The sequence below is a fragment of the Channa argus genome, chromosome 18, assembly GCF_033026475.1.
Source record: "Channa argus isolate prfri chromosome 18, Channa argus male v1.0, whole genome shotgun sequence".
Classification (NCBI taxonomy): Eukaryota; Metazoa; Chordata; class Actinopteri; order Anabantiformes; family Channidae; genus Channa; species Channa argus.
This window is the reverse complement of record NC_090214.1, coordinates 18,574,867-18,717,250: the sequence shown is the minus strand read 5'-3', so window position 1 is coordinate 18,717,250 and position 142,384 is coordinate 18,574,867. Positions and strand designations below refer to the sequence as shown.

Below are 142,384 nucleotides of genomic sequence, written 5' to 3'. Positions count from 1 at the left end.
TACAGTGCTTTAAAAAATATTCATACCCTTTGAACTTTTCCACATTTTGTCACGTTACAACCACAAACATAAATGTATTTTAATGGAATTTTATGTGATGGACCAACAAAGTGGAACATAATTGTGAAGTGAAAGAAACGTTAAATGTTTTTAACATTTTTTTTTTTTAACAAATAAATATCTGAAAAGTGTGGCGTGCATTTGTTTTCAGCCCCCTTTACTCTGAGACCACTAACTAAAATCCAGTGGAACCAATTGTCTTCAGCAGTCACCTAATTAGAGAACTTTAGTAAACAAACAGCATCATGAAGTTGTGGAGAAGTTTAAAGCAGGGTTAGGTTATAAAATGATCTTTCAAGCTTTGAACATGTCATGGAGCACTTTACAATCTATCATCCTAAATGGAAAGAGTGTGGCACAACTGCAAACCTACCAAGACATGGCCGTCCACCTAAACTGACAGGCTGGACAAGGAGAGCATCAATCAGAGAAGCAGCCAAGAGGCCCATGGTAACTCTGGAGGACCTGCAGAGATTCACAGGTCAGGTGGGAGAATCTGTCCACAGGACAACTATTAGTCATGCACTCCACAAATCTGGCCTTTATGGAACAGTGGCAGGAAGAAAACCTTTGTTGAAAGAAAGTCATAAGAAGCTCTGTTTGGAGTCTCTGACAAGTCATGTACTCTGGTCAGATGAGACCAAAAATGGACTTTTTGGCCTAAACGCAAAACATGTTGCTGAAACAAAACACTGCACGTCGCCCTGAACACACCATCCCCAGCGTGAAACGTGGTGATGAGACCGAGATGGAACTTTTTGGCCTAAATGTAAAGTTGTGTGTGGTTGAAACCTAACACTGCACAAGAAGAAGAATAGGCAAAAATTTCACTCTCTAAATGTGCAAAGCTTTGCCTTAGTCACATAAAATCCCACTAAAATATATTTACATTTGTGGTTGTAACATGACAAAATATGAAAAATTTAAAGGGGGTATGTACACTTTTGCAAAGCACTGTATGTCATGTCTTGTTATTCTCATTTTTAGAGCTCCATTCACTGCTTTGACGTTTATGTGCCACCTTTAACCCTCTCGGCTTTTCCCCCCAAACCTTTCTCTGTAACTCAGAATGGCATAGACTGTATAGGCGAGAAACCCTCAGCTGACTACTATCAGAACCTTGATACAATTCAAAATCTTCTTCTTTGACAAATATCTCATTTTGGCTGTGTCAAATGAATATAGCTCATACTTTCCAGAGGATAGTAATTTTTTTTAAAAGTTTAGAATTGTTGTGTCAATTTCTTAAATTAGCCTAAAATGGCTAAGCTACACAAAAACGGACATGTTTGATCCTAATGACAAAAGATGTTTTTGAGCCCACATTTATCTTAACTTACACTTATGCAGTCTTTTAGATTGAGATTTGATTTTGGACTATTTTGGTGTGTGTTTAGTTTGTGTCTGTGTTTCTAAAAGTGTTTACTCTTAGTAGGACACTTTGTTTTGATAAAAAAAATGTGGTGCTATCTGAACCTAATAGCTTTTAAAAGGGCTAAAAACACAGAAATATAATATTTGATATGTATATTTCAGGCTGAAATGGTTCTAAAAGATTGAGTCAGTTTTGCTGCCAATCACTGACCCATCTAATGGAGTTATGTAAATAGTGACGATTAATGGATTAAAAACCCAAAAATATATAATTAATATTTTATTTGTATATTTCAGGTTGAAGTAGTTTTAAAAGACTGAGTTGTTTAAAGAAAAATGTTCACCTCTTATTGCCACCTTTGATATTTAATTTTGGACATTTCAGTTGCAGTAATGATTGTACACTGTGTCTATGCAGCCAGGGCTCTTTGAAAAGTTACGCTGAGTCAACAGTTCAAGAGTTGGAGATTAAGAGTCACGATTCAAGATGATTCATAGATGGGGTTGCTGAAGTTTCCTAATGTGCCATAGTCATTGCTGTCCAGTAGAGGACCATAGGACGTACGTCTGGAATGAACAATAAAGAGAGAAAAATTAAGTTGAATGGAGAAAAGAGGAACAAAATGAAGATTCAATCTATAAAATTAACATCAGTTTACTAATATGACAGGAAGCACTGGACTCACCGGATTTTGTAGTAGTACAGCCCACCTAACGCTACGAGGGCGCATATAAGGAAGACGCAAACAATGCCTGCAATACTTCCTGGAGAGGGAGACAGAGAGAGAACACATCCAGTAAAAACAGGTTTCAGTCATACAACAACAATCTATCCACAATGTTTCTAGAATAGCTTTGGTTCTTTCTTACCACTGGCCTCTTCTGTTTTTATACATATTTTAAAGACTACATCTGCAGCGGATTCATCGCTTCAGTTGTGCAGAAAAAGAAATGCGTTACAATACGTGTTGCTTTTGTTGTTCAGTTCAGTCAAAGGTGAGACATCTGATTTGGAGTGTTCACACATAACAATTTGAAAAGCCTGGGCCAAGGAAAGTTAAATATGTAAAGTGCATGCTGAAGCCCAAAACTAGCTGACTGCTGAATGTAGGGAAGCCCATTGCTAATTTTAGCAAGCCAGCAAACTCACACAACATGTTTGGAAGTGCACGGTGAAATTTTACACCAAGACTACACATATGTTACGGTTGACTCACAGCCCATCAAGCTTCTGATTTCAGCATTAGCTGAGACAAGAAGACAAGAAGAAAAAATTCAAAGTCAAAAAATAATAAATCGATTAAAACAAATCTGAATCCAAAATTTATATCTGTGCCACTTTCATCAAATGGAAAGAATCCATTGTAATAGATAAAGAGGTCATTTGGTAGCATTTGTGCTGGACTGATAAGGTTTGTAGTGATCTTTGTACCTGTTTAATTGTACTGATGGGCTTAGGGGGCAAAGTGTATTGTATTTATTACCACTAACTTCATCCCTAAATGTTGTAAATTGGGTGTCTATCAGCAGGCTGAACATAAACTAAACTGGATCAGAGCTTGTGGCTACATGAACTATGATGTGAATCAACAAAGCTTCAGTGAAGATGGAGGTGCTGCTTTAAGGTGGCAGGACCGTGGCAAGTACTGGCAGCATCTTTTTCTAAAATGTTTGTCTTCTACAAACTCCATTTCCAGCTGCATAGGCAAAAAAAAAAAAAGGATTTGTAAAAATATATAATGTTTATTAAGTCCTACAGACTTTTGGTCAGAGGAACCAGGGTCTTAATTTAACGTAGTTACGTACTCCCTTACAGTCTTCTGATTGTATATGTACAGAAATAATTCCAGTTTTAGTTCCTGATTTAGTTTGGCTATAGGACCCACTGAGTAATCACTAATAGTACTTTGGACAGATACCTTTTTGGAGATAGTTCAAAAGTCATAACAAAAGATGCCAGAAAAGTTCTGACGCATTTGTGTTATCAGATCAGGTGTAAAGTTGACTAATGGCAGGAAGGACAATTCTTTCCATATGCGGGGCAGAGTTCAAACTCAGTTTTAAAACACCTAACATCTGGAGATGTTCTTTAGCCTCCTCTAGCAGGGCAGATACAATAGAAGTACTCAAGTGAGAAGTTAAGCGAACAGACGGCTCTAAAAGCTACAAAATAAAACTGCACTGATGGTATTTGTGGATGAAAGAATGAGCCGGGGAAAGACAGAGAATCTTTTCTGGTAGCTGTCATTTATTTTCAGCCACTTAGCATGTAAAGAAGGAACTGCAATGTAAACAAGGAAGTGTGGGAGACATATAATAGATTATGTTCACATATTAACCACAGAGGGAAACAGTTAAACAAGCCATAAAAGAGGAGGAGGAACAGATTAAATAGTGCACAGTTCTGCCTGTGCAGAGAGTCTTAAATGTTTTTGATCTCCTTTAGTTGAGTTTGTGCCAAACTATGAAGTCTGACACAGTGAGAAACACATTTAGGATTTTCAAGATCGTTTGCATCTTATTTACGGTACATAAACAAATATGAGATATTGTGCTGCTTTCTGGAAATATACAGTGCCTTGTAAAAGTATTCATACGTCTTGAAATTTTCCACATTTTGTCATGTTACAAGTGCAAATGTATTTTACTGGGATTTTATGTGATGGACCAACACAAAGTGGTACATAATTGTGAAGTTAAAGGACAATGATAAATCGTTTTCAAAGAGTTTTCACAAATAAATATATGAAAAGTGTGACATACATTTGTATTCAGTCCCCCTGACTCAATACTTTTTGGAACCACCTTTCGCTGCAAAATACACCTGCAAGTCTTTTGGGGTATGTCTCTACCAGCTTTGCACATCTAGAGAGGCACATTTCTGCCCATTCTTCTTTGCAAAATAGCTCAAGCTCAGTCAGATTGGATGGAGAGCGTCTGTGAACAGCAAGTCTTGCCACAGATTCTTAATTGGATTTAGGTTTGGACTTTGACTGGGTCATTGGACTTTTAGAGGGAATTGGTTCTACCTGGTTTTAGTTAGGGGTATCAGAGTAAAGGGGGCTCAATACAAATGCACAACACGTTTCACAATTATGTGCCGCTTTGTGTTGGTCTATTACATAAAATCCCAATAAACACACTACACTGCTTTAGGTTTGGGGTTTAAGTTAGTGCAATAACCAGTCGTTCATCATAGTTCTCATTGTTTACACATTTAGTAGAAAAAAATTAAAAATAATAGTAAAAAAAACGTTTGTGTCACATACCTGAGCTCAAAGCATTGGGCTTGTGTTCCTCCTGAATACTTGTCGTGGTTTGGGTCGTGCCCCCTGTTGTGCTGGTGACTTGGGGGGCATTGGTGGAGCTATGGGTGATGGTGGTTTTACTGACTGTGTTGTTGGTTTGGGGGGTGTGAGTGGAGGTATTGGTGGTGGTGTTATTAATTATGTTGGTGGTTTGGGGGGTTTGAGTAGAGTTATTGGAAGTGGTGTCATTAATTGTGTTGGTGGTTTGGGGGGGGTAGGTGGAGGTATTGGTGGTGGTATTGATTGTGTTGGTGGTTTGGGGAGTTTGAGTAGCGTTATTGGAAGTGGTGTCATTAATTGTGTTGGTGGTTTGGGGGGGGTAGGTGGAGGTAGTGGTGGTGGTATTGATTGTATTGTTGGTTTGGGGATGTTGGGTGGTGGTAGTGGAAGTACTGGATGTTTTGGTGGTTGTGACGCTGTCAGCTGTGGAGGTTATGGTGGGGTTTCTTGTAGTATGGGTCTCTTTTGATTGGGTTGCTGATGTACTCTCGCTGGTCTGAGAAGGGACGGATGTGGATAATGAGACTGTAGTGTCCACACTGCTGTTTTGTGAAGTTGTTGTATGAGTTAATTTGGTCACAGCAGTAGTAATTTGGGTGTTGGCTGACCCAGGCATCTCCGTAGATGACGGTAGGGGGAAGGGTTGAGTTGATGAGTTCTCTGCTGCACAGCCCAGAAGTAGACCTGCAGTTCAAGACAGAAGATATTTGATGTAGAAAGAAGATTCTTGATGCTCTGAATAGTTCCTTTTTATGATCCCATTCTCTCAGGAGACCATTGTCCTCTCTGATGTAATTTCTTTATATTTTATTCAAGAACACAATTTCAAGCAACAATAAGCCACATTTTCATGCTAACAGTTCTCTAGTTCTTCTTCCTTAAACCTGCAGGTGAATGATGACAATTACCTAGAGCACTATTTGCTTGCTCTGCTGTAGACTGCTTGTTTAGTGTTTAAACTATTAAACAGCTGCTCAGATCACTTGTCGGTACCATTAATTATATAATTCAAATCAATGACACGACAAATAAAATGTCATGTCAGACCGTTTGATCTCAGCACATTGGTGGAGAAACAGGCTTTAACCCCACTGCCTGTAGACTAAGGAGAGGTGGTATCACTCTGTTACAACCTTGAACAACCAGAGTGGACTAAGCGTTGTTAAAGTCCCCAAAACTCTCTTCTTCAGTAAAACAAGCAGCTGATCTTGCATCATTTTCAGAATCTCCCAGATTAAATGTTCATAACATGTCAATAATTTAATTGTTTTTCTGAATCAGGACCTTCAGCATCCTATTTGTTAGATAGCAGTTGGACAATAAGGTGCACCAGAGTAAGATGGTAGTTAATATTAAGATAGAAACAATTAGCACATAATCAATATATGATTGTACTCTTTATATTTACAGCATCTTTAGCATTAAATTGTGCCTTACCTTAAAGTACTTAGTTATTTAGTCTGGGTGCCCTGCCCCTGCCCAAAAAGAGCAGAGGCTATTCAGGCTATTTTGTAACGTTGATGCTTCATAGTCCACAGTCTTTTGGCTATGTAGTGTACAACATATAGTTTCAAGCTGTATACAAGTACAAACAAATATCATTTAAAAAGAAGGATAATGGAATACTTTAGACTTTCACATTTTCATATTGGATATATTCCATTTATCCATTATCTTAACCACTTATCGTGTTCAGGGTCACAGGGGTGCTCCTGCATTTGGGCCAACAGAAGCAAACCACCATTCACACTTGCTGGTAATTAAGAGTCATTAAATAAACTAATAAACTAGCTCCCACAGTCCAATCTGCATGTTCGGACTGTGGGAGGAAACCCACACAAAAACAGGCAGAAAATTCAAGCTCCACGCAGAAAAACAGGTGAATTTAAAGTAGGGGCATTGTAGCTGTAACCACTCCTCTACCATACTGCATCAGGCAACATTCAGCATTTTACTTATGTTCAATAAATATAACAAGAGGGCAAAAAAACATCAGTGAAGTGAAGGATAAATCAATATGGCTGCTGTAAATAACCAAATGAGTATTTCAACAAATCTAGTATTTAATCCCGTTTAGTCTTGATTGCAGGAAACTACGTGTAGAGGGCCCAGGACAATGACTGAGCTTTTTAGACATTGCAGTTTGTATAGAACGACAGTCTTGGAGCTGAGTGACGTAGGAAAATAAGTATCAAAACATGGACTAACACACAAGTGGTTACAGTCTTTTTATGTTTTTTTTTTTTGACAATAATCCAACTCTTTTCCCTAAATAATGTACAATAGTCTCTCAGCACAGCTTCACTGATGTTTGATGTCACTCAGAATAACGAGGGACGAGGGGAGAGACTTGAAAGGGTCATAGTTAACGGTCATAACAGCCATCAGTATTTCAGTGAACAGGAAATCGGGATAGGCATCTGGTGTTATGCATTCAAGCTTTCCGATCTTCTTTATGTGGGCGTGAAAACAGGAATTAGACATTTCCCTCAAAAATTTACATAAACTGATGATTTCACTGGTAAATGCTGATAATAGACTATCCAGTAATGTTAGACCACATCAAAAGTCGTGTTTCACGTAAAGAAAATAAGTATTTCCTGCTTCTGAGTTGTGTGCCACATGCGTAAGTCATCACAAAGCGACAGTATAAAAGGCAATGAAAATATTTAATACATTTCTCATTTAAAAAAAAGAATTGGATTAGATTTTTGGGCACTGCACAAAAATCAAACAATAAGAATTTTGTTGTGTTACCTTAACACCCATTAGGGGCAAGTTAAACTTTCTGCTGAATTTAACTTTTTTTCATAAAACATTAACTTGTGGTAACCTGGTCAAAGCTTTGAACTATAGCTTGGTTTGAAAAATTATTTATCTTAAATCAGGAAGAGCCAGCTTGATGCCACTGTAAACAGAACACATACTGACATAAATGTAACTTGTAAGTGTGGAGAGATGTTTAGGAACAACAAAGCTTGAAGGGAGCTTCACATTAATCAGAACTTATCTGGTAGTTTGACTGTCCACATGTTCCTCCCTAACCTCCATTGTCAAAACTTTCACAGTTTACTAGTAAAATATATCTACTGCTTAACGTACTTTGATATTTGCTACATTTACACTAAAGGAAATGCTTCCACATACACAGAGATAAAGAAGACTGATGAGAGAATGAAACTCATTTCTCATGCAGTGTTGCCAGAGTTTACTTACCCATTATCAGAGGTCGCAGGATGAAAGTCCTCATTGTGCTCCTTTTATTGTATATCTCCTCAAACACTGCAGATGTGGGCTCCCAGTGAACAGCTCCAGTGTGAATGGCTGCCAGTGACTAAAGGTAACTGATTATAAGTAGCTGGAGGCGAGGCTACATGTTGATGAGTCACGTTTAAGACCTCACAGGGAGGTTGGGTTAAAACCACTGTAATGAAAGCTTTTCCACCAAAGAGCATAGGAATTCGAATAATAGGTGACAACATGTGCTCTATTGATACATGTAGTTTATTTTTGGAATGGCTCTGAATAAATCATGTGTCACTTCAAATGACCAGCAAGCTTATGGTACTTAGTTGTATTCAGTGCAGTACTGTATCTCTATTATTTCATGCTCTACAGCAAGTACAGAATTTATTTGTTGTCCTTTTGAGTCCTTACACATATGATTGGTTTATGAACTTATGAACAAGGATCATTTGATTGTAATTATCAATACCTGCCAGCAGAGAGCAGCACATACAGTTAATATGTGGCATCTGGCTTCTTAAATAGCAATTGAACACTGATAATATGAGGCAATAATACTATACAATCTAGAATTACTTTATAGGTTTATTGATTAATGAATTCACAGTGTGGCTCTAGGGGTGGCAGTGTGAGGCATTTTCCTTTTAACAAACATCAGAAACTTTGTTTTACAATGTCAAATTCAGTTTGCCAACAGATGCTGCTGCTGCTGCTGCTGCTTTTGGTGCTATTGTCTGTGTTAGTAAGTCATGCTCCGTGTCCGTTGTGGGACACAGATGCCCTTAGTCTGAGGCTAGAGTAGATGGGTTTGTGGTGTTCATGGGAGATAAGGCTAGATACAGTTAATGACAGAACTGTTGTTGTTTGGTTCCTAAATCCTGACTCTCGTTGTTGCTTGAGTAGATGCTCTAGAGGTGGCAGCAGCATTACTTAGTGGACTAAGCTGGTCCTGTTGATGGGTGGTTACCATCAGTCTTGTTAAGGATTCCAGCATTTCATGTCAGGTGTCATTGCAGGGTTCTGAACTATTTTTAACATTTAAAGATAAGATAAACCTTGGATCGTCCCACTGTGTGGACATTTCAATGTTACAGCAGCAGCAAAATTGCTACATTTGCGGCAAAAGTTTTTGTGCAGTCTGAAAGCAAAAAAGAAGAGCTGTTCTCAGATAGAAACTAAATGGGGACAACCCCAAACTAACATTATTAATTAAAAGGCAACAATTCTTCAAAAGGACTTTTGCTTTAATTGCTTTACTTTGCTAGTTCAACCTAAAACAAAATTCATATAATGTAAGATTTACCCATAAATGCCGGGTGACACGTTATAAAGCTTCCAAAGAATTTAAAAATATTTGATGAATCCATTATCTGTACAGTCACTGCTTATTCTGTTCATGGTCACATGGGTCTGTGGTCAATCCAAGCTATCATTGGGTGAGAGGTGGAGTACACACTGGACAGGTTTTGTAGTATATCTCAGGACCAAGTCAGAGAGACATGTGTCTTCCAGCGTGAAGCTACTGATCCTACCAATCTGCCAGATGTTTTGTTGTTGCTTTTGTTGCTATTTTCTTTTCTCTCTTCACTTTCCACTCACCCCAACCGGTCAAGGCAGATGGCCGTCCACCCTGAGCCTGGTTCTGCTGGAGGTTTCTTCCGTTAAAGGGAGTTTTTCCTCTCCACTGTTGCCTATGGCTTGCTCCAGGGGGAATTGTTGGGTTCTCTTTATATATCTTTATAATCTTGACTTTATTCTGTAAAGTGCCCTGAGATGACTTTGTTGTGAATTGGCGCTATATAAATAAAGTTGAATTGAATTGAATTGAATTGAACATAGTACACAGACAGACAACCATTCACACAGTTTAGGGTCACCAATTAACCGAACATGGAAACTGGAGTACCCAGAGAAAACCCACCCCCATGGACTTTCTAGCTGAGAGGCATGACAGTGATGATGGCAACTCATGTTTGCTTGTTCATACTGTATTTATTTATTTATTACTAATCCTTGTGCCACGGTGTACTTCCTGGTTTTGGACTTTTATTTTGTGGCCCCTTCTCCTTACTTCCTGTCCCTGGTTCTTTTTGCCCAGCTTTACCCTCATTGTCCCTCATTGTTTGCACCTGTTCCCCCCTCTATTTAAGTTCTGTCTTCCCTTCACTCCCCTGCCAGATCCTTGTCGTCATTAACGTGGTCACTGCTATTGTTGTTCCCGTCTTCATTGTCGTCATTATTACCATCACAAACCCCTCAGACTCTGGACTCTAGGTAAAAGCTGTTTGTGTGTTTCATGGACTCTTGCATTTGGGACTCTTGTTTCTCCTGGACTTTTTTATTTTGGACCCTGTGCAGCTTTCCCCTTTGGTCTGAAGTTTTGGTGAAGTTTGGTTATGTTACTGTTTGCAGTCTTGTTTTTCCGTGTCTTGTTAATTTAGTTTATCTGTTTGTTAGTTTCCTTAGACTTCCTCATGTGTTTACCTGTGTAGTGACTTTTATGTTTGTCCGTGCCTTATTTATATGGTTTACCTCTGTTTATCAGTTTTCCTTAGTCCCCCTTCTTGTACTTACCTGTTATTAGTTTTTATGTTTATCTGAGCCTTATTTCCTGAGCCTTTGTTGTCCTAAGTTATGCAAATCATGTTACCATCTTACTTTCTATTAAGTTAATCCCCCTCATGTTCTGGTCCCTTTGGTTAGTTTGTCTGAGTCTTCTTTGTTCTGAATCCGGTTCCTAGTACCCTGCTGTTAGGAGCGACTTCTCAGTCTCTTCACTTGGGTCCTCCCTTAACCAAAACCGTGACACCTTGTTAGGGCATAACCTGAAAATACAGGATGATACACAATATTAAAAAAAGCCAGAAATGTGCAAAAGCTTAATACCCAACGTCTTTAAAGTTACACTGTCTTCTATGTCTTTGATCCCTAAAATCTTTATGATGTTGATGATCTGGACTCTATGGAGGCCAGTCAATGACTAAGGTCCTTACTGGATTTTTTTTCTGGTCTCTCAAAGAAGAAATTCAAGAAATTTGCCATCACAATTTTAAAGTTTTTTTGCAACCAAAGACAGTACAAGACATGCGACAACTGCACCTGTCACCTTAGCTTATATAGGCTTTTTTTTTTTTTTTTTTTGCACCACCAGCAGTGGCACAGTTGGTTGAGTGGCTGCCTATTGACTGTAGGCTTCATGTTTGCAAACCACTGGCCACATGTTGAAGTGTCTGAGCTATATGGTGCCAAGCTCTGCGATGACACCAAGCTTATAGACTTAGCCAAAAGAGGGAAAATAAAAATTCCAACAAAAAGCCTGTATGGTCATCATAATAAAATATAATGCAATTCTAAAACGCTCTATATTTAGGAATCAGCTTTTAACAAATAACATTAATACAAATATGTAAATAACATAAATATTATATACAGTACCGTAGTTCCTATTCTTTAAGTAATTTATTATAGTATGTTATGCTGAGCATAAGACAAGGAACAAAATAGTAAAGGAAGGCTTGATATAACAGAGGAAGAGCAAGATTTGAGCTGTAACATCACAGAAATATGTGACGCATTCTCAAAAAGATTCCATCCTCTGTGGAGCATCACTGGGCATCTGGTTGTTTAGATGGTGAGTTCTGTTTGCTTAGGACACATAAACTATTTGTCGGTTGCTGACACAGGTAATGCTCACATTTGAGGAGTTAGGACAAGCTGATATTTTAGCATTTTGGGTTGATAAAACTGTTCATTTGTTATATTCTATGTTGATTAATTGCTTCATGCTGCCTGTGGATTGTTTTGTGAATTCAACAGGTGAATGATATACGGTGATATTGTCCTAGAGTTATTGTAGAAAACAGCACAGAACTTTTTTTTTTATTATTCATAAACAGTCCTGGCATGAAGAGAAGGGCAGATGTCTCTGTGAGCTGAAACTTTAAATTAAATCATAAGATCACATTCAAAATAAGTTTATTGATGGCTTTTCTAGATTTAACCGATTGTGGAGTTTATTGCAATACACTGATTGAACAAACTCAAAAAAGTAAATGAAGAAAGAAAACTAAGAATATTTAGGATCCAGCCAGCAGAGAGCAGCATATTCATTTACAATGTGAACCATGCTTTTGAAACCGCTCAAATCATGGGAGGAATAACAGACCACACACACAAAAAAAACAACAGTTTATCCCTGTGGGTCAATTACTAAAATTTGGGTTAATAAATATATTTTTAAGTGCTTAGATGTCAGTTTAAGTTTCTTTATGCTACTAAACATTTAAAAGTTATATTTTTTTACTTTTATTTTCGATTTACCCTTTGTCCCAAAGGCAGTTTTGCTGTATATTGTGCATGATTTGCAACCTATTTAAATTGTTGGCACATAATGTTCGACTACCATATAGGTCTGTCTGAATAATGACACAGGCCTCAACGAACACACAAATGTTGTGTTGAACATGATCTACGAATGCAGTTTAATAGGGCAGCACTCCACATCAGGGACGATGATAATCTTGAAAAGAGTACGTCACACTGAATTCAAAAAAATGTGCAGAATGTCTGTGTGTTCAGATTGAGTCTTGATACTTCGGGAAACAAAAAGACATTTTGACAGCAATCGCTGAAATCTGGTGCTAAAATTTAATTGCCACCATGAACTGTGTCCCAGCTACTGCTGCTGCTCCAACTGTTGACCTGATTTGTGAGCAGGCTGAACTAACTTCCTGCTGTTTTAATGACGCTGACATGCACCTGTCACTTTCACTTCATCCGAATTGTGTTTTTTTTTCTTCGGTTTCAGCTTCACACCCTTTGACAAGCTGAAACAAGCACAAATGGAACTAAAATCTTGAAATGCAAAGTAAAGTTAGGACATTTCTGCTGTCAGTCAGTTTTGTTTTCACTGATAAAGGCCATCAGCAAGAGGTCTACATATACCTCAGTGAGAGATGAGAATAATAGACACCTCATGCAGTGACCTCGCTGTGACAAACTCCCTCTGCTGCCGACCGATTGCCTAATTAATCTGCCTGGCTGCTGATAGCCCTGACTTAGTTTGCAAAACAAATGAGGATGGCTGCTGTGCCACCGAACCCTCTGTGGGGAAGGACAGTGAAGGAGGGGCTGGCATAAATTAATAACAATAGCTATGGTTTATTTTATGGGAAATAACTGCATATTTCTTTCAGTGGTTATGCTGATAATCTCTAATGTACAAAAGACGATGAAAAATTTCTCAAATTGATATTTTAAAAGCAAAGAGATAAATCACTTTATCTTTACTGCAGGTTGATGCGGGCGCACTTTTTTTTCTAGCACTTGAACTGCCGCCCAAACTGTCATTACAACCTTTATTTTTTTCTAAAGAACTTTTGGCTTTATGCAACACAGGAGGCGATTTGCTGCTGCAAAGTACAAAGAGGGTAAAACATTAAAGGGATTTTTCAGGTGCCACTTCATCAATAGAATAATGGGGGTAATTATCTCTGGAGTGGAGAAAGGTCTGCAAATTAAATGGACTGTTTCGTTGGGCTGGAGTAAAGCCACCACTAAATTAAGTGCAGAAAAGAGGATCTCATCTGTTTCTGAAAAAAATGTGAGTGAAAAAAAAATCAGTCTCATTGGAAGTTTTCGTCTTCTGTTTTATTACGAAATTGAATCATAATCTCTTACTTACCTGGCAGGGGAGATGCCATGATCAAGAGGGTGGTGTATCCAGGGCTAGGCTAAGCTATTGGACTACGATTGTGCTGACCCCTGCGAATTCCCCAAATGTGGGAATCTCTACTGCATATTTTGTGGTAGTGAGGGACTACGTCCAAGCTCCCCCTGACTGTTTGGAAATTTCCTCACTGTGGGATGATTAAAGGTTTATCTTATCATATAAACTGACTTTTTGACCCAAACAAATGAAAAAAGGTAATCTAAGAAATGTAAACAAACACAAAATATCTAAAACTCAAAGTGATTGCATAAGTATTGGGGCCACTGAACGTCTTTTGAATTACAGTTAAAACCGTTATTAAAATGAAAGATATCTGGCACATTTGTAAACGTGTCTATAGCAGGCTGTCCTCAAATACTGCATCATCATACAAGAAGGGGACTAGCAACTGAGGCTACCAGACAGCTCAGGCTTCTCTGAAGAACAGACTGAACTTAAAGTAACTGTTGAAAAGTTGTCCAATGTCAATTGTTGGACAATGATGGCAATGTGAATGCTATTATTCTGGGGCTCTACTGAATTAGCAGTTGACGATTTACAATTCAAAAACACCTTTTTTTTAATAACGTGTATGTATGCAAGATAGCTCTGTATGTGATTGTTTGCTCCTGTCTTCTTAAGCCCTGAAAGAGCTACACGATTCATTGTTTCTTGAGTTGTCCAGTATCCACAATGCTTCTCCAAATCCTCCAAAGTATCTACAATACTGGGCAACTTATTTAATAATCCCAACCTCCATGTGCAGATTGGCTTAGATGAGCTGCATTTTCAATGATTGATCGCACCTACTGTAATCAGCAAGGTGACTCTGTGTCGACTACCTTATCCATCAGAGTATCTGAAAAATGCGCTTTAACAACCTCCCTCTGCCCCTGTACTACAGCTTGATTTTAGCTGGAGCAACAGGTGAATTGTCTTTCTTCTCCACGTCTCTAGGACTCTAGATTGAAATTTACTTGAAACTACTCTGCAGTTGTGTCGGCACAACTACTTTATTTATTAGATTTAGAGAAGAGAGACGCTTAGACAAAGTTTAAGGGAGCAAGGGAGATGAGAAATTTAAACAGAAGAAACAAGCTTCTACTGCAGACAAACTTGACATTTTTGCAACCACTCCACCACCTGATAAAACCAAGCAAAGTACAAGTGAGGACAGTAGCAGTTAAACTGATGTTTAAAATATATGATGAGAAGCCCCCCTCCTCTTTAACTCTTAAGTGTTTTAACACACACTCATGCACTCACACTTCCTCTCGACCACCTGCTCTCTGGATCCGATTCCTTCCACTCTCCTTCAAGCAGTTGCACCCGCACTAATGCCAGCTATTACACAAATTATGAACTCATGTCTCACAGCAGTCTCTTTTCCGACCTCATTCAAGCAGGCCCAGATTACCCCACTGCTCAAGAAGCCTTCTCTTGACCCCTCCCTTGTGGAGAATTACCGACCTGTCTCTCTTCTTTCATTTCTTGCCAAGACAATGGAACAAGCAGTCTTCAATAAACTCTTAGACTTTTTTTCCAGGAACAACTTCCTCGATGTCAACCAGTCTGGCTTCAAGAGGGCCAACGCTAGTCCTGAGTGTCGTGAAATCTCTTCGAGCTGCAAAAGGCGCAGGTCAATCTTTTGTCCTAATCCTATCTGCAGCCTTTGACACTGTCAACCATCAGATCCTTTTGTGCAGAGTCTCTAACTTGGGCAACTCTGGATTAGCTATAGCCTGGCTTCGGTCTTACGTATCGGGACGAACCTTCAAAGTATCCTGGTGGTAGCATGTTTCTCACTCTCATAGCCTCTCTACCGGTGTGCCGCAGGGCTCAGTTCTTGGTCCTCTTCTTTTTTCTGTCTATACTGCATCCCTGGGTTCGATCATCCGCTCACATGGCCTTTCCTATCACTGCTATGCTGGTGACACACAGCACTTCCTGTCCTTTCCACCGGATGACTCCACTGTCTCATCACGCATTTCTGCCCGTCCCTCAGACATCTCTGCCTGATGAGAGGGAGACATCTTCAGCTCAACCTCTCCAAAACAGAAGTCCTTGTCTTCCCTGTCAGACTTTCGATGCAAAATAACATCAGCATCAACATTGGATCTACATTGATCGTCCCCATTAAGTTGGCCAGAAATCTGGGGGTCATCATCGATGACCAACTGAGCTTTAAGGACAACATCTCTTCAGTCTCTAGGGCAGCAGATTTGCTCTCTACAAAATCAGAAAGATCAGACCCTACATCATAGAATATACAACCCAACTCATTGTACAGGAGCTGGTCATACCTCTTCTTGATCACTGCAACGCTTTGTTAATGGGGTTACCGGTATCCACAATCAAACCCTTGCAGATGATCCAAAACACGGCTGCATGCCTCATTTTTAATCAGCCCAAAAAGGACTTATGTCACTCTTCAGATCTCTACACTGGCTTCCTGTAGCTGCTTGCATCAGGTTCAATACTCTGTCTCTCGCCCACAAGGGGATCACTTCAACAGCTTCTGCTTACCTCAACTCCCTCATTCAGGTGTAAAATCCTTCCCGTCCACTGCGGTCTGCCAATGAATGAAGTCTGGTGGTGCCAGGACTGCATTGACTTAGAATTTTGCTAACCTTGTACCTCACTTGTAAGTCGCTTTGGATGAAAGCATTTGCTAAATGACTAAATGTAAATGTCACACACACACAGTTTGAAGGTATTATAATGAGAGAACACAATTACTGTGCTTTATGTTTGGCTGAGTTTGGGCAGTCTTCATAAAAAATGGCAGCATGGTGGTGCTGAGCTCCAAAGCTAGGAGGTCACCGGTTTAAATATTGGCCAGTTTTTCTGTGGGAAGTCAGCATTTTCTCCCTGTGCTTCTATTGGCAATTCTCTGGATTTCTTCCACACTCCAAAGACTTTTGAGTTAATGTAAGTGGTTGTCTGTTTCTGTATGTTTCTTTGAGTCAGCTCTGAGATAGACCCCCACCCTGTCCATGGTTTGTGTATCCTGCTGTTCGGCTCCAACCCCTTCACAACCCTTAACAATTAATGAGTCAATGGATGCATATCTTCATAAAGAATTCATGTAATATGAAAACATTTAATGATAAAGAAAAAATATGTTTATTGTTAGATAAAAATCTCAATTGTGAGTAAAAAAGATATAACTCATATTTTACCCACAATTCTGCAGCCCTTCACCCCTAGTCCACAATGTTTTGATTGGCGATGATGATGAAAGCAGATGAAAAAGACCATGTAAGTTGTGGGTATGCAGACTCGAAACTGATTAGTTTATGGACTGACAACTTTCATACTTAGGACTGGTCTATAAGAGTCTCTCGGAGAGACTTTTTAAATACCTCTTAAATAAGTCTTTTGCCAGAGCAGACAGAGACATGAAAGGTTTTGTGTGATTTCTTTTGCATATGCATGTAATCACAATAATTAGATTATAACTAAAAATACAAGTGTAAAATTGTCTTAATAAATAAATTAGTCCAAGTAAAGAGAGCAGGACAGAATAGAAAATAGAAAATTTTAAACATAAAACTACGGAAACCAGCCCCATCGTGACATGTGTGCATGTTTGTTTATGTGTGCGTGCCTTACTGGATCACTTGGGGACTTACCCAAAGCCCAGTCATGCTGGGAAATATTAATTTGCAATATGTAATGTGGCCAACAGGACCCCTGAATATATGCGCCGTTATTAGTGATTCAAGTCAGGTGCTCTTCATTATTTTCTCCTGGGGGAAACTCTTCCAAGTTTTCTTCTCTCATATTCATTTAAACATCTTTAAATCATATCATTTGAATGACAGAAATCAAATAAAGAAGTAGAAATCTTTGTAAAGAAAGTTAAGCAAAAGATAGGAAATAAAATCTCCAGGCCACATAAACATAACAAAGGTTGCACGGTTCTTTTGTGCATGTTTACCTTGCTATAAGGGATAAGGCAGTAGCCCCAGCTCTGTACATGTGAAAAAGCAATATTGTTGCTCTTTACAGTGTACAGACGAGTCAGCTCATCTCCTTTAAGCTCGCTGTCTCAGTCTGGGCAATCGCCCAAACTTAATGAGCCAGTGACCTTTCACAGCATCATTTTGCACAGACAGTCTACTACTAAGTCATAATCCACACAGCCATACCTTGTATGATTTGCATTTATATTGACAGGAGAAATGTTATGATTGATGCACCACTGGTTGCGGGAGCTACAGCCTGGACACAGCCAGATATAATGACATATTGGATCTTATGAGGAACTTTTGGTCTCCTTTTTTCTATTTTTTTTCCACTATATTGTGATGAGGTCTGAAGGTCTTCATGAAAACAGGGGTTTGCAGATCGATTGTAGTGATCAATCAATAGCTGGTGGAGAAAGAAAACAACATTAGAAGAGCGAGAAGGAACATTATGACATTGTTAATCACAGTCAGAAGGCCAGGTCCTCCGGGGGCCGGCGTGGAGGCCGGCGTCTGTGGAGGGGGCCCTCCGGGGGCCAGAGAGGAGGCAGGAACAGAAGGATCAGAAATGTTGGCGCCGTCCGCCCGAGGCAGGAACATGATCAGGACCAGAGTTGGGGCCTGGCGGCGCGTCAACAGACCAGAATGCAGGTGCCAGAACAGGATCAGATTCGGGGCTGGGTGAGGCGTCGAGCGACACAGGAGCATGACCGGGACCGGAAGCGCCATCAACCCGCTCAAAGACGGAAACAGGAACTGAGCCAGAACTGGTGGTGTTGGCCCGCTTGGAGACATCGGCCAACCCAGAGACAGGACAAACAGGAACTGGACCCAGACGACCCCGGCGCCAGGACAGGACCTGGACGAACAGGAGCAGGACAAACAGGGACTGGAACTGGATGACACAAACTGGACTGGAAGAGCAGCCACCAACCTATCGTTGTTTGACATAACTAATTCAATCCTCCAGTTTTGTACAAATCTTTGGAGAAATGTTCTGAAATTCTTCAGAGAGGTGTCTTTCTTTTCAGCTGATCTTTGCTTGGAGGATATTGTTGCTCTACCTTGAGATGCAAAACAGGCCAAATATGTTCCACTTATGGGACACACTTTACAGGGGATGTACATAGCTTTCAGTTTTTGTTCTTTTGTGTGATTGTTGCAGGATCGTTGTCGTGTTGGAATAGTCCTCTCCTGATAAGAGTCTTAAGACTGAGTCTTATTTTCATTCAGTATTGGGGCTCACAGGTTTGCAGGCTGCGTTCATAGTACCTCCCTGAATGTCTTCCATGCACCTTTTGCATTCCCATCAACACACCCCATGTGTCATGCTCAGCACTGGCCATGCTAGACCCCATCTTGTCCAAACAAATTAATTTGGTTTTGCTCTGAACAATATGTGTAATGCCAACATTCATCAGGATTCTTTAATGTATGTTTTTTGCAATTTGTTCCATTTTGTGAGGTTGTGCAAATATCTGAGCGTTGTGTCATTTTTTTTGAAGATGGCCACGGTGCTTATTGTCAGTACTGACTCTTCCTATTTATCACCATGGCTCATGTAGCATTTGACCCCACAGAACTAAAAAAGCTGTGATGTTGCAATCTTGATTATGCAGTTAACTTGAATCAGAAATCACAAGATTTCTTTATTTGAATTACTTTTATCAACTTTTTTTTTTTTTGTAGAAATACAGTCTGAGATGCAGACAGGGTCAATATGTTTGTTTATGAAAATATTTAGTCTGAAGTTACTTCAAATGGTTTTTCTTACTGTTTCATATTTTACCTTATGGAACCAAATACTGCAGGTCATTTTTGGTGCTATGATGTGTGTTATGGAAAAAACCTATACTTTGACTCGGGTGAGGACTGAAATAAATACCAAGACAGATAAGTTGTCTTTTGTGAATTTTATTCTTTCCTTCACAAAGAAGGTCAGGCAGTCATTCAGAGTGCTAAGCTGTCTGCAGAGTGTGGCAACGTTTCAGTTTGTAATATCAGGTAAGCAGTTCTGTTCCTCCCTCCAGGGGAGTACAAGGCTGGCTTTTATCATATTTCTGGTGTCCTCCTCAGTACAGATCACATCAAAGGCTTTGAAACGAGGCATATAACCTTGAATACAAGACAGAACAACTAGAGATTGTCACAAGCTGCAGAGGATCACATAGAGACTTAAGAGTACAAGAGTGCACAGAAAGTTCGACATAACAGATCATATTTAACTAAGTTCATAAACATTTTTCATTACACGTGAAAACTTCCTAACCTGTGGTACGCTATTGAAGATTGACAGATGGAAGTAGCGGTTGATGCTTTCTGTTTCCAACTAATGATTATGTAGAGGTCAGACTTTCTACCACTGAATAAAATGCTGACTAAAATATGTGATAACAGATAATCACCCTTTATTTTCTTTCACCCTTAGAGCAACTGCACACCTTGAAACAAACAGACCTAGAAAATGCCACAGACAGAATGGGCTTTTGTTATTGTTATTACGTTTGTGCAAGGACTTGAACATTTCCGGAACACTCTGACTCACTGTATGACACACACTTTAGTTTATAGTGGTGCAGAATATTCAGAAGGAAGTCATGCATGCATATATTCTAGAGTCACAGAGTCACTCACTGTTTATTCTTCACTTTCACAGTAGTACAGCTGTGTTCGGTTCATGCAGATTTGGATTTCCTACTTTTACACCAAAGGCAAAACATAACTTTGGTTTTATTGTGGCGCTGTATTTTTTGTCTGTTAAAGGTATAATTCATGATTCCAATTCATTACACACTTATTACTGTCATGTTTCTCTCTTGGGTTGTTAATTGCAGCTAATCTGCACTAGAGAAAGGAAAAACAAGGGTAGGTTGGAAAATATTTCCTACACCACAGACGTTGTCAGTGCACATACTGTGAAAAGTGCTCTGTGCCTGTTCCACGGGTTAGTGATAGCTTATTTGCTGCAGACATTCAGCCAAAATGCTATTTGGCCAATGTATGTGTATAATGGGAAAGTAACATTAGTGGAGTCTGCAGCTTTGATGGGCTCTGTAGCAGTGGCAGCTAACTCTGTCAGCTTATATTCGAACTGGTATTCCTCAAACCTTAAGTGTAATTTGTGGTACATTCATAAACACAATTGCTGGGAATCAGGATCGTGCACTGCCAGTGCAGTAAAATGATAAGTGTCGGCAGAAGTAATGTTAATCTGAAAGACAACATCTGTAGTTGAGATGTGTTCACACTATGTGTGATGTGTAATGAGAAGGTGGTCCACTATCTTATTCACAAAGAGAAACAATACCAAACTGTCCTGTCTGGATGTCTTATCGAAATATCAAATACAGGGTCTATGTCCTTGTCAAAGAGCTTGTCTTTAAGTTGATTTATCTCCTCTACTGATCAAAGGGAGATATGCACTCCCACTAAAAAACATTGATGCCCATTTCCTTTGAAAATGTAAAAAGCTGGAACTCGACTGGTTTCCATCAGGTCTTTTGTTCTGGTCACTGAGCAAAAAATGCACTCAACAACTTGTTTTGCTGATTGCTCACATGTATCCCATACACATGTCAAATAAAACCAATACATTTTGAAACTGTAACCACTACTGTCCAAATTGCAGGTTACCAAGCTCATGTTAATTAAAATATAGATACATTATGTAGACTTACATGTAAAGGCTGAGTACAACAAATGGCTGACTCTAAATGTGGACTATTAACAAGATGTGCTCTCAACTTAAAGCTGATATTGACAAAAAACTAATAAAATGTTTCATGCCTCTCACATCACAGTGAGTAGCTCTTCTGTAGGTCCTGTGGTTCACCGGGACTCTTCAGTCATGTAATATTGGAATACGCCAGTCAGTTTGCTACTTTGCTGTGGATCATGGGGTCTACCCGAAAATGCAAGCTGTTTTTAACTACAAATAAAGGTGAGTGGCTTGTGAGTACTAATAGAAAATGTCCTCTGCCTTTTATTCTCTCATATTTCAACACTGATGCCATCATCTTACCCGTCCTAGTTGAAGACGTCTTTTACATGATACAGAATTGGCCCATGGAGCTTGATCCAGAGTCAGTGTGTGTGAATGTATTTCTGTGTTTTGGCAGATAGAACAATGCCACAAAAGTAAAGACCCTTTATCATTTATCGTCAAGTGTAGTTCATTTACAATGTGTTTTAGGCCTTTGTACTTTGGTTTTTCTGATGCTGAGGCTATAAGGGCAGCTTCATCAGCAAAAAGGAGACTCCAAGTACCTGACAAACTGATTTTATCTCATAACCACCAAGGAGCCTCCAATCACATCTAGTACCTAGGTGGGTGCACTGAATTCATATTTTTGCACCAGGGAGAAGATGCAACCTAAGTCTGGTCAGGCCTTTGACTTCACTGACAATGTTAAGGTTTAGCCTAATATTAGCACTTATGTAACAGTTGAGCGTAAGTTTCATTAAAGTTTTTTCTACCTTATTGCTACTCAAAGACCTTTACATCCTTTAAATGCTGCTTTATATTCACCCATTTGGACACATAATCTCGAAGCAATGATGGCAGCTAACATGCCAGGTGGTTGCTTGTCGCACCTAGAGCAACTAGGCGTTCGATGTCTCATCCAAGAACACTTCCTGAGCCACAGCTATTCATTGAGCTAATAAGCTTTGTTAGTTTTTCCTTAGCACTATCCCCCATCATTACGGTGATCCAAAACTGCTAATAACCAGGTTTTTTACCCATTTGGCCATGTGCTAAACTGCATTTTTGCCGACATGAAGCAATACGTCCAAGTACAAGCACAACCAGTGGCCTTAATGAACATACTGTTGGCTGAAGCTACAGTTACAGGCAAATACATCCACAGTTTTAAGACGAGCTGTAAAAATCAGGACTACTTTTGCCCTACTAGTGTTAACCAAGAAGGAATAGCAGCTTTCATCTAGTTTGCACTGTGTTTCACAGAGCGGTGAAATCCAACGACACCACACACTCCAAAACTGCAGTTAGTCCAGAGAGAATGAAGCTTCAGGGGGGGCGACAAGCAGGTTTTTTCTTCACCCATCAGCAGAGCCTCATGATCAGCAGCTGGGTTCTGAGTCAAGGCTGGGACACAATGATAAAAGGCTGAGGGCCAAAAACTGAGAATCTACAGGCAAGAGCATTGAAGTGGAGCCCATTTTTCCACCACCCCATCTTACACCCATTATCTTCTCCTCAACCGTGTTCCTGTCATAACAGATAATCCACCTGGTGCAATCTGAGATGTTTTGAGGTCAAATTGCCGACCTCTAAAGCACAGCATTAAAAGTCACATTTACATATCCTAGTTAATGCACACAATAGCCTATTTTTTCAAAATTTTAATGTCAGCACACAATATGAGTTTGCATGGTGGGAATGGTGACTGTCCCCATGACAACATCAGAAAATAATAGTATGGCCTTGGCCATCTGCGGGTATGATCGCTCACAGCATGCTCAGCTGGATCAGACCTTCTATGTTCTGACAGCCTCATGATGCCAAGAGCCTTTTGCTTAGCTAGTGTTATGCTGTGAGTCACAAAGCACCAGCCATCTACTCCCATCAACAATCATGAAAAAAAAAACTGTGGCCCTTCAAAAGAGATTGTTTACTTGTTTACATGCAAATAATGCTGCACAGCCCACTGTTAGTACGGGCAGAGCATGTTTAACACACTTGGACCTGGTGGTGAGTTTGGGTAAGCCCCTTGGTAGTGAACCTTAAATTTACACAGCAAAACGTTAGATGGCCCTGGTCATCCAGCAATTGTGGGGTCATCCTTTTCATCCTGGGATACGATTTCTTTTTCAGTATAGCAACCTTGTTAATGTAAATGTTAATGCAGGTTAGTAATCAAGAAATTGCTTTTTGCCATGATTTCCTAACTCTACTCAGTTAATTCCTCTCTCTGCAAACCTTTGTCTTCCACATGTGTATTTGTAATAAAGTCTATTAGAGACCTCATTACACTAAAAGAAATCAACCTGGGAAAATCAGATTTCTCCAATCTGCTACCCCAGTTACAGATTAGCTTGCTATTAAGTTGACATTTAGGAAATCAGCTCACTTATTGGGATATGTACCTGCAGTAGCATTAGTAATATTAGTAATGTAGTATTACTAGTAACATGTTACAGTAATAATATTCATAATAATCTTGGAACAATTGCCATTAATTTGATTTTGTCAAGATGAAAGGTGATAATATTAAGATATTAATATTATTAAGATGTTGACTGTGTATAGGCAAGACTCTTTCTGGCTGTGGCTCTTCAATGGGTAATTACTGAAACTGGATTTTAATTGTGAACAGCAACAACAAGCAACAAAGAACTAAAAAAGCTTGTGGATGCATATGTGATGGCTCGAATGTTGCCCATTTCCACTATTGACTCTCCGTCCTTTTTCACTCTATGGATGAGTGGGAGCAGTTATGCTAAGGTCGATGAAATGTGATCTTTAGGCTCAGTCACACTCACTTTTAAGACCCACATTTTTTTTTTAAATCCCTGTGTTGCTCTCACCAGGACTTACTTACTTACTTTCAGATTTGACATATCACCATACCTGTCCTTCACCAAATGGGAGAAAAGTCTATGACCAACTGGTAAAAAAATTATATATGTTTCTCAGAAGCAATTATTTTGGCTTGTATTATTTATTTGACAAATTCTCTGCTACTTGTATCAGTGAGCTGTTACTTAATGTCATGCTTACAGTGTTTACTGTTTTAGGAGTCAATCAGAAAACATCTCATTTAGCTGAGGGCCCACAGAGCGATAACTGAGCATTTGATTTCCATAACAACCAGCATGCCAGCACCCACAAGGTAGCCAGTTTATGAGATCAGAAAGTCTTGATTTTCTTTCTATTGGGTGTATACGACTTAAATTTCCCAGATCATTACAAATCAGTTGGAGAACTATATTTACTGTACCGATAGAATCACTCGGCAAATATCGCTTTGTAAAGGTGTGGTATGCTGGATTTTGCTTTCAATTTTTATCCAAAATTGAAACTGGATAAAATTTCTCTGATGACCAGCGTTGCCGTGTTTACATTTTCCAGAATGAGTCCCTGACTTAGGCAGACACTCTTCCTCCACACATCCTCACTCCCTCACTCTTACGGACACTTACATGAATAAAATATTGCAGAGATCTTCAGACAGCACAGCCGGACAGGCACTAACCAAGATGACTGTCATTACACTGCATCTTCTAAGTATTCTAACTCAATCAGAGGTGATACAAAAGGACTTATCAGAACTGACGAGCTGCCCTCTCGAGTCCCCTTCTTCGTTCTTCTGCTGATTGCATCTATCAGCGGCTGTGTGGGCGAGATGCCGCCTGATAACTCTCCTCTCTCAAATGAGCCCATCTTCCCATTGGAGAGGTGATGTCCCCAGTAGGTGTCATAGCAAAACGCCATGTGGTGTGCACACAGAGAGGCGGAATGTTAAATGTGTACTTTTTGGCTGAATGTCACACAACAGTGCTTAGAAAATCATCCTATTTTCTGTTTTAACATTACTGGTTTTGTATATGCTTCTCCAACCTGTACATTTATTTGGCTGTAAGTAGTAATAGTTTAAAGGGAAATATGATTAACGAAGCAATCATAAGGTAAATGCTGTACATCATGTAAACTTTAAAAAGAGGAACTCGGTGTGGTGCAGTGTGCCTCAGCTATTTTGTGAATCTGAACACAAAGTATAACGGTGGATACCATAACACTTTAATACACTGAAACTGATTATTTCACAGTTATCTACATAAGTGGAAATCAGTACACGCATTGTACATACAGTAACTTTACATTTTGAAAAAAAAAAAAAAACCAAAAGGTTTGCTTTCTTCAGCCACAACAGCCTCCTCTTTTGGTGATATAGAATTGTCCTGACTAAGTGCTGACTACAGTGCTGAGAGCAACAGCGGCAACAAGAGCAAGGATCATATCAGTATGAATACATTCATTGTGGCAGGGAAGCTTTTGATGCGACGCTCTGCTGTGCACCACGGTGGTGCCCTTATGCTTTCGTCAATGCAAATAACAGGTCAAATTATCTGAATGAATATTTCTTTTTACATAACAATTCCACAAATCATGATAACACATTTAAACAAAACATGGTTGACTGCAAGAAACCCCACGTTTGCATGGCATGTAAAGATTTGCAATGCAGCAGGTCCAGGTCTCCCTAACCACTTTGGGAATGATTTGAAGGTTAAAAAAAAAGGTAATATATAAATATATAAATTCCTTTCATTGTGAAATCTGACAGCAGTACTGAGCTTTTCATCCAGTATGTTGTTCAGTTGACTGCATGTCAGGATTGAATGATGCTGCAACTGGAAATACAAACTTTTATGACACTGAATGTATTTGACACAACTGGCTGACACCTAATCCACATAAGAGGATTAATATTGGCACTGTTCCTCCTTCAGTGGATGGGATCAGTGCATCCCTACAGTAATTATTGATCTCTTTTACCAATACATACTTTTGCTTGACAATTCCTTGTAACCAGCTTCTCATCTACTTTCTTAAGCAGCTGCTGTAAGAAATACTGCACAATTTATCTTTTTTTATACAATAAAGTCCAAACTTGATCTAGAGTACATTGTTAAATGTTTTGTTTAGATCTGCAATGACTTCAACTAATGGATGAACACACCCACATGACACATATTTTGCACTATGTAAATGGCCTTTATGTTTTGAAAGCTCAATATTTTTCTATGCAGGCATTTTAGAGTCAAATCAAAATCTACCAGTAGTGTGGTAAAATATAGTTGTTCTTCACATGTATTTTCTGTGTAAATTGACAGAACTTTGGTTCATGCTGTCATTGTTAATGACAGACAATTAGCAGGCAGCAGGTGTAACACAGTACTAGAAAGCACCTAGAATTAAAACCTGAGAGTAGCAAGAATTGTCATCATCATGCTGAACAGATTAAGAAAGCTCATTTAAAAACTAATCAATGCTCAGTGGAAGGTCCTTGGTGTGAACTGGTGGATGCCTTTCCTACTTGCATCACCCTGAGTTTAACATTTGACTTATTCACAGCCTAACATGCAACAATCACACAAGTTTTACATCGGCTGTGGTAAACCTGAGAAGATGTCCCTAAATTCCAACTGTCACTGGTTTCATTTACATCTGTGGCTAAAACGGTTCTGGTGATTAGGCTCCAAAGACTTGAGCTTACGTTAACGAGTTTCACTGTGCATCTCAACTTGTGTCATATTTTATTTACAATATGTTCACCTATTGATGTCAATGCTGTCAAGTACTGTTAGAAAAATGCTTGAGTTAAATAATAAGTTAAGAGTCAGCAGTCAGACTAAACAAGCCAGCATACAGCAGGGTGTCAGTAGTTATATCAAGTTTGCAATGTACATAATCAGAAATGTCAAAAAAAGCTTCTGCACTCTGAAAGATGTCTCTGATTGTTTGTTTTTATCTGGAGGAGTCGGTTGCAATCAAATATGGCTGACTACCAACCTTGGCAGGAAGATCTTAGCCGGAAGTTGTTGGATGAACATGAGCCTTGAGACAAAAATGGCTGGGCTTAGGCAAAAAAAAAGGAAAAGCCAAATTCTCCTCCAGAACGGTCTAAAAAGACAACATCTAAGCAAAGGTTAAAAGTTGATCATGTTCTTGGTGCTACTCTGCCAATTTCTTCAGCCTGGTGTCTCTTCTTCCCTTTTTATTTAAACATTTGATTTCTTTTGACTCTATTTCTACATCTATAGGCCCTATAACAACATCATTTTCTTACATCTACAAGTGTTGATGAAAGTGTGTTTTCATGTCTGTAGTGGTTAAAGTACCTAAAATGTATTCACTTGTCTGACATTTTTGTGCCTCACCTGTGTTTGTCACACATGTCCCATTCTGAATATTATCAACTTAAGACACGACCCGAATTTTGCTAAATGCCTGTTTCCCAGTTTCACACCATTCACTGTAACCATGCCAACTAAAAGCATGAGTTTCTTGTCAGAACAGGACATGACTGCACTGTACTGTACATGCCCACTCCTCACAGGACAAGGCTGTCTGTATGGAAACCACATTATGAAAGACCAGGGTGGACAACATGCTGCTTTTTCCACACTTGGTGTGCAAGACCTTTTCATGGTTTACATAGACACATATGTAAAATGAGTACAATTTGTGTTTTGCACTTGTAGCTCAACTTGATTCATATTACTGAACTCTTCCAACGCTAATTTCAAAATGTGGACCATTGTGGAAAGTAATCGCTTTCAACATATCATCACACAAACCCTATTCCAACAAGGTTTGTCCATTTTTTAAAAATTTAATAAAAACTACACGTTTTGATTTGTCGATTTGCTTAAACCTTGTTGTTATTTTGTAATAACTAATTTAATAAATTAAAATAAACAGCAATAGACAGGTTGACTAGGATGTGAACCTTTACTTATCTGACAGAATTACCAAGAAAAGGTCAATCACAGACAAAACAAAACTACAATATAAGCTCTATAGCAAACATTCAACTGTCCATTGTCTAGCTTAAGAGTCTGTCATTGAACAAGAGTGGCCTACACCATGGACAGGTCCTTAGAGCAAACATCCAGCCTCAATTATCTCAGAAAACAGATCAAACACCTGACGATCCAGGAGAGTGTAGATAGCTTAAATGAAAAACTGCAGACTGGAAAGAAGCATCATTGGAGGACAAAAACATGACCTCTGACTTTTTTGGGGGCAATTGAAAAAACGTCTCTCTCCACTTCCGGCACCTTTGACTAGCAATATTGCAGACAGAAGTGTTCTTTGGATGTACCTTGTGTTAGACAATAGAGAAGCTTTCGGCTTGTCCCTTCAGGGGTCGCCACAGCAGCACGTGCTTCACACGTTATTTTTGGCTTTTGTTATTACGACGGATTCCTATTTTATCCGGGTTCGAGACCAGCACCAGGCTGGCCCTTGGTGGCTGGGCAGGGTCACACCTGGTGGGGTGGGATTCGAACCTGAGGCCTTCTGCATCCCAACTCTACCTCTGAGCTCTACCACTGAGCAAACCTCTTTGTACCGGGCTTGGACCAGCACTGCACAGCTGGGGATGGGAATGGGCTGTTAGGGGTTCAGTGTCTTGCCCAGAGACACTTCGACATATAGCCGGGACCTGGATCAAACCACTGACCCTGAGGTCCGTGGAGGACTGCCTTACCAACTGAGCTACAGCCGCCCCCAACAAAGTTGTTAATCTATTGACGGTGTAGTCCCAATCTGCAATTAAATTTTTAGAAATTAAATTAACTTTCTAAAAGTTCAACGTATCAACCTATGACTAGTGCTAGTGCTAACAAAATGATAAAATAATACTTTTTTTCACTAGTCTCCACTTTTGAAAGATGTGAGCATTTTAATTTGCAATAATTCTAACAGCTCCTACTTTCTCCGTTTATGTAGCCAGAATCAAAGAAGGCGGTAGAAGAGTTGCACACATATAATTTTAAAACCTATTACACATTCAGAGAAATTGAATCACTTTGCACTCAAACATAATCACTCTGCTTTTTGACTCTTTCTTCCCTTGTCCTCATGTTGCCCCCACTAAGGCAAAAGCTGGTAAGGTGCTTTTCAGCAATCAAGAGAGATGCCATTAGCAGGATTAGAGTGAATAGTTTTACTGCACAGTGATATCTTTATTCTCTTTATCTTGTGAACATTCAAATTTGTGATGTACAGTATATCCCCAGATCCACATGCATCTTTTGCCAGCTTAAAAAATTTTGATCCTAAGGAAAATCTGAAATGCAGTGATCACTGCAATCTCCTACTAAGCACTTAAGACTGGTTTCATTAACTATGACCATTAGAAATTTTAGACCTAAACCAGATTAAAATCTTACCATTTTTGAAGGCACTGACAAATGATGACAGTAAAACCTCCTAATTATTAGACAAATTAGAAAACATTGTTATTGATTCTGTTTGGGGTCAAATTGACATATTTGGTTATCCTACACTGTGTGTGTCTGTATGTGTGTGCATGACTTTCTATGGTTGTGTATTGATGTAGTGTGAGGACATTTTGCCTTAGGTCAGCGTCAACATTAAGCATTTGGTTGTGATGTCTGAGGTTGGTAAAAAGGGCTACAGAATATGTTATGTGGAGGAGTTTTCTCACAACTACAGAACAAATGTGTGTGTGTTTTACAGAACACATACGGGCTGGCAGGTGTTCTGCCACCTGCCTAACTGAAAATGCATTTAAAGTCCATGTAACCGCTGAAAATCAGCTTCTGCTGCGGTATGAAAGTCATGAAGCTTACACACTGAGTGACATTTGATTCAGAGCTTTTTACTTGATTCAGTGATGGACACGTCTGGCTGGAAATGAGAACATGTTAATTGTTATTCCTGGAGGTGACCACAGGCAGGTACAGTAGACGTTTCTTGGAAGTGATTAAGTGATCAGGGAACGCACTACATAATGGCATCTACAAAAGACAGGAGGTTCTTTGTAAAAGGTCAGATGTAAGGTTTAGAAAATTGTCTTTCTTACCAAGCAGATAAAATGAACATGGCCAATTCAGGTGGCTTTAAAATATTACAGAGTCATAGATAATGGTCTCAATGACAGGACAGTTTTTATATCCTGGCTATCTGTAAGTTAGTCTGTTACAGTTTCATCTCTGTTTAATTTATTGGTGTTTGGTTTTAATATAGAAATGTCTGCTGTGAAAATGCAATAATTTGCAATTGAAAGTTTTCATTGTAAATAGTGCAAAAATAACCGTTGGATTTTTCAAAAAGCTTTTTTTGAACTTGAAGCCAGCACCGAGTTTCACAAAAGTTGGGATATGGGTATGCGATATGTAATACCACTGTGTTGCATTGCCGCTGTGTTTGGTAACTGAAGTGACCAACTGCTTTAGTTTAAAAAATTATTGTATTCTTCTTTAATTTCAACTGTTCCACAGTTCAGGATCTCCCTTCTCTTATTTGTCACTTTATAATGCTCCAAATGTAAAAGGTCTGGGCTAAAGCCTGGAACCAACCAGGCGATCCCTGAGGAGACAGCATCTGTGGCTTCCAAAAAAAAAACCCTTAAAAATGGACTTGTCAAATCACAGGACATCTTAAATGAACTCAGACCTACAGTTTATATATTTAGTTTTTGCATACTAGAATTTTAACTTGCATTTGCAGATGCACTAATGAACCTTGTTCAATGACAGTGGTTTTCAAAGGTGTTCCTGGGTCCATTGTGGGACTTCCACTCAGAATCTGTTTTTAACGCAAGGCTTCCTGAGGGACTGGAGACTGCAGCTATTCAACATACTGTAGATTTTTGGCCTTGTCCCTTGTCTACAGAGTTTTCTGGAGTCAATGACTCTTGTATTAATATTACACACTGTAGATTGTTAAGACACTGCACTATTTACCCATGTAGTTTTGCAGTAGTGACCTCACACTGCTTCTTAGTCCTGGGTTTTTGAGAAACTCAGTATCAATGTACTGTACTTACTTAAGTTGCAACTTCAGCTACAGTATATCACCACATCTTCAGTTTGATCCTCTCATACAAATGAAGATGCAATTCATATTTTCTGATTTTCTTTTACGACTTTCTGGATTGTTTCTGGATGTTTGAACACCAAAAACCGCTGATGAGAACTGAGTGATATGGTTGCAAACTTCAGAACAACATAGTAAATTGACAGTAAATTGGTTTAAATGAGAAGGTTCATTCCTTAGCAACACAAAGAATTTCATCAGAAAAGTTTGAGTTTATATTTTTTGCAGGATGACTTATGTTACCTAACCACTGCTTCCAGTGTCACAAATACACCTTAGAGTGTTAAGCGGGTGAACCAGACACAGTCCTCACCATATAATTCGTTCTAAGACACCTTGACAAGAATTCAAACTCTTACTTCAACAACAGAGGCATGAATTTGGAACAAGCTGGGAAATGATAAAGTTGATTGAACCATTGCTTGAAGAGTGTGAAGCCTATATTAAGCATTTGGTTCGGAACTAATGAAAACCTTTTAACCCACTTCGCATCTCCTCGTTCAAGACAAACCAAGTCTGACACTAATGACCATTCAGAATTAGGAGGCCTGGAAATATAAAATCCACGCTCACATCTCAAAGATTAAAGTGTCGAAAAAGCTGCAGAGATAAAGCATCTTAAGGAGTTGTATAGTATGTTTGTATTTGTAAATGTGGGCTGTGATAATGAATGAATAAAGTAATGGTCATATTTATAAGTGTATTTTAAAGCTTTTACATTAAATTATTTAGAAATTAAACCTAGCTGTCAATAGAACCAAAGACCTGTTGAGGGTCTGTCACTAAAAAGATTCTGCTACTATTAGGCCAAAATTTTGTTATTATACATTTTCAACATTGTTTTGTTTATTTAAAAAATAATAGAGCAATTCTAATAGTCATGGCCAAAATTTTAGATTTAGTTTTGCAAGACTAAGTGTTTGAGTTTAATTTAGCATTTTTAATCAAATTTATAAGTAAGGTGGCAGATAGCAATGAAGTCATTGAGAAAAATGCGAAAACAATAGTTGGAAAGATTAGTCTGGACACATTATTGATTCCCAATAATCTGACACTGGAACATTATTACAATTACAATGTTTGGAGGTGTGTGGTTACTTTGTACCAGCCTGGTTTTATTTGCCTGGTGGTGTGTGTGATGGGCTTTGTGCTCTGGCTCTGCTTTATCTACATTTGGTAATTTGGCAGATGCTTTCATCCAAGGTAACTTACAAGTAAGGTACAAGGCAAGCAAAACTCTCAAGTGGTCAAGGAGAAATCTTTAGATCAATGTGCTATGGGAAAAAGCGTTTCCATTTTATGAGATGCAAGTCCAAGAAAGACTTTTTAAAGATTTAAATGCATAGGAAGTTGCAGCAGAGTTCTGTTTTCAGCAGTTTCTTTTAATATTGAGGATGCTGAGCGTGCAGAGTTTAGGAGCTTGTTCTACCATCATTGCACCACTGAGCTAAAGAGTTTTGATTGGGATCCTTTGTGTGGTGATGGGACCACCGTTCGATGGCAGAGCTCAATGGGTGGGAGGGATTGTAGACCTGAATGAGGGAGTTGAGGTAGACAGGGGCTGTTGAGTTGACCACTCTGAATAAATCTGAATTTATCTGAATAAATCTCTCATGTTTGAATAAGCACTGTGCATGTGACACAAAATACACAGACAGGGAAAGTGAATTTCAAGGTGAGTAAATGGTCAGTTGGTCAGTGATTAGTTTCTCAGTTGTCTCTCACTGATTAATTCTCTGTTGAAAATTGGTGTACCAGCCACACAATGTGATATCCAGAGTTTTGTCCAAGCACTCGCTCATAACGTGAAGGTTGGGATCAAATCACTTTAGTGACGAATCCACTGCAGACCCTTTAAAAAAGAAAAGTGACTGAATAAAACTCATCATTTCTAAACCGATTAACACTGCAGTAGGAATGCTGGTGTTCCAGTAAATTACACTCCACTGATTTATATTTACAATTCAGCATTTAGCAGACGATTTTATCCAAAGCGACTTACAAGTATCTGTATGATCTTTAAACCAGTATAACTGATTCTTTCAGTTGGCAGCGGCTGCTTTATACTGCTTGAAAAACATCTTCTCCACATTTAAGCCATCATCTCTGATTTAAGTAGCTATGGGCTATATTGGGGGCTAAGAGACCATAGCCTCAGATTTGACAAGTCTTACTTCAGAGCACATTGCTGTTACATATGACTGTCCACAGTGTTTACCTTCACTAAACCCGCATAAATGACGGCAGGATGCTACACAATAATTTTGCCTGTCCAGCTGGTCTGTAAGAAGTCAGAGTGCTGCCCATCAAGTGGGAGACATGGTCTTGTTGGGGCTTAAAAATGGGGAGTTAATAATAGTGTTTCTTTGTGATTTTGAGATGTATAATGCTATAAAAAGCATTTTGTTGTTTCAATTTACAACACGAGAGAGTTGAATTAGGAGAACAGCACTGGATAGAGGTCTGTGTTTGCTTTACTCTGCAACATCCACATGTCAACATGTTTTTCTTGAGAAGCCGGTTCATAATTTGTTGAGTCCTCACACCTCCCTCAGCTGTTTTAGAACTGAGACCTGTGCTGTGACTGGCTGAGATTCATAAGATTTATTAATTAATGCACCATTCCCATCTGCGTTGTAAACAGTCCTTTCTCCTTCTGCACCTTACAGTTCTGCACCAAGGCTGTATAAACCAAACACTGTCTGTGCTTAATCTTTGTCTCCCCAATCATGGTGTCCATGGTGCAGAAAATATTAAAACTGTAAGCACACAGCAATTTTCTTTAAATTTTTTAAATATACTAATAGCCTATATCTAATTATGCCACAAGGGGGCTCCCTGGCTATCGCTGAGCCTATAGGCATTTGCCTATATTGTCTAGGATTTTTTCTGTCAGGGTTTTCATCACTAATTTCAAAAATAGTGTTTTTACCTTATTTTTTGTGCCAGCAATTATTCTCTTTGAATGGTAAAGGTATGATATTTATTTCAAATATATTTTCACATGGATGTTCCAGTGTATGGTGATGGTTTTTCACAGTTACCGGAAAATAGTTTGGGTTGAAAACAGTTTTTGTATGTTTATTTGTTTGTTTTGTTCATGGGTAGATTGGAGTGTAGCTTTAATTGTTATGGTTAGGCTGAATGTCCAAAGTATGCTCGTCTCCATCTCTACTCAAGATGTTACATCAGTACGACAATCCATCAGTGACTTTCCCAGAATGTCAGGAGTCATGCTTTTAGATAAAGCTACTGTATTTCACAGTGGGTGGGTCAAGCCCCACTGCAGAGCAAAGCCACACTGATTGGTGGTAAGCGCAGGACAACGGCTGACTGAAAATGCATATGGACAGCTAAGCGACCGCGGGGCAGCCCTGACCGAGGGTCGTCATCTGATGACCTTGTGCTGTCTGCCATGGAAAGCTGATCTGACAGCGCGAGGCCTGGGGACACAGACACACATGTGGGAGTGCAGATAGCCATCAGAGCCAGACTGACTGACTGACAGATGTGGTGTCGGGAGGACTGGGAGGAGCAGAAAGTGCTGAGCCATTAACAATGACACTTTGCATGTTAATTAAGCAATTACTGCTCCCTTTTTCCCTTTTAAGGGGCAGTCAGTCTGATGAGTAGATGCCACTGTGACATATTAGGTGGTTCAAGAGTTCAGTCCATGCAGTCAGTCAGTGTTAAGATGACCAGGAGTGAGACATTGAGCTCCTGAGGTGTAACTGAGCCTGACTGTCGAATCCTCTGGAGATACAGTATATAAGAAAATACCGGGATAAAAACTGCCACAGATTAAATTATTTCATTTAATTCAGTTGTTTTGTTTTATTTTAAATGTTCACATTTTTTACTTTTGTTTTTTTTATGCTTAGCAGCTGGTTGTAGCCACTATTGAAGAGATCAAGGTAATGTCATTCATAATATATCTGGGAATTTAGTAATTTTATATACTGTTACTGTAGGTCCAAATGTTTTTATCCTCTAATTCCAAAAAAAAAATTAAAAACAAAGTTTATTTTTCCAACAACATAATATTTAATGTAGATTCAGCCAATAAAATGTCCCTAATTAGAAATAAGTTAATTTATTGTTAATTTATCAAGGGGGATGCACTAGTTTTTAAAAACATAAATAAAAAACATTTAAACAAATAAAAAACATTTAAACTAGCTGATTGTGCATAGAGTTAAGTTAGCATTGGCTTATATGCCATTTCAGTAAGTTTTAGGCTGAAATGGCTGGTAAGGAAATGCATTTACTGAGCATTCTGACACAAATCAGAAAACTAAAATTCAAAAGTAGGGCATTAATCAGACAGTGAACATAAATCCAGTCCACAAATGAACCAGTTCAGATTGTTTTGAAGGAATAATGATTTTTACAAATCAAATATTCACCACATTCCATAGCTGGTTCCTTACAATACGACTGCTGCTGGGACCCTCAGATGTTTTTCGTTTCTTTCATGTCTAACATCTCTGTGTATATGCAAATTACAATTGTCAGTCTCAGCATCTCACCGGTGAGTGAAAATAAACAGTAATCAACAAAACAGGCAGCGGTGAAAAGATGACAAAATTCATAATTTTGGAACAGTTAATAGCTTATGTTCACGTTAAACTATAGAGAGCATAGTGTGATTGAACAGCTTTTTAGCCATTTGGCAGAGTGCAGTGGCAGGGAGGGATTGTAGAGCTGGTTCAGTCACAGGAAGCCAGTGCAGATATCTGAGGAGTGTGGTGACATGTTTCTGTTTTGGCTGAACAAAAAGGCCTCATGCTGCTCCATTTTGGATCATCTGGAGGGGTTGGATTCCACAATTTGACTCACACAAATTATGTTTTTATTGTACACACGGTCACATTTTAGTTGGTTGTGAGCCTGTCTCTTCAAACAAGCGCTAAAAAAAAACGACTGCTAAGGAGTATTAGGTTTAGGCTTTAACTTACTTTTTGACCATGTGAATGTTCATGATTACAACCAGATCAAGATAAAATTGTTTAACTCATGCAGAAGAAGCTTCATATAATGCGATCTGTATGACGCTTTTGGAAACATAAAAGACAAACATCTCAAGGGAACATTAACACTGCACAGCTGGAGAGGGGAATGGGCTATTAGGGGTCTAGTAAGTACCTACAGCACATTAGGACAATCTTTATTCAGTGTCATGTGTAGTCTGTTTTAAATAAGATGGTTATGTTGGTTTAACTCAAAGAAGTTTTGTAATTTTGAACCTTATGCTATCACGGTAATGCAATAAAGTTCTCTTATGTTAAATGTAAAAAAATCAATAATTCAGTAGATTCACCGTGAAACAATTATGTAACGCAAATAAAATCCTAGTATTCTTTTCTTTGTTTAAATTGAGGGTTCAAATGTTTTTTATTGTCTAAATAGATCAAAATGTTTCCCTTTTAATGTACTTTAATTGAATACATACTAGTAATGAGGATCTACTCCCGCACAAAGTCTTACGTGTCCAAACACATGATAGCTTCTAGATGTTACTGAACAGTAGTATGTGTTTTTGGCTGCATCTTTGGCTTATACAAAGAACCTACGTAGTCATATTTTACAGAAGGACCTTCTCGGTTGGCACATGGATGCAGTGCACCATGTGCATGCACCACAACATTCAAAAACACGTAAAGGAATCAAATATTAACATATTTTGCCAACACTGATAGTGCTCTTAAATTATTACAATTCTAAAATAACATGTCATGAACAGTACGTTCTAGCTTCATCCACCCATACATTATCTTAACTGCTTCTCCTGTTGGGTCACAGAGGTGGGGCATATGCCGGACATGTAGTTTAATGAAATAAATGTCAAAGTCTAACATACGACAAAAAAAAATAAAAAAATAAATCAAAATCTGTACTAGATACACTATTCAGCTTGTATCTCCATCTGGAATCTGTGTCACACCTTAAGATATATTGAGAAACCAATAAAATGTTTTATAGATGTTATAGATTTTGTCATCAAAACATTTCCCATAGAAACACCAATTTCATATTTTGCTAAAGCAAAGCCATTTCGGGGGCTTTTACTTAATGTTTGAAAGTCCATATAGGCACAGAGCTCATTAATAGAAATCAAACTGTGTCAACATTTGATATCATAATCATTTTTGCATTTGAGTAGATAAATACACGAGTATTAAGAAAACAGGGATAGTCTAACGATTGGTGTAGAGTAAACACAGAGGAGGAGTGCCAGGATGTGCAGGACTATTTTTATATTTTTTTGAATATTGCACACCTGTCCTGACACAAACATGGAGGTCAAACAAATATGATATGTCCGTATCAAGTAGAAATTAAACAACATGCATTATCCTCCCTAAACATGAAGCTGCCTCCTACAAAACAATGATTATTTACTGTGTGAAATTGACTTTTTACTTAGTCAGTGTCACAACTGTGTAATTGCTCCAAGTGCATTTTTACAGTAAAAATGTAAAACATTTAAATGATTGTTGCACTGAGAGTAGCAGATATAAGAAATGACCTGGAGACGATGAAAGTATTTCAGTCCAAGTAAAACACTACTAACAGTTGTGCACCTTGAGTCCACACAAGAGCTGCTACCAGCATCGTCTTATTTTAATGGAGCTGTTTCTGGCAGTACTAAGCATTTTACCCCAGCTTACGTGAAACCAGTAACTCTTCCTCATCGGAACTCTTTTTTCTTCTTGTCTTTCTTATCCCACTCTCCCTCATACTTACTTACCATCATAAAAGACTTTTGAAGACTGTTGCTGTAAGTAGAAAGTGTTGCAGTTATGCATTTAACAGTGTGGGTTAACAGTAAAAGAGCACTTAACAGCACCCTGGTAGTCTTTAGTCATGCACACAGAAAAGAAAGTCCAATCACTGAACTCCTACTTCAGCCGTCTGCTGGCTCCATCAGCCTGTCAGAGCAGCGGCTCCACATTCAGATGAAAACGGCCACATTAGCTCTTCACATTAAGAGCTTATGAATAGATTTACATCTCTGGGATCATTAACTGGAGGATTCTCTCGGCTGCCTTTCACACCACACTGTTTATTACGCAGCTGCAGGTATCGTCGCCAGCAGTTTCAGCGGGCCACCTTCATCCTCTTCATTATCAGCATCATTCTCACAAGATCATCATCGTCATCGTCACATCACCACGGCGTCGTCATCTTCATCAGCATTAAACTGATATTAGCAGGGGTTAAATTGGGATTTGTGAGGAGAGCAAGTCTTTGTCCTGCGTGAGTGGGTTGGAAACGTGGGTTGGTGGGTTCACAGCCCACATTATCAACAGTTTTCATAGGGCTTAGTTATCACTAAAAAGTAGTTGATGGAGAATGTGCAGAATAAAAATGACCTACATTTTAAAATTAGGTGTTTTGTCGCTTTTACCAAGGAAAACTACGTAATAGACCCATCGACAAGCTACAAAAAAAAAAAATATTCCCTAGATTGAACAATCTTTAGACTTTTGCTGACCGTTCAAATGAAGTGGCACCTCTGCTGATGTTACTGTACTCGAGAGTGATGGACTTAATGTACATTAAGGTTAAATAACACTAGAGTAAACACAATATTTCATCAGAATATTATGTAAACATCGTAAACAGCTCCATTTTAATAGATGGATAGATAGATAGATAGATGGATACTTTAATAAGGGAATGTTTGTGTTCCAGTAGCTGTTAGACATAATAGTACTACAGTATACATACAAAGTAATAAGATATCAATGAAAAAAAAAAAAAAAACAAATAGCAAAACATTGATATGTTATATAAGTCATATGAGATATGTTCCTGGATTGTAATCCTGGCTTATTATCATCCTCGTCATATTCAGCATTAATCATTAACATTATAACCATCATCTATAGTAACTCGTCATCCTCATTCATAGTTATTATTATCCACCAACATTTTCATCAACATTATCATTATTATTGTAACATTATCCTCATCATACTCATCAAAAGGAATATCCCTGATCATCATTGTCATCATTATTATCATCATCACCATAATTGTCATCATCCTCACTCTTAACATCATCATAACTTCATCCTTGTCACATTTTAATCACCATGATCGTTATGATTGGCTCTGTAATCAGAGAGTTCTTCAAAAATGTCAGTCATGTAGTTACTGTATTCAGTAATCACCCATCTTAATCATCAGGAGATCATTATCATCCTTCTTGTGGTCACCCTCACCGTTATCATCATCGTCAAAATCAATCGGCATAATTGATCACCCTTATCATTACCTAATGGATGCCTATGTCTTTGCATTTTTCACTAATAATAATTAGTGAAAATAATTAAGTATGACAAAAAAACTTTCACTTTTTCCACAACAAAACACAGCAAAGTGATGCACAATAGACTGTGTATGGTGTGGATGACGTGTTCTGAACCTGTGACCCTTCCCCAAGCCAGTATTCAGCCTCATTACTCAAACCTTATTTTACATTTAGAATAATAGGCTAATGGTAGATATCAGACACTCATTTCTAGAATCACCTTAATTTTAGCAAACAGTGCAGCCCCTGAATCCTTTTCTGGCAGATTGTCTGGGTGGATCACCTCCCTCCAGAACTACAATTGGCTCTTTGATAACAGATCTTTTAATATTACTCTCTTCTTCAATATCAGAGGATTGTGAGGATATTGAGTGAGACCTAAGAGTTTCCCCCTTTCAGCTTGGCTCAGCATCAAAACATATTAGACAGATAAATGAGAGCTGGACTTGCGTCGGAGCCGGTCTCTTTCTGTGCCTCCGTGTCATTTATTCGTCCCCCAAATACCGGCTCAATCAGATAGCACCCAGCCTTTCATAGCAGCCACCATCTTTCTGCATCTGTTGACCTGCGCTGGCACAGCAGAGACTAATGCTTTGGTGGGACTGAAACAGCCATTTCCTTCTTACTTTCAAACTGCCTTTTGCTCAATTTGACTTTTTCTTTTTACTCAGATAAAGCTCAGATCTAAAGGTCAGACTGTGTGTATGCCTTGGTGCTCTAGGCGTTGTTTTGTTCCCTGAATTATCCAAAATAAAAAAGCCTTGTAAAGCTTTCAGTTTGTGACTTAAGTTGCTGACTCTCATCCTATGTATCAGCTTGTAAAACATGTGATAAAAGGCTTTTTTTTTCTTTTTTAACCTACATAGATGGGTAATGATGTACAATAATATTTCTAGATAGAATAAGAGCTTGTTTGATTAACTCCAATAGATTTTGTGGAAGCTATTGCTTTGAGTTTTAGGTGCTTTTGTGTTTGTGTGTGCGTGTGTATGTGTGTGTGTGTGTGTATTTCAGACTTACACTCCACTCAAAACGAAGTCCTTAAAACAACATATCCTTGAGCAATTTCCTGTAACCATGGCAATAGGACATTCTCTCCAATCAAAGTGCTGTATTGGATGTTAGGGAAGTGCAGGGTTTCCTGCTGTTTTTACTGGCTTCCTCCCATTGACATATGCATGGGCCTCTGCATTTGGTCCTGGAAAGCGACAGAGGTAATAGGCCTTGCTGTGTTCACTTTTTCTGTTTTGTGCTTTTTTTTTTTAAATCAATTTATCCACACAATCACATTTGAATGAAGTAAGTTTAACTTTTTTATATAACATATTAACACCAAATGAGTAAGCTGTCTTTACCAATCGTTCTTATATTTGTTCACAAATATGCTATAAATAAATTATTCATTAATTAATATGCTATAAATTGACTTTTGTAATGTTTTAAATTGAATTCAACCTAAAGACAACACTAACAAAAATTCAGAAAACTACAGTAAAGCCCCGAAATGAATTGAATCCATGTTTTTGTAGGCGGAACCTACTTTTGTTAGTGCGCAGACAGTCGGCTCGCAACCCAACGCATGTTTGTAAGGCATTCCACATATGGACCACAACATAACTGTTTTCAGGAGCACTGAAGCAGCATTTATATCAGCAGCAAGCAGTTTTCAGCTCTAAAACCCCACTGTACATTGGCCCAAAAGGAGAGTTAATATTGGACCTCGACACCCACCTGCATCACAAATCAATTCATCATCTAAATAAAATTCAATAATAATAATTACCTTTCTGGTTTGTCAGAAGTATCTGGACCAGACTAGTACATTTCTCCAGCATCAGAATCATTACTGTTGAAAGTATATGGCTTTTATAATGGAGTTTTTGTCTTTAAATTGAACACAATTAAAGAGCTTTACCTTCAGTATAGTGGTACTTCTACTTGCTGTGAAGTAGAAGCCCTTTTACTTTATGAATTTTGTTTGTTTACTATTTAGTAGTGATGCTGAATGTGCTCCTCAGTGGTGCCACTGTGTCCTGCAGTACACTGCACATAAAAGTTCATCAAAGTTCCAAAATGCAACATTTGGGAATTAAACTACCGTAGCTGTAGCAAAGAGACTCCAAAATCAATCCACCCATCGCACCAAATACTGATGTTGCTTACAAAGGAACATCTTTGCGCTGCTGTCAATGTTGATGTGAGTCAATTAATTAATTAGTTAGTTATTAATTAACAATTAAACAGAAACAAGTTGTAGACAATGTTTGTTTTTATTTTGTGTTGAAGCTACATTCTGAAAGAGGAAGTTAACTTACAATGTTACAATGTTACAGAGCATCAGATCCTTAAATAGTTACATTCTTGGCCCACTCTGATGGGGAAATAATTTCCAGCAAACATCACTCCATCTCTGCTCCACTTGATCAAACCTGGCAGCGATGCAGTTTGGTCATCACATCGCCAGAAACAACTCTCACCAGATCCTTCCACAGCCTAGATACTCAAACCTATCAGTACCATCCAGACCATCATTAATCCGAGGTGTGGGATGGAAAGATCCCTCCTGCTACATACACAACAGCCACCCAAGACCTGTGGTTCACCTGAACCGGCTGATATACAACGCTTCGATGTGAGGGTGGCTGTGCTGCTGGTGACCCTGGCTGGAGCTGTGATCCTGCTGCTGCTGTACAAACTCTTACAGCTGAGACACAGGTGGGTTTTCGTTGCACAGTAATGTGTGATGTTACAAACCAGCTAAATGCACATTCTCAAGTTAAATTTGAGAATGTGAAGTCACAGTCTTCCTCCTTTACTATGTAAAGTGGATGTGTTGGCTGAACTTAAATTAAACCATTCATATTCCCTCCAAAATTAAATGTAATGTATTTACTTTGGTAAATGACAAAGTACTGTGTAAAACTGATGACATCCATTGTGCTAAACAGCAAACATTAATGTTGATGAGTTTTACCTGCTTAAATGAAGAAAATAATGTTATTTGTTGTGTCCTTAAGGCTCAGGCTGAGTAGAGCGAGATACGCTCTAGAGTACTTCAGCTTCTACCACACTGCTACCTACACACTTAAACATATTGCGCCATGTCAGGACCCACCAGTCAAGAACAGGACCATCCCTGAAACTACTCCGCCAGTCCTAGCCTCATCCACAGTGACACCCCTTGATGTCACCCTAGAGCCACCCTCATTGGTTCCTTCTCCACTGCCACTCCCTCCACCTTCTGTCCTTCCTCCACCACCTGTCCAACTTCCACCTACTCTACCTCCAGCACCTCCTGTTCTCGCCCTGCCTCTGCCAGTTATCCACACCAACCCACCCAGCCCTCACTTGTCATGGGGTGCTTGCTCAGAAGCAGATGTCTACTCCCGAATTGGAACTTTCCAGCCCTCCAGGCTCTCTAGCCTCTCCAACAATTCAAAAGTTATCCTGTTTGAACACTCATCTCTCTGACCTCTGGCTTGGAACATGATTGGAAATTCCATAAAGTTGTTCTAAAAGACTGATCTGTGAGAAACTGCATGCACACTATTTAAATTATCCTAAACTTAATTCTGGTTTCCCTATATTAAATATCTTTGCTTCTAGCTCAAGACATTTTCATTTTCAATGACATCACCTACTGTATATCAGATTTGGTAGAGCAGTTTGACCAAGTCTGGAATCCAATAATAACACCAAAGGGTACGCCAAAGGACGTACAAAGCGGCACAATTTGACAGCTCAGGAAGCCTCAATATCTGATGCTGTGGTATGAGAATGTGTTTTGATCTACCAATAGCTTTTTGAAAATATGTAAAGTTCCTTTTGATGCCGACGAAGCTAATAATAAGGCTCAAAGCTGAACACTTTAAAGTTTAAAATAAACTCCAACTAAAAATGTTCACTTTTAATCTTTTTTTAGGGTTGCCTGCCTGCCTGCCTTCTAAATGCCATATCTTAAAAAATGCTTTAAAGAGATTTTCAAAGTTGGCACAAACTTCCACCTTGATTTCAGAGTGAACTGATTAGATTTTGAAGGTCAAAAATCACCAAAAGTCACCATGAAGCTATGACTGTCACATTTATGTCAACAAAATAAGTCAGGAGAAACTTGACAGTACATCTGGCACAAACATCAACTTGGACCGATCGATGAAGTGATTAGAATCTGACCATATTATACACTATAACGATGTGTTACCGAATTAATACAAAACCAAGTAAAAAATTATTGTCGGAATTCATATCGTTTGGCAAAACATACATCCATGAGTGATATACATTTTATCTTTAAGTGTATCTTTGGAGATGTCTCACTGTACATATTTGTCCAATATCACTGTCATTGTGTAAGTGAGCCGCTAACTACAGTAATCACTGAGGTGTGTATGTACTAGATCAGTTTTGAACCATTGTTAGGTATAACTTGGCACTTTGGGAAGTGTGCATGCACAAATACAGACCAAACACATCAACCACTTTTCTTCATCACTCTTTGTATGAATAAGGGTGTTGCCCAAACTGCCGTACATCTAATTTAAGTCAGGGCTTAAGTCACGAAGAGAAGCTCTAAAATGACTAATTTTAAAACCGGAACCATTTAGTGTGACTGTATATGAGCATTTATCTTGTGATTATATCAATCTCCTTGATCTACAGTGAGTTAATGATTAAAGAAAAGCTCATTATTTCTTGTTCATGGGATTTCACAGTGTAGGAGATTGGTAGAGAGGAAACTGGAGGCAACACTAAGAGTTTTTTTTCCTGCATTCTATGATGACAATTAAAAAAAATTAATTTAAAGACTGATTTTGTGATGTACCACGTTTAAAAACCCCAAGTTAAAAGTCCTAACCCCTTTCAATCCTTATTAGTACAAAACAATATAAGCATTTTTGTATGTGTACTATAGCTGATCTCATTGTTTCCTCACATGGGAGCCACTTCCTGAGCTGCTTTTCCATGACAGGGTTCCTCCTATTCTCTGTTTCCTCCCCCAGTCTTAGTCTCTGCCTCTGTCATGCTTTCCATTTCATTCAGTTATAGCCTTAAATTATTATTTCAGAATCACAGTACAGCAGTTGACAAACATATAGCATAATTAGTGCAGGTGCAGCTTTGAAAAAAACGATTCCTTACTTACTAAGCTGGGAAATGAGAAAATGAGCAAAGATGATTCTCTAACGTAGCTTTGTTAACACACAAGTAACATCTGTGTGGTGTTTGTTTGCTAACCCCAGTGTTCACACTGGCTGTAACAAGCTGTTAAGATGAATTTTCTATCAAAATTCAACCACATTTCCCCAACAGGTCTATGATTTATAATTTTACAAGTTTGTAAATTCATGTGGAAAGATTAGACGAGTTGATGGCGGTTTGTTGCAGGGTGAAAATTGAGACCTCGTGTGAAATCTGTAGTCTGTCTGCTAGTAAGGCCACAGTCTCCATGCTAAAAGCCTGTTAACTTAATGTGTGTGTATGTACTGCAGCACTGTTTCTTAATTCGTTGTAAACTGAGCAGGAAGGAGCAGCAAAGTCATTTGTAACTATATACTCTGGTGTAAATTAAATAAATGAGGGAATATTATAGGAGGATAAATATGAATGTGTTTGTGTTCTGGATCTGGATCATGTTAATTAAAGATTTTCATTTCAAAATATATAATATTTTAATAGCAATCCCCATTATTCATGTAGGTCTATCATATATTTTAAATTCTCCTTTTTATATGATTTTCTTCAAAGATGTGATTATTAACTTTGCAAATCCACTCACAATCAGCAGCCTGAAGCTTGTCCACCAGGGGGATGGTCTGCAACTAACAGAACTTTCTTTGAAAGGTAAAAACAGCCAGCTCAACTGTTATGAAATTCATTGTGAGTGTTTTAATTAGTCATTATCAGTGCATTGTTTTTGGTATAGTAGGTCAACTTATACCTGCATATTTATTATGAGCAAGATGTGTTGTAAGTTGTGAACATCTAGTGGTTGTAGTGATGGTAAATGGTAAATGTTCTGCACTTTAACAGCAGTTTTCTACCTATTAGCACTCAAAGCACTTTACACTGCTTCTTATTCACCCATTCACACTCACAATTACACTCAGACACCGGTGGGGGAGCTGCTATGCAGCTGGCAAACACTCACTGGGAGCAACTAAGTTAGGGTTCAGTGTCTTGCTCAAGGACACTTTGACATGTGACTGGAGGAGCCGGGGATGGGTGGACAACCGCTCTATCTTCCTGCCCCACAGTCGCATACATTTTTTGTGCTAAAACCATAACAGGATAATAACCCTCTGAGCCTACTAGCAAGTGAAGCGAGCCCTTACTGACACATTGTTATAATGCTAACTAGAAAAGGCAATTTCCAAGGAAATTACGTGGGAGAGCTGTTAAGTCGCCCGGTAGAGGCCGACCGCTCAGAAGCGGCTGAGAGCAGAGGCGTTTGTACGTTCAAAGCCGCAAACGCTGAAGAGAGATAAATACAAACAAAAAGAGAAAGAAGAAGATGACAAGAAAAGGAAGAAATCCAAAATCCCAGGAAAAGTTGAATTAAGAAAAGAAAAAAGTAGAAAGTAACAATGGAGGAAGTAAATAAGTAAAAAGTTGATATTTAAAGTGTAAAGAAGCAGAAAAAGAAGCAAAGTAAAAAGTTGCTATTGAAAGTGTAAAGAAAAAAGTAAGAAGTGAAAAAGCAACAACTTGATTAACAAAAGTGGAAAGAAGTAGTAAGAAACAAAGGAAAAGGTAAATATTCCCAAAGTTAAAAGAAACAAAGAAAGAAGCAAAGTAAAAAAGTTGCTATTAAAAGTGTAAAGGAAGAAGTGAAAAAGCAACAACTTGATTAACAAAAGTGGAAAGAAGTAGTAAGAAACAAAGGAAAAGGTAAATATTCCCAAAGTTAAAAGAAACAAAAAAAAGAAGCAAAGTAAAAAAGTTGCTATTAAAGTGTAAAGAAAAAAGCTAGAAGTAACTAATTAGAAATGAAGGAACCATTTTAATGCTGAAAAACTGTTGAAAAAAAAAAAAGTTGAAAAGAGCTTTTAATTTGAAAGTGTGTTTCCTGTCTGTGTCTGCGTGGTAGTTTGTGTGTCCACTGTAGGGAGACTTCAAAACAAACTCATTTTAGCATTTAAATGCTAAATAATTAAAATAAGAATGATAAAAGGCTTTTATTTTGAAAGTGTGTTTCCTGTCTGTGGGTGTGTGTGTAGGGAAACTTCACCACAAAGTCATTTTAGCATTTAAATGCTAAAAAGTGGATAAAATATTATGAAAGGCTTTTATTTTGAAAGTGTGTTTCCTATCTGTGAGGGTGTGTGTGTAGGGAAACTTCACCACAAAGTCATTTTAGCATTTAAATGCTAAAAAGTGGATAACATATTATGAAAGGCTTTTATTTTGAAAGGGTATTTCCTGTCTGTGAGGGTGTGTGTCTGTGTGTGTCTCCACTGTGTATGTTGAGGGAGAAAAACTCAGGTAAAGTGTGTGGACACAGCTCTGAGGCTGATTACATGACGTCATGCAGCTGTGTCCGTTACCATGACAATGACTGCTGCCCGCTGCCCGCCTGCTGAGTCATGTGAGCCAAATGCAAAGGCAGACTGGAAAAGTGCTGAGACTATGCCTCGCAAAATGCTCAAAATATGAAAAAGTATTAGTCCTATCGAAACAATTCAAAAACTGTGAGTGACAAAAGGCTTCAATGAACACACTGATGTACTTTATTTGAAGATACTCCATAAAATGAAGGCGTGGTGGCGATTTTAAAACAGCCCCCCGTTTGTGATTTGATTAGAATTTAAGAACCTCTGTTATAATGGGCTCCAATGGGAGTTTTGACGGCACTCTCTCTGCTTCTGGACACTTGGAGAAAGAACCGTCAGTCCTGTCACTATGAGAGTTACATTTACTGAAAGAAGACAAAAATACCTACATTCTGATGTATAGTTTGTTTATGTAAGATTAAAGTTGACTGAAGGAAAGAAGGAAAAGAAGGAAAAAAGTTGCTAAAAGTGGAAGCTGAAAAGTTAGAGTGCGTGTGATGTCACCCACTCTAGCTGCTCCAACATTCCGCAATACACACTAATGGAAAAGTTGAAAAAGCTCCAAAAGTTGCCTAAAACTAAAACTGCGATTATTCAAAAAGTATAAAAGATAGAAAGAAGCTGATCCACCCAGAAAAAGTTGAAAGGGACTAGACCCGTATAAACTTTAAATGAAGTTTCTACTCCAAAGTATGACGACACAAGAGGCAGATGAAAAGTGGCAAGTTGAAGGGAAATTTTAAGTGCCTTCCATTCATTTTCTATGGGAAAAAAAGTTCATAAAAAGTGAAATATAATAAAAAGTATAAAAGTTATTAATGAGAAAAGTAATACCACCCCTGTCCTAAAAGGGACCTACGTTTAGGAAGTGGAACGAAGTTTCTACGACAAACCGTCTAGGACTAGATAGCGACCGAAAAACGGGCTATAATAATAATAATAATAATAATAATAATAATAATAATAAAGAAAAGGATCTCAATAGTGTGAGAGCTGTGCTTACAGCTCTCCCACTAATAATGGCCAGTGAATGGTGTCAGGTTGCCACACTGCAAACAAAATAAACATACAAAACCTTCAGAGTTATTGAATCCAAGGAAGCTATTTTGCATTCGAAATCCAGACTGTAGCACAAGCTTAACATCACTGAAGGCTTGACGTTCTGTCTTGCAGCTCACATCCACCTGACTGCTGTCTGCTCCATTCACTCAGGGTACATGACACAAGGCATCCTAGTGTTTAAAAAAACGAGTTGTAGATTAGTAAAAACGCAACAGATTTGAAGGGAACCAGATGATGGTGTGACTGTAAATAAAGCACTGAGTTTTTAAGAGGCTGTCTAGTGACAGTGGCTGTCACACAAAATGTCAGCTGAGATATGACTGGATCATTAATGGCAGATCCAAGGTCAGTTTTCTATAACACATTACTCCCTCTCAGAGGAAGCAGAGCGGCAGGGGAGTTAGGGGGCATTAAATATAGGAGACTCATGGCCTCATGGCTTTGTAGTATAACATAGAGAGTCAGGGGAAGGCATGTGCAGGTGTCTTTGTCTTAAATTAAAGCAGGGCCCCTCTCAGTATTAAACAATCCCTTAGCAACTATTATTGATTACCTCAGTTCTTGCGGTATATTTTTATAAATTTAGTACGATAAGGTTCAAGCAAGAAATTAATATCAGCATGTCAGTGTGTCTTCCAGTTTAATGTGCCCAATTTGACATTATTAGATTTATATAGATTAGATTTAATATAAACATTTGTAAGACTAAGAATCAAAGGAAAAAATTAAATGGATTATTTATTTATTTTTTGTATTGTATTCATTTCCACAAGAAACTATGTGCACTTGTTTTGTAGTCGCAACATGTAGCTCGAGGTAAAAACCTATGCAAAGTCTTCAGCAAAGCTGTCTTTTTGTTGTAAATATTGATGGTGGTAAAAATAAAATACCAGTAGCATTATAAGAAGCCTTAAATTCACCATTATGAATGGGAAACATTATATTTACAATTATGAAGAGAATGGGCATTAAAAAAAGATGTTAAGATTAGTAAAAAAGTCAAGGTCTGCCCTATTGATCAGTTCTTCCCTAACATCACCTCATGTTTTTTTTCCTTTCGTCTTATCCTGTATCTGGTAAGGATCACCAGAGCAGATCAGTTGTCCGCATCTTGATTTGGCATAGTTCCTCCCCAATTTCAGAAGCTAATAGTCTTTAGGTGGCAACATCAATATATGGAAATGTATAAGCAGAGCCTGGTTTTGAGTGTGTTACATCAATTAAACTGTGTGTCCTAGAGAACTAAAATTGGTTCGTGTGAACTGTGTTGACCGAGTTGACAGTCTGCTGCATCATAAATCTGACCCTGACTCCTGCTAATTGACTGTTTGTCCCTGAAGCCCTTGACTCTAAAGTTGCAGAATCTTGGTAATTGCATCTGTCCTCTTGTCATTTTCTAATCTGTGCAATCACAGTGAGGGGAAATGGTCATTGTTTGTGTTGTCTTCAGTGCTGTCACATCTGTATAATACCAGAAACAAGACCTTTACTTGAGCAAATAGTGGGATGCAGCCAATGGTTATATTGCAAACAATAAAAACACTCTAGCAGAGACGAAGAAAAGACAAGAGCTTATACTTGGGTCCTCAGATACAAGACTTCTCCAAACCCTTAATCGCATCTTCATGGAAGCTAAATATATAAAAACACTTAACACTTAAAAAAATATATAAATTTCTTAAAAGTTCACAAGAATTTTTAAAAATTTAATTTCATGTAAATTAGTCTAAAAATGAATTGTAAAAACAAAAATCAGTGTGTGTGATTCTCTTGTTTTTTTGTGTTGAGGATAATATTCTTGTCCTGTCATGAAATGCGAGGAAGAGCTCAAATATATCAAAGAGTCCATAGTCCAGAACAAACATGATTGCACAGTGGGTTTCCTGTTCTCAAAAGAGAAAAAAAAGGTTTATTCTGATTCAAGAAGCCAGTTTTTACTTTTAGATGTGCCAGTTCACTATGTCCCATTTGTAGGACAGGCTGGCTTTGAGACATTGTGCACACAGAAGCTAATTATCTTATGACACTATAGCACTGGACCAAGCAACCTAACAGAAAGTTCAGACATAATGTGTTGATTCCCTTTTAAACTAAACCACTATCTACTACACGCTTTTGTTTTGTTTCTTCAACATTTCACATAAGATTTTCGAGTTGATCTTGTTTTTTTTTTTGTTTTTTTCTGTTGTAAAATTATTTTGTAAAAAATAGTTTGTTTTCTTACATTTTGCATTTATGTATGTTGCTTAAACAGAATCTGTGATACTAAAGGCTATGTTTGCTAAACTCTACACATTATCCACAAAACCTTACACCAAACCAGTAAAACAATATATAAAAAATGAAAAAGCAACTAATCTTTCAAAACTCCTATTACAGAAATGTTGGTTTTGTGTCAATAGAGTACACACAAATAACACAAAGTGTGTTTATAAATGATTTCTTCACTGTATGAAATATCAAATATGCAACGTATGTATTTTAAATAGTTAGTTTAAATAGTTTGTATGTATTAAATAAAATCAACCATAATAAACACTTGGGGAGAAGGAAACAAACATGGCTACAACTGCAACAGAATTCTACTGTGACAAAGTATATGAAAACTCCTTAAATGTACACAGTATCTATTTCACTCTGGCAGGGGGTGGCCAGTCAGATTCTAAAGGTGGGCAGTGCTACCCCAACCCCCCTCTGGCTCTGCCCCTGGGTCTGGTGGACCAAAATAATATCAGCATCCACTGTGTCGTGTTTATGATGAGCATTTTTCTCTCTTGTTTTCGTTCTTCAGAAAAGTAATTGGAAAAAGTGAGCAATCCATCATTAAGGATTAAAGTCCTTTAGGGATTTTGTTTATTTGTTAGAAACACACAATAAGATGAAAAAGGTAAGACACACACACACACACATTAAAAAAATCTACATAACTTTGCATTTTTATGGCTTTTTCTGCTACTTTCTAATTTACACTCAAAGTACAAACTCAGACCAAATGATTTTCAGTTAACTTTTATTCTGGCTTTTTAAAAATCAGCTTCAGAGGGGCAGCAACACCTGCAGGTAGTATTAAAGAGTAAAAAAAAAACAAAAAACAACAAGCATCTGTTTGATATCCAACATAAAATGACTTGACAGTTAATTCAAACAAAGTGACTGGACCAACACCTGGTACAGGTTTTATGGGTCAAGCTTAGGGAACCAAAACCGGCTAGGATTTAAGGTTTGGGAATAGAATAAAGTGGGAAGAGAAAGAAACTTGTGATGGAATAGAAATATTAGTTATTCAAGTAATAGGTTGCCCTTACAAAAGGAAAATAAGATTCGTTTTGATATAAAGCACCACTGAAGGATGCAAAATGAACACAAAGAGAAGCAAAATGATGCCAGAGACAAGCACAAAATAAAAACAGTACGAAGTTAAAAGATTATTAAAAAGAAAGCTGACGTGCAAAAGCAGACAGAAAATAGAAACACGTGACTGAAAATGGAAACATCACCACAAACAGTTGCAAAATTACTAAAATAGACACATGATAATCTACAGAAACACGAAATGACTGCAAATTGCCTCACATGTAGTTGTTTTGTGTCTTGTTGAATCTCGGGGTCTTGTAGGCCTATTGAAGCAATGGCGGACCTGTTTCTGTCCAGGGCCCCAATTTCTGACAGTCCATCCTTGCTGCACACTGTGATTCTGTTCTTGTTTGTCCATGCATGAATTTAACAAATCTGTGAATGTGTGAGCTTTAGAGGTGCCACAACTGTATGTGGACATCAAACATTCTGCATCAATTCCATTAATTTGAAAAAATCTGGGTTCATTATTGTCTTATTCAACAAGTGACTTTTAAGGTTAAAGACAAACTGTCATCACTGGAGTTCAGACTTAAAATATATTTTACCTTTACTTCATTTCGATAAAGTTCACATCCATCGCCAGCCCAGGTTGATGAAGGTATTTCATAAAAATGAACTCATAATTAGTCGTGACTTCATTAATGTTGGAGGAGCCCTTTGAAACATTCTGACCTCACAGCTGAGGCTTCATTTGTTCACTTATTGCTCCAGAAGAGTCACTTGTGCGTGAGCAGGAATCCATTTTTTGCATGATCCTTCCATCACGAGCTTGATCAGAAGAAGAAGTAATACTTTGTTACAAGTTACACTTTTCTGAATCTGATGTTGAATGTGTTGACAAAATTACCTAAAGACAGTCAGATTGTTATTAGACCATTAAGTATATTGATTTGATTTTTCCGTAAAGAAGTAATAAACATGATAATGCAACATTAACTGACATCTCTATTGCTTTTTAGTAGCACTGATCTGCAACTAATTATTAAGTATCTCAAGTTATTTTGAGCAGAGAATACTTTGCTAAGTTATCACAAAGCTTAAAAGGAGACAGTAAAACTTGTGGGACAAGAAACAGTAGATTGTAGATTGAACTGTATCGATGAACTGACTTTCATAATCACCCTTCTCCATTTGTGCTACTCTTACAGTTGCTTAGCTGTTAGTTTGGCTACATGTTAAACCGTCGAGCACTAGAGAAAAAGCCAGGGGGTCACAAGCATTACAGGTTTCTCCTAATGCAGTCACTTTCGTTGACATTATGTGCTTTAGCTGTTAATTTCCAAAAATGGGAATTATTGGAGCCTTTATTCTCCAAACGTGTTAAATTGCATTCTTGTGCAGTGCACTGACTACAGCCTCTCTGAGCTATGAGGAGTTAAAAGCCATTGTTTGTTCCGAACGAAGGACACTGGAAAAGAAAGCAACACACTATTAGAACAGTTTGAAAGATGCTACAACCACAAAAAAATCAACATGCAGTGGTTTTAAAAATACGATTTGTAAATAATTAGTTTCTTTTTTTCATATACTTGCAGCAGAGGTTTGCATCTGCAGGTTCTTGTTCTGCTCTTTTGCTCTAAGATTATTAGAAGCAACAATTCAAAAAGAAATCCCCTCCAAAGAGGGATTTATTCTCTTAGGAATTTTGCAGCGTTAGGAAAGTCCATAATCTAATTCCTCTGACAGTACAACACCACCAGGACTCCTGCAGGACATGTCGGGACAGCTCAAGAGCGTATAGATGAAATTTACTCCACACTCTTCACCTCCTGCAATACGCAAACTGATTTAAAGCCAAGTGCACTCAGCCGCAGTCTCTGAGGACGCACAGACAACAAACCGAGGTGAACACACCAGAATCTCTAAACCTCATTAAAGTGTTTTATTAGTTTCATTATTGCGCTGCTCATTTTTACATGACCTTATATATTTTTACTCCTATATCAGGAAAATGTTTGAATGCTTTGTTTTTTTTTTCCTCAAGCTCTTGTTTTGAAAATTATTTTTCCTCCTCAAAAACAGAATGTGCAGTTCTGGCTGACAAATCTTGTTTATTTGATGAAATAAAAGCTCAGGAATTAGGCAATGAAGAGACACCATAACACACATGTGGTGGCAGAAATGCATCAATACAAATGTGCTGTTACAATCATGGACAGATTGTGAGACAGTTACCCTCCACGCACACTGACACGGACACAAAATAAATCCAGACGGGAAAAAAAAAAAAGCTGCTTCTCCTTGCAAGTACTTGGCACAGCTTTCCACAGACTGAAACTCTTTTGTAAAACATTGGAATTACAGTGATAGTTTTTTCGCTAAAGAAACAACAACAAAAATGTCATTGGTACAAAAACACTAATTGTGATACACAGTTCTATTTTATTGTGACATCTAGTGGTTGTGTAACACAGCATCAGTCTGCTCAGCAAATGTCTTACAACTACATGTTTGCATTTAAGTGACAAAGCCCTTTAGAGGTCCTAATTGTTACAAGAGCAAACAGGGAGTCAAAATATAAATTATGTCAGCAGCAGCCCACCCACCGCTTCTGACAATTACAGTATCATGTTATAGTGAGGCAAACTCTAGGATGTCTAGTCCTTCAGCCAGATGCCCAAAGGAATCTGGTATGGCAGTGCCTCAAAGAACCAATGCATTTACTGGGGACTAATTTACTGAATAACCACTAATTACTAATTAATAATTAACTTAATAGTAATATATAAAAATAAAACTTGAAACATGCTTTACAATTCTCAACCCTGCTGGGCATTTTTAAACTCAAAGAACTGTTATAAAATTTTAGTGGAGTTCCCAGAATTTACCAAGCAACAAAATATGCTGGACTACATTTGGTGAAAAGTGTCTAAAAAGGTGTGCACATAACAATTAGAATAACAATATTTGGATGGTGCCGCCATAAAACAGCATGGAATCTTTGGTTTATATAATTTATTCGGCATTAACATTGTAGAACTTAAGTGGAAGTGTGTGTCTGTGTGTGTGTGTGAACCCATCAGACATTTGTTAATTTGTTCTAAAATAAAAGAGGAAAGTTCAACTTTAAAAAGAGAAAGTTTCCGGCACTCTTGTTGAGAAAGACATCACAGTCACTGTGAAAAAAAAAACAAAATCAATCCAAAGAAAACCTTCACCTGCTTATTGTCTGAGGAAGCTGCCAGCTGTAGGCCCCTACACACCTCTGTATTCCTGCGTCACAGCAGGCCTTTGATCAGGTAATTGCCCCTCGGCCCTGGAGTTTGCATCTCCCATATGTCGCTATGGCGACCACCTCTCCAGCATCCATCTGTGTGGCCCCTTTGCAGCCTTTTTAAGATAGACTTATATGTTATGTAGCTGGGAGTGATGGAGGAAAAGGGCAGAGAGGTACTATTTGAAACACCCGACCAACTTTATTTATTTGATTTATGACTGCTCACCTATGGTTTGGTTTGGTTTTCCGACTCTAATAAGGATTGTCTTTGTTTCCGCATTAGCCCTGAGATACAGAAGATCCACACACGCATGATATGAGAGGATCAGAATGCAGGTGGGGAAGCAGTTTCGGGGCTCGCGTTGCTGTTTGAAGACACTTTGATGACACATTTTCAGTTACAAGGGATTCAATTCTGTAAAGGGTCTATAAGATTAACTTAAGAAGTCAACTCTCACTATGACAAATCACAGAAGTTTTAAAACAAGGTTGTAAAAAACTGACGATTTCTTTTGTGTCATGTATTTTTTATTTTTCATTTTGTTACAAATTTTATTGATGTCAAATCATGAACTCTGATATTATGGCTGTGCCTTTCCATCCAAGATGTGTTAAGCATCGATTTTAGACACTTCCACATTTACATATTCTTGCCCAGCATGTTTGATACCGTGAGATCTCCATTAGAATTTTAAATAAAATTCTGTTTAGACATTACCTGCATGGCCTGAGATTGCAGGGCTAAAGCGCTTTCGTCATTAAGCCAAACTCCTTTCTATTCACACAAGGAAGCAGCTCCACACTTGAAAGTAGCACTGTCCTCAACTGGTCTGCAGAGAAAATAGTGCTTTGCTTCTGTGGAGACCAGATGTGTAATACCATAATTTCCATGCATCCATAAATCATTTCCAGGTGCTGGGCAACATTAATCTGCATAGACAGACTGAACACACTCAAGCAAATATCTGAAGTTACCACCACTGCAACTATTGCTTTAAGTTCATTATGTGTAATCTGTATAACATTTTATAAAATTATTTTTAAGAAGTGTTCACTACAGTTTCTAAAGCTGATATCTTCAAATGTTATTGTATTGTCTTACCAACGGAAAGAAATCCAGTGATATACTATTTACACAAGCAATACATCTTCATATTTTTGTTTCTGTAATCTGATCATATTTGACTTTTCAGCTTCTTAAATTATTAATGAATTTTTACATTTGAAATATGTTAATTTTCTGCTGATTGAATGATTGTTCAAAAAGAGGAATACATTAACCTTTCCCTTATTTTTCTTCCGTTTCCAAACAATTCAGCTGGAAACTGATCAAAGGCGTAAATATATTTTGAAATCATGACTTCAGAACAATTTAATAAAAAGTATTTTTTTTTATTGTACATTACAGAACAAGATGAGAAACACGGTGATTCAATCATATGACCACAGCATTACCTATGCATAGGCAACAGACATCTCTGAAAATATTTAGCGATGAAGATGACAACAGTCAACATCATTTTATCATTCTTTATACAGAACAATCTCTTTGTGCCATTATGAGGTTGATTTTAGAGCTGTTCCTCTTCGCGTGCATCTGTAGATCAAACTTCAATGATGCGGTGAGTCTATATTGCCACCACAAAACTGAAATCATCACGGTCTGCAGAAATGACACTTGATTATTTTTTTGAAAGCGCTCTGAAAGTCTTTATTGAAGTACGCGTAAATGATGGGGTTGAGCAATGAGTTGGAGTAGCCGAGCCAGTTTATGACATCCTCCAGCCACCGGGGCATGTAGCACGACTCCTGGCAAAAGGGCATGACCAGGGCCACAATGAAGAAGGGCAGCCAGCAGAGGATGAACGTGCCCATAATGATACCCAGGGTCTTCACCGTTTTGCGCTCCCGCGCCAGCGCGATTTTGCGCTTTGCCTCGGTCGCCTTCTCGTGCCTGTTCTCAAACAGAGGCACGGAGCTCGGTGTGTTGGGCAAGGGCAGGTTGCCTTTAGAGTTGCTGTGAACTTCGATGATCTCCAGGGACTCGCCGTCCTCCGCGTGTTTCACTGCGCCGTTGACGCTGGGCAGTTGCCGCGGAACCACGCTTCTCTTCCAGCTCTTGCCCTGTGCGTCACCGTGAGCCTTTTTGTGAAACAAAGCGGGGGACAACGCCAAGCAAGAGTCGGACACTTTCTTTTTCTCGGTTTTACGCACTGTCCTTCTGATCCGAAACCTGGCAGCTTTAAATATCCTCCCATATAAAACCAGCATAAGTATCAGTGGGATGTAAAAAGCCCCAAATGTAGAATATATTGTGTACCACGGGTCTTGCCTGATTTTACACTGCTTAGGGTTCGCCCTGTCCTCTGCCAGGCTGCTGGGTTGTGAGCGCATGATCAGCATAGGGGGCACTGAGATGGAGAAACCGACGAGCCAAGTGACACTAATTAGGACCGCAGCTCTTCTCGGTGTCCTCTTCTTCAAGTAATCTATAGGCTCAGTTATCGCCCAGTATCTGTCCAGAGCGATGGCGCAAAGATGGAGAATTGACGAAGTGCAGCACAACACATCCAAGGAGACGAAGATGTCGCAGGGAACCTGGCCAAGAGTCCACCGGTTTAACACTTGGTAAAGCGCGGCCATGGGCAGCACCAGCACCGACACCATCAGGTCGGTGACAGCCAGAGAACCGATAAGGTAGTTGGCCACATTCTGCAGAGACCGCTCCAAAGCGATGGCTGCAACGACGCACGCGTTCCCAAAAATTGCGCACAGGATGAGCGCGCCGAGCAGGAAGGATGTGACCACTTGATAACTCAGCTTTACCTCCTCGTCTTCTTTGAGGGTTTTGTTTGAAGGGTTGTCGAACTGAGACCAGGCCGTCGTATTGTTTGTGCTCTCCATTTCTGGTAAAGTCAATTTGTTTAGGAGACCTTGGGTTACTTGTTAGAGAGCCAGGTGCGCATGACACCGTCGCACCTTGAAGAAGGCATAGTGGACTGTTCGGTGCTGCAGAGAGGGTTTGAACGGCGAGTCTCGGCTGCTGACGATGAATGATGCTATGCATTTATACCGATGATGGAAAATGCGTCACTTGTCTATGAAGATGTAACAGAGTCTGCCTGTTTGTATCTGTTTAGTCGTTAGCACAGTGAAGAGTTTTTAAATAAAAATCAAACGTGTACATATACACATATTTGTATGCTTCCCAAACTGACGGTTTAAATAAATGTTTTTTTTTCTTTTTTACAGAGCTTAAATTTCGGTGAATGCAAAAGAGCAAAAGAGTTTTTATTAAACAAGCACATAGGGCAATAAATTACCACCACAGATAATAATAATGATAATAATAATAATTATTATTATTATTATTATTAACAACAATAATAATTACAATTATTACTATTTCTAATAAAAATAAATATCATAGAATATTACAGAAGAAGAAGCAGAACATATTCTTAAAGGCTGTTGGATGTATAGCCTACCTGCTGTTTTTGAACTTAAAATATAATCTGCTGCAATTAAAAATATAACAGATTTATATTGAACTTTTTAGTATTTTATATACCGTTTATCCTCCAGGTTTCTTTCCAGTAAGCATAATAACAGGCGTTATGCTGTGATTTCAGTATGGTCAGCTGACTGGGGGCCCCGGGTGGGATACTGCCACCTGGCGTTATCCCACTATCAGTTGCATTCTAATACATTACACATGACAATGCAATTATTTATTAATTTTAGTAATCATTGGCAAACATCTGAAAGTAAAGACATAAAAACAGCATCATTATGTCCATTTGCAATAAATCCACATTCAAAAAAAGGAGCGAAAAATAAAAAGAAATGTTACAGCTTGGCTTTCTTTTTAATATCAGATGGATGGTGCTGCTTTTTTCACCGGGTTAATTGTAAAGGCTATGAACTTTTTTAATTCTTTAAAAAAAGCATGAAAAATTAATAGTAACGTTTTTGATTTATAAATGTGACTTAAACCTCTTAAGAACATTGGCTTAACCTTCCAGGGGTTCTGGGACAAAACACTGCTATTGTCTGAGATTTTTTTTTAAATCCAGGTAGGTTTACATGGTTTGTCCATAATTTAAATTAAAGTTACCATAGGCTATGTAACTTGTATACATTTTTGTCAAAGTAGAAATGTAGAAATGTGCCGTTGTGAGCCAGACTAAATGCTATTCAGTCCTATAGACGTTTCCGAGAGAGGCTCAGCCTTAGAAACATGCACAGAACTTTAAGTAGGGAAGTATGTAACATTCCACTATAGTAAGTGAGGACACATCCCTGAGTCCTTTACGTCACAATCTCAATTTAAAACTAATGCAATAGACAATTAAACGCGTTTTGTTCTTTGGTCCATTACGCTTTCCGTAGTTGTCGCTCTGTTTTCCTGACGTCATCCTGTTAAAGCGAAAAGGTTGCTGAGCGTGAACTTTGTGCACAGGCTGCTTCTTTATTACCCCTTCTCTTAGAGTATTGACAGCTGTCAGGTAGGCGAGTTAATATCTGAAAATATTAAGACGCTCCGTGTCATTACATGAAGATTTTGTTTTTTTAACAGCTAGCTACTGTACAAATCATCAATAACGTCACGTTGCGTTCATTCCGCCACCGTGACGTTAGCTAACGTTAGGTCACGTACGCTACATGCTAAAACATGACAAAATCAAACACAAGTATGACACAGTCATTGGTGTAGACTGCCTTCTTGTCATCGTTTGTTTTTTGTTTGTTAGTTTGTTTGTTTTTTGTTCCGGTAAAGGGATATCTTAATGCTGAAAATTATTTTGGATAAGCTTCGAGATTGGCTGTAATTAGAAGTTATGAAGCCGACAAATAAAAGTGTTTTTGTTAATAAATTTAATGTAAAAGGGCTTCTGTAGTTTTCCAAATGTATTTTGTAAGGAATTATTGTTATAAAATATGTTATTTATACTTGCTGGATGAGGGCAGTTAGGGGCATTAAAGCAGAATATGGGTCCTGGTTTTGGAATAATGATGTCGGTATTCAAGTGTCCACATACTTTTATTATACAGTGTATTGCATTTATTTGCATATAAAGTCACTCAAAAAAAAAAAAAACTACATTTATAAGCTGTATATCTAGTTTTAGACAGACTCTACTCATTTCAACAGGGAATATGTGAAATAGGAAGGATTTTTCAAAAAAAAAAGAAAAACAGTATTCACAGAGTGTGTACTAGCAGAGGGGTGTTTTCACTTGGAATGTCTTTAATGTGGTTATCATCATCATTAACAGTGCACAAATTACTGTTGGTAGGCATACGGAGAGTGAACCATGCTCCGGTGCAGGAGGTGTCGGAAAGGAGTGGTAGACTCCAGATGTTTGGAGATGGTGGGTAAAGATTTTCGATATTGCATATGTTTAGCAGGTGGACACTTCTAAACTCACTTTTGCATATATCCCCAGGTCATTCTTTTTATTTCTCTAGCTACTGGCAATGAAATATTTTTGGTGTTTGTCAGAAAAAGAACACATCTGAGGATATCATCAGTGGCTTTAGGAAATTCTGATAACCATGTGTTACAACAATGAATTAATTAATCATAAGTCTGAAAATAAAAGTCGTTATTAGCTGCAACTGTGTGTGTAGAGGAAGTGTCTTGCTAAATATTTGTCTTTTATGTGTAAAAAGGTTGAGGACACGATTGACGGCTCAGCTGCTGTTTGTAGTATTTGGCACATGAATATCGACATGTTGCCGGAGTGGATAATGACCTCCATTCACCAGGTTTGTACTTGCTTAAGCAGATTTGACACGCTGATCATATAGAGAACCTTACATATACTTAATTTATATACTGAAGATTACTTGTTTTGTGTAATTACTTTATGGAAATCAAGTTTGGCACAGTTTAATAGAGTAATAAAGTTTGATGGTAGGAGTATTAGCTTTAGTTATAGAGTCAGATTTTAATTAACAGAAAAACAGATAAATTACAACCCCAATTTCAAAAAAATTGGAATCATGTGCAAAACCTATTAACCTAATAAAAAATAATGCAATGATTTGCAAATCTCATCAACCCATTTTTTATTCACAATAATGGAACATAAACAACATATCAGATCTTAAAACTGAAACATTTCACCATTTCATGGAAGACCACTTGCTGGAGTTCTAGGAGCGGAATGTTGTCCCATTCTTGCTTGACGCAGGATCCTAGCTGTCCTAGGCCTTTGTTACCGGGTTTTTCATTTTATAATGTGACAAATGTTTTCTATTGGTGAAAGTTCTGGAGTGCAGCCAGGCCAGTTCAGCACCCATACTCTTCTCCTGCAAAGCCATGCTGTGGTGATGTATGCAGTATGTGGTTTAGCATTATCTTGCTGAAATATGCAAGGTCTTTCCTGAAAGAGACTTTCCAGGTCTGTAAATTGCCAACGTTATAGGCGCTATTGCACCACTATACTATAAGAGATGCAGACTTTTGAACTGCCCGCTGATAACAAGCTGGATGGTCCCTCTCCTCTTTAGTCTGCAGGACAGAGCGTCCATGGTTTCCAAAAAGAATTTCAAATTTTGATTAATCTGACCACAGAACAGTTTTCCATTTTGCCTTAGACCATTTTATATTAGCTTTGACCCACAGAACATGCAACGTTTCTGGATCATGTTCACATGTGGCTTCTTCTTTGCATGATACAGCTTTAACTTACATTTGTGAATTGCAGAGTGAACTGTGTTCACAGTGATTTCTGGAAGTGTTGCTGAGTCCATGCAGTGATGTCCACTAGAGAATCAGGCCTGTTTTTAATGCAGTGCTGCCTAAGGACCCGAAAATCATACACATCCAGTTTTGACCAGTGGCCTTGTCCCTTGCGCACAGAGATTCCTCCTGATTTCTGAATCTATTGATGATACTATATACTGTAGATGGTGGGATCTTCAAATTCTTCCCAATTTTACTTTGAGGAACATTTTCTAAAATTGTTCCACAATTTTTTTAATTTTTAGAATTAAATATGTGTTGGTTAGATTTGAAAATCATTGCATTTTTATTTTTATATACGTCCCAACTTTTTTGGAATTGGGGTTGTTGGTTGATCTATATGTCTATTTTGTTTCTGTCTAGGCTCAGTGGACTGTGGGTAAACTTAATTGCCAGAACTGCGGAGCTCGATTGGGAGGCTTTAACTTCATCAACCGTGGTGAGTGTACCTGTGGCCGAGACGCCACTGTCCACCTCAACAAAAGCCGTGTGGATCAGAATCACAAAAACCACGTTCTAATCGTCCAACCAAGGAGGAGGAGGCCTGAGAAAGGACAAGCCGGTCTGCTGACAGACCGCCCTCCCAACAGCGAGGGGAGGCCTGAGCTTACCAGAACTACACTGGACAATTTCCAGCTCAGCTGTGCTGCTGTTATGTCCCACATCAGTCCTGCAGAGACATCACGTTCACTGACAGACAGTGAAAACATGTTCTCTTTCAGTCCTCTATACTGCATCTCTCACAGGAGGAGGTGCAGTTTGGAAGACAATAATGCCTTCAGGTCTTCGTGTTTTTGCCCTGCAGGTGTTATGGATGAGTCTGTGTTTGATCTGTCGAGGGCAGGAGCAGATCAATCTACAAAGTCACCTAGCTCTTTTCCCACAAGTCAGCGTGTTGAGACAGATGCTGGAGCCTCGTCCAGGGCTGTCAACTGCCCAATGTCATTTCTTGGTAGGAGACGTTCAGGTGAAGAGCTGCGTCAAAATGTTGTGGATGTTGATTCCTTTGCGGGGACCAGAGCTGTCCATGAAGACATTTTAGACGCAGACCTGTTCCGCAGTGGAAGAACTGTCCCTGATAGTGGAGCCGAGCCAGAAGAAGTATGTGGACTTTGCTTTTTTAATTCTATTAATTGGTTTAGGATTCTGCCAGGGATTTTTGCTGCATGTTGTACCCCTTTCTTGCTCCTTGTGATTCCCCGTAATTGTGTGTGTGTGTGTGTGTGTTTGGCCTTTGCAGTCTCAAGCCTCCCCAGGCTTAAACAGGCTGAGCAAAAGGGAGAAGAATCGCCTGAAGAGTGTTCGCAGGAAACAGAGGAGGAGAGAACGATGGTTGTGTAGTCAGATGGAGCAGGAGCAAGTGAGAGTTCACACTATACAGTAGCATTATGTGTGTGTGTGCAGTGTTTACTTTTTCTTTCACACACACATTAAGTAAAACAGAGTTCTAATAATGATTGCACAGCATTGATTGCTCTGTTGATGTCTGATGTGTTGGAAAACGTTTAGCAGTGGAAAAAAAATACTCTTCATTATGTTGTGTCCAGGCTGTAAGTGTGAACAGTCCACTGTTGGACAGTGAGGAGGAGGACAGAGAGGGCCTCACCTGCGCCGTGTGTCTCGACATCTACTTCAGCCCGCACAGCTGTCAGCCCTGTGGTCACATCTTCTGTGAGCCATGTCTTCGCACGTTGGCTAGGAAACAAACGACAAACACGCCCTGCCCTCTTTGCCGCACGCTCATCTCCCACACCAACCTACACAAAAGTGAGCTTCTTCCACAACTCTGAACTGCAGAAATGTCGAACTTACTGTTCTTCATTTACCTGACAGAAACTTAATTAAGAATATAATGAATTTTCAGATTCTAAAATGTGAGGATTTGCTTTTTTCTCCCACTGACCTTCAGACCTCAACCAAACAGCACAGACATTCTTCCCAAAGGTCTACTGCGCTCGCAAGCAGAGCTTCCAGAATGCTCCTTGTGCAAAGTGGCCTCTGCCCAGCTTCCACAAACGCTTTCGTACCTTCTGGGGTGAGAAGCTGTGAAATTGTCATGTGTCTTGCGAATAACTTCATTATAATGTTATAATGTACAGTGATCTCTGTATTTTGCAGACTAAACAGGATGCTCAAAGACATGTTGCTCATTATTCGAAAGATAATTGTCACTGCTGTGAAGATTGGCATGAATGTTAAAAAGTAAAACCAAGCTGGTTTGCATGGCAGACAACCACAATGCATTTGTCATAATATCTCTATATTGATGATTTGATGATGAAATCCAGAGGAAACTGTCCTGTCCCCAGTGTCTCTCTCTGTATGACTGACCTTATTTTCACTATTAGTACACATCATGTCTTGACCTGGTTTACAGACAAAGCAAGAACTGTTGTGATGTTGTCCGGACAATAATAAATTGTATCTTTATAGAAGTTAATACTTTAGTGAAACAGCTTCACGAACAATATTTTAGTCAAACAAGTCAAACAACATATTGCACTAGTGAACTTACTGTATATGTATTGCAAAATATTGCACAAAACACTACAAATAACATGCGTTGTGTTTTGGATATTCAACTTTCGGGTGAAATTTATGGAAAATGTACAGTAAGTTCATGCTACAGTGATATTATATCATGAAAGTACGGCATTCAAGTAGAAGCATGCAATGGTAATTTCTTCCTCTCAAACAATTCATTAAAACAAAAGCTAACAACAGTGGTGGGTGTACCAAAACGAAAAGTGTCAATGTCTCAATAACTTTTCAATTGTTCTGTGTCATCTTGGTCTCATAATGTCAAGATGTGAACAGCATGATGAAGAGGACAGTTTAAATACGAACTGTCACTGAAGCAGAACATTTAGTGGTCGATTCATCTACACTTGTTGTGATTTTTGCTGGTAATCACCTTGTTAGAGAACAGCATGTTATGCAATAAGTACTGGAACACTGAACAGATGGACATGTGCATTCAAAACTTTAGAGAAGGTCAAATGAAGTTCACCTGTAAAGGTAAAAGGTCCATTCTGAAATTTCACCCCAAAGTCGAATTGTTCTGCCTGTAGCCTCACGTCAATGATCACTATCAGCTATATTGTCAATATCAAGATCTGAGAAATTTTGATGATGATGATGATTTATGGTATGAAATGGCACGGCCCTAACACAGATTACAACTTTATATGTTTCACTCTAGGATATCGGACACAGGCAACAATGCGAAGGAGGCGCTGGCACTTTACCCATGGAGGCTTTACCCTGGACACTTTGGATTTTACTGACATGCGAGGCTGGCTCTTCGACATTGGCCTGGTCATTATTTACATCCACTCAGTCAACTGGATCCTGGCTTTCCTTTTCCTCTGTTTCCTCATGTACTACTTCTTCTTTTGAAACACCAAGGACATCTTCTTTTTTGTTAAACAGTAACGTTTGCTGGTTTTTTCAGTTAATCAGTGTTAATGTGTCTCAAAAATAGTAGAAGAATCTATCTGGTGGTGAAATTAATTCCCTGCAGTGCAAGTGCCATAATCATAATACACTTTGAAGTTTACTTATGTACAAAAATAACAGACAAGTGCTAAGTTAGGCTAACGCGTGGATGGATAATGGGAAAATGGGCCAGTAGGTACACGACAGGTACAACAATCTTTCATCCGATACATTCAAACTGTGTGAGAAACAAAATGAAGACAAATTATCTCTGGGTACATTTTGTTTCTGTTCCATCACTGCTCCATTCATCAAACCAAGATTATTCCAGTGTTATTAAAGAAAGTTTATTCTTAGTGTTTTATTAAGCTGTGAAATTATGTAGGTGAATTAGTGAATTATGAGGGATTTTAAGGAACCAAACAAGTAAAGACATCAGCCACAATTGACTGGAGGGCTGATGCTGGCAGGAGCAGAAAGAAAAGAAATGCTGCTTTCAGTCAACAACAGATAACGTGAAACTGGAATCAATCAATTTTCAGATTAAACATATACTTTTTGTTTAGATTGTGTAGTTTGCTTTACCAAGAATAACTCATGGGTTCAGTATGTGTCTATGAATTTGTTGTTTTAAAATTTTATCAGTAGATTTCCATGAACTCATTAATGTATTCCGAAGAGACTGGGCTTAGTTAATGGTCAAAATATGTGTCAAAGTTTTATTTAACAATTCGATGGAGGTTGTTTAATTTTAAAATGTTATATAATTAGTATTGTAACTGAAACGTCTACAGTCCTTTCAGTGCACTCAGGTGATCTCTATTTACCTAATTGTGTGACTCTGGAAACCAATAGGCTGCACCAGTGATGACATTTGGAGATTTGTTTTCACTTTGACATGAAAGTCTTTTTTGTAATTTCTTTTGTCCAGAAAAAGTCAAATTAAACTGACCATCATTCACTGTAATAAATAAGTAACTATAATAAATAAAAGATGAAAACTTCCAAGGCAATTGATTCTTTTCTATACCCACCGTAGATATTTAACAGGAAATAATGCACATTTCTTTCCTGTAATAGACAAGTGATGTGCCCAGTGTGTAACTTGCTGTTTGCACAATGACAGCTGTTACGAGCTTCAGCCTCCAATGCCTCCCATAAAAACAGTATATGTACAAGAAAGGTCCCTTTGTCCCTGTCAAGTATAAAACATGATGCCCTAAAATAGTGTATGAGGCTGTGGGAATTGTAACTACTCTGTAACCAATTCCCAGTAGAATTTACAAAAACGTTGCCAATAAACTCTTTGCACTAACTTTAAAAAGAATTACAATATACAACCGGATATATTTTACAGGGTTTAATTGTTTTTTATATTATTTATCTTGTATTCTATTAAAATTACAGAAATTACCTAAAATAGCTGGTGATAGTTTATAAAACAATATGATGTTGTAAAATTATTGTACAGGTAATGTTTGCTTTTTACATTAGCAGCTTTTACAATACATATTCAGAAGTGTTTTAAGTGAAGCCTTAGTGCAAAAGTAATCCAAGATCAACATTGCATTAGTTCTCTTCACCTTTTAAATAAAAAAGAAGTCATAACAAATATTTTTATTAAAAGTCAATAGTGTTACATAGCTTTGAGAACCTAAGATGAAAGAGTGATTATCTTCTGTACAGTATATGTCTTCTGCTCAAAGCCATTCATGCCCACTTGGGCACTTTCCCACTTTCTAAGCTGATGCACTTTGTCTAGTCGCATTGGTTTCAATGAAATATCTGAAAATCACAAAATTGCATAAAAACAAAGTTAATGACATCACTGAAGACAGCTATTCTACATGAGAGCGAAGGCAAACTAATAATTTGCTCTTACAAAATGAAAATGGGGCTGAAGTAGGAAGTAGCTCTGCAATACTGACTGATACAATGGAAATGGGGAGTTATTAACAGTAAAAGGGATCATTTGAATTTATTGTCACAAGATAGTATGAGTTACTAACCAATAGTAATGAAGTTCTACCAACCTAAACTCTGGATCAAACAATTATAACAACATACCATTTTAGTACTGAATATATTACTAAATATATTGTTGTCAAGCTTCAAATGTTTTTCAGCAGTTGACCTGGTTTGCTGCTGCTGTTGTTGTTGGGAATTCTCTAAAAAAATTACTTCTTTCAAACTGTTCTAGGGCTCCTCAATATCCTAATGAACACCCCCACCCATATATAAATGTTAGTGCAAACCTCATACAAATGTTAAAACAAGTCAATTTCAGGTTAATTCAGGTTAATTCACCTAAGCTCAGATGCTCAGATTGGCCTGTGTTTCTGCAGAACTACTTCCAAACGTCCTGCCATGGCCTTGTAATACAAGGAAGTAGGTCTGCAGTGAGATAAACAGTGGGATAGAGAACTGCTAACATCCTTTTTTCCCCTCAAAAATTACAGTAAAGAGATTTTGACTATTTTAGAGTTGGATTTAGATTGTTTCTTTATGTGAATAAATTCAAGCTGAACCTTTTCCTGTCTCTATTGTTCACTCTGAGATAATGTTATGAAACGTCTCCATTTTAAATATATGGCAAATCATGAATCCGCACTTTAACGTGCAGTGTGAAAACATGTAGTTACCTTCTGGAAATTGCAATAAGACCTAAACTAAGTAGTATTACTTTTAAATGATGCAAAGTTATGGAGTTATTTAGACACAGCATTAGCATAACTAGTCTTTCATGATGCTGCCTTTGCCCTGTTTCTGACAAAGATAATGGGAATTCCAGTCACTCTTACAAAGTCCCTTTTACAAATGCGAATAAATTAATTAAATTACCGTTGCTCCTCTGCTTCTGTCATCAAATGCTCTTATTCCTAAATCAAATTCAACCAGCTGTAATGTGCATCATCTACAGTCAAGATACAACTTGCCTGTACAATGGTAATGCTGTTAGCTGCTGTAATTGTTTTTTTGTTTGTTTGTTTGTTTTTTTACACATGATGCATTGCAATATACAGTCAAACTGTAAAATGACAGAACAAGGAGTTGTACATTTTTACTGGAGAAAGTACAGCAATTAGTTTCAGTGTTTCGATTGTGGGCTATAGCTGCTATGATGAAAAGCATCTCATTACAGAACAAAACTGATATTGCATAAAACAACTTTATCTGGTAATAAGGTGAAACTGCTCTATCTAATAATACATGGAAAATATTGCCTCATAACGTAAAAGTGTCAAGAAAAATATTTTTTCTCAGGTTGGCACCAATCAGCTGCCATAGTTTGGCTTGTTTGTGTTTTTCCTTCCTCTAGTGGTCAGATGAATAATTGCAGCTTTAAATTAAGCTCCTTCTAATTGAACCTGTTCCTCCAATAGAACAAAGTGGTTTATGGTAAATGTATTACAGTTTGAAGAAGCTCCATCGGATTGAAATGTCTATTGACAATGAAAGATCACATGAGACATGTCCTGGTAGTTGTTTTTCTGGACCACTGCTGCTAGTAAACAGTTAATTACCAGTCAGAGGGTGACGACTTTGTTTTGCTGTTGGCTCCGTCTGAATCCTCCTCACACGTGAGCGCACGGCGGAAGACAGAGAAGCCTCCGTCTCGGCCTTCTGGAGGGGCTGAAGGTGACTCTCCTCTTGGCTGGGATGCAGAGGGAGCTGCTGGGGGTCTGTCGGGCCCATTACACGGCCCTGGTCCGGGGAATAACCACACACTCCTGCGGGAGCTTCAAACAATAACCAGCCCTCTGCAGTCTGCAGCATCCCCGCGGGTCGTTTTCTTCTCTGTGGAGGACAAAGCAGCTATAAGAAAAGAGAGGGGGAGGGGGGGAGGGGTGGGTTGTGTCTCCCTCTGTCTGTCTGCACCTAGTTGGTCTCCGGTGGTGGATGTGCATGCATGTGTTCTGCACCGTACGGGCGGAAAAAGCGCCCAAGATCAGCAGGGAGCATTTTCCCCCTCAGTAAAGCAGCGCAGACGGAGCCGGAGCGCCGGGAGAGCGCGGAGGGCGGTGTGGACGGCAGCAGGATGGTGAGTACTAACAAATACACCCAACAAATAGATAACACCACAAAGCGTCGGGATGTAGTGTAGCTCTGCCCCGAGGTGTGGGCTGCTACATTCACCAAAGATGCCGCTCGTATCGTGTGCAGGTGCTGCAGTGGCGCTGCAGGGACAAAAACAGGTGCTGAGATGGATGTCAAGACTTTTCTATCTGGTTTTTCTTCATCCGAAGATCCACTCATACATACGTTCTCACCGACACTTTGCATTTGTTCCCAGACCGTGCAGGAATTCAACACCCTGGTAGCCCTGTACCGGGAGCAGGTCATATCCGTCGGGGAGATCTCAGCCGACTGTCCGTCTCTGCGGGCCCAGATGCACCAAACACGCTCCAAAGGATGCTCGATGGCCCGGGCAGCGCACCGGGACCTCGCTGTCATTTCTGTTTCAGGGTAAGAAATAGCCAGAGCCTTATTTTTTTTTTAGAAAACACTACATTATTATATTTTTCTATTTGTTTATTTTGGTGCTGAAATACTTTGGACACTGTCTGTATCACATTATGAAATATCATGTCTAAAGATGTTTTAATCAAAACTGTTTTGAATAAACCACAAAGTAATATGCATCAATAATGATCATCAAACACAAACAAATCAACCAGCTGAAAAAGGACATCGTTCCATGCAGCCACAGGTTTGGAGTTTTATTTGTGGATTAAACAGCGATTTCTTGGCCATGAGCCACTAAGGCAATTTCCTCGGCCGTTGCCATAGCTGTACAATTTAAGCTCTGCCATGAATTCTACTTTTACTTTGAAACTGCCAGAAAGGTGATAATTCCACTACGTATTTATTACTGAGGTCGTAGTGGGTGGTGGAGTTTTATTGGCGTGCCTTTTATTAAGGGGAGGGGAGGGGAGGGGAGGGGGGTCTTAGTGGTTGGGCCGTTATTAAAAATGAAATCAATGAAGACCACGTCGGCCACACTGAGTTCACAAGCAATCTCCCTTTGACTCCAAAAGCTCTGGTGGTTTAATAAAGGACAGAGGTCTGCATTGGCCCTTGGACCATCCGCAGCTACACAGCCTCACACTCACATTTTCTGACGTCTGCCGAGTCCTCTACACTATTATTCACCAGATAAAACACATTTGAAACTAAAAAACTTTTAAGCATTTTTTTTAGCATCACAGTCAGCTGTAAACTACGGGTCCCCCTCCTCGGTTTGACTAGATGTATTTTCTCCTGCCTCCCTGTCATCTTGCCTGCCTCTCTTTTTGTTCCCTTCCCTCTTCCTCCTCATCCTCCTCCTACTCCTCCTCTTCCTCCTCCTGCTCTCCATGCTGCAGTCCAGAGGACGGAGAGATCCATCCTGAGATCTGTCGGCTCTTCATTCAACTGCAGTGCTGCCTGGAGATGTTCATAACAGAGATGCTCAAATCCATGTGCCTGCTGGGGGTGCTGCAGCTTCACAGGAAAAGTACTATCACAAACAAAATCACAATTATGCATTTAGAAAAAATATTAAAAGATACATGCATCACAATTACAGTGCTTTTAATTTAATAATCACACTCTGACATGGAATCACTATTTAAAAACAGGCAGATTGAATATGAAAAAAAATTGTGAAAAATAGATTTAAAGGCCTGATTTTAAGCTCAATGTAAGGCCAAACATAAGTTATTCCTTTATTATCATATCTTTAATAGAAATACTTGCACACTGGAGATGCTGGAACCACCAACCGACTGTTGCAGCTACCTCAGTCTAACAGAGGATTGAACATGTTGATGATCCCTTTACTTGTGAAATAGCCATATGAAAAGCTTTCTTTACTCTTATTCCTATTCCTAAATTATGTATTGGTACATTTCGTACTTACTAAATTGGCTTTAAAAGCATCAATTGTTTTACTGGCATCCTCGTTATGGGTGATCTTACCTTGGTAAAAAAAAAAAAAAAAGATCAATATAGTAAATGTAGTAAAAAGTCTACGCTAACACATGTGCCGATTAGGGCTCAGCCTGGGCACTCAGCAGATACACTGCACCAGACACAACAAACGAAGTTGCCCTGTGTGTTCTGACCCCTTTTGATCATGGACAGCATTACACGTTCTCCCATGCTAAGCTGTTCACAACATTAAAACCATCAGACTGTAAAACCTGTATCTAACTTATATTTCCTTTCCATCCTGGTTTTATGAGTTGCCTGAAGAGAGACAGAAACAGTAAACTCTACTCTCTTGAGGCAGCAGAGGGCAGCAGAGAGCTGTTAGTGTGGGCAGCTTGTTCAGAGAAATTTAGAAACATTGACCTTAATGTATATTAAAATGAGAGATCAAAACTAATGCTCAATTTTAATTAGAGTCTGAGAATTTTCTGTTCTTCTTCTGGGATAAAACAATTAATTGCTTCATAGATTTAGTTGTTTTCGGTGTTTAAGGTCTGTTTGTTGGTTTTCTGTCTCTGTCCGGCCCTCAAGGAACAGACTCGGAGCCAAAGGTGGATTTCAAGATGGATGAAAGCTCCGATGTCCCCATGCTGGAGGACCGATCCTCCTCTCCTATAGACTTCCCTCAGGAGCAGTGGCTGGTGGATAATGACATTGAGAACATAGAAAGGTACACTGACTGCTGCTAGCTTTTCAAAATTTATCCTCACTATTTGTGAGGCAACATAAACAATCTTAATTTTTTTTTTGTGAAGTCTGCATAATCAGTTCAGTCTGCAAATTGGTTGTGTCTTTATGTTCACAGAGACATGCGAGAAATGAGAAACTTACTCAGCAAACTCAGGGACACAATGCCATTGCCACTGAAAAACCAAGGTTTGTGATATTTGTGATCAAACAGCAAAGACTTGATGATGGAAAAGAGAAGCATAAAATAAGTGGAATAAGTTTTTTCATAAAGGAGAAATATGCTAAAAATGCTATTTCCTTTCTTCCACAATTATTTGTAGAATCATATGAATTTTGACAATCAAAAGCTACAGTAGTGTGATATAGACAGACTCCAGAAATGACTGTAACTTTAGAAAAAACTGATCTGAAATTGAATAATAATAAAAAAGCATTATAATATATCATGTAATATTGCTTGCTATTAGAGACCCTTTGACCCTGGATTTTGATTCTGATGGAAACACAGAACAAGATGACATTACTGTGTGTTTGTTCCAGATGACAGCAGCTTGTTGAATCTGACTCCTCACCCACTGATCAGACAGAGGAAGAGACGCTTTCCCGGACTCTGCTGCATGGTGTCTGGCTGAGGGTCTGGATCTTAATTGGTTTTCTGATATTCTACTGTGTTTCCAAAAAAAAAAAAAAAACAACAAGAACAACAACACTGTGGAAGGATTTGTAAATTGTAAATACAATATATATTGTGATTATTTGCAAACCATTTAAAATCTATACTGATTGAAAGTAGAACAAAGCCAAAATGTGTTTAACTGGCAACAGGCCAGTTTCATAGGTGGGTTTAAAAAGAGCACCCGAGAGAAGCTGAGTGCTTTAGAAGTAAGGATGCAGCGAGGATCATCACTATTTAAATGACTGTGTGGACACAGTTTAAGAAGTGAAATAATCTCTCAACGTAAAAGCAACCATCAATGTTAAGTAATTTAACATTTTCAGAGAATCTGGAGAAATCATTACATGCTAGGAACAAGGACAAAAACTATTCTGAATGGCTGCGATCTACTGTTCTGTTATGGAAGTCACTGGGTTTCAAAACTCTGAAACCCCTTGTCAGTGAACAGTTTGTCTCTGCATCCCCCAAATGTAAATTAAAAAAAGACGCGAACCTTTAGACATCTTTGGCCTCTTTGTTTTTTCCCAGTATTGTTGGTCAGTTAGTTCTAACTTTTACTGGGCTAACATAGTTTGACCAGAGGATAATTTGGAATGATTTTGCTTTTGCTACCCACTGAATATTTGCCACCATTGGGCAAGTTTGATATTAGGAGCTTAAACTATCAGCGATGTGGTATTATATTAAAAATGACAGTGGCAGTAGCTATTCATGGTCCCCAGAGTATGGATACTAACAATTTTACCAACCTCAACATCATAAAAAGCAATAAACCTCAATGTGTACGTAGAGAAAATCTAAATATAACATATGAATAATGATAATCCTTTTTATTTTTATAATCCTGTGACCTTCTGGACAAAGTTGTTAATAAGACATCGTCTGCAATGTATTGTGGGAAGGTGAAAAAGCATAGATATGCATACGGAGAATAGTCCTAAAATGTAATACTTGGCATACTCCATGAGTGGTAATAATACAATTTCCTCATTTTAATAATTTACAGTAGAAAACACAGGGCATCAAATCGAATCTATTGCTTATATAAAATATGTTTATTTTTTTAATTTTATGACTTATTTTCTCATGATGTTATAAAATTGTTTCCAGCATGCTGCCATATACCTTATGTTGTAAATATCAGTATCAACCCTATATGTCTTAGTATGTCCTATGCTTCAGTATTTTGAGGTGTAATGATCATTGAAGCCTCTAGGGGACCCTATCAAGGCTTTTAGTCTTGTTTTTATGCAGTGTTGTGGAGCACATCATTAGGAGTCTTCCATTAAAAAAAGAAAATCTGTTCAGTTTTCCATCATAAGGGCTTTGTAGATGTTCCCCATACAGGACAATCTAAATGCCAAACATAACGAACAGGAATGTAACTGTAAAGTTCTTCATTTTGTCAGAGCCGTTTTCCCACTGAAGGTACATGTAGTGTAATTTATGAGTTCGTGTTTGTGCTTTTATTTTTGTCAATGCATTCTAATGTGGCGATGTCCAAATTGCTAAATTCTTGGTTCTGGTATATATATGACTCAGATTAGGCCATGTGTAGTTGGTGTGTTCTGCAATGTAGAGAATCCACTGCTAAATCTCTGCGCAGCTTAGGACATTTTTTTTTTAATGTGAATAAAGTTTTATACAAATAATATGATTCTTTTTTCATCTTTAAATTAGTTAAATAGTTTAAGTTATGTGTATGTGAGTTAAATTCTAACTAAAGCCAGAATGTTGTTAGCCTACTTTCACAAAACAGCAGCAAACTTTATCACTGAGCACTTATGTGTTCTCTGCATTTAATCCATTGAACCCATCCCCTTGGCTGGAGCAGTCGGCGGCCAAGGGAGGCGGGGGTGCTAGTGTCCCGCTCAGGGACCCACCTGGTGGGTGGGCTGGGATTTGCTCTACCCATTGAGATGCCAGGCTGAGACTGGAAGCAGGAGGTAACAGTGACGAAAACTTGTCCAAAGTGAGAAACCACTTCCTATATCTTTAAAACAAACATTTTTTGTTAAAATAGTTTATTATTTGAGATAATGAGACACAAGAAGCTAATGAGTGAGTTTTCCATGTCCTGGCCCATGTTTATTTTTTCCTATGGGTAATTCACAAATCACTCAACTCTTCCTTTACGTGAACATCCACTAGAAGCATACAACTTGTATTTTACATGTTTAAACTCACTGGTTTCACTGTTTTTCTTTCAACTGATACATTTAACCACCAAAGTCCTCAAATTTTATGTATATATTTTTTTCTTAATGCTTGATCTTATCTCCCCTAATGGATGTTAAAGCACTAAAACATTACATGAAATGCAATTTACCAGTTTAAATAAACTGACATGAAGTTCTTTGTATGGTAAAATGCACATTTGAGCCTTTCTCGACATGGACCAAAACAAAACTGCCAGATTGTGCAAATACTTGGCCAACTAAGAGAGAGTGGAAAAAAGTACCCCAGCCCTCTCCTCTCCCCCCAGTATCTCTGTCAAACTCAAAACATCTGGTTTATGTCTCTGCAGTGTGGAAACTCCAGAGCTCTTTATTTCCCGTAACAATGAGGGACAAGCGGGTTCGAAGTTTGTGTCCTATGTGTTCTAATTCCTGCTATTATTAGAATGTTTTTTGACACAGACATGGATAAAATTGACTGAGTGCTCTGGAGAAATCCCCAAAGGAGCTTTTATATTCTTACTGTCAACTCAGGCGCAAACCTCCCAGTCTGATTCTGCCCTCCCAGCATTGCAGAGCCTTTTCTGAAGACTGAATGATATGCTGTAATATATGCTGAAGAGGACGCTTCATCTCTGGCAAGTCTTTTTTTTCTATAGTTTTATATATATGTTTTGCAGAATTTTGCTAAGTGAGGCAATAACTTTTCGTTGAACATATATATGTTGCAAAAATATAATCTACAGCTGCAAGCAAAAATTGTCCACTGACAAATATAATAAAGCGCTTACTTAAAGTGAAAATGTTTATAATTTATCCAACTTTTCTATACACTCCTTGAGATACTTGTTACTTTTGATGATGAACATTTGTGCTTGGTGAATGTGCATTAAATTAATTGATTAATTAACTTTTTCTTTTCTCTTTATGCTATTTAAAAAAAAAGGGGATGCAAATATTTGCAGTCAAATTTATATTAATACACAATTAACTAAAACTTATTTCTTTAAATTTTGTTGGTGTTGCTTGCTTTTCCTTTTCTATATATAATTTTATGTGCATTAAAATTAAATGTAGTCAGTTTTATACCATTGCTAGAGAAAGGTTTGAAAGTCCTTTACATATCAGTTTGATGTGCTCAAGAATGTTTTTTGTTTCCCTTTGTTATATTAAAACATAATTTGATGGTTGATTGTTTATCTTTGGAATAAGTATTACTACATTTTTTTTCTGGTCATCAAATTACTTTCATAATAGGTGACGCCAGTTTAAACTCCCCTGATGGCTCCTTCCAGTCTCCTCATCCTCCTGCTACAGCTCCTCAGCTGCATATCAGCTGGTCTGGCCTGTTTCTGTGATCGATACCCCTGGAGCCCCTGGTCTGCCTGTACCAGTACCTGCAACCATGGTACACAGCAGAGACAGAGGTGAGACACAGCCCAGACACAGGCTAAAATACGGGCGAGGCAGCAGAGACACAGCAGAGACAGTAAAGGTGCAGTAAGATACAGGCGGGATACAGGAGACAGGTGAGACACTGTACAGAAGAATCGTGGGTGAAATGTAGAGTACAGATGCAGGACACCCAGCACAGAGGCCGAACTGAGACACAGCATGGACAGGTTGAGGACAATATGAGACCACAGTTAGGACTACATCATTCTTGCTTATGTATTTTGGATATTAAAAGCAACTGTAATATAACCCAGATCTTGTGTAATTATTGCGAAATACCCTATTGTCAACAGCTGTGTTTGTGAAAGCTCCTTTTGTACTTTTGTGACAGAAACTTTCAGTACGATGATTATTACTGGAAGAGCAGCTGTTTTCAGCTGTGTGACAGATATGACCGAAGAGCCTGTAACGAGCAGGCCTGTCCAATTAACTGCCTGCTGACGGAGTTTGAGCCCTGGTCCGATTGCTCCCCTTGTGCCAAGAAACAGGCAAGAGACGCACAGAGACCACACTGCAAAACAGTGACACATGCACAAGTAGTAGATTCACTGACAAAATTAACATTATTTGTTGTTGATGGACACTACTGTTCAGCTGGGGTGTGGCATAGTGGCAGCCAGGGGTAGCACAGACCCTTTTAAAAAGAATCTGACTGCATCCCCCTGGTTCCTCCTTCCGCACTGATTATGGAGAAGTTACAGTAGAACAAGGAGAACTGATGAAAAAAAACATTACCATAATGATTAATATGAATTAAATCCTATGTATTCATGTTTTACATAACACTAAAATATTGTAGCAGTTGCAACCATGTAAATAGTCCCTGGGTTGGATGGAAGCTACCTCTGCCCAACTTTTTATCACAGTTGGTTCATGACTACATGGAGTTATCTGAATACGCAGCGTTTCATAGAGCATGTCGTAGGGATGATGTATTTTTGTAGGCCAACCTGGAAGATAGCATCTTCCTGGGTTCCTCGACAAAAAGTCGGTGAGATTTTTCCATTGTCATTTAGATTATTGCACAAAATAAGCTCCATGACAACCGCAAGTTTATGATCCGTAACAGAATCTTAGCAGATGAAACGCAATTATTATTTCTGTAGCTTAAATATTATTGCCAGAAGTAAAAAGCTATTGCTTGGCTATAAATAAACTACAGCTGGTCACATGATTGTAATGTAACCACCATTAATCTTCCAATTTATTATTTGATTTAGTGCACTTCCCTCTTCTACAAAGGCTTTTATTTTTATCGCGGCCTGATGTTGCTACTTCTGAAGTATCATTTTGTCACTTGCTATAAACTGCCTTTTTGAAGACCTAAAATTTTAAAATATTAATGAATTTTATGTTGTAGAGAAAATAAAATAAAACCCCTGGACTGTCAGCTGCAGACTTTATTTCAACTATTTCACTAAATACCTCTTCAAAAAAATTCTTATACTTTGGGGCAAAGGAACAAGAAATGCAAAAATGCTAACTCATTCACCAAGAACAAACACTTGAATTATAAACTATAATCAATTAATTATATCCTTTCATCCAGGAAACATTAAAATTATTTTCAGATGGTGTTGAACCAGCTCTGAAAGGATATTAATGGAAAAAAGATCTAATACCTTTTCTAAGTTTGGTGGATCTTTAATAACTTCTCTCTCCAGTTCTTCTGTGATTGCTATTCCATGTCTAACTAGTGGCTTCTGTCTTTGTCATATTGTTGCCCTACTGTAGCTTCGGACTCGTTCTGTCCGGAGGCCATCCCAGTTTGGTGGATCTGACTGCAGTGTGGAGCTAACAGAGGAGAGGCCCTGTCACCCGTCCACAGAGTGCAAGTTACCACCCATCGACTGCAAAGAGGACTTCAAGTGTGATAATGGTAAAGTATTGTTTTACAGCTATAAAATGATTTTTGAAAAAAAAACAATTTCTTTATTTGTGCTTATTCCTGCACTTGCATCTTATGAAACGGAAACACTTCTTCTGATAACTTCCATGTTGCCGTGTACCTCCCTTGTAAGTTGCTTTGGATAAAAGCGCCTGTTAAATGACTAAATGTAAATGTTAGTAATGTACTATACAAGAAAGGGAAAAGGTGTCATAGGTGGGATTCTCAAAATATGATGTTGGTATACACAGAAAATTGGCGTTGCAATATTTCATCTTGACTGGGGGGATTCAAGCCCACATTTCAGGCACAGGCCCAATTTAATCTGCTATCAAGGCACACACAAACACACACACACACACACACAAACACACACACACACACACAAACACACGCGCACACACACACACACACACACACACACACACAAACACACACACACACACACATGCACATGTCAGATCCAGACACTTATCTGAAAACATTCTCGCTTCTGCAGGGCGCTGCATCAACTCGACACTGACATGCAACAGACAGAACGACTGTGGAGATAACTCTGATGAGAAGGACTGTGTCAATCCAACAATCGTGTGTCCTGTGGAGAAGAGACCTGCCCCTGGGTCTGACCTGGTTGAAAATGGGTAAGCTGAAGGGTCAAAGGGTCACTGCTGAGTTAACAACTCCAGTTTCAGTGGGAATCGGTTCACATTCCTCCCCACTGTGCTCATACATTACATTCCCTTTTGTTATGTGCTCTTGTTTTCCTGTGCTGTTCCTCTTGCTTTCATCCGTCCTCCACCTCTGCAGTGATCGTGACGGCCTTTTTCTTTTTTGTGTGTTCATGTAATGATCATGTACTGTAACACTGAGGTGAATATCTGTTAAAAGCAATTTCTAAATTTGATTCAAGACAATTAGAACTAAGACCCCAAACAAATAATATTAGTTCTAAAAATACAATACTTACCAATATAACATCTATTAGTTTGCTCGTGTATTGTTTAACATCGACATTACTATTGTCACTAAAACGTAAATTTGATGTTTGAAGGTTTGATGCTCTAGCAGAGGAGCCCAGAGGAGCCGTGCTGGACAACTCTTTTATGGGAGGAAGTTGCATTATCAAGAGGCCTCCAACCACACTGCTCTACCATCGAATCCCTTACAACTTTGAAAGCTTTGAGATTAAGGTAGTATTACTGTTTTCAACACTTTATAATATTGCAGAATGAGTCAAAATTGTAGAAAAAGATCTTTGGGTTTTTTCAGTGAAATGAAATGTGCCATTCCAACATTTTTTTTTACTTTTTAAAGCATTTTTTAAACCTATAAATCCGTACAGCAATGGACAGAAACCTTAATACCCATCAAACCTCATACCATTTTTGGCCTCACCCCCTTAGATGTTCACTAAAGGCTCCTAAGAGCTACAGTTTTTCCGTTGTTGTCACCATTCCAGCTGTTACAGACTGTGTTTCACAGATGTATGTATGGTTGTTAAGGTTGGAGTGCTAGAGGACTTCAGCATCGAGCCTGAACCACTCCACACAGAGTCCATCCACGAACAGTCGTCGGGTTCATCTGACAATGAACTAGAGGGAGACATCTTTATCTTCCCTATCTTCTTCTTTAGAAGGAGATTTAGGACACATGTCACCTATAATAGCGATGCGTTTGAAGCTTCAAAGAAAACGGTGAATAACTCAAACAGCACACACGGAAAATTTGCACTCACATCACTGGTCGAAGCTCTAATCTTCTTATTAATATTCTATCTTTCCTCCATAGGACTCCAAGTTTTTTCGGGTACATCAGATTCTCCCAATATCCACGTTCAAGGTGAGACAACAAGGAGACCTCGTCCTGTCACAGCCTTTCCTCCAGTTTCTCCACGCTCTTCCTTTAGACTACAACTACGCCCTCTACAGGGACATTTTCCAGCGCTTTGGAACACACTACTATAGTTCAGGGAGACTGGGGGGCCACTATGACCTGCTGTATCAATACAGCCGACAAGAGATCACCACTTCAGGTCAGTTCCGAATAATGTCTAGATGTGACAAGAGACAAATATCAAACTAGACAAAATAAAACCATTTCTGAAAGTCCAAATGGCTGCACAGCCATCCTACTGTAGGTCCAAATAAAACTGCCTCCAGGATTTGTGTCTTTTATCAGTCTGTGTTGTAACAACATGGTAAAAAGTTAAAAGAGAGGTTAAAGGTCAAAGATTTGAGAAAGTCAATTTAGTATTCACTTACTGTATGACAGTATACAACAGACATTTCACTCGGTGGTGGATGAGTGTGGAGATTCTCAGTCATTAACTGACCTTTGAGAGGTTTGTCTCTCATGTGAAAAGTTTCTTTAGTTCCAACTGACTGGCTGGTAGTCCCATGAACTTTCAAGCTCCACAGAGGTTAAATACTGCACCTGGGACTTCCAGCAAATCCAGTTACCACAGAGTAGCATGTTTGTGATCTTGTGGTGGCATTAGAGGAAAAGTCAGCGAATCACTAATTCTCCTCATCATGAAGAACACAAATGACTGTAAAAATTCTGATCTGGGATAGACCAGGCTTAACAGGGCAGGGGGCCCTTGGGACTGTGTATGAAATAACTTGTAATATTGAATTTTTAAAGCCACAATTAATAAATGAGCACAAATCAAGAACCATGACAAACAAAATGACCGAAGTATCATCATTATTGGGGGTGCTAGGGGCAAGGGGCTCTTTCATTTGTCTGTGTCCAGGGGCCCATTTTCTTATAACCTATCGTGCTATAAAGTAAAGTAAAATGTCTGTTCTTGGTTCATTTTCTTCCGCCCTTCTTCTCCACCAGGTGTGTCAGAGGAGCACATCAAAGGCTGTCTGAACCGTGAGACCAGCTGGACCATCATCCTCTACACTCAACATAGTAGTGTGAGCCGATGCCGTGATGACAAGATGACTCAGACATATAAAGGTTACATCAAATCTATGCTCTGAACACTTTCTTTATTCTCATCTGACTCTGAAAAGTACACAGAACCCATCCTCCTGGTTTTTCTTTATACTTGTGTCCAGGCTCGTACATTCAGGCAGCAGAGAAGTCTTTCTCCATGGTAAAAGGAGGTCGAACCAGAGAGGCAGCAGCTCTTGCCTGGGAGCGAGAGAGATCCACTCCGGACAAGACATCCTTCAGAAACTGGGCCATGTCTGTACTTGACAACCCTGCTGTGGTGGATTACAAGGTTAGATTTACATAAAGCCCCTCATTCATACATCACAGAAGCATTTTTGTTCTGATGTTATGTCGACGTACGTGTGGGTTTGTCCAGCTGCTGCCCATCATAGACCTTGTTCGCGGGATCCCTTGTGCTGCCACGAAGAGGAGACACCTGAGGAAGGCCATGCTGCAGTACCTGGATGAGTTTGATACCTGCAAGTGTGCTCCCTGCCCCAACAATGCAAGGCCAGTTCTCTCTGGCACAGAGTGCAAATGTGTTTGCCAGACCGGCACCTTTGGCTCCAACTGTGAGAAACGAGCTCCAGACTACACTTCAGGTACACAGAGAACGTATAAACAACAATAGGGAATAGTGGTCCTGGTAGTATCTTTCCTCAATCTGAATTCCCATTTCAGTGTTTTCTTCAAATAATATCCACAATCTTAGTCAACAAGGAAACAAGGCTCCTGGATAATTTAACAGCACTGTAGACGTGTTATATCTTTATTTTTTGCCACAGAAACTGTGAGAAATCATGTTTTTCCATAAAATACATCACTAAAACTTTATGGTCACTACATTCATCTGAAATTCACCTAGATACTCAAAGTGACCATTTTAAACTGCTGCTGCACTTCTTCAACAAGACTAAGTATGTACAGCCATGATTGAAGCTTTGGAACGATGATCCTTTGACTCCGTGCTCTCAATTCAATGCAAATGTCAGAACTATGATCACCACCATAATTTAGCTTGGTAGTATGTCACCTTGAGCTCAGTTGGCAAGGCAGACATCCACGGACCACAGGGTCAGTGGTTTGATCCCCGGTCCGAGCAATATGTCAAAGTGTCTCTGGGAAAGACACTGAACCCTTAAAAGCCCATTCCCAGTTGTGCAATGCCGGTCCAAGCCCAGGAGGGTTGTGTCACAAATGGCATCTGGCGTAACAACTGTGCCAAATCAACATGTGGACAATGATCCGCTGTGGTTACCCTGAACTCACGGGATAAACCGAAAGAACAAAAAAAAAAGTATGTTACCTTCAGCTCAGCCAGGGGTAGATATTTTAGACGTAACTAAGAGACAGTTTCGTGCTACAGTACATATAATTCTAACCAGCTTCAGGGTGAACATGTGATTTGCTGTGTAATTTCCACAGAGGAGGTCGATGGTTATTGGAGCTGCTGGGGGCCATGGAGTGGATGTGGAGCATCCATGAAGAGACATCGGACTAGACGGTGTGATAATCCTGCCCCACTGAGAGGAGGCCAGCCGTGCAGTGGTCCTGACAGACAGGAAGATCCATGTCACATCTCCATCTTTGAAAAGTAGGATGAACTGTTTGCTTTACATCTATATGAAAATTCCGATTGTTTAACTTATAACATCTTGAGGGTTGGAGGTACTCAGCGATGCATGAATGCAAACAATGTTTTTCATTACTGCTTCTACAGATATTTAAACTCAGAATGACAGAATACTTACGTTTTATTATGTCTTAATACACATGGATCTACTGTATGTTCTGGTTCCCTTTTTCTTGTCCAGACAGGACACTTGTGACAATGACAATGACTTCACAGTGGGCTGGACGGATGAGCTGCCTCCTGGTGTGCAGGGCTGTCGGAGGCCACAAAGGCCTGGAAACAGCTTCCTCAGGGTAATATATATTCACCACCACCACCAGCAGCAGCCAGCTAATGAGACAGACAGACACTATAGTTCATTGCTAATACAACAGGCTTAATATGTCTCATCTTAAACAAGAAGAAACAATAACTTTTTTGTCTGTGCCATTATTGTCTGTGGAAGCTTATTGCTGCTCATTAAACTACTGCAGGAAAATAAATATTCAGAATAAACATTTCTTAAATGTTTAGAAACATCTTATAAATGCCAATAGGAGAAGACAGGGCTAAAGGTTTAACTATTAAACAGAAATAATAAAAAAAAATATGATGTCAATTTTAATGTAAATCATCTTCACCAAATAAATAGGCAAAATTCAATTTTAATGTGAAATAACAGAATCGATTTTAAAAAGGCTTTTAATCTTAAAATCTTCTGCAATGTCCCACTTACATGCTTTATCTGACAATATCTGTTTTTGTATTCTTTCCTACTTTCACTATATCCATCCTCTGACAGAAAGCAAAGCAATATTATAACTTTGGTGAGCATGAGGAATTCAAGTGCTTTACTGGTTTTGAGCTGGAAGGTTTTCAATTTATCAACTGTCTTCCTGATGGAACCTGGAGTCCACCAGCTGGCAAATGCATCAGTATGTTTTATTTTATTTTTTTTTTACATATATCATATATCCCCTGTCATTCTCCACAAAGAATCACAAAAAAAACTTACACTAATACCCATTATTATTCTGTTCTCCTCTACTTTTAGGGAAGCTGTGCCTTCCACCTGAGGTCCCTGATGGAATGGTGCTATCCCCCAACAAAGACAATTACAGAATAGGGGAATTGGTGGGTTTGGACTGTAATGAGGCAGGACTGCTGCCGCAGCCACAAAGCATCTTCAAATGCAGCAGCAGTCTCACCTGGGAGCCCCCCCTACCACCTGACCTACGCTGCACCAATGGTACTGTAGATTATAACTATAACAGGCAATTAGAAAATGAAATACTTGGGAGAAGCTCAGAATCCTAATTGAATAAACAGTCTGCACTTATATAGCACTTTTCTACATATAGGACTGATACTGTTTCTCATTCACGCTCCAATGGGGGAGCTGCTCTGTAGCTGGTCAACACTCACCGGGAGCAACTAAGTTGGCGTTCAGTGTCTTGCTCAAAAACTCTTCAACATGTGACTGAATGAGCAGGGGATTGAACCAGCAACTGGGGGGATTGGTGGATGACTGATCTATCTTCCTGCGCCACAATTGCCCCAAACAGTTTGACATCATAAAAATCAGACCTTGACCTAAAACCTTACCAACAGCTAAGACATATTTTGTTAGCCTTAAACATATTTGTGACTTAATTAATGTGTGTTAAACTTATTCATGTGATGCTTTTTGAAACAACTTAGCCAGTACACTGAGCCAGTACTGTGTACTGTAATCAGCACTGTAAGTGCTTGATGTTGAACTATATTTAACTATTAAAGAAAATGTTAAGTATTAATGGCCCTTTTTTGTAAAAAAAACAAACAAAAACAAAAAAATTTATTTTCTGAATTCTGAGAGAAACAAAATCTGAATTCTAACTCAAATTTCAGAATTCTGAGTTGAATCTCAGAAGAAAAGTGTCAGAATTTCACATTTTAATCTCAGAGGTCTCAGAAATTTGTTCTTTTTATCTCCGAATTCACACTTTATAATGAGAATTCTGAGAATAACAGCACGACTTTCTTCTCAAAATTCCGTATTGCAAGAAAAAAGTCTGAATTTCAAAGCTTAATCTCAGAATTCCAGAAATACCCTAATCAAAATCCTCTTTGTAACATTTTGACTTTTTATAGGAGGGAAAGCACAGATATCTCTAAAAAAAAAAAAAAACAATAACAGTGACACTGTGCCATTCAAGTATCCCAAGAAGTCATGACAGTGATCAGGTTCCCATCCAGATTCAGGACAGATTTTAACATACTCACCTTTACCAGTGTCCATGCACCAGCTTTTCTGCCTCCGTCAAGTGTAAAAACTTTAGTTCATAAATCCTGGGAGCACAAAACTGAAGCATCCTTCATTAATTTGGAACTTTCCCTAACATGAAAAAAGATTTTTCCGTAGTGATATAATTAACAAGCTGATTATATATTTTGTATGAAAATCTCGTTTTGAAGGAATTTCTTGTTTCCCTTACTCCACATGTAGAGCAACCTTTTGTTCCTGAGGGTCAATGTGGGCCAGGACAGAAACTACAGAACTCCCAATGTGTCTGTATTCCACGGGAGAGCTGCCTGTAAGTTTTTATGAATTCTTTTATCCAATTGTATTTTGCATGTTTTGCGATCTTATAATCATGTCATTTTTGAAACTGCGTCTAATGTGAAACACGGTTTCAATTGCATATTTTTAATTAAATGCACTATACAAAAATGTAAAAATAATAAAGAAATATTCAGTATAGGGCAACTTTAAAATGTGAATGTGTGTAATGCATTATTCTTTCTGAGCTGACTGACCTGTGTATGTGTCTATGTGTGTGTGCAGTTCACAGCCAGCAAATCTTTGTATCCTCAACGTAGATGTGGGCGTCACCGTGACAATGTCCGTGTGCTCCTTCCATGCTGGTCTCTGCCATGGAGATCCACTCTTCTATGTCAGCGAGGGTCCATGTGATGCCTCTGATTCGGCCCAACTGGAGTGGGCCAAGTTCAGAGCCCAGATGTCTGCAAAGAGCTCAGTTCAGGAGCCTTGTGATCTCAACAAATGTTACGAATGGGAGAAGTGCAGTGGTGAGTTTGTTCGACAGGAAGCCATTTTTCCATTCAGTTTGCTGTCTGCTGATAGTAAACAAATGATCAAACCTCTATGCTGATCACTGGTGTAAACTGAGAAAATAGGAGTAGAGTATTTTTAATGTTTTAATGTCTCCTCAGCATTCAAGAAGTGTGAGTGCATAGCTGCTCGTGACTGCCCCAGAGTGGGAACACACATGTTCTGTGTGAAGCTGATCAGCACCCAAAGGACCCGCAGCATGAACCTTTGTTCTATGGCCGCCCTCAAATGTGCCAGCTATCAGTTCGAGATTCTCAGCGAAGGTGTCTGTGAGTCTAAATGATCCCGCTCAATGTTTTCTGTGCTTTTAACCAGCCTCAGCCTCTGAATTTATCTCTCAAGTACTTTGTCAAGTATTGCTCCACCACTGCCACCACATAGTGTAAGATACGTATCATTTACAATAGTGTCCTTTTTGAGTGTGGTAATGACGTGTTAAAAGTTATAATATCATTAACTGCTGAAAAATCTGTGCTAATGCCACCTACATTTAGATTTCCACCAAAGTTGACCATACTAGAGGACAAATCTGAGCCTACTGAATAGAAATACTGAATTTGGTGGACATAAAACAGCCAGGACCTATTGTAAAAAGGAACATTTGTTACATTGCATGTAAATAATGTTGGGCATGAAAATGTTGGAGCACATCAATGACTTGTAAATTTTGCTGTTTCACATGAACCTTCTTTGAAAGACAGAAAAGGCAGCAGCAGTCGCTCACATCGAATTAGAGGCACAGAGTATAAATGCTACATTACTACACCCTTGTATCCACAGTGAATTTACATACAGCAGAAGCAAGTTCGTGTTCAGTGTCTTCCCCATTAGTTACATAGACTCAACCCCCCCCCCTTGAAATTAGTAGACAACCCACTATATCTCCTGAGCCACCGACACTTCACAGCTGTTGCTAAATGTGCTTTAAATGCAATAATAAATGTATAAAATTGTACTATTGCCTTTTTATTTCTTACAGATGTCTGCATTTTCTACTCAAGTGTGTACAATAATCCTCAGTGTTTCCCCCACAATATATTTCACCCTGTAAAAGTATATTGTTGTGACAGATACACGGGGTCAAGGCTAAACTGGACTGATATTTCAAAATGAAATATTTTATTTACAATGGATAAAATAAACACAAAAATTAAGCATATGAACAGACTGGCATCACTATTAATTTGAACAGAACATTGGAGTTATAAAATAAATTCAAAGTCACACATGTTAGTAGGGTATAGAGCAAATCAAATTCATGATGAGTGACCAAATATGAAAATAATCTTTTATCAACTATAGAATATTGGAACCACAATGTATACTGAAAAGTGTTTTATTAAATTTATATTTAAAAAAAACTATATAATCTGAAATATAGAATCTAGACACTTTTTTTAGGATTTTGTGAACATAATGCGAACTTACTTTACATATACTGTGAATGTCAGTCATTAGTCAATAACACACACAAGAATAACAGAATAACAGCAAATCTATGTACACGTTAAAAAGAAAAGGTTGCTTTTATTTACAACTCAGTGATTATTGAATAACTAGTTCCTGTTTTAGTACAATGCAACTGAGGGGCCCTGTTCCTCCCAGGGGGAAGGGTCAAATGCTGAGAAAGAATTTCATCGTAACATGTACAGTATGTGCAATATGCATATGTGTTCAATGACGATAAAGGTTGTTCTTCTTTTAAAGCACAACAATATTTATTCAGGACAAGCCACAATACTGATCACGTTGACTTGCTCACCAGTGCACCTTTTGGCCCCCACCTCACATTCGGTCATTGTGGTGGCAACGCTGTCACTACCAGAGTTAACGCACAGTGGGGGAGAGTCTTTAGGGCACTGTGACGAGTTTTGGCATTGGCATTTTCTCTCTGACGCTACATCAAAATAAAAAAAAAAATGCTGATGAACTCACATATGCATGTTGAGTCTTAAAAGATATTGGCTTTTTCCTATTCAACCAGACAGAACTATGCTTTAAAGGACTCCGGCCAACTCACCCTGACAGATCGTCCCTGGTTTGCACTTCTCACAAGATGTAAATGTCTCCTGTGGCCAGTCACAGTTGCTGTCATTGACCAGTGTAAAGCTCCGTCCCACGCACTGCAGAGCCCCGAGCTGACAAACGCCTAGTAATCGGGTTTGGCCAGAGCCAAACATGGCGCACAACTCCAGAGATGTCCTGCATAAAGAAAGTGGGTGAGAAAATAGAATTTCAAATATTATTGTATTTTTATACCATAGATGGGAATTTCCTTGTATGTTATGTAGCAATAATTTTCAGAGTCATACTTACGAACACTGAAATGGCATTTTACACACACAGCCAGTTTTTCCAACAGTCTCCCATGTTTTACACTTTAGGCTGGATGGAGGAGAGATGACCATGGGTGCTGAGAAGAAAATAGAGAGAGCAGGGTTAGAGTCTGTATAAACTATACAGTTTTCATAGCAGGGTTTATAGCACAGACAATTTCTATGCTCTTCTGCACCAAAAGCCAAATAAAGCAGGACATGTAGGCAGGAATAATGCAACTTTTACTTTTGCTTGCTCAAAATCTAGTGTATGTGTGGTCAGTAACAAAATGTGAGTGTTTTGTCCACAGCTTGTTTCTGCTGCCTCACAGTGGCCAAAGGTCTGTTAGTGCAAGTTTGTTGTGAAATATTTGGATTTGGAAACCTGCTTAAAAACTCAGTTATTACCTGTGTTGCGTTGTTATTAAGTAAAAGCAATGTAGCTGAATATGAACGGAATGCAAATGAAATATAAACTAATATAAAAGATAAAACAGTGTCATTTATAAAAACTCTATACATTTCCCATTTTATGTAACATGATTGACTGAAGTTTGACCGATTTGAAATTTATACTAATTGTAGAGGTGAAGATTTTGACTGATCAGTGTATTTGTTAGTTCCTAACTAACATGTTTGTCATGATTTCCATCATTTCAACAGCCAGCAGACATAGAGCAATATTACTGTAACATTCCACTGAAGTCTCGTGAACTGACTTTAAAATTTTACTCTTCGCTTTGGTTTGGTCTCAAGAAACTCCTGAGATACCGGCGTGTGTCTCATATTGAACTTTCTCTACCAGGTAAGTCCAAGCGGTATCAGTTGGTTCCCTTGTTCCTTTTAAATATATGAAGGTGTAACAGCAGAAATAGAAAATTCTCAGGAATAAAAGTACCTGTTTTACAATGAGCTTCTTCAAGAGAAGGAGACCACTGCAGACTGGGACTGCATATAGTCTCTGACACCTCACTATCTAACACTGAGCCCACAGGACAGGACAGAGACACTCTGTCTCCGATCTGATAAGCTGTCTTGGTGGGTGTGGCAATAATTTTACTTTCCAGAGGTGGAATCCCACATGTGGAACCTGCAACAGGAAGAGAGGGATTTTAGGACAAATTTAGGACATTGTTATTCTAAAATATCAAACTGAGAGCCAAGATCCCTTTGGGGTCGCGACAAAAGAAAGTATTCTGCATGTTTTGTATGCTGGATGCTCTTCCTGCTGCAACCCTCCCATTTTGTCTGGGCTCTGGACCGGCACCTGGGTGGCCCTTGATGGCTGGTTGGGGTGGGATTTGATCCCATGGCCTTCTGCCTCCCAACACGATGCTCTACCAATTTATCTACCAGGCCCCCTCATGGTGACTGAGAGTAAATAGTTAAAAAATCTTTGTGTACTGTTAAGTTAGAAGTGCAGAAGACCAATAGTCAATAGTCAAAAATCAATAGGGAAAATCCAGAGACACTGTTATTCTTTATCATATATGACATGCATCTTTGTCTGAACTGGTTTCCAATAACATATTCTTTAAAAATGTTCACATGCTAAAATTTATCACCTGTTTCTTGGCCAATGAACCAACTCCAGACTAAAATTGTATTGATATCAATGTTAGTAAGCTGTTTCTGAAATGCAATAAAGAATTCTTTATAATGTGAAGCCGTACTTTTACAAACCATCGCCCCTGTCAGCCACTTCTGGTTTTCAGTGCACTGAGCCACAGCATTTCCACTAAGGTAATGTCCGCTGATGCAGGAGTACTCCACTGTGTTTCCAACCAGGTAAAAGTCTCTGGGATTCTGAAGAAAATGAAATACCCTTTAAAAATTAGGGCCCTGAAACTGAAAGGAAACTGAAAAACACTTTTAAATGATCTAAGGTTTTAAGGCAGTTTTGACACATTTTCTGTCAGGGAAAGCAAACCCACCTGAATAAATCCATTCCTAAGGTTTGGAGGCGGACCACACGTCTTTGGTGGAGTCACAGAAAGACTGAAACACTGGGGCTCTATCATCCTGCGTAGTTTGCAGAAAGCAGTTTATATGGGAAAAAACTAAAAAACTATTTAACAGCTGTTGCATGTTAACCACATTTATTATTTGTACATGTGTAGATTAAGTTCTATAAAATTGACCTCTTTCATATATGTAACAAGGTCTTTGTTTCCTTTGCGGTGTTCAAGATATAGAAAACCATCAAAACTTGAAAGTATGAGTGTGTACTGATTATAAAAATGCTTTTTGAGCAATATTTACCTGCCCATTTTGTGATACTTATTTGTCTGCATACCCATACACATAATCACTGAAACTTTGGGATAAGGATGAAGGATAATTAATAGACAAACAAAGGCTCTGTCTTAGTGAGTCCTTACTGTAAGTGCTGGATGTCTGGGGCTTCACAAGGTCTCTGCTCAACATCCAGCCCGATGCAGTGAAGGCCACCTCCTCTAGGGGCAGGGTTGTTGCAGCTTCGAGTTCTGGATCTTTGACCTCCAGAGCAGGATCCCCATGAGGACCAGCAGCTCCAGCTGCCATGGATTACTCCTGAGAAAAAGACCATCGATTCTCTTCCTGTTTCTACTTTGTATGTGAAGACACTTGCGACACCATGCTAACTTCATTTTCCATGCATCCATTATCTTTCCGTTCAGGGCTAATATTCTTGTTCATCGTCACACTGTTTTTCCAAATTTTCAACAATGTCTTGAAACTGTTTTTAAACTTTCACTCCAAGCACACTTGAACTTGACTTAGTCCTAAAACCACTTCACCAACTTTTTTTATTTGATGTTGTCATTTTAAACCCTAGTGTAAATAAACAACTTTGAGTCCATCACCTTGTCGGAATCTACTGGTTATGTACCTGGTTGTTCTCCGATCACAGCTCCAGTCTCACAGGCCCGTCCTGAAGTTCCTGGCCGGCAGATGCAGTGACATTCGGAGCCCGTCAACAGCGGCCGGCCGTTGTTCTGGCAGGGCCGGCAGTGGCAGGGGTGTTCCTCGGCCATGTACTCCTCTGTGGCTCTTTTCAGGTGCAGCTTCTTCAAACCAGCACATTGCACCTCCTTCACCAGCTCGTACAGAGGACGCAGCTGGGAAACAAGTTTACACATTGTTCATGTGCCAATACAGAAAAGAAGGAAATATGTCGAATTGTAATTCAGGGATAAAATCTGTTCATTAAAATATATTCTTATTGTTTTTTTACTTTACATACTATACAAAATCAACTGAGAGGAAGAGGTAGAACCGGGAGCCTACCTGGAGAAAAATCTAATAACATTAATAGGTTTCCAGTGGCTCCAGGCAAATCTGCTAATTCACAATCCAGCTAAAAGCCAGAGCACAGTCATACTTGTCATATCTTTACTGACCAACTATGATAGCAGCCGGTGGTGACACCAATGTATTACAACAAAGCATGCAGTTCAAAGTCCAATTTAATTTGGCCAGTAACTAACAAATTGGCAAATTAATAAATACTTTTGCATTAATAAATGAATAAGGACCAGCCACGTGTGCTGACTGACCTTCTGTTCTATAACTTCAGGGAAGTCTTTAACAGATGAGGCCCAGTTATCGTAGACCTCTCCGTTGGCTTCTGGTTTGTCCAGATCCAGAACAGACAAAGGACCTATGAAGGCTGCATCTCCTCCAAATATGTTAACCTTAATGGGCATCTTGTTTATATTGTGTCCTGCAGATAAATTTCAAGCAGAGACTATTCAAGGTTCAAGCTAAATGATTAGATGTATTTAAATCCAAAGTTGCTGGGATGATGTCCTTGACCTTCCAGGGTGTGTGGTTTGAAAGTGTAAATATGAAGGCTTTCACTCACCATAGCTGGATGATATAGATTTTGTCAGTTTTTCACAAACAGTTGTAACTTTCTTCCTGAAGAAACGACGTTTCACCTTTCTCCAACATCTCTGGTAATCTATGTCTGTTGTACCTTTACACAAATGAGACATTAAGACATGTGCACAGCTAAAAATGATATGAAAAGTATCAGCTTGTTAGATCAAATATTATTATACAAGCAGGGCTCAAATGAGACATAATTATTATTTGCAAATAGCAAATGTAGAGAATTCCCTAAAACACTTTCAGAATTTATAAACTAAATCAAGATATCTGGCTTTTTTATGGAACTTGAATTAATCGCAGCAACACACACATTGAAAGAAAATCTTACTTGTAGAAGCAAGTGCCTGGCGGTCTAACTCCAACAAGGCTTGGTATTCTCCTCCAAGTGAACCTTCAGAGAAGTAATGTGTGCCATATGTCTGCAGCAGCTGGCGGTAGGCTGAGTAGTCATATATTAAAGGCAGGGAGGACAAGGCCTTCCAGAAGCCTTCAGCAAGAGTCAGGTACTGGGGGGCAGAGTTTTGAAACTGGGCCAGTTCCACTTTATTCTTCAGGATTATCAATCTGTGGGCCTGGATGATAGATATTAAACGACCAGGATGTCATTGAGTGGTGAATAAAACCTTTAACCCATCTCAACCAAACTGACTGACAGGAAGTCAGTCTGCAGGATTGAGTAACACACACTAAGTAGGAGGTGTCAAATTAAAAGTGATTTGTGTACTAGATCAGCTGTTAATGACCTGGTTGTCAGTGAGTTCTTTGTGGAAGGTGCGTCGGTCATGTCCCACCAAGGAATTGGACTGAATATGCTGCGTGTAGGACCAGGTGCTCTCATAGGATTCATCACTTTCCTCATTGTCTACTTTCACCTGTAGATTAAAGTTCAACATTTGAGCAGCTCCTGTGAGAATTGTCATCATGCTCTGGCATTTATCTTTGTTTTTTTCTTTGTTTTTTTCTATATCCACAGACATCATTAGGAAACATTCCAGTCTTAAAATACCAACTTAAAATGTCAAGAGTGTTAAACATTACATTTTACCATCAGCATGGTAACATTGTCATTGTGGATGTACTACTATGACATTTACCTCATAAAACCACTATACAAAACCACTGGCATGGCTCCAGATTGTTGCTCTTGTCATTTTATTGTTTGATTTAACAGTGGCAGTCAACAAAGAATGAATTAACCAAAATCTAATTTGGTTGTCATCTGGCAGACAATAAATGATTCTATAATTTCATTTTGAATAACAGTATAATAGTTTTTGACAACCCATACTGTAAGTACATTTAATTGTGCTGATATTGTCAGATACACCTGGTGTACCTCTAGGCTCTATACTTGGTCCTCTTATTTTTGCATATATATACAGTCAGGTTAATAAATATTAGAACAAGAAATGTTTTTTGGCATTTAGCATCTGTACATCACTACACTGAATTTAAAATAAAACACAGAAGTTGAGCAAAGGCAGAACAAAAAATTCAATTGTATTTTGTGCTAGAACTTGATGTTTTTATCGGTTCCTGTTGGAAAGTGAGTTATTCCTGCTGTAACAAATCAAAATGTCTGATGAGAGTACATCCATCTATCAATTATCTGTATCCGCTTATCCCATTTGTCATGTCATAGGGCAAGAGGTGGGGAACACCCTGGACAGGTCGCCAGTCTATCTCGGGGCCAACACAAAGACATACATAGACAGACAACCATTCACACTCGCATTCACACCTACAGGCCTTTTTAGATTCGCCAAGTAACCTGACATGCATGTTTTGGGCCAGTGGGAGGAAACCGGAGTACCCAGAGGAAACCCACGCAAGCACGGGGAGAACATGCAAACTCCACACATAAAGGCCCAACCAGCTGGGGCATGAACCCGCAACCAGCACTATGAGTACATCATATGGTGTTAATTTAAGTTATCAGTATAACGCATTCACCACAAAGAAATCACTGTAAAAATGGAAACATGGCCACCAACCGTACAGTGTAAGTTCTTTTTCCACTCACCTCAAAGTTGTACCTAAGGATGTTCTGTGGTAATCGGTAAAAGATTTTGTGGTCACCACTGAATACCTTCCTGCACTGCCCTCCAAAGCTCAGAGTGTTGATCACACCTGCTCTCAGTTTCCCTGTTAACACGTCAAGCCTATAAAACATGATAAAACTAAATGATCTGGAGGACTTGTATATTATCTGTGACATGTTTCCTGTTGTTCGAGTTGTGCCTACTCACCCTCTGCCTGTTAAGTCAGAGTTGGGTGGTGTTTTGTCAATGTCACATGAGTACTGGCTGTCATCTGTTGTACAGCTTCTCTCATCCAGACCATCTTCACAGTCCTGGTCTCCATTACAAACCAGAGAGTGGCTGATACACTGACCTGGAACAAGGGTTTTAATAAAGAGCTTTAAATTCACATGAAAAAATACACAATGCTAAAGAATAACTTCAATTTCTTTTGTAAAAACAGATGCAAAAGGCAACTGCGAATCTTTTCTGGCTGAGTTTTTAATAGACAACAACAATGGACACGTGCAGCACAGATTAACTAACTAATTCCAGTTGGTAGCTGACAACTATAAAACATGAGGAGGTTTAGAGTTGATTTTAGCTTCTGCATGGTGATTGTGGACACAATGAATACTTTAGAAAAATTATCAAAATTATCATTTAAAAACTGTTAATAATCCCTTTTTTATTATACCTGTAATGTATTTTTGAATGACATGTGCGTTTACATAGTGAGTGAGGAAAAACTAAATATAGTTTCACTTTAATTCTATAAACTGAAATATAAACAGTGGCAGTTTTCTTCTTATTTGGCTGAAGCTAAAAATGCATTCATACAAAATTGTCTAATTCACTATACAGTGCATCGCCTACCAGAGGTGCAAAGGAACCTGTCTCCACAGCCTGTTTCCAAGGGGCATCTTTTCTGTGGCACACATTGCTGTGTTTGTGTGGCTTCTCCTGAACATGGCATACCCCCAAACTGGGCATACACACCTATGTGACGAGTCCGTACCTGAAAATGAAGCAATTATACACACTGAATAAAGAAGTGAACAAACCTAATGATAAGAAAAACTGATCCCGATCCTGGAAGCCCAAAGACATAGTGCAGTGTTTCAACTCAGAATTATACAAATTGAGTTAAGAGTTGGGTTTGATGTTCTGACTACATGTCCCGGCAAAGTCTAACCAATGTCCTCATTACAAGCATAGCCACATGTACCTTTGTGCTGCTGCAGCCATCACACTCAGACCATTCTCCATAAGGGCCCCATCTGCAGTTTATCGGCTGCTGACAGCTGAGAGAGATTGACATTCATACCCAAGAATTATGTGGAAGACACCATCAATCAGCAAGAACATAAAACTGTAATTCTGCACAGCGTGTTACGTTCATGTGTGTGCACCTACCAAACTGGAGATAAAAGAACAAGCGACAATACCAAAGAAGAGAGAGCTGCAGCCAAATGCAACTGTAATCAAAAGGAATAAAATTGTTTAATAATTTTAAATTATTACTATTAAATTTTAAAAAAAAAATGTTCCGTCCTTAAACCGATAGTTTTACCAGCTATCATCATAGCATAAATGTCTAGCTTTAGCACTCAGTGTTCACCACAAATGTTCAATGTTTTCCAAGAACATGGGCTTATTCTAAATTAATAAGAGTTCACAGCAGCAGCAACAAATACTATTTCCTTATTGATAAAATAGTTGCACTAACTCTGAGTAGTAAATGTGCTGTGGAGTTTAAAGTACCTTCATGATGTGCTTTCTCCAAGTTTGGCGTTCTCTTCTGATCCAGCACTGTAACATTCAGGGTCATATAATCAGTGGAGCCGGAGGACGATTACTCAACAGAAACATAAGTTCAGGAATCCCCACACTGAATAAACACCAATGAACAACTAGATTCACACCACGATTCAAAAACAGTCCAAAGTCAGTCAAGCTTTGTTTTATTCTTTTATCAAAAAGAATTGCAGTGAGGAGTGAATTTTTTTTTGTTAGTTTTTTTTTTGTTTTTTTTTTGTTTTGTTTTGTTTTTTTGCTTTGTTTGCTTTGATTGCCGAAGAGTACAAAACATTTGTTGGAAAAGACTTAGTGTGACAGCAGTGGTTGCAACAGGATTGTTGATCCTGGATAAGGCCATCAATGGCTGAGCCAGCATGATTTGGGCAAAGGTCAAAAAATCCCCTCCGGCCCATTTTCTTAATGCAATTATATGGAAGTAAATCAAGGCCAAATAGTTTCATAGCACACAAATTTTGAGAGCTTCTCAGTTTGTAAGTTAGAATTTGAGAACAAGCAGGCATGAATTTGTAAGAGCAGAGTCAGATTACAGTGTAAGGAAGCACTGGCTGAATTGAGCAATAAGGGAGAAAAAGCACCAGAAAGAAACAAAAAGCAGACACAAACATGAGTGCACGTATGCTAAGATTGTGTGTTCCCTCACTCCCAAATGCTAAATTGCAAATGACATTGGGTTTGCATGTTTTGAAGAGCTTTAGCAGTGATATACTCCAATACCTTTGATGTATTGTGTAAAAAAAATAATGATGGAAACAACATTCACATTATCAACTTTCTTTCTATTTATACATGTGCTAAACGCTAATGCATAGCTACAAATTCTGAAAGCATATACCCTTAATGTTAAGTGTATAGTTCATGATTTGTTTTTTATTCAATTGCACTGATACAAATTTGTTAACCGGGGCGGCTGTAACTCAGTTGGTAAGGCAGTCGTCCACGGACCACGGGGTCAGTGATTCAATCCTGGTCCTGGCTATATGTCGAAGTATCTCAGGGCAAGACACTGATCCTCTAACAGCCGTGCAATGCCGGCATAAAAATTGCCAAAAATTGCCAAATCCACATGCGGACAATGATCCGCTTTGGCGACCCTGAACTCACGGGATAAGCCGAAAGGACAAAAAAAAAAAAAAAAGCACTGATAAAAATTTGTTCAGCAATTCAACTCTCATCATTCCGTACAGACAAAGAAGTCTTGTGGTTTAATGCCTCCCCAACCAGTCAAGTTGCAGTTTATATGTGTGTCTGTCCAAACTCATATTCTAATCACTTCATCCATAAATGCAAATGGATGTTTGTTCCAATTGGACTGAAATTCCCTTCAGGGGTTTCTAAGATACTGAGTTGATGAGAACGACATAGAAATCAGGTTACAGTGAGTTTGACCTTTGACCATTTAACCAAGAAAATGTAATCAGCTCATTCATGAGTCCAAGCGTAAATTTGTGTCAGTTTTTCCTTTTTTGAGAAATTTCCTCAAACCTTCCTGTAATATTGCATTGGACAGAATGGAACAGATGTCCAAGCAGACAACTTAAAGACACACAGTAATGCCTGCTGCCACAGTTGTTGCTCGTATAAAGGTATATACCATTTGCACCAAACAACAGACATGGTTCTCGCCACCTCTTGGTGGAGCATTTAGCTACTAAATACCCACGTGTTTTTCTCAGGAATTAGTAGAGATCAAATCGAACCGAAAAGAAAAGGTAATGTTGGACTTACATTCATCAGACACAGCATTTCTAGGGGTCAGGGTCAGACACAAAACATTTCACGTACTTTTATTTTTCCTACTATAGTACGTATGTATCTGTGCATAGAGCTGACAGTGTAAATGTTGAACTGCTGTTATTTCCCAGGCTTTCTACTGTAGCAGTGCATGAAACGTTCTTCATTCTCACTGTGGTGTTCACGTCTCACTCTGCTTCCCCCAAATGTGCAAAAACACTGTTACTAAAGGTTTAAGCTGAACAACAATATACAGGGAATAGTTGTCTTAAAGTAACTGGCTACAGGTGGCACTAAAGTCAAGCTGCAGGTACTTTTCTAAAAGAAATACTCAACTAGAATTACAAATAGTACCACTTTAGACAAGTTGAAGTACTAAGTAGGCCTACATATTCTAAATAAAAAATAAAAAAAAGTACTAAGAAATGGACTTCTCTCAGTCCAACTGAATTCATTGAACTTATGGCAGTTAAGAAGATATATATATGTAAATCTAGTCCAGACTTGTAAAACGGGTGCCTCATAATGTTTATAAAGGCCAAAAATAAAAGCTAAAGGCCAGGGTTACTAAAGAGAACTGATATGGAATAAAAAGTGCAGCTGGTTTAACTACTTTATGAACTGGTTAATTCATTATTTATCTTTATACAAATCATAAAAAACACTTTATAATTTTTGTTAAGAGTCGGCATCTACGTGTAATTGAATTACTAGTAATTGAATTTGAAAAAAAATAAATCTAGTTAACTAAAAACTACAAAAACCTGTGCTTTACTAGAATCAAAGTACATGAAACATAAAATGAAATACTCAAGTAAAACCTAACAGATGCTTCTCACCACCACTCTGTATATGTGCTTGTGTGTGTTTGTGCGCTATGCAGAGCATGTGGAAAGTGTGTGGGTGGTATGCGGGGTGATCTCACGGCACAGAGCCAAAAACAAGGCAGCACTGCCTCGGACATGTGATTGGTGGGTGAGACACACATGTATCACTGACTGAACACTCAGTGAAATGTGACTCCTCAGGCTGTGGGAAAAAAAATTAAAAATAAATGCAAACAAATAAAAATCCCTGTTCTATAACATGCAGCTTCAGCTTCTTGGTAGAGCTCAGACCTGCAACAATCTTCAGTGCACAATTCATGATAGAAGGTGTAGATGCTTTCAACAGTTTGGTTTTTGTCACTGACAAACCAAATGAGACACAAAGCAAAGTATTTTTATGTCCTAACTGAAGACCCTGATTTCTTCTTAACATTTAAATGGGCATTTGGACAAGTAACCAACTTTTTACATACTAGATGTTACATTCTAACTCTTGAATTTAGAATCTGGCATTTTAGATGCATTTTTTTTGTGTGTGTGTGTGTTTTTTAAGCTCACTGTAATAATATTGAAAGATGAATAATGAATTGTGCACATGCAGGGGCTTGGAGCCAATCTGTCTGTTTACCAGCTGCAGCTGTTTTCCAGGAGATTTGCTGGTTCTTTCCCTGCTGTACCACCAGAGGGCGTCAATCTCTCTGCCTCAATCAACAACAACGTGGCTTTTCCAGCTGTGCTCCTGTTCCAAACGTAGAGGCAGAGCTCCGCGGTCCAAGCAGGCAGGGTTATCCTCGACTGTGTTTGCAGCCTGCAGGGACATCGGGCAAAATACATTTCTGGCCGGTTATTTAGCTGGTTTTCCACGGGTTGTGTGGAGGGACTGCTACATCACTTGTGTGTGTGTGTTGGACTTGTTCCTGTTTTGTTGAGAAAAGCCGTGAAAGACCGTGGAAGTGGGACCGCGCCGCTGTCCAGCTCCCCACAGCGGTGAGTTTAGAGCCTCGTGAGCCTCTAATTTAAATCATAAACACAAATCTTTGCTGCCATAAACATCCTTCTCGTATTTTAGCTTTTGTTTTACATTTTCACCACGATCCATGAACAGTAAGTCCGGAAATCCAAAGAGACAGAGGAAGGGACAAAGGTGTATGAAGCGGTTGAAACCAAGCAGGAGCTCTGCTGTCAAGTTAAAGTTGGTTATTAAAGTAGAAAAATAACGTGTTTATATTTGGTAAACATGTCAAGTGAAGCTGGTAAATGAAGGAAGATGACAGGTTACCATGTTGAAGTTCATAAGATACTTTGATTATTTTGCTGACTGGGCCATAATGTGCATGTGGTCATTGTGACTTATTGATCCAGCATTATGATCCAACATTATGCATATATGTTGTTTCAAGCCAAACTGCCAAACAGTCCCATGAACCAGTGTCTTAGTTGAGAGGATGTTTTGTTTTTATCATGGTAAACAAACTAAAAAAAATAATTCTTGGGCCATAGGGCAAAAAAAAAAAAAGAAGAAAAAAAGAAAAGAAAAGATATTTATTCTGAGGATTTTAGGTTACATTTATGTACATTTACTACTTACTAACATCTTACAGTTCAACTCCACTGCATCACATGCAGTGCATTCTCAAAAATTTCAGACCCCCTTCAATTTTTATAGTTATGTTGCAGCGTGATAGTACAGTTGTTTTTCTGATGGATCTACACTCAGTACCCCAAAATGACAAAGTGAGAACAGAATTTTAGAAATGTTTGTCAATGTATTCAGAATATAAAACTGAAATATCACATCTACATAAGTGTTCAGACCCTTTGCAACAACACTTGAAATTTAGCTCAGGTGCCTCCCATTTCCCACCTCTCTATAGAAGGCTTCACAGCTGACGATGCTACTGTATCGAAGCAAAAGCCATGAGGTCAATGGACGTACCTGCAGAGCTCAGAGACAGGATCGTTGCCAATCACAGATTTGGGGAGGGATTCAAAAAAATTCTGCTGCACTGCAGGTTCTAGAAAGTGGCCTCCATAATTCTCAAATGGAAGAAGGCTGGCACAACCAGGACTCTTCCAAGAGATAGTTGTCTGGCCAAACTGAACAATTTTAGGGGAGAAGTGCGTTCGTTAAAGAGGTCACCAAGAACCCAGTGGTCACGCCGACTAAACTCCAGGAATCCTGTGTGGAGATGGTACAAAGTTCCAGAAGGACAACCATCACTGCAGCCCTCCACCCATCTGGGGTGTATGGCAGCGTGACAGTCCCCTGTCCAAACACGTGAAAGCCTCCCAAAAAGGACTTGAAGGGCTGGTAGACCGTGAAAAACAAGATTCTCTGGTCTGATAAATAAAAATTGAACTTTCTGGCCTCGATTCCAAATGCTATGTTTGGAGGAAACCAGGCCCCCTTCTTCACTGTCCCAGTGAAGCATGGTGGTTCCAACATTATAGTCTGGGGGGTGTTTCAACAGCAGGGAATGTGAGACTATTCAGGGTTAATGGAAAGCTGAATGGAGTAAATTACAGGGATTTCCATAATGAAAACCTGGTCCACATAGCTCAGGGCCTCAGACTAGGTGGAAGATTCTCCTTCCAAAATGACAACAATCCTAAGTGCACAGCCAAGAGAACACAGGATTGGTTTAGGGAGAACTCTGTGGAAGAGTCCTGGTGGACCCAGGCAGAGCCCTAACATAAACCCTAATAAACATAACTGAAGAGACCTGAAAATGACCGTCCACCAACGCTCCCCATTCAACTTGACTTAGTTTGAGAGGATCTGCTATGAGGAATGGCAGAAAATTCCCCAATCCAAGTGTGAAAAGCTTGTTTCATGACACTCAAAAAGACTTGAGGTTGTAATTGCTGCCAAAGGGGCTTCAACAATGTACTGAGTAAAGGGTATAAACACCTATTTATGAGATTTCAGTTTTTTCTTTTTAATAAATTCTTAAAGTTTGGGGCAGTGCTTGTAGTTTAAGGAGAACATTTTAAAAAAAAAAAACTGTAGTATCAGGCTGCAACATAACAAAATTGAAAAAAGTACATTTGTAATTGCACTGTGATTATCTAATGGCTTTTGTCTTAGACCAGTTACACAGTGGAAATCAAATCCAAACACTCCAACTAAGAAAACAACCCTAAAACATTAAACATCAATCACATAAAACACTAACTTACCTATATCCATCACGCACAGAAGCAGGATGGATATAGGATGCTAGTGAATGCTAATGGTGCTTTGTGGTGGCCTATAGGTAAATTTGTTGCCTGTGTTTACATCTTGACCTTACGTCAATGCTGTGTACACATTGTATTTCAACTTGCTGAGGACAAGAGTCAATGCTGCTTTAACTTGTTGCTTGGATACTACTTCAGTGTCTTTTCAAATTACTGGAGGGGGTGACAAAATGTTTCAACACCTGTCCTTGTATACAAAAGCATTAGGTTTTGACCCTGAGGTTCTTTGTACATTTGCAGTCTTCTCCAGAATGTCAACACCCTATGTGACATTGAACAAAAAACTGTGCATTGCAATAGTCTCATCAGGAGACATGTCATGAGCTGTTGCAAATGAATAATCACAGCATTGCCTCAGGATTTCTTAGACTTTGAGTCTCATGACAGCAGTTTTAGGTTGGTAGATCATCGGCCTAGGATAGTAATGAAATTGGAGTCATCTACATTTTAAAGGGATAGTGTAAAGCTCTTCCCAAAATCATGTCATGACCCTGGAGAGCTCACACCTGTGGGGATAGTTTAGTCTTTTAGTCTCTCATCTGCACGAGACGTCCCAGACGGAAAAAGCTTGTCTGTTTTTTGTCTGTGTGGTGACGAACAAAAGAAAATATTTTCATGTAGACTTTCACAGTAAAGGGGGTTTCTCTGCGAAATAGAAAAAAAGGTTTTCACCCCTCACTTTGCATTTCAGTTGGACAGACAGGACAATCACTTTGAAAGGACAGTTTCCAGTAGGTGTAAACTGTAGGTGAGACTGCAGTCAAGTTTACAGTCATGTTTTTATATTTACATTTTTGCCTCTGTGATCGGACATACATACATTATTAATTATAACACTGCTCAGTGTTATTAGACACCATATAATAGTACATGAGTAATGAATGATAATGTAACAATTTTTACCATATTGCACATGTGAACATACTGAACCAGCCTTGGACTATAGGTGGTGACATTTTGAGGCTGATGAAAAGCTAAATGTGTTACTGTATAATACAGAATGTTTGTTTGTTTGTTTGTTTGTTTGTTTGTTTGTTTTGTTTATGTTTTTACATATAGAATTGTTACATGTCAGAATTTCTCTAAATTCAAAGTGACATCTTTGTATTGCTTTCTTTGTCCAGCAAACACTCTAAACCCCTAATGACATTTATTGTCAAAAGCTAATGTTTGACATTTTGCTTCAAAAACATTATTTATTAATTAATTAATTGAAATGTTATGTTAAAAATATTATTTTAACTTATTTGATATCTCTTGGACACCTTCTCTGCTGTCTTATTCATCCTGTTTTAGTAATATGTCCTTAGATTATTTTTTTTTCAGGTTATTGTAGTTTGTCTTTTCTGGAAAAACTGCATTAGAAAATTATAAAGATGATTTAAAATGAGACCCAGAACACAGACAGAACAGATTTCACAAGTATTGACTGCAACACAGGACTGCTGGTTAGAGATTGATGTCATGTTTAGGACAAAAGTGTTGCGAAACATGCCTCTCCAGGAAGGATAAACAGTGGGAATACCACAAAGATAATAATGATAAATGTCACGCTCCGATTCTGATTCAGAACTGGTGATGCTCCCTACTGTCCAAAAAACTGACTTCCTATTATTGGATGTTTATGATTTTTAAAATGATAATATGAAAGCTACAAAGGAAAGTGATAAGAAAATAAAGTTGTATCTGAGGTTTAGGCTCTGAAATAAGTTAAAGACACAGCTAAAGTGAAGAAAAAAATATGAAAGTTCAGGTTTGGGCAAGAACTAAATACATTTCAAGTTTTAAGCCCTGAACAAAGTTTAAGGATGGTTAAGGTTTCACTTTAAATCCAAGCACTGAATGAAGATGAAGTGCAGTCACTGAGCTAAATTAACATACTAGTATTGGCTCAGTTGAAGTGAAGTTGAATGTGGTAGGTAAGTGTGAACCGTAATAATAAAGGCAAAATCAATGTCTTGGCGAAGTTGTAAGTGGCTTTTCACATGGAAGTGTTAAAAGGAGCTCAGATGTCAGTTTAGGTTTAAATGCTGAGAGAAGTTTAAGTGACACCTTGAGTATACGTGCTGAGTAAAGCCAGAATTATACTTCTGCATTCAGCTCGTACGTGAAGATATGTCGACATTCGCATATGTGGTTCTGTTGTACTAGCACAGCAAACTAACATTTCCACAGAGCGCAGTGTTGTATTTAGCGAAACAGTATTTACAGAAGACATTTTTTTTCTGTTTCGTCTTTTTGTTTTGTCATTTGCTTCCTGCCTGCACGCTCCGTGACTTTAACCAATCAGCTCATCTATACGCATCTATGCAGAACCTCTTGTTAGGCCTTTGCAACCTATGGTTACCCGTATCAGACACCTGCCTCATGGTGGCACTATTTCAACAAACAGTCCTTTGAGCTGTATAAGAGTGGAGGTAGTGTTCAAAAGACCCCTTCGGGCGTTAAAGTGGGACGACTTGTTTCATAAGGACTAATTGAAATGTCAGTTGAAGTTTAAGTGATTATTTTTTTCCCCCATTTACGCTGGCTAGACAACACAATGTACATTTTGTCAAGCAAAAGGTTCTCTTGTGTTCCTGTCCTAAAAGAGCTCACTTATTTTATGACTCTGTACTTGCCATTTTTATCATGGGTGTTACCAAATGTTACTCTTTTTTTATTTTTTATAAATATATGAAAGTCACAGATTGGCAGGAGAGTAGTGGGCTGGGCTTTCACATGGTTCGCTAGGTGGACAGCACTTGAAAAATTAACATTTGCCACGTTTTCTCCACAGCTCAACACCATGGCTGCTGCTCTCACCATGCTCTACTTTGTTCTTCATGTCTTCACTGCTTCAGCACTGGAACCATCCTCTGAGAAAGGTATTTTTATAAATCTTTATTTAGTAACCACTCCACTCTATAGTTTATTGCGTAGAATAAATAAACTTTGAAACATCTGTAGGCATTTAAAGACTTGAGATGTATGAAATGATGTTTATTATACAACCTACAATAATAAATCGTGCAATAATATGTTGTTTCTGACTTCTCGTGTTGGTATTGGTGATGATGCCCTTTGACATTTACTGTTGGCCTGTTGATGTGTTTGGTTTGGAATTAAAGGCGAACACCAGGTGGAACAAATTTTTGAGAAAAGTCTGTTCGTTTTTAATGATCCACGGGACAATATCAGCCTGGACTAATTACTGACATTCAAATGAATATGAAATGTGTTGCACAATCGCAAAGCCCTTCACTGAGAGCCACAGAGAACAGCCAGCAGATTTCCAGTGAAGTGGCTTCCCAGGAATTCTGGAGAGTGGAGAGCAGAGAGCACTTCATGGCTGCACAATGGGAAGCTGTTTATGTGTAGAGTCCCTCCTTTCTACTAAACAGGCCCCGAGTGGCAGTGGAAAGGCTGTTTATTTGCATACACAAGCTGTGTTTTAGCCACAGACAGAAAGTAGTTCTGTATTAACCATTTAAGTCACGCACATCCTGTCTTTAGTCTTGTTCCATAATGCTGTCAGTGAATATATGGATGGAGGATGTGTTGCTTGCCATGTCAGTTCTCTGGCTGCTTATTTTTTCAATCTGTTATTGTTTCATGTTTTTACATTGGGTTGAACGAGGGTACTTCTGACAGGTGTGTCTCCTTCCTGTAGTAAAAGTATGGGTAGTGGGAGCCAAAATTGCGGTCATTGGAATCAGTAGTGCATCAGCTCAATGTAACTATTTCTGCAGATGTGTATGTTTGCCAAGTCTAAATGTTCAGTAGATTTGTGAATAACTGCCCACAGTATAGCATACATGGTGCTGAGTGATTTAAATCTGCTCAGGGTTGTATACAAAGATTTAAAGTCTATTTAAGTATACTTGTACTAATATTCATGTACTTGGCATATACTGGCAAGTATATAGAAGTGTTTGTATATTTGGCTTTCACTTGTACTTATACTTAGTATAATTTAGTTTATACTAACAAATATACAGAGACGTTAAAGTGTACTTGGCCAACTGAAAAAAAAAAAAATAAATAAAATGTGTATTCAACATCGTAGTATTTCTAAAGAGATGTACAACTGTGCAAAGACAGGCTGATTGTTATTAGACAACCGAGATGCTGACTGTCCACCATTTGCCAACCATCAGAGGTTGCTGCCAGGAACCTACCAAGTTTCATCACACAAAGAAGCTTATACATTAAAATACAAACTTTTTGATGTTTGCATAAATTATTTTGTTTGTAGTATAAGAGAGAGAGAATTAATAATAGTAGAAAAATGAATCGAAAAGTATAGCTTCAGTTTTAAAGCTTTGCTCCATAGATTTCACTTGTTGGCTCTCGGTGAAGGTTCAAAGTTCACGGTTCTTAAATACAAGTTAGATTAGCTTCTGTGTTGTTTGTTAAAGTTATCAATTTCAATTTCACTCTGAAAGTGAAAACTGCTTAATCTTTTAACTGGTTTCTACAAAGTGTATTCCTCTGATCTATGCTAGTGGCACTATGAGAAAATCGATCTTTTTCTTTTATAACACTGCTTGCTCAAAATAACCCCCTATCACTTCCCAACTCTGAGAACACCAGCAGCCAGGGGTATTACTTCTAGGAACCGAATGGTTTCTGTTTAGGTAAACAAGTGATTTCGCCCCCCCCCTCGCCACCTGAGCACCACTGTTTATCTCACTCAAAGACGAGAACATTGGTTCTTAATATAATTACATTTCTTGACTGGAAATGACATACTTCAGTCATACAAAGGCTTTTTTCCCCTACATTTTGCTCATAAGGCTTTTTGGTAAAAGGTACAAGACACTGATTACTGATGAGAGCATTGTGGCGCTTAAGCAAAGAAGGAAATGGCTTTTCTGAATGCAGAGGATGAGGCCTTTCCCCCTGAGAGTCCTCTGGTGTATTTCTGAACATGTGACTCCTAAATATTTGTTTACCCTGTGTGTGTGTGTGTGTGTGTGTGTGTGTGTGTGTGTGTGTGTGTGTGTGTGTGTGCTCAGTGGAAAGAAGTTAATAACAACTCCCCATCAACACACTTTCAAGATGTAAATAGATGATATAATAGGTTTTTCAATAGGTTGTAAATGGTCGGCTTAGGTTGTGTCAAACCAAGCTTCTCTGAGTTCTCTGCTCATTTATGGGATCTGCCGAAAGCACAAGTTAGTCTCTCAAAGGAAAATTAATTATAGCTGCTATTTCCTGGCCTTCGAAATCATGGCTAAAAGACTATCTGGGCTTATCAAACCAGATTGAGCGAGGATGTTTTGTTTCACCCAGAAATGGACTGTGTCAGCAGCACTCAGAGAAAAATCATGCTGTACACATGTTTACTGCACACGGAAGTGGCAGCTTGCCCAGACAGCGCAATCCTGAAATGACAATATGTTGTATATTAGTGAGTTGTGAGTTTTGTGGCCAAGAATACTGTGTTGAGAACGGTCTCCACATCTACCGCTAACATGTTTACTTATACTGGCGGTGAACTCTGCACACTGCTGCACAAATAGAGCAGCACTTACTTTGCCAAAGAAGCACAAAATGAAGTCTGCCAGTTTGCAAGGTGATCCAGTTCTGTGACAGGTTTGGCAAGATTGAGCCAGTTGTACACTACATATTAATGTGAAGGGGTATATTAACGTGAATTTAGCATTATGGAGCATCTCCCTTGATCACACTCATTTAGTGAGGAGACAAATATTCAGATCCACCTGTTAAAAATGCAGTGTGCAACGTAAGCTCGTAATCAGTACAATCTCTACAACTACCTTTTTAAGTAGTTGTAATTAACTGATTACAGCAAATAAAAATATCATTGTGCCTGTATGGGGATAGTTTAAAATACAATTAATTTAGAAAATGATCTTCATCCTTTCAATAGACAAAAGCTAAAATGGCCAGTTTGGTACAGAGCTGAAGAAGGTCTGCTATTAGAAAAATATGATTATGTTTTTAGAAAAAAGAAAAAACAAAAAGAAAAAACACTACTATAGATAACATGGCCCTTTTTACTGTTTCTGATAAGTTGCAGTAAAATGTATTTTACTTTATGTATTTATTTTTGACTAAAGTAAGTTCAAAGTTTTTTGTAGTTCTATTTAAACAGTCAGGGGAAAGTCATTGTCTTGGTTACAGACAAAGTCCTCACTGACAGAAAACCACAAGCAAGTTCCAAGATCTTAATCCTGGCCTCTGGTGTTCAAGGTCTGTGCTCTGTGTCCACCCCAACCACTTAACTTTGAATGCTCCATGGATCAAGCACAACCACAGAACCTAATTAAGGCACCAGCTATGTTTTCCTTAAAATATATGGGGCAGTTCAAGTTTGTAGTGCATGAACTTCAGTTTGCAATTAAAACTATTTCACTCTGAAATCTACTCGTATGGGTAGTGGGTGGAGTAGGGGGTTATAATGAGATCTTTCATCACAGGAAATTGGATTTTTATTTACAATATTGCTATATTATTATTTTATTTATTATATACAGTACAGTTATTTATTTTATACTGTAAAGTATTTACACATGAATTTGGGAAGCTGAAAATGCACATTGTAAATTGTTCTGTTAGCTGCTTTCAAGATATTTCTGCAAGCTACATGAACACTTTGATGCAATAATTCTACAAATTCTATATTGGTCATAATAGTCCACATGTTTAAATAAAAGTGAGGCACAAAGGTGCTGTGCTCTGCATAGCAGAGTGTCAAATGATTTGTCCCTTAATCCTAAGCTAAGGACAGTTCTGAGGAGGAGTCAGGGATCTGGTAAACAGGTTATATTTAACCCGTAACTCCCCTTTCCTGAAGCTCACTAACAGGCCAGACATACTCATCATTTGCTCCCAGCACTGCCTCAGCTGTGAAGGAGCCGCCTTGTTCTCACACTTCTCAGTACACAGCCAGACGGGGCTTGTGTTGTTGTCCCTCCCTGAAATGTTGATTTGGTCGGCTGGCTGCTGCTGCTGTCCCCAGAACCACTGATCGTACAGCTTCCTGGTATTAGAGCCGGGGATGAGAAATAGTGTGTCCTCAGCTCTTAGTTTAAAGGGCGAGTTTCCTCATTTACAGTCTATCAAACCAGAGCTGCTCATGCAGGTATTTGATGAAGGGTGCAAGAATTGACCGAAAGCTCCAGAAAAAGTAAAAAAAATATATCCTTAAATGCCTTTTAAATAGAGGCTGAGATAGTGAGACATTGCAGCCCGCTATCAATAATTGAGATTTAAAAAGAACCTCTAACAAGAAATGGGCTAATATATATATATATATTTTAGTAAACACGCAACCAACATTTGTTCCACAAATGTTTGGAACTTCTCTACTGGGATATTATGTTTCTTATTGTCCAGTATTGGCATATATCTGATAACCCAATGATGTCAGTCCTTCTAATGTTTTATGCTCTGCTCTGAATTTGTGCTGAGTTTATTTCGTAAACTGCATGTTCCACAGGAGAAATTGTTCCCATCCAGAAACGTTGGAAAGGAAATGTAGCTTTTAAATTGTGTAAATATTTTCGATACCATAAGCACCACAAATAAAAAATATAAAATACAAAAACCCAAATGGAAAGATGAAATTCCAGCGTTTACTAGCCATATATAGAAAATACGATATACTACACAAAATGCATGTTCTTCATTATTTTGTATGAAATAATATGTGTTATTCTAACAAGTTGTGGGATACAAGTTAGTCTTTCTAAAGAGAAATTAAACTCTTTTTCTGGAACTGTTTACCTGCACTTTGTTTAGCGTGACAGCATGGACACATTGAAGACTACAAACTGAAATGTGCTTAGGTTTCCTTCAAGATATAAATCTGCTCTGTCCATGAATGGTTTGAGTTTTGCAGCTATTAAAATAGGATCCAAGTGGTATTTTATGTGCATGTGCAGTTCAGAGTACATTGAAGGCAAATAGCTGATTCCACGACAGCTGTGGCTGTGAGATCTCCAGCTCCAGCTTTTGCTTGGAAAGCAGTAAAATGTCTTCCAGGAAAATGCTGATATTTGTTCTGTGGCAGGGCTACTTACTGAAGTTAGGTTACTGTAATTATCCTGTCCTTGAAATGCAAGCATGAGTCATAACATCTGCAAAAAAAAAAAAAAAAAAAAAGAGGCAGATCTTTAAAGTCTAAAAAAGATTAGAAATGTTTTTACATTTCTCTTGTGTCTGTTTTCTTACAGTCCTTGACCAGAGACGCCCACACCTCACTGGCTGTGTCTCCACCAACATGGAGACTTTCCACTGCAGATGGAGTGTCGGCTCTTTCCACAAACTCTCTGATCCTGGAGAGCTCCGCTTATTCTACATTAACAAAAAGTGAGGGCGAAACTGGGCAGCTAATAAGAAATATTGGCTTTCTCGATATGTTCAACGAATGGCCTAAAATATTAACAAAAGAAGTTATTCAGTTCTTTACAATATTTGGACACAACTACGCACAGTACAAATACGTTAGATTTTAAAATAAAACACAAAATGTGCACTTTCTAAGCAGAGTGCATGAATGAAAAGACAATAATAGGAACTACACTAAAACCATAAACTTAAAGTAACCCTAAACCTAACATATTAATCAACTAGTTTAAATGTTCTTTTATCATCAGTAGTAAGAAAACTGATCCAGGAGTGTGTTTTAAAGAATGTGTGTTCACCCTGTGTGGAAGAGGAAAAAAAGTTCAGTTTAGGTTTAACTTTTAAAATGCCATAACCTTGGGAACTAGTCAACATTAAATAAATTGGGGAAAAAGTGCATTTCTGAGTGCATAAGTCTACAAGTATAGTTTGTAAGACTATTTTAGGCCTTAAAAAGACAGATTTAAAGAAAGAAACATGTCCAAAAAGCTACCACTTGAACTGTGGACATTCCCGTTTAGGACAGGACATTCCTGTTGTATGCATCCCAACTGTTCGACCTCGACCCAGGCTTAACAAAATCTGTTGCAGGCAGGTACAATTCATCTTTCTTGCAGCTGCAGTCCAGCTGCAAGTGAACTGATTCTTACTGAAAAGATGCTAAATTCAAACACCAAAGACACAAAAATGTGACGTATACTTTTTCATTGTTTAATAAAATACACTAAACAATTTTTTAGCAAACAGGAAGAATTGGATTAATGCATTTTTGGTTCTCTAGTCAGTATGCAACGTATGTGCATTCACAATAAAGGAAAACTATATAGCTCATTGATACTTTTATTAGTTTTTGGACAACAGGGGAACTTCCTTTCAGGTTAACGGGCCAAAATGTCAGCTTTGTTCACAGGATACCTCATAATGTAATCACTGAATTGCTGTTGTGTCTTTCTCCCACCATGCAGATCCCCGTATTTATCTCTACAAGAGTGGAGCGAGTGCCCTCACTACAGCACTGACCAGTCAAATGAATGCTTCTTTAACGAGAACCACACAACCATATGGACATCTTACAGCGTGCAGCTCCGCTCGAGGGATCAAGCCATGCTCTATGATGAGATCCTCTTCAACGTTCAAGATATTGGTGAGTTCACTGCATCATGTTTAGCCCTTAGCGTCCCCTGACAGTCAGTCCACCACTTCAGACCAGACTGAAAGGTCTTAACAACCAGTGAAAAGCTTCCATTTGAGTTCATAGTTGCATTCAAGAATGAATTTGCTGATTATCTGACTTTTCCATTGGCCATTTTGAAGGTGACGTTTGCGGTTCTGAGTGGTTTATCTATTAAAACCTCCACCATTGAATTACCTTCACTGATTCCCTAAATAAGAAATCCTATGGAGTTTGGTGATCCGGACAAGATGGAATGGATTTTCCAATGGATTGGCTCAGGACATATTTAACATTCTAATATTCATTACATTCTAATATTGTGATATTGTAAAAATTACAACCATTAAATTTACTCTTTCTTAACTGAAGTGAAAAACTAAGGTTGTGTTTATATCCTTATAATAGAACTTATTATAGGCAAAACAATCTGCTCCAAGAACTTTTACTGGATTGGGGAGTTGATTCAATGCCAAATTAACTCTGAAGCTTTTTTCTATTTATTTTTTTATGTTTTTTGAACTGAGAACCATCTACAGCTTAGTTTAGCTAAACAACATCTGACAACACATCTTCTTTACAAAGTGTTAAGCAGTGTTGTATTTTCAATATGTTTTTTTACCAAGTGTTTCAGTATCTGTTGGGGATTTTTTGCTTGGTTTATTGCCTAGATAATCACCACAGCTTTGAAAATATGCTAATTGTGTAATTGTTGTTCCATGTTGCATAGCAAATTTTCTCATAGGAATATTCACTATTACACAACACGACCTAATTTTGTGTTTTTGCCCCAGATCTGTTTAACCAACGAGCAAACCACAACATTCTTGTGTCATATCTTGTGATGTATATTGTTTTGTTTTGACTTTTTAATTTGTAAAAGGGAAATGGACCAAGTTTACAAACTGATCCACTGATTCAGATCAGAGCAAATGAACCACAGGTTTGAAAACAACCTAAAATACCACAATGTCTTTAGTGCAACCAGAGCCTCCTCTCAACCTGAGCTGGGTGCTGCTGAATGTGAGTCTGACCAGCACTTACTACGACATCTTGCTGAGCTGGAAACCACCTCAGTCTGCAGATGTAGAGACAGGATGGATGCTGCTGCAATACGAGGTCCAGTACCGTGACGTCAGCTCAGACACGTGGAAAGTGGTGGGTGTTTCATTTTATTATTTTTTTTTTATGCAAAGAGCGCATCAGTTGGATAAAACGTATTCGCAGAATTTTATTATGTGTTTGAAAAATACATTATAATCTAATATACTGCATACAATTGAAGTGCTTGTATATTAAAACATACTTTGGTGCATCAGAAGAGTTATTTTCATGTCTTTAGCATGTGGATTTCTAGTTAGTGTTTATAGTATTGCTAAAAGAAACAAATGATTTTTTTAAGAGTAGAAGATTGTGATGCTGTAAAGCTGCTTCTAGTAGTAAAACCTTCTCTGCTTCTCTACAGGTTGATTTTGTTAAGAGCACACAATGCTCCCTTTATGGGCTTCAGACCAATGTCAACAATGAGGTTCGAGTCCGATGCAAAATGCGTGGTGGGAAAGAGTTTGGAGAATTTAGCAGCTCTGTGTTTGTCCACATCTCAACCAAAGGTAAGTTCTTACTGCGATGTTAACAGGCAGGTAGACCAAGCTGTTCCAAGTGCTTTTATAAAGGTTTATCAGGTTTACTTTAACCCTTAGATCTGAATGTCTTTGTTTCCATCAAATAAACCATTCAAAATTCAAGCCTGCCTTTCAGCTGTGGTTACACAAGACACACAAATTGGTAGGAGGTGTGAATATGACTTTGTGCTCATAATATTAAAGGATATATCTTTCCATAATGGTTATGTTACATTTGAATATCCACCTAATAGTCTGAATCACCACAAGCCATTACTGAATAAATAAACCAAGCCAGCAATGTTTACTGGCTTCTGTAAGTTATACATTTGTCAACTTAAAACCTTTTTTTTTTTATTATTTCAACTTATTTATTCATTTTATTTAAGTAGGGGTTTATGATTACATTAAATATGTGTGCACTTGTGTGTCTTTCCTTTCTCAGTGTCAGGATTACCAGTGGTGGCTTTGCTTATCTTTGGTGCATTGTGTTTAGTGGCCATCCTGATGTCAGTTATTATATCACAGCAGGAAAAGTAAGTATTTTACAAAGGAAAGCTTACAGAAATGTGTGAGTCAAGCAGCCTCAGTGTTGGTGTTATTAGCAAGTCCTTCAAAGTTGTTCTACAGTGACAGTATTCTCGTTTCTTTTTCGTCAAATTTAACATTTCTCCCCCTTTTCTTTTTTTTCCTGCCTAAGGTTGTTGTTTATTCTTTTGCCTCCTGTTCCTGGACCTAAAATAAAAGGAATCGACCCTGAGCTACTTAAGGTATTCATCCTTTTTACCCACACGTGACATTTTGACTTCCTGTAATTTAAACACAATGTGTAATAAACCAGAAGGTTTGCTCGTCCAGGTGAAACAGGTACGGTCAGAAGCTTGCTAGTTCGTCCACACTCAATAATGTGGTTGTCGCAATTGCTAATTGGGAAATAAGTCCAGCTAGTTTCTTCTAAAGTCATTTTTTACCCTGGTACTGGTCAATAAAAGTGGAAGCTTCCACACAGCTAAGAAGTATAAAAGATCCCTTCAGAGTTTATGAAACTAGCTCCAAGAGATTTATTATATTATCGTCATTGTTGTAATCAGCCATCACCCTCTATAAACTGGGGTATAAACAATTGAATCTATGTCTCTAGGATTTTTTTTAACATCACTATTTTCTTAAGATTATATGAAGCTGGAACTAACCAAAAAAAAAACAACCCTCATCCATAGGTAGGGCGTAGCATAAACTTAGGTGGATGTTTAAAAGGACCTGGTTCAAACCTGGCAGCTGCAGCCTTTGTGTGAAGTTTGCATGTTCTGCTTGCATAGGTTTCTTCCATGTCCTTCACTTTCTTCCCACAATCCAAAGACATGCATGTTGGGTCAACTGGTGACTCTAAATTGTGTGAAGAGTTGTCTGTCTGTGTATGTTTCTCTGTGTTGGCCCTGAGATAAGACTGGCGACCTGTACAGGGTGTACCTTGCCTCTCTCCCAATAACAGCTGGGACAGGCTCCAGCCTCATCCCCACCCCCCACCCCTTTTTGATGTGACTGGAGTCCAGATCAATGAATTGAGAATGGAGGTGTGGTTTAGAACTACCTTGACTTATAAAAACACTGAAAACAGTGACAGTTTGCTATTCCCAAGAAGCATCTGCTGATATGAGCCAAGACCCTTAAGAAAGACTTAAGATATTTGTCAGTCCACAGTTAGACATACTGTCTATAAATGACATTTTGAATTACTTAAAAGGCTTAAACTAAATTTTTAAAACATTTTTAGAAATAATAAACTTCATATAAATGGGCTAATATTTTGTTTATAAAGTCTTTGTTTAGCGTCAGAAATGTCAAGTACTTGGGGGCGACTGTGGCGCAGAAAGGTAGAGCAGTTGTTGGTTCAATCCCCACTTCCTCCAGTCACATGTCGAAGTGTCCTTGAGCAAGACACTGAGCCACAACTTAGTTGCTCCCGGTGAGTGTTGGCTAGCAGCATAGCAGCTCCCCCATCGGTGTGTGTGTGTGTGTTAGTGATTGTGAGTGTGAATGGGTAGAAAAGCGCAATATAAGAGCAGACCATTTACCATTTAACTTATCTACAATTTTTAACTCCAAATAGTCATAAGCAAATAGAAATGAACAGGTTGGTGGACGTAGAAATCCATCCTTTGCAAGGATAATCTGTCTAGTTGTACCTGCTAAAAATGTTATTTATATTTTCTAATTAAAATAATAGGGATTTATTTCAGCTTAATATTTAGTCACTTCTCCTTGTGCTGAAAGTTTTACTGCAGATGCCTACCAACCTCGTCACTCTGGCAGGGGGTGGCACCTAGGGTGGCAAATCAGATTTTAACCTGGCTCCGCCCCAGTTAATACCATGGCTACTCTCCATAGAAGTGGGCACCCACCCAAGATCATTCAAAGGGCACAATGCAAAATGCTCAAAAAGTAACAGCTCTTTTCATGAGCTATGCTTGGTAATACAGCAGGACAATGACCCCAAACAAGTAAAAATACATCTATTACAGGAGGGCTTCTCAGACAGAAAATCCCCATTTTTGGAGTGGCCCACTAAGAGCCAAGACATCAAACAGGGATGCTGTGGATTGAGCTCAAGACAGCTGAGCTGAAGCACTTCTGTAAAAAAGAATGATTCAAAATCCCTCCTGAATGTTTTACAGGTCTAATCCATTGCTACAAGAAGTGCTTGCTCAAGGTTATTGCTGCCAAAGGTGGTTCAATCACTTCCTTATTAAAGAACTATTGTATGCTTAATGGGTACCTTTGATAACAACATGAAAAATCATGAATTCTTGTGTTTTAGCTGCTTGGAAATATTGTGTTTGTCGACATTTGTGTGTTGAAGATCATATCACATTTCATGACCAATTTATGCAGAAAACCAAAAATTGCAAACAGTGCCATCAACACATTATTGTTACAGATTGAAAAATTGCTAAAGCCACAAAACTAATTCTAAAGTTGTAAAAACTGAATTATTCCTGAAGCATTTGATTTGACACGCTAGCTGAATGTGCATCATCTCTAGTCTCTTTACTTCACAGAGTGGGAAGCTAAGGGAGTTGGCATCTATCCTTGGGGGCCCCCCTGATCAAAGGCCAGAGTTCTACAACAATGACCCTTGGGTGGAATTTATTGATCTGGACATTGAAGAGCCGAACGACAGGCTTATGGACCTAGACACAGACTGTCTCATGAATCGCTCCCTGTCATCCAACTGCTCTCCCCTCTCTATTGGCTTCAGAGATGATGACTCAGGCCGAGCTAGCTGCTGCGACCCAGATCTTCCCAGTGACCCTGAAGCATCACCTTTCCATCCTCTCATAGCAAACCAAATCCTCAGCAGAGAACCGCTGTGCACGCCAACCTCAGAGCAAAGCTCTCCTGTCTTGAGCAGAACTGCCGTAGAGCCTCCTTTTGTAGCTCCAGGCAGAGAGGTGATGTACACCCAGGTGAGCGAGGTGAGGTCATCTGGAAAAGTACTGCTATCACCTGAGATGGAGCAAACCACCAGTAAAGACTCAAACAAATACATTATGCCAGAAGAGGAGAAAAAGCATGAGGAGTTTCCGCACTTGGTGGTGAATGCAGAAGCCGGAGGTTACACATCAGAGCTCAACGCAAGGAAAATGAGCTCAAGATCATCTTGTGGGTATGCAGGTGAACCCTGCCAGACAAAAGATGTGGGTTGTTCCCCACCACCATCTCCTTCTTGTGAATTGGATACTACACCTATGTCCTTGCTTCCTCCTGCTCCTGTCTACACTGTGGTAGAAGGTGTTGACAGACAGAACAGCCTCTTGCTGACACCAAACTCGACACCTGTCCCGCAGCTCAAAATGCCAAAGACGATGCCGTCACCAGATGGCTACCTGACTCCCGACCTTTTGGGAAGTGTCACACCGTAGATCCATGGCCAACCGTGCAAAATTAAGAATTTGGAACAAGCTCTGAAACAATTTGACTGTGCAAGGTTGTGTCTAAATGTCAGCTCGCCTAAAATTTTAGGAGAGGCATCAGTGCCTGTGCTGCCACCACCTCTACCTCCTCTAACTTCCCATTGCCGCCACTGGCAGGGTTGGATGTTTTATGTGAGTGCACACATGAGGTAAAAGAGGCTAAAGTGCTCTCTATAAAACAAATACTAATACATGCTTTACATGAACATCAGCATTTTACACATAAGCCTTCATCAAGAAATGTTTCGATGTAGCCTGTAAAAAAAGTTTATAAACTAATAAGTAGTTTTCCCACTTTTTATAAAATTTTCATGCTTTCATATTGTTTTCATTCCTTTCCATAATTTAGAATAAACATTATCACAATAACAATTTCACTTAAGGCTTTTCAGTACAGGTCATGCTTAACATATAATGTTTCTTTGTTTAATGCCAATACAGTGCTTGCAAAAAAGATTTGTATTGTCAAGTCTATTAATATGCTCCATCAGTATTTGCTTTTGAGTGTATGGACAGTTTACAGATTTTTAAATTTTATTTTCATTTTCTGATGAAACAAAGATTTAGTTTTCTGGTTGATATTGCATTTACTTCACTTTAAAGGTTATATGTACATTGTCAGAATGTGTATGTTGAAAATAAACAGCTTTCATAGTTGTGCTGTTGTCTGGCTTATTATTAATCCTTTATTAATCCCTATTGTTAAGCGTGCACAGATGACATGGCTATTTTAACTGTGTTACATGGGGAACTCTTATTTTGTGGTGGAATACTTTATTATAAACTAAAGCTTATCAGATCGCTGCTTCTGTTCATAGAAAGTTAAAAAAAAATGCGAATAAAAATTTTAAGTGCTTAATTTGTACGTACGCGGTAATACGCAACCCAATCAGCTTTACGCGCGTGCGCCTAGTGTTGCACAAGCTCGTGCAGTTAAGTATCGGCTAGCCAGCTAGCTAAAGAAGAATAGTGCCAATAGTAGTTTGATGAAACTGACTGTGTACTACAAACGTTTTTATTACAAGCTTTTGCTTTTTCTCGGACTACTACAATGATTAAGCTCAACTGCGTTAATCTGGACAAGTTTATGGAGGAGTTTACTCAGCTAGAACAGGTAAGGAAGTAAAAAGAAGTAAAAACTTAATGTAGCTACACAGGGTGGGAGGCTAATTGTAGCGGTTTGTGTTCATTTACAGCTGGAACAAAGTAAAAGTGCCATAACGTTACAACTAAAACCTGCCAAACACTAAATAAATCACAGTGTGATATGAAATGTTATAGTCCTACCTTATACACTGAAAAATCATAATAATCCTAATCCCAGTAACCTTACATCTTACAGTACGTTCTATAAATGCTTACTTTTGAACTGCCGAGTATCTTAAGGTTATTTTAATTAACCAGAAAATTACAGAGCTAAATGGAAAAAACAACGAGCTGGAGATCATGCTGCAGGATGCCAATAGACTTGTGAAATTTTACCTTACCAAGGAGAAAAGTCTTGTTGAGGGTGAGTCTTATTTATTTTTTTTTTTACATTTTATTTAAAAGGCTGAAAATCACGTTTACTGTAGTGCTGTTCTGAGATTTAGGAGACTTCAGGTGCCAGAGTTGGTGCTTGTTTGTCTCCCTCTGCTGGCGATTTTGCAAAATGACATCTTCAGGTTTTAGGTGAGGAAATGAAACCTTACATTTGTTAAAATGTATAAATTGGCTCATACTATTAGGCCATCTATTTTATGATACATTGTAATGTAGGTCATCAATAAAAGACAACACTGAGATGATTATATTGATTATTATTACTTGCTGGGTTGTTGCACGTCCTGAACGTGTAGCACAAAACAAACAAACAAGCTACGAGAAGATGCTGATTATTTTGGCCGACTTGTTGCAGAGAGAGACAGCCTTCTTGTCACAGTCAACAGACTTCAGCAGGCTCTGCAGGAGCAGTGCCACCTCAGAGGTAACTGTAATAATAGGGCACAGCTTAAAAAATGACTATTCCAAAATCCCTGAATGTGCACAAAGTCCTTTTTACTTATTACTTCTTAAGCACGTAGCCACAGAAAGGTGTTATTAAAAGATACACTCATGGATTAGTGAAGATAATGATGTATTTGATAAATCTGATATAGTATGCTGTTTATCAAAATGTTGTTTTAAATATTACTGCCTGTATTCTTATATATTGTTCATGTTGCAGTGGAAAATGATAGACTGAAGAACAATATGGCAGAACTGAAAAAACAGTTTGAGCAAACAACAAAGGTACAGTAATCAGGGCTAAACACTAAGCTTTTTATTGCCGAGTGTTTGACACAGGCACATAATTTTTCTAATAAAAAAATAATAACATTAATGTTGACTTCAAGTGTCCCAGTAATTCATGACAGTGCCATGCTGTTCTTACTGTGGCATTTCAAAAGGTCTTGTAAAAAAAGCTTCTTCGATTATAATTGAACTGAAGTCAGCAGCAAATGAAGACATTTGGTATTTCAATGATTACAGTAGTAGTGCATACAAGATAACAGTCTCTGAGTGGCATGATGTGTATGGCTACCTTGCCTACATGAGTGGGGGATTCGTTGGGTCTAACAGAAATCTCTGCAGTCAGTAATCAGGATAAAAAACTACTCACTCTCTGCTGTGTTAGAGCAAAAAAAACTATTTTTAAAATTTGCCTCGTCGATCACAATGTGTAAATTGATCTTTTTTGTCACTGTTATAGCAATATGTTTTCCCACTAGTAACTTTAGCTCTAATGGTGATATGCTGTTTGGGCTCTGTGTCGTCATCAGGATCGAGATGCTAAGGTTCACAGGCTGATGAGTAAAATGAGAGCAGAAGAAGAGAGACACAAGAGGGAGCTAGAGGCTGTGAGACAGCAGAGCCGGACAGAAGTAAAGGACGCCCACAGGGAGGCTTTCAGTCAGTGTAAGTACATCCTAATCCCCTGTGACCCTGTAGTAAGCAGCAGAGTGCAGGAGCACTTTATGAAATCACATTCCTTGGACAATGGAGTGGAGAGAGTACAATGTGAGGCTGAAAACTTATATTGAATATTGTTTAATTGATTGGGGTGTTTACTGTATGTTGATAAGTAAACAGGTTCTCTCAGTATTTTAATTCCAAGCATTATCAAAGTCAAAATATTACCATCACAGTAACAACTACACATATAGACATGGAAAAAACAGTTGATACCCAAAAACAAAGAAATGACTTGAAACCGACAAATGTAATTAAATCTTTAACCACTTATCTTGCTCACTGTCTGCTGGGGCCTGGGGGCTATCCCCGATGTGACTGGGCTAGAAGCAGGGTCCACCTCGGAGAGGTCAGCTATCGGTCTCAGGACCAACACGGAGAGGCCTACACAGACAGACAACCATTTATGCTCACATTCACACCTACAGGCAATTTAGAGTCATCAGTTAAACTAACAAGTATGTCTTTGGACTGTGGGAGGAAATGTATATGATATGCATAATGATATTTTGTTGTGAAAGGCAGTTACCACAAATAAGTAATTTCAATAGCTCCCATTGAGACTTCTGCACCTGCCAGGTACAGTAGTTTGACCCACCCAACTCGAGCAAACTGCTCCAGGGAGGGTTGGCTACAGTCTCGTTGACCTTAAAGGTCTTAATAATATTTGTAGCTGTAGTATCTGCGGGTAGTGCTGTGCGATTCTCCAAGACTTGGGATTGATCCGATACCAAGTAAATACAGGGCCAGTATTGCTGATACAAGTATCGATACCTTTAAATAAATAAGGTTGATGCATCATCAAATTGCTAAATCTGAATGAATTTTCATAAGCTTTAAGTGTTATTGTTATTTTTTTCTTTAGATTATTAATTTGTTAAAACCCAGGACAGAATTTGGGCAAAGTTTATAGGTAAATATAAAATACTTTATTATCATAATAAAACGTTAGTGTCTGTTGGGGCCAAGAGGTGGAGGATTTCTCTCCTTCTCTGTCCATTTCTGTGGCTCAGTGTTTTCTTTCACATGATTTTTCATATGGTTGTAGAAATTTGTTGTGTTACTCCTGTATCTTAAATCCTTTTTACAGCTTGCCATTGCTTTATTTTTATATCTGCTCCAAAGAAACCACAGCAGTGCATACAGGAGAGAAACTGAAACTAAAGTATCGATCTCAGTACACTGGTATCGATCAATATCGATACCTATGTTGGTATTGATATAATCGGTATTTAGATCAATACGCCCATCACTGATAGGGGCATGTGCTAGTATGCCATCTTAAAGTCTTGACATTTGACATGCTAGTCTATAATTTTCTTTCTGATCTACTCAGACAACTCTTTCCCTTACTTTCTTTGATCAGTGTTTGGTGCACAGTGATATTAAACAGTAGAATGAGCACTTTTCTCCACTTTAAATAGGCTGAATCAATGATTAAAACATCGAAGATTTGTGTGACGCTAATTACAGAAAACACCATCAATATCACAGTTTCCCTCGGTTTGGTCTGGGCCATTTTCATTTGGTGTATTATTTAAATTATTTGGTTGACTGAAAAATCAAAACTGAAGCCTGATATTTTCTTTCTCGTGTATTACGTATGTTTTAGATTACTTTAGAGAAAATTGTGAATTTTGTCTTTTTGTGGATCTCCATATCTGTACATTCATAGTGTTACATACAAGTTATCTTTCTTGACAGTGGAAGCTAAAGATGCTAATGTAAAGAGTCTGCTGGAGGAAAAGGATCTGGAGCTGGAGGAGATGAAGAAGAAGCTGAAGGATCAGGAGAGGGAAAGGCAGAGTGAACTCCTAAAGTTGCAGATGGAGGTTAATGACAAGCTACAATTTACTTTTAAACACCTAATAAGTAATTCTTTGCTTTAGGGCAGTCTAACATCTGAGTCTATGCAGGCAGTAATTTGTTATTTTCTCTTCATGTTTGCAAAAGCCTTAAGAAATTATTGATTTGGTCTTGTGTGGCCAGTTTTGAATTTAAAACACTTTTCTTTGTATGTTTGGCAGTTTGGTGCAAAATTAGCCAGAGTTCAGAATACAGCTCAGTGGAGCCAACAGCAGCAGCAGCACCAGCAACATGGCTCCAACCTTCTTCCTCAAAGTATCTTTAAGAGGGTGAGCAGTCCAAACTGAAACATTTGCATCCTTTATCTCTTTTTTTATTATTAACTGTAATTAACAAATCAATGAGTAACTCAGGGCCACAGTGTGCAGTAACATATATAAGTGCTAATGTGGTCAAGAGTGAAGACAAACCAATTAGTGGTATAACTGATGTTTGATACTGCATGTGTCACTTTGTATTTGTTTAAATTATGATGTGCATTTTTAAATGTTTGGGTGTGAACTGTGTTCATGTGTTCACAGAAGCTGCAGTTCTTCCAGGAGGAAAAGAACAAAGAGATTTTGGCTCTGCATCAGAGAATCAAAGAGCTAGAAGAAAGCCAGCGTTCCAGCAGCTGCAACAGCAGTTCTCTGAAGAGAAGAAAGATCTAGTTTGTTTAGAGACAAACAACTGACAAACTGCTGACTTGTCAGGGGTCAGATTGAACGCAGTGTTTTGAAATATCCGGGTTTACATTTCAGTTTCGGTTTTTCAGTTCTCAACTTCTTCAGCTGTTCTGCTTCTAGTGTCATCCTTAACTACATTTGCAGCTTCACCTCTCTGCTTGCAGATGTCCAGTGTGCAGAGAGTACATTTAAACACAGACAATATTCCTGTCTGAGGCGTTAATCCAATGAGACGCCTGTAGTGAGGGGGGGGAGGAAGGGAAAGGCCTAGATTTAGACCAAGTGTACTTCTGACTGAATCAATTTGCTGGAAGGCAAATCCCATTCACAGAATTAAACCTGTTTATCTTATTTTATTCGAAGAATTAGTCTGTGATCTTTGAATAGCTTTTATAACAGGAGTTGGGCATTCGGAGAGCAGTGGTTGGCATAGAGTCATTCTGGGCTTCCTGAGCAGTACCTGTTTTATTCATGGAAATCCAGTAACATGCTGCATGTTTCACAAATAAGATTCTATACATTCTATAATTTAGATGCCTGTTATGATACTTGTATGCTAAATAAGTAATTACTGGTAGCAGTAGGTTAGCTTAGCTTAGTTTACCATGAAGACTGGAACCACGGCGAAGGCCGCTGGTTCTGTCCAAAGGTAAAAACAACTGCCTGCCAGCAGTTCTAATGTTCATTGATTAACATATTATATCTTATTTGTTAAAACTGTGTGGTGAGCTGTCAGCTAAAGAATCCAAAACTCTCTGGTTTCACAGAGTTGTGCTCTAGTGTATTTTCTGAAATGTCATTTATATATTTCATATTGCAAAAACTATCTCTTGTAATACATATCTGATAAACTTCTTTGTTAAAAAAATTGTTAATTACTCCATATTAACCTCACATTATCCAGTATTATCAGTATCAATCAGGTAAAAAAAAAACTAATTTCAGTTGACTGCTGTGCCTCCACTGCTGCTCACGGGGACAACACACCTGAATGCTCCACCTGGTGAAATGTTAACCTCATGCATTGTAATCTTATTATCTGTGCTGCTCAGCTAGCGGCTAAAGGGGAGCTAATCTCTATGGGGACATTGGGTAATGCTGTTGCATAACATTTCAACTTAACAAAAGCCAGGAGATCAACCTTAGCTGCATAAGACCGCAGTTTCTCTTGCACGTGTGTACTGCTAAACCATAGATTTGGGATTACATTAGCTGTACATACAAATACTTCTACACATTTATCATCTTTTGTGTATATTTGTTTTTGTTGCCCTGAATCGAAGTTAGTCATTTGAAGACACTGGGATTCACCCAAAGGGAAACAGGATTAGAGTTCATGACACCACCCATCTTAATCCTTTGTCCATCCATGCAGACAAGAAAGGTGAGGGATGTGTCCAGGGAAGGTTTTACTGGATTTGACTGATGACTCAAACAGACTCCCTCCTTCCCTCTTGGGTTCCTGAGCTTCAGTGTACAGTCTTAGAGAACAAAAACAGGGAATGGCAGTGTTCTGCTCAAAGAAATAGGACATTTATGGTGTCTGGCTTAAGCATGTAAGAGGAGAAAAGTTATTTTTATTGATCATTACTGGGTTGAAAGGAGGACACTTTCCTTTAGTTGGATTGCTTGCACTGGACTCTATGGCTGTGTGTTGATGCTGACCAGTAATTTGGCAACTTGGTAAGAAAATGTGATTGTTCTAATCAATATATATCATATATAGAATATGCAAACAGCTGCTCTGACATGAACTCTATTTGTGCAGAGTACAGTTTTCATAGTTTTAAGTTAATGCTGTAAGAATGGTGATCATTTCTCTTTGTGTATATTATTGAGGTCATGGTGGTGGAGTCATACTGGAGTCTTGTATTAAGAGGTGGTTCGAATGTAGTAGAATGATCATCTTTGACAGTTTTTACTTAAAAACTAAGAATTTATACCCTTGTAAATAGATAGAGATATGTGTGTGTGTGTTTTAGTAAACAACATCCAAAAATTATTTGTTAAAATATATTGCTGTAGTCCTGTGTTGTGGCTTTGTGAGGGACTGCTGGCTAAATGAAAAGAGAAAATAAATGGGGAGGCACAGATTGTGAAATTGTGGGCCTATAATTTGACCAATGCCTATACCTTTTTTTTTATCCCCCATTTATACCAGGGAAACAAAAATCATTTCATTATAATAATTATGGAGTGGTCAGAAATGCAGTCATACAAATTTATGAAACAAACGTTAACACAGCCATCCTTCACAATATATATTCTTTTTGTTTCAAAAGGCTACAAGAACAGGACACTGGATTGATAAATACTTATTTGTTAACAGGCTGATGCTAGTCAACGGGTCAAATATCAGCCACTATTGATATATGGTCAATATGTCATGCATCTCTAGTTTTAAGTGATAATGGACAAGTGTGATTATCTATATAAATGTGATCTACTAATGCTATGGAGCAAATATCTCATTTAAATAAAACTAAGTTTCATGCTTCATATATTTTTATTTAGGTATTTACTGTTTATACGCTTTTAGTTGAGTGTCTTAAGTGGTGATGCCAGGCAACTGCTGTGTTTCCAGCTTTGAGTTGGTAATGACTCAGATTCTGTTTTCATTATATTTAAGTTGACCGTATCTCCAATCTGCTACAGAAATGCCTGGCGGGCAGTACCAGGTGTTCCAACACAGCGTCTACAGCCTGACTGACAGTTCTGAGGCTGGCCCAGAGGATGAGGAAGCGGACACCACAGTGCGCCTCACGCCCTTGCAGAAGCTCACCACAGAGATGTGCAAGGATGAGAAGACCATCAAGGACCTGATGATAGGCCGCAGGGTGGGGTTCTACAAGGTCCGTGGAGAGATTGGTTATGGGACCTTTTCCAGGGTTAAACTGGCTTTTAATGCTCTTACTAAAGGTAGGTAAAGATACTGTCTGACCGCAAAAGAGAACTGATCCCAGTTTGAGTTTTTGTAAAGTTTCGCTGTTTAGTCATTGTCCCTCATCTTCATGAACCAAGAACTTGCTTACAGATTCCACCAAAACATGAATAGTACTACCAAATATGAGAATATATCATTCATTACCCGCTGATAATTGAAAATGTGTATCTACTTGAAGCATAAAACACATGATTGGATGCAAAGTCTTCAAGTCATGTCTTAACACCAAATAGTATTGGTTAACAGTAATGGTAAAGATTATTAAAATGATGATATTTAAAAAAAAAAACTGCTAATGTTTTTACATATTCATATAGAAATGTTATATAGTTTATATTAGTATAAATACAGTGTATAATAAATTAGTATTTATCACTTCCAAAAACTGTTTTTGTACGTTCTTATACTATGACCCATTGTTGACCTGATGATGTCTCCTTCATCTGTTCCCCTCATAGACAAAGTGGCCCTGAAGATCCTGGATAAGACAAGGCTTGACACCCAAGCCCAGCGTCTGCTCTCCAGGGAGATCAGCAGCATGGAGTCTCTGCAGCACCCCAACGTGATCCGTCTGTATGAGGTGGTGGAGACACCGAGCCGCCTCTACCTGGTGCTGGAGTATGCGGGAGGAGGAGACCTCCACAACAAGATCTGCAATGAGGGAAAACTGTCTGACAACACCAGCAAGATCGCCTTCGCTCAGATCCTCTCTGCCATCAAATATTTGGTTAGTTATGTACATGCAACATATATGTTACATTCCCATTATGCACTTGTGTGTATTAACATGAAAAGTAGAGGAAAAGTAGACATGTTGGGACACATCAAAGATGGCTTTTGATTTCAGAAGGGCTGATGTCACATAAGCAGCCACTGTATACGTTTGCTGCTGTATAGGTTGTAAATCATCTAACTATATTGGATGATTTAGTTCGATGAGATCATCTTCTCAGGAAACGCATAGAAACTTCAAACCATGAATTCATGGTCAAAATGGACAGCGAGAGGAAAGAAATACAAGACAACAGTTTAGCTAGCTAGCTAAATTTAGCAAACAGGATGCTAAATTAAAATTCTTTGAATTACTGAGGCATTTTAGGTTTTAGTGATTTTATTGCCATATTTCATCACAGCAGCATCCACATTTCTGTACTTAAAATTCTCTCCCTCACAATGCATCTGGGTTTTAATGCTGCTCTTTTTCCAGTGCCATTTTCTTTGATAACACCTGACAGTGTAACATCACCTACTGTACCTGGAATATTTTGAAATATCTCAGTGACTGTCATCCTCCTAATTGCATTGTATCTTGGCAATGGATCACTTTGTTTTAGACAGTTATTTTGAAGGTCTGACTGAACCATTCACTCTTTCTTACTGTCAGTATAGTGCTGCTCTGATATGTTATGTAAATTTTGCTGGCAAAGTCAGGGACTACATTGTGAGATAATAAGCAAGTAGTAACAGAAAATACAATTCAATTATTAATATTATTCAAGTTCAGATTCTAAACTTGTTTCTTGTGTTCCCTCATGTCAGATCTATTTCAAATTAAGAAACATTGTGTTTTCCTGTGCAGCACAACCTCAACATCATCCACCGGGACCTGAAAGCAGAGAATGTTCTATTCACCAGCAGCAGCTGTGTGAAGGTGGCTGACTTTGGTTTCAGCACACGGGTTTCAAGCCGCAGTGACTCTCTGGACACCTTCTGTGGTTCACCACCTTATGCTGCCCCAGAGCTCTTCAAAGACGAGTGCTACCTAGGGCCTCCTGTAGATGTGTGGGCTATGGGGGTCCTGCTTTTTTTCATGGTGACCGGCTCCATGCCATTTCGGGCAGAAACCATGGGAAAGCTGCGGCGTTCCATCATCGAAGGTGTCTACACTATCCCTCCCTGGGTGCCCGGGCCCTGTCAGAGGCTAATCAAGGGTATCTTGAAGCCAGTCCCCACTGACCGCTACGCCATTGACCAGATGCTGGGCTGCGATTGGCTCTTACCTGTGGAGTTTCCCTGGTTGTTGTTGCCTGCTGAAGCAGGCAGTTCTCTGCAGAGCTTGCTGGAGTCTGAGAACAGAGTGATGGAGGAGGAAGAAGAGGTTAGGAGCTTACTGGAGGAGCTGGGCTTTACCACAGTACACATACAGAACAATGACCTCACAGATACCCGCAGCCCCGTCACAGGGGTCTATCGAATCCTGCTGGACCGAGTCCAGAAAAGGAGGGGCTATGACATTCCCCCAGTGGTCCGCGGGATGGTGAGGGACCCCAAGAGGGAGGGCCTCCGGGCCTACAGGGGTCTCAGACACACTTCCAAGTTGTGTGTGCTTTCATAACAGACTGTTAGAGATGCTGCTGCACAATTTTTATACCGACCTCTTTTTTACATATAAAATGAATAAATTATTTTTTTCTTACTTTGACACTGTTTAAGGAAAAATTACTTTTCCACAGTTTGTGGGTTTTCATACGTTGTTTTTCTTTCAGTGCATGTTTTTGGCGTAGCCTAAAGTACAGTATGTGTGAAAGTGCCTGAAGAAAGAAAAGAGAGTAAATAAATGCTGAATAAGTGTAATTTTCCCTGAAAACGTTATGATTGGCTATTCTCACATTATTTAATTAGAAGGTCTTATTAGAAGGCTGAAGAGTATTCAGAATTCTAAAGAAGAAATGCAAAAGAAGAGTTTTTTAAAATGCAGTTAGGAACAAAATACAGGTAATTTGGTGTAAGTTGTTTTTCAGGTTAATAAAACAGTCACAGATTCCACAATATGTTTATAATGGCATCAAGCAAAGCAGCTGCATTTAGCATTGTTGTCGATTTTTTAATATCCCAATAAGTCTTAAATGCAAACCATGCTGTATACAATAAGGGCCAACGAGGAAGCCATTTGAATCAAAGTTGTTTTTAAAAGACATGCAATGTTGATAAAAAGATGAATAAAGTGGTTTAAAAATATATGTGTTATGCAGATTCAGTTGTTGAGGGGCAGAGCAGGTGGCTGCTGCTGCCGCTGCTGCAGCCAAACATCTCATCTCATGTCTTTGTGACCTGTTTCCCAAAGTTTCACTAAGTGCCTGCGAGAACTAATAGTCCCGGCAGCAGCTGGGAAGACACCAGATGACACTCAGGACCCCCTCGTCTGTCCACAACCGGCCCAAACCAGCCAGACCCGGCCCAGCTACCCCCTCTAGCACTGGAAACAGACACCCCCTCTCCTGGCTCCGCCCAGCTCTGGCCTGCGCGACCCCCACCTACATGAAGCGGCAGATGGCGCGGCGTGGTTGTGGAGACATCTGCAGGCCAGACAATAGGCGCTCTGTGCGGACCGCTGGAGCTGACAGGCCGGGAGCTCCGCTATTGTGCGCGGCGCCATACACATGCAGATGAGGTCTGCAGGAGGAGGGACCAGAGGCTGTTTTTACCACAGGGACAACAGCGAGCAGATGACAAGCCTTAGCGCCTTCCGTGTAAATTTGGCTGAGTTTCAAAAATTTTGTCAGGCTCACCCCACCCCCTCCCTTTCTGTGACCCCTCACCACCTCCTACGTCCACACACAATGCACACAACTCAAGCGTAAAACAGCTTAGAAAGTGAAAACACAGAACACCCAACAGTACGATCTTTTGTGCTTTATTAAGCCTTTTGCACTTACAGTTTCTCATGTGTTAAAAGTATAAATATACTTGTTTCTAACATTTTTCCATCAGGATCAGATCATTTTTACTCAAATCATTTTTTAAAGATTTTTGTTTTCAATAGATAATTAAACGTTTATGAAATAATCTTACAAATTTTCATCATCTTTAACATTAACTTAATTTAGCCATTTTCTAAAGTGAAACCTTTAGACAAAAAAGGTTTTACATCTTTTTTTTTTTTAGTTTTACAGTATTTTTGCCATTGTTAAATTTCTAAAGTGAAACCTTTAGAGAATTAAGACAATTCTGGAAAGTGGGAAACATTTCCGCTGACTGCAACTGTTGTCATGTTGCTCAGCTAAGAGGACATCTTTAAAAAGTCCCTTTTTAAGAAGTCCTCTTCCTCGGCACCGCTTCTTCTCCTACTGCGCGTGCTTCAACGTGCGACTTTTGCTCAGTGGAGAACCACAGGACGCAGAAGTCGCTTCTCCTTCCTCTCCAAACCTCATCCGCACAAAGAATGAGGGTCGATGTGTCGCTCTTGTGGCATACCTGACCTCGTTCACATAAAGAATGAGAGTCATCTTGGCATGGACGGAACAAGAGGCGACAGTTCACAGGGGGGCCCGTCCTCAGGGCCGGCGCCGTGCGGCCTGGATGAGAATCCTCCTCAGGAGTATCCAGGAATGGGCAGAAACAGGGTCATCCTGTTCATCAGGATGAATATTTCCAGATAAAGGAGCTTTGCAGCTCTGAGCAGGAGAGGAGCCGAGTCCCAGATCAGCGCTCGGGGAGAATGATCTCAGGAACCCAGTCGTTCAGACGACAGCTCTCCTCACAGAACAGGTGCAGCTTCTCCAGGGCAGGGTCCTGCCAAGACCCGTCAGCTGGGTTCTGTTCACAGAGGAAGAGGAGAAGAACTTCACTTTCATGTTTCTTTTTTTTCTAAAGCAACGCATGAACATTTGTAAAAGGTTTTATCTGAATCACATTGACTGAGCTCTACATACCGTGATGAGGACACAGTGGGCGTCTTCGAGCTGCTCTGCTTTGTCACCAACAATCTCAGCCAGACGCTGCATGTCGCTCACTCTGACGATGCTGATGTCGTTGTCGAAGCAGAAGGACTGGATGAGGGTGAAGTGGATCTGCAGGGCGATGTCACACTCAAACTCCTCATCCATGGCGAGGACGCAGAAAGACACACTGTCCGGATCACTGTGGAAACACATTAAAACACATTTATTTAGATTTAATGTAAATAAATAACTCAAAGTATCTCGGTTGACTGAGGTAAGCTGTATACATTCAGCTGAGTGTCATACTTACAGATTCATAACTTTTGCGCATTCGTAAACACCAACAGTGAGGGTGTCGTTGTCTTTCGCGGACACCAGAACCTCCTCAAGGGCTTTGCCGGTGCACTGAGTGCGCTCGGTGGGTTTCTGGATCAGAACCTCCTCAAGAGTCATGATGAAGTTTGTTGAAGATATTCCGCAAAGGGAGAGCTTCGGAGTTTCAGCTAGGAGAGTAAACCCGAAAGGGAGCAGAGTGCTTTCAGATCTGCAGACCCCTTGTTATATACTCTCCAGCTCCTGTGCCGCAGTGAAAGCGCCGCGCTCTGATTGGCTGAAGCTGAATGGTGTATTGGTATGATAATGCTATTGTCACACTTCGGCTCGTGGCAGATTGATAGGGGTCATCGAGCCACGCACGCCCCTTCTCTGAGTAGCAGCAGCCTGGCCTGAAACTAAAAATAGCTTAATTAATTAAAAGGAAAAGTTTGCTCACATTTGTGCAAAATCGTGTAACCCCGCCGCAGAGATGCAGCAGAACATCAGCTGCAAAAAGCGAACTGAAGCGTTTAACTGTCCTTAAAGCAGCTTTCAAACTTTAAACTTCAACAGAAATGTTTAAAAGGGGAAAAGAGAACGAACTTAATTTGTTCCTTGCACTTTTCTTTGCATGCTTTAGACTCGTTTGGTGATAGTATTTCAGCAGCGTATCAGCGCCCCCTCCCCCACTCTGTCCTCTCTCTCTGTGCAGCAGCAGAGAGAAGGGGCAGGTGGGTGATGCCATCTGTGGACTAAAGGCTGGCCATAAAACGGCCTTATCGTGCACACAGAAGCCCTCTATTATCACAGCCCCCATACAAATGCAAATGAGCAGCGCGTGCCAGAACGCAGTCTTCACTGCCGGCCCATGCGGACCACGTGGCCATCAGCTGTCCAGAAAATCCTTGCATGGTTTTTTATTTATTTACTCTAGGGAGTTCAGGGGCCGCACGAGCTGAACTCTGTAGGCAAACTTTTGAAGTCTATTGCACTGTTTGGTATTTTGTGCCTTGACCCATCAAACGTTTTGTATCTTTATATATTTGTAAATGTTTTGTAAAACTATTTCTGGAAACGCCAGATCGCATTCATTTTACGCATTAAGAAACTTTTTGAGACTGCTCCATCTATGCAAATAATTCTCTCTAACAGTTCTTCCTTGTTCGGTTCTGTTTAGTATGTGGTGTCTGCCAATAAATGTCTTTGTGTTTTTTTACATTAACCGAGTTCTGACAACTTTCTTTTAATTCTCGTCAGTTTTACGCACTGCAAAACCTTTGCGCACTGGTCTTTTTGATGAATTTGACCAAGAACACAGTTGGTCGCCAACAGCTCGTGCTTATTTGGTTATACTTTAGTCGCATAATAATACAAAACCCATCTCGCATCAGGTCTGACCTGCTGCCACTGCTGCGTAAATAGAGGGGGGCTGGAGCGAAGAGGCGCTGCATGGGACACAGGTTGGCGGTGATTGATTCAGTGCTATTGTTCTGCGGAAGGCAGAGCGGCAGATGGAGAACTGCCGCTATGAGGGACCCCCCTTTCTCTCAACTAAACCCAGGTCAACCCCGACCCCAGGGCGCACCGATCCTTTGTCAGCGAGTCTCCACATTCGCCAATCTGTTGTCTGAGTTTTGATTAAATTTGAATGCCTAAGAGGAGACATTATAGCCAAAACTTTCACGATGAAAAGTGCTATCTTCAAAAGATTCAGGTCCTGTAGATGAAGATAAAAATCACTTTCAGTTTGGGCTGTAAACACGTGCAAGAATGCTGTAAGTGTGTTTTGTTCGACAACAAAACTCTTATCTCTACATTATTGCAGCAACAAAACCATTTGCTTTCATTTTCGCAGCTGCCGACCAGCCCTAAAATTTTAGGCTAAAGTTTGATTAGGATCCATCAGAGCGGAGACTCAAACATTGAGCTATTTTAGGAAAGATCAGCTTGCATGGCCACAGGGTGGGCGCGTGCAAATCGATACCGACCTATTGTTGCTGGAGTACATCTGCCAGACGGAGGCCTCCCCGGCAACGCGCGACAGGTGTTGGTGGTCAAAGCTCTTTGCTGGTGACCTGCGGCTACTCAGCAAAGCTCTAAACCTCTTTGTGAGGATGGAAAGTATCTAAAGCTGCAGGATATGTCGAAGTTGTTTGAATTTGGCTTTTGCGTAAATGTAACTTTGTTTTAGAGTAATGTTGCAGTACATAAATGGAAAGTTCAATAAAAATTTGCTTATTATTGATCACGTGTAGCATGTTTCTTAGTCACGTAATAGCCAAAACTGATCGAACAAATATATATAATGCTATTCTGCCAAACCTCTGCGTTCGGATTTCGTTGAATTCGACGACTCAAATTAAAGTCATATGTTTAAAAAGAAGACTGCAGTTATCACGCCCAGCAGGTGCTGCGTGACTTCCTTTGTTCCCCGTCCCTTCACCTTCTCTCCAGGGACAGATGGTATCTCTCTGTTGCTATGGAGAGTGATGCAGGCAGAGAGATAAAGAATGCAGGCATCTCCAGATGCCACGCGCCTTAAGTGGGGCCCAAGCTTTATGCATGCAAAGCAGCGGCGCGTGCCACTGTCCGAGCTACAAAAAAAAAGTTGAGACAGTGGTCATGACTTAAAGAGTGTGTCCAACATCCAATATAGTAGTAGATATAAAACATGAAACACGGACATTGAGTTTTCTAAACTTTAACATGATCTTATTTGAATTGCTCTGACAGAACCCATGATGTCAATTAAACTGTTGGGATTTGGCAACTTTAGCTTCGGAGAAATAACTTCATTGTAACTTATTAGCTACAAACATTTAACACATATTTGAAAACAAATTATAGCCTATTTTTTTCCCGGTGACCTGCAGTGTCCATGGCAGTTGGGGTAAAATTGTAAATTATCAGAGCTAAATATATGATAATATGTAATAAGATGATATTGTAATAAGTTACAACATCAGTTTTGGCAAACGTTTTGACTTAGATTGATAACCCCTAACCTTAGCCAAGAACAATTATATTACATGGACTAAATTCTGAGCACATTTTTTTACATTAACATACACTCACTGTCCACGTCATTACGTCCACGTGTTCAATCTAATTCATTTCAATACAGCAGCTCTGCCATTAATTCTACTTTTACAAGGTTATAAACTTGATCATCCTACTCTCTGTTGATTATTGAGGTCACAGTGGGTAATGGAGTCGTACGGGAGTGCTTATAAGAAGAGGTGGTTCTAATGTTTTGGCCCCCGAATTCATTTTAAATAATAATAATTTTAGATGTATGTTCCAGTAAGCCCTTGTTTTCCATTTATTTCTGTACAGTCTTATCAATTCTGAAGGTTTGGAAACTTTCTTGTGCTGTGTAATCCATTGTTTATATCAACTCTGCATCTATAGATTATAGAACTCTAGCAAAATTCAAGAGTGACTGACTTTGATGTTTCTGTAAAATGAATGGAAGTCAGCGGCCCACTGAACAGCTAGAGAGAGCACAGTTTAAAATCTGATAGTGAATTAAAAAAAATAAAACAACATTAAAGAAAAATAACAAAACAATTTGAGTGTATATATAGCACATGGATTGCTTCTCCTAAAGTTCCCTTCACTATAATATAGGTTTTGCTTACACAGTATTGTCCTTCACTGAGTTGTCTTGTATCTTCTGGTTTTAATGATGAATGTGTAAAGTCTGACACAGGGTAAATTTGTCTTTGCTTACTTTAAAACTTGAAGTACAAGCATGATGTGGGACATCACAAATGCGTTGGAAGCTTATCTCAGTCTAATTATGAGACTCAGTGTAATTGAAAGATGGGGATCCTTACGCATCACTGTACTGCTGCCAAAAGCCATGGATTTTTATAACTTTTTTGTTCTGCACCTATTTCTACCTTTTGGCACTCAAAGTGCTTTACACTGGTTCTTATTCACACCAATGGAGGACACTCACTGGGAGCAACTAAGTTGGGGCTCAGTGTCTTGCTCAAGGACACTTTGACATGTGACAGGAGGAGCCGGGGGATCGAACCAACAACTGTGACTCTACCTTCCTGCGCCACAGTTGCACCAACATAATGTTACTTGACAACAATAATGCAGACTTGATTTTCACATGCAGTGATGGATAACAGTGCACTTTTAACAGATTATGTGGAAATGAATAGAAATCAATGGCTGCCTGTAATGGAAACATATTCAGGCTAAACCATGTAGTTTGCAAAATGTTCATTTATAATGTAACTGTAAATGTGAACATCTACGACCTCTTTGACGGTTCACTGATAGAGTGAATGGGAGTTAGTGGTTGCTCCTGATTAATCCAGAACTTTGAAGACTTAAATGACAGCAGTCTGGTTTTCCTGTGTACTTTCATTTCTGTAAACCAAAGGAATCATTCAGAGGTCAGAGAGATACATCTAATCCTTTCAAGCAAAGCTGCCCCCAACTTTCAAAGACTTTCTATAGACACGCGCCCATGAGGGTGGGGTGGGGGCTGCAGGCCTGTTGTAGCCATTGTACCCAAAACAGCCAATCACAGAGTGAGCGTGTGCCGGGTCTGCAATATAAATGCTGGCAGATTCTGAAGGGGCAGCACAAACACAGCACAATCTTCTCTGGACTTTCTGATCACATCAGCTCAGCTCTGAGATACAACATTACCATGAAGTCTCCTGGAAAATCGTTAAAAGAAGCTCTGCTTTGTGCTCAGAGTGAGAATCGACTCACTGTTGGCGTCTATGAGAGCGCTAAAATTATGACTGAGTAAGTAAACTAATTGTGACCTAAATAGGACAATGGTGTCTTCTCTGAAAAATCTGCTGGAGCAACATCTGAGAACAGCATCTAATAAAAAGTGTTTCTTTTTGTCCACAGTGATCCGGACAGTGTTTCTTTCTGCGTCCTGGCCATGGATGAGGAGTTTGAGTGTGACGTCGCCCTGCAGATCCACTTCACCCTCATCCAGTCCTTCTGCTTCGACAACGACATCAGCATCGTCAGAGTGAGCGACATGCAGCGTCTGGCTGAGATTGTTGGTGACAAAGCAGAGCAGCTCGAAGACGCCCACTGTGTCCTCATCACGGTATGTAGAGCTCAGTCAATGTGATTCAGATAAAACCTTTTACAAATGTTCATGCGTTGCTTTAGAAAAAAAAGAAACATGAAAGTGAAGTTCTTCTCCTCTTCCTCTGTGAACAGAACCCAGCTGACGGGTCTTGGCAGGACCCTGCCCTGGAGAAGCTGCACCTGTTCTGTGAGGAGAGCTGTCGTCTGAACGACTGGGTTCCTGAGATCATTCTCCCCGAGCGCTGATCTGGGACTCGGCTCCTCTCCTGCTCAGAGCTGCAAAGCTCCTTTATCTGGAAATATTCATCCTGATGAACAGGATGACCCTGTTTCTGCCCATTCCTGGATACTCCTGAGGAGGATTCTCATCCAGGCAGCACGGCGCCGGCCCTGAGGACGGGCCCCCCTGTGAACTGTCGCCTCTTGTTCCGTCCATGCCAAGATGACTCTCATTCTTTATGTGAACGAGGTCAGGTATGCCACAAGAGCGACACATCGACCCTCATTCTTTGTGCGGATGAGGTTTGGAGAGGAAGGAGAAGCGACTTCTGCGTCCTGTGGTTCTCCACGGAGCAAAAGTCGCACGTTGAAGCACGCGCAGTAGGAGAAGAAGCGGTGCCGAGGAAGAGGACTTCTTAAAAAGGGACTTTTTAAAGATGTCCTCTTAGCTGAGCAACATGACAACAGTTGCAGTCAGCGGAAATGTTTCCCACTTTCCAGAATTGTCTTAATTCTCTAAAGGTTTCACTTTAGAAATTTAATAATGACAAAAATACTGTAAAACTAAAAAAAATTAAATAAAATGAAAAAGCTTTTTCCTCTAAAGGTTTCACTTGACCATGAAAAAAAAAAAATTCTTAAAAGTTAAATATCTAAAGGTTTAACTTTGGATCATTAGTTTGTCCTGAGTTTTGACATTTGGAAAAATATTGAAAAAAAAATGTAGCACTCCCTGAAAGTTTATATTTTTCAACTTTATTTCAATTAAAATACTTTGTTCAGTGCATTTATGACTTTGTTGAATGAAAAGAGCCCTAATAAATAAAATATTTGAATTCAATTCATGGCTTTTAAGCCTTTTATTTGGGTTTAAAGTTATGCACAGCACAACAAATGTTTCACTTAGACCTTTTCTTCTGCAAACCTGCCTGTGTCTGACTTGACTTTCTGAACCTGTTTGGGGGGAATTTTGTTAACAGCTTCTTTTACTAAGTCAGACTTTGGGAAAATTCTGATCTCTAAAAGAATGGTTATCCCATGAATATAAATAACAAGGTTTAAAAAAATTGCTTAACAGCAAATGTATTAAGAGAAACTTAAAAAAGAGATTTTTTAGCTACACAGCTAAACATATCCCTTATTTATTTATTTATTTATTAATTAGCTCTGTTGGACCTTTGGCTTTAAAGGTATAAATGAAGGAGGTTAAACAGTGACAGCTGACTGCAGTATAAGTGATATGTGTTGGTATCATCCTCAACATATCTTTGCTAAGAAAAATATTCTCTGAAGGCCATCCAAAAAATGATTGACAGTTCATGCTGTCATAATCAGAGTGTTTTGACTTGTGCTTTTCGCTAGATTTCATTGCTTCTGCATGTGTCTTGGGAGCTGGGAAAGTTGATGGGCACAATTGGCCCTTCTTTGCTTCCTCCATTTATTAACATGATCCCTTCCTGGATGAACTGACTATAAAAATATGTTCTAAAAACTTTACCTTTAAGCACGCACAGCATCATATTTATAGGATCACTTCAACATATTTTGGAAGTACCTCTTTATTTTCCTACGCAGAACTGAATGACATCATTTATATCTCTCATTTATATGTGACTTTCTAGCAGCCATAGTGTCCAAAGGCAGTTTTATTAGCTTAGCATAAAAACCAGGAGAAACAGCTAAAAACTAAAACTCACTATATTAGCACATTATCCACATTCTGGCTTTTGCCTGAGTGCACTTATTAAAAAAACGGTTGGAATCTACTAACATTTAGCAAGTAAGTGGTGTGTGCAGCTGTTTTAAACAAATGATGTACGTTTTTTTCAAACCAACAATAGCATCCTTCTCATTTATCTCGAGTACGTTTTACGAAAGAATGCAATGCATGGTCATCTGGCAAAAAAAGTTGCAGATAGTTACAAACTCTTACATAAAACTGCTCCGTCCCAAATTAGCAACTGCTAAGCCTGTGGTTCATATGTCATCCTGTGAACTGAAGCCTTTTATGTGTAATGTTTTTTATTGTCAGTCAGGTGATCTTTTGCTCTCGACACACGTTCTTTTCTCTCTGTCGTTTGAGATTCAGAGGCTTTAGGAGGCTTTTGTTTCTTTGGATTGAAACTCTAAAGTCGCTCTGACCTGCATGTTGCATGTCACTGCAGTGTATTGTGAAGGCAACAGCTGCTGCGGCCCCATGCCCTACTGTGACGCAACTTTCATTTCTTCTTCTCTTGAAATGATCAGTACTTGAGCTGATGAATACACACAGATTTCACTATTTTTAAAAGAAGAGTCTGTGCAGTCCATGGTGTGGTCCTGCTGTACTTATTGCACATGCTGCACACACACACACACACACACACACACACACCTTGCGTCAAAAAGAAAGAAAAAAATGCATAAAAGAAACAGCTGAAATGTAATTACCCCTTTAAATCTCCACAGCAACCAGCCTAGAACTCACTCCATCTGCTGTCCAATTAAATGATGAGGAAACAGGGAGAGGAGGAGACCTCGTGCTTGGCACAAGCCTGCTGCCATTCATCCATTCAGAAACAAATCCCGACTAACAGCAACAGCCCCCAACAACCAGAAGAAACTCATTTCAAGTCACTACACAGCAGCAAGAGTGGACTGCAGCCACTCATTATAACATCACTGTACTAAACAGAAGCAAACATAATCACTGCTGTAAATAGGCCAAGTCGTTTATAGATAACATTTTTATTTTCCAAATTATCTCTTTTCCAAAAGGTCCATACAGACTGAATGAAGGGAGTTTATCTGAATTAGCCTATTGCTTTGTGCTCTGTGATGTCCATTGGATCAAAAAACAGTTAAAAACACGTCCTTGTTATCCTTTAAGTCGGGGTGACAGATGTACGTGCCCTCATGGGCAGTTTCATTTTAAACACCTTTATATTGCTTTAAGACCAGCTTCATGTTTTAAAAAGGAGTTGAGGCTCTTTGAGTCATTTGAAAACAGGATTCTCTGTAGCCAGCATCTAGTGGCTGTCAGAGACACTGCACTATATGTCACTCCTGCATTGCCTTCAGCCTCCAGCCGTGGTGGTTGCTCCCTTGTCTCCCCCCTGGGATTTAAAGTGCTCTCCTGCTGCAGCCACATGCTGCTTCTCAAGTGTCCTTTTAACATGAAAGCTTCCTCCTCCTCCTCCTCCTTGTCCTCCTTTCTGTGTGCTGGAGAGCTGTAGATGGTAGTGATGGGGTGCAGGCGGAATGAGTGTGCATGTGTGTGTTTCGGCCTTGTTGGTGTTTTGGTTGTGCGGGTTGTAAAGGCAAAGGGACATCAGCATTCTCCCCATACAGTGGCTCATCAAACATGTCTCAAATTATTTTCTTTACTTGTTAATTTATTTTTAAATATAACTTTAGCAGCATACTTGATAATATCATTATGAATTATAAGTTTATATTTTAAAAAAAATCATGCTGTTTTCAGTGAATGAAAATAGGATTATTGTATATAATTAAAATCATAAAACATTTGATAATTAAAGGCCATTTGCCTTTAGCCCTTGCTAAATTTTGCCCCATCTGCCTGTTTTTTCCAGCTCTTATACATCGTGTTTCCACTCAGTAAAAAGCTCAGTTTCATACATGTTCTATCAGAGAAATCACCTTGAATTTGCATGTTTGTAAAGATGGATGTAAAGTCAAAGAAATCGTGGTGGTTGATGGTGGCTGACTTGCTCTGTCTGAATTATGCAAATATATATTTTTAAAATATGCTAACGTCATCCTCTATCATTAACATACGCCTGCTGTGGTCGTGCTGTAGGCTGGGGTCAAGCATCACACACTGGCATGTGCCTCTGTCAGATCAGGACACACAAACACAAACACCACCCATTCCCTCAGTGATCAGCTGCTGATGCTAATTTCTGTTTCTGATCTCCATAAGTCAGGCCTGTTCCAGCTCATGATGAATCTAATGACTAATTACAACAGATCTGAAGCCCTCAGGCTCCTATTATGAGGATACACATTTTATATATATATATACGTATTATTATATACATAATAATACGTATCATACACATATATGTATATATACATATATACATATATGTATATATACGTGTATATATATATATATGTATATATACACGTATATATACACTGTTGCCCATAAAGTTGGAATAAAATATGTTTTACGTCTTCTCATGAAATCATTGTTACAATGTGATTTATTCTTGTTAGATAAAGTGTATATCTTCTCAAAACCTTATTGAACAATCTCTTACAAACATATCCCAGTGAAAATTAAACCAAAATAAGCCATTGCAAAAATGAAGAAAGGAATGTGTCTGAAAACAAAAACACAGTTTAAGTGGATTGTGATCAAGTTAGATTTAATCTTTAAAAGTAACCTAACCAAAAAAAAAAAAAAACTAGTGTTAAAAAAATATTTAGTGTTAAAATATTTTAATGATTTTGATAATAGTTTATGTTAAGCTTGCAGCCAAAATTAGCTCAAAGTTGACAAAGCATCTCACACACACAAGCGCGCGCACACACACACATGCACACACACCCACCCACACACACACACATACAAACACACACACATGCACAGACACACACACACACATTCAAACACACACACGCACACACACGCACACACACACACACAGACACACACACGCACACACAAGCACACACATGCACACATACACACATGTACACACATGGACATACACACACGCACACAAACACACATGCACACACACAAACACACATGCACACACACACACAAAACACACACACACATGCACACACACAAACACAGACACACACACACACACAAGTACACACACGCACACACACACATTCAAACACACACACGCACATACATGCACACACACAGACACACACACACGCACACACAAGCACACACATGCACACATACACACATGTACACACATGCACACACACACACAAACACACACACACACATGCACACACACGAACACAGACACACACACACAAGTACACACACGCACACACACACATTCAAACACACACACGCACATACATGCACACACACACACACACACAGACACACACACACGCGAGAAGAAGAGAAGAAGACTAGTGTTTTGGCAACAGCTGGCACCAGTGTGTGTGTTTGTGTATGTGTGTGTCTGTGTGTGCTGATTGGAGCTATTCACTGTTAGCTGGTATGATAGAATACAAATCTTGAATGTGAAAGTTCACTGCAAATGGTAACGTGATCAAAAACTATTAACAATAACTCCACTAATAGCTCCACTTATTAATTTTTGTTTTCTATCTATCCACAACATAAAAGACAACATATGGCAGACTTTATAGGCCTCCTCATACTGTGCATAAAATTATAAAAGTATTTCTCATATTTTAGACCAAACAAAAATTAATAATGACCAGTTAAGACTTAAAACTGAACTGCATGCAATGCAACATTAGTTTGGATCTGTATCAGTGTGCATACATTGCATGTGTGTACTGTCCAAACAGATCAGATGGCTAAATGTGCAAGTACTGAGCCCCCATCCACTGCACACCCTCACCAAAACACAACCCAGACAAAAGCTACAGCCACCATGTCTACGCCCTCATCAATGGGCACAAAGAGCAGAAAAGCAACAGGAGGGGCCCTGCACAAAGGTGCACAGAGACCCCAGCCCTCTCCTCTTTTGTGCTGAAGAATGACAAGGTCCAAGAGCAGCTGCTGCTGGCTGCATGGGACATTTGAGATGGTCCCTTTTCACTAAAAACAAAGTCTGGAGCTGTGAGAGTGCAGGCTGCACCGGGGGAGGAGGGAAGGTACAAAACGAAAGGCACACTTTGCTGGATCAACGTGGATCTGACTCCCCATTCATTGTGGCGATCAGCAGTAGTGGGGGGAGGGGGCCTTATAGTGATGGAGGAAGGCTTTAAAGTTGACATGAGTCACATCAGTCACAGCACAAAGGAGCCCCAGAGGTCTGCCATATGGACCCAGGCACATCATCTGTTCAGGAATCACTGAAAAGAAATCCAATCTGAGCCAATAGCAGTGAGAGCTCTGCCCCCGGCTCTACCTAGTGACAACACATCTCTGCTTTCCGATTGGCCGTGAAGGTGTCGTTAATAAAACAAGGTCTCAATTAGCCAGATAGGAAGGAGGGCACTTTGTTGGTTTACTTCTTCAGGATATTCTTTGTGTGTCAGATTGATTAGTGCTGGCAACAAAATTCAAATTGAGTAAAAACTATTAAATTTTCATTTTCTGTCATTTCAAACTTTAATTTTACATTTCACCAGCTAATATCATTCTTTTGCTTAAGAACTGTGGAGTTACCAATTACTTTTAAGATTCAGATTAATAAAACACAATATTATAAAAGAATTCACTGGCCACTTAGTTTGAAATTCACAAGTCACCCAGAAGTACATAACATAATTCAAATGACCACCGTCAAATTAAAAAAATGACAAACATATGATTACAATGTACATAAATATCATGGTAAACACATATGTTATTTGAAGTTATTACAACAATATCACATCCATTATAAGAGTAGTTTTACTTTTGGTGCTTCAAATATTTTCTCAGTAAATATTTTGGAACTTAAAAAACATTTGAGATGCATTACTTTTACTGTTAACACAATATTTCTGGACTGTTATATTGACACTTTTACCAGAGTAACTGATCTGAGTACTACTTCCATTTGTGCTTGTTATTGGAGCTTTTTCTCTTCAGATACTCACTGGAGTGAATCAGTGACATGGTGGAAGTCATAGTTAGTCAAATTAAATAAGAAATAAATTTAAAAATAAAACCGACAGACTGCAGCTTAAATGTCTGCACTCTGATTTTCGAATGCTCTACCTTCACTGTCTCTAAATACATGCACATAAATGGATATTCTCAAATTACACTTGTTCATCTATTATCCATACCCTGTAAAAGGTCACTGGTCGGGTGGGGTTGGGGTGGGTGATCCCAGCTGTCAGATGATCCTTGGCCACTCAACTTTACGAAATGTGTCTCCACCATGTAGTGTTGTACTGGGCAGAGTAGAGAGCAGATCTGGCAGGACAGTGCTGTTATGGAGACTTCTGAACTCCTGTGAACAGCAAGAGAAGTTTCAGCCTTATGGAGAAGAGACAACAGAATATATCCGTAATAGACCAA

At 39.0% G+C, this 142,384-nt stretch overlaps 11 protein-coding genes, 1 long non-coding RNA gene and 1 other non-coding gene across 17 annotated transcripts in view; 8 read left to right on the top strand and 5 right to left on the bottom strand.

The window, feature by feature from the left end:
- parm1 (prostate androgen-regulated mucin-like protein 1) overlaps positions 1-8,113 on the bottom strand; it is an 8,632-nt gene extending 519 nt beyond the window's left edge. Inside the window, exons 1-4 of the mRNA XM_067484863.1 lie at positions 7,959-8,113; positions 4,704-5,426; positions 2,121-2,199; positions 1-2,001 (exon numbers count right to left, since the gene is read on the bottom strand). The exon at positions 1-2,001 is cut by the window's left edge and continues 519 nt beyond it. Coding sequence (XP_067340964.1) covers positions 1,917-2,001; positions 2,121-2,199; positions 4,704-5,426; positions 7,959-7,992 — 921 coding nt within the window. The 5' untranslated portion in view covers positions 7,993-8,113 and the 3' untranslated portion in view covers positions 1-1,916. The remainder of the gene's footprint in view (positions 2,002-2,120; positions 2,200-4,703; positions 5,427-7,958) is intronic.
- Positions 8,114-13,663: 5,550 nt separating this feature from the next.
- Positions 13,664-13,827, top strand: LOC137104320 (U1 spliceosomal RNA). Its single transcript, XR_010911666.1, has one exon. It is a non-coding gene; the product is annotated as a U1 spliceosomal RNA (small nuclear RNA).
- Positions 13,828-40,754: 26,927 nt separating this feature from the next.
- On the top strand, positions 40,755-45,173 carry LOC137103972 (uncharacterized). Of its 2 annotated transcripts, none has more exons than XM_067484752.1 (3): positions 40,755-40,800; positions 41,920-42,301; positions 42,604-45,173. In XM_067484752.1, the coding sequence occupies exons 2-3, from the start codon at positions 42,135-42,137 to the stop codon at positions 43,055-43,057; spliced, it is 621 nt and encodes a 206-aa protein (XP_067340853.1). In that variant the 5' UTR covers positions 40,755-40,800; positions 41,920-42,134; the 3' UTR covers positions 43,058-45,173. The 2 variants fall into 2 exon arrangements, with proteins under 2 accessions (XP_067340853.1, XP_067340852.1); XM_067484751.1 differs by having other exon boundaries at positions 40,759-40,885.
- Positions 45,174-56,164: 10,991 nt separating this feature from the next.
- On the bottom strand, positions 56,165-58,087 carry htr1ab (5-hydroxytryptamine (serotonin) receptor 1A b). Its single transcript, XM_067485251.1, has one exon. The coding sequence runs from the start codon at positions 57,674-57,676 to the stop codon at positions 56,429-56,431; it is 1,248 nt and encodes a 415-aa protein (XP_067341352.1). The 5' UTR covers positions 57,677-58,087; the 3' UTR covers positions 56,165-56,428.
- Positions 58,088-59,179: 1,092 nt separating this feature from the next.
- Positions 59,180-65,972, top strand: rnf180b (ring finger protein 180b). The gene is made up of 8 exons (XM_067483272.1): positions 59,180-59,280; positions 60,073-60,147; positions 60,449-60,544; positions 61,890-62,627; positions 62,767-62,886; positions 63,074-63,293; positions 63,436-63,561; positions 64,729-65,972. The coding sequence occupies exons 2-8, from the start codon at positions 60,091-60,093 to the stop codon at positions 64,923-64,925; spliced, it is 1,554 nt and encodes a 517-aa protein (XP_067339373.1). The 5' UTR covers positions 59,180-59,280; positions 60,073-60,090; the 3' UTR covers positions 64,926-65,972.
- Positions 65,973-66,566: 594 nt separating this feature from the next.
- LOC137103191 (uncharacterized) lies at positions 66,567-68,747 on the bottom strand. Its single transcript, XR_010911404.1, has 2 exons — positions 68,489-68,747; positions 66,567-66,749 (listed from the first exon to the last, which is right to left on the bottom strand). It is a non-coding gene; the product is annotated as an uncharacterized lncRNA (long non-coding RNA).
- A 59-nt stretch (positions 68,748-68,806) lies between these two features.
- c6.2 (complement component 6, duplicate 2) lies at positions 68,807-86,451 on the top strand. 2 transcript variants are annotated; one of them, XM_067483269.1, is made up of 21 exons: positions 68,807-69,006; positions 69,259-69,431; positions 70,331-70,461; positions 71,469-71,607; positions 75,776-75,907; positions 76,267-76,423; positions 77,670-77,814; positions 78,323-78,464; positions 78,875-79,013; positions 79,326-79,517; positions 79,612-79,855; positions 80,668-80,790; positions 80,892-81,058; positions 81,146-81,371; positions 82,195-82,363; positions 82,584-82,695; positions 83,184-83,316; positions 83,436-83,630; positions 84,870-84,957; positions 85,209-85,453; positions 85,598-86,451. In XM_067483269.1, exons 1-21 carry the CDS (start codon positions 68,875-68,877, stop codon positions 85,777-85,779), a joined length of 3,366 nt encoding a protein of 1,121 aa, XP_067339370.1. In that variant the 5' UTR covers positions 68,807-68,874; the 3' UTR covers positions 85,780-86,451. The 2 variants fall into 2 exon arrangements, with proteins under 2 accessions (XP_067339370.1, XP_067339369.1); XM_067483268.1 differs by lacking the exons at positions 68,807-69,006; positions 69,259-69,431; positions 70,331-70,461; positions 71,469-71,607 and adding an exon at positions 74,854-75,118 and having other exon boundaries at positions 75,738-75,907.
- Positions 86,452-86,593: 142 nt separating this feature from the next.
- Positions 86,594-95,554, bottom strand: c7b (complement component 7b). Its single transcript, XM_067483270.1, is given in 19 exon segments — positions 86,594-87,393; positions 87,517-87,698; positions 87,813-87,909; positions 88,710-88,901; positions 89,485-89,617; positions 89,746-89,833; positions 90,193-90,364; positions 90,684-90,912; positions 91,351-91,517; positions 91,659-91,772; positions 92,016-92,259; positions 92,431-92,559; positions 93,711-93,849; positions 93,937-94,081; positions 94,585-94,726; positions 94,937-95,012; positions 95,125-95,186; positions 95,473-95,487; positions 95,489-95,554. Coding segments are annotated over 19 exon segments (2,556 nt in total). The 5' UTR covers positions 95,540-95,554; the 3' UTR covers positions 86,594-87,214.
- A 3,263-nt stretch (positions 95,555-98,817) lies between these two features.
- ghrb (growth hormone receptor b) lies at positions 98,818-117,109 on the top strand. The gene is made up of 9 exons (XM_067483271.1): positions 98,818-99,074; positions 104,107-104,194; positions 109,514-109,649; positions 110,651-110,829; positions 111,836-112,014; positions 112,322-112,466; positions 112,924-113,014; positions 113,179-113,248; positions 115,538-117,109. The coding sequence occupies exons 2-9, from the start codon at positions 104,116-104,118 to the stop codon at positions 116,399-116,401; spliced, it is 1,743 nt and encodes a 580-aa protein (XP_067339372.1). The 5' UTR covers positions 98,818-99,074; positions 104,107-104,115; the 3' UTR covers positions 116,402-117,109.
- A 254-nt stretch (positions 117,110-117,363) lies between these two features.
- On the top strand, positions 117,364-121,970 carry LOC137103959 (coiled-coil domain-containing protein 152-like). Of its 3 annotated transcripts, none has more exons than XM_067484738.1 (8): positions 117,365-117,566; positions 117,857-117,962; positions 118,350-118,418; positions 118,659-118,723; positions 119,254-119,389; positions 121,148-121,275; positions 121,471-121,578; positions 121,831-121,970. In XM_067484738.1, the coding sequence occupies exons 1-8, from the start codon at positions 117,504-117,506 to the stop codon at positions 121,957-121,959; spliced, it is 804 nt and encodes a 267-aa protein (XP_067340839.1). In that variant the 5' UTR covers positions 117,365-117,503; the 3' UTR covers positions 121,960-121,970. The 3 variants fall into 3 exon arrangements, with proteins under 3 accessions (XP_067340840.1, XP_067340839.1, XP_067340841.1); XM_067484740.1 differs by having other exon boundaries at positions 117,418-117,566; positions 117,867-117,962; XM_067484739.1 differs by lacking the exon at positions 118,350-118,418 and having other exon boundaries at positions 117,364-117,566.
- A 1,546-nt stretch (positions 121,971-123,516) lies between these two features.
- On the top strand, positions 123,517-127,876 carry nim1kb (NIM1 serine/threonine protein kinase). The gene is made up of 4 exons (XM_067484736.1): positions 123,517-123,657; positions 124,630-124,893; positions 125,377-125,645; positions 126,498-127,876. The coding sequence occupies exons 2-4, from the start codon at positions 124,632-124,634 to the stop codon at positions 127,251-127,253; spliced, it is 1,287 nt and encodes a 428-aa protein (XP_067340837.1). The 5' UTR covers positions 123,517-123,657; positions 124,630-124,631; the 3' UTR covers positions 127,254-127,876.
- A 660-nt stretch (positions 127,877-128,536) lies between these two features.
- Positions 128,537-130,120, bottom strand: gadd45gb.1 (growth arrest and DNA-damage-inducible, gamma b, tandem duplicate 1). The gene is made up of 3 exons (XM_067484742.1): positions 129,890-130,120; positions 129,571-129,778; positions 128,537-129,454 (listed from the first exon to the last, which is right to left on the bottom strand). Exons 1-3 carry the CDS (start codon positions 130,030-130,032, stop codon positions 129,341-129,343), a joined length of 465 nt encoding a protein of 154 aa, XP_067340843.1. The 5' UTR covers positions 130,033-130,120; the 3' UTR covers positions 128,537-129,340.
- A 4,396-nt stretch (positions 130,121-134,516) lies between these two features.
- Positions 134,517-136,003, top strand: LOC137103960 (growth arrest and DNA damage-inducible protein GADD45 gamma-like). Its single transcript, XM_067484741.1, has 3 exons — positions 134,517-134,670; positions 134,782-134,989; positions 135,106-136,003. The coding sequence occupies exons 1-3, from the start codon at positions 134,570-134,572 to the stop codon at positions 135,217-135,219; spliced, it is 423 nt and encodes a 140-aa protein (XP_067340842.1). The 5' UTR covers positions 134,517-134,569; the 3' UTR covers positions 135,220-136,003.
- Positions 136,004-142,384: the final 6,381 nt, after the last annotated feature.

Bases quoted from the DNA above. Each gene is read 5' to 3' on its own strand.
- LOC137103972 (XM_067484752.1), top strand. From the start codon at position 42,135: ATGGAAAGATCCCTCCTGCTACATACACAACAGCCACCCAAGACCTGT. The intron at 42,302-42,603 runs GTGGGTTTTCGT...TGTGTCCTTAAG, and splicing joins CTCTTACAGCTGAGACACAG to GCTCAGGCTGAGTAGAGCGA.
- htr1ab (XM_067485251.1), bottom strand. From the start codon at position 57,676: ATGGAGAGCACAAACAATACGACGGCCTGGTCTCAGTTCGACAACCCT.
- rnf180b (XM_067483272.1), top strand. From the start codon at position 60,091: ATGCTCCGGTGCAGGAGGTGTCGGAAAGGAGTGGTAGACTCCAGATGT. The intron at 60,148-60,448 runs GTGGGTAAAGAT...ATGTGTAAAAAG, and splicing joins ACTCCAGATGTTTGGAGATG to GTTGAGGACACGATTGACGG. The intron at 63,562-64,728 runs GTGAGAAGCTGT...GTTTCACTCTAG, and splicing joins ACGCTTTCGTACCTTCTGGG to GATATCGGACACAGGCAACA.
- c6.2 (XM_067483269.1), top strand. From the start codon at position 68,875: ATGTGTTCTGCACCGTACGGGCGGAAAAAGCGCCCAAGATCAGCAGGG. The intron at 70,462-71,468 runs GTACTATCACAA...CCGGCCCTCAAG, and splicing joins GCTGCAGCTTCACAGGAAAA to GAACAGACTCGGAGCCAAAG. The intron at 83,317-83,435 runs GTATGTTTTATT...CTCTACTTTTAG, and splicing joins ACCAGCTGGCAAATGCATCA to GGAAGCTGTGCCTTCCACCT.
- ghrb (XM_067483271.1), top strand. From the start codon at position 104,116: ATGGCTGCTGCTCTCACCATGCTCTACTTTGTTCTTCATGTCTTCACT. The intron at 104,195-109,513 runs GTATTTTTATAA...GTTTTCTTACAG, and splicing joins GGAACCATCCTCTGAGAAAG to TCCTTGACCAGAGACGCCCA. The intron at 113,015-113,178 runs GTAAGTATTTTA...TTCCTGCCTAAG, and splicing joins ATTATATCACAGCAGGAAAA to GTTGTTGTTTATTCTTTTGC.
- LOC137103959 (XM_067484738.1), top strand. From the start codon at position 117,504: ATGATTAAGCTCAACTGCGTTAATCTGGACAAGTTTATGGAGGAGTTT. The intron at 118,724-119,253 runs GTACAGTAATCA...TGTCGTCATCAG, and splicing joins AGTTTGAGCAAACAACAAAG to GATCGAGATGCTAAGGTTCA. The intron at 121,276-121,470 runs GTTAATGACAAG...TATGTTTGGCAG, and splicing joins TCCTAAAGTTGCAGATGGAG to TTTGGTGCAAAATTAGCCAG.
- nim1kb (XM_067484736.1), top strand. From the start codon at position 124,632: ATGCCTGGCGGGCAGTACCAGGTGTTCCAACACAGCGTCTACAGCCTG. The intron at 124,894-125,376 runs GTAGGTAAAGAT...TTCCCCTCATAG, and splicing joins TTTTAATGCTCTTACTAAAG to ACAAAGTGGCCCTGAAGATC. The intron at 125,646-126,497 runs GTTAGTTATGTA...TTTCCTGTGCAG, and splicing joins TCTCTGCCATCAAATATTTG to CACAACCTCAACATCATCCA.
- gadd45gb.1 (XM_067484742.1), bottom strand. From the start codon at position 130,032: ATGACTCTTGAGGAGGTTCTGATCCAGAAACCCACCGAGCGCACTCAG. The intron at 129,779-129,889 runs GTAAGTATGACA...GTGTTTCCACAG, and splicing joins TGCGCAAAAGTTATGAATCT to TGATCCGGACAGTGTGTCTT. The intron at 129,455-129,570 runs GTATGTAGAGCT...CTCTGTGAACAG, and splicing joins CCCACTGTGTCCTCATCACG to AACCCAGCTGACGGGTCTTG.
- LOC137103960 (XM_067484741.1), top strand. From the start codon at position 134,570: ATGAAGTCTCCTGGAAAATCGTTAAAAGAAGCTCTGCTTTGTGCTCAG. The intron at 134,671-134,781 runs GTAAGTAAACTA...TTTTGTCCACAG, and splicing joins AGCGCTAAAATTATGACTGA to TGATCCGGACAGTGTTTCTT. The intron at 134,990-135,105 runs GTATGTAGAGCT...CTCTGTGAACAG, and splicing joins CCCACTGTGTCCTCATCACG to AACCCAGCTGACGGGTCTTG.